General features: G+C 37.7%; 1 protein-coding gene across 7 annotated transcripts; it reads left to right on the top strand.

Annotated features, from left to right (window-relative positions):
• Positions 1-10,289: 10,289 nt before the first annotated feature.
• TMEM196 (transmembrane protein 196) lies at positions 10,290-111,487 on the top strand. Of its 7 annotated transcripts, XM_077175792.1 has the most exons (6): positions 10,290-10,373; positions 81,188-81,231; positions 104,312-104,368; positions 106,164-106,418; positions 108,303-108,376; positions 110,333-110,549. In XM_077175792.1, the coding sequence occupies exons 4-6, from the start codon at positions 106,164-106,166 to the stop codon at positions 110,418-110,420; spliced, it is 417 nt and encodes a 138-aa protein (XP_077031907.1). In that variant the 5' UTR covers positions 10,290-10,373; positions 81,188-81,231; positions 104,312-104,368; the 3' UTR covers positions 110,421-110,549. The 7 variants fall into 7 exon arrangements, with proteins under 7 accessions (XP_077031907.1, XP_077031874.1, XP_077031869.1 ...); XM_077175759.1 differs by lacking the exons at positions 10,290-10,373; positions 81,188-81,231 and adding an exon at positions 91,549-92,471; XM_077175754.1 differs by lacking the exons at positions 10,290-10,373; positions 81,188-81,231 and adding an exon at positions 91,559-92,477.
• Positions 111,488-127,445: the final 15,958 nt, after the last annotated feature.

Here is a 127,445-nt window from a genome sequence, read left to right as displayed (position 1 = left end):
AAGCATTTCACAGCTGGTAAAACAAGTAACTCCTGGATTAATCTCAATTTATTTTGAGCACTGACACTTCTTGCTGTGTGTTCTGAAAGTCAGCCACTTAACTGAATACCATAATTTTCTTCTTTTTAAAATAAGTCTGATGGGGGTTTCTCAAGGTTACTGCAGTGGTCCCAAGTTACAAGAACTACAGGGCTGTATTTTACAGGAGGCCAAGATCATGATTTCTCTCAGCCCACAAGTAATTCCATGAATCAAAGTGCTTTGTGCAATCCTGAAATGAAAAATGCTACATAAAAAAAGTTTTTATTATGAGGTTTTGCCTCAAAGCTGTTAAAAGCTCACATTTCTTTTGGATAGAAGTGGTTATGAGATTTTAGATGTAATGCAAAAGAAAATGCCTTGCAGTCTGTTGAGCTTAATATCGGCTGGTTGGAACTGGCATAGCTTCCTCATAAACCACAGTGGCCTCCAGAAAAATTATTTGTTCAGTGATAAGTTTGAAAGATCTGTGCAATGACACAAGTGGACCTACATATACCACACTGGGACTTCAGCGACATATACTGACATTTTCCATAGAAAACAAGACAGAATGGGGACATTTAAGAATTTGATCTTTACCAATGCTTCTGAAGTATTATTTCAAGTGCTGGTCATAAATCACATGTATTTTTATGTTACTGAATTTGTCTATAGGCTCCAAACCCATGGAAATTCGAATGGACTCCACATTCCATAAATGTTTGCCGGTGTATAGACACAAAGAAAGACAAGTGAACATCACACTAATATTAAGGACACATTGATTCTGTCATGTTATTTTAGCCCAATTATTTTTGGACAGAAAGTTTATTGGAATAGACTTGTTTTGTTTAGACAAAACAATAATGTTCACATTTTCCTTCTGGGACGATTGATATATGAAGGCTCTGAAGTGCTGCTGAGCAAAGTAAAGGTATATTTTCTAGGATACTATAAAACTGTCAGTTCTGGCTGAGATGTTTCTGATAGTCTCACTACTGAATGTTAACCTTTCAAATACTATTCTGATATTCTTCATGATCTGACTTGCCTTAATTATCAAAATCTCCAAACAACGTTTCAGTAAAGCATTACTAATAAGGGAGGTCTAAATAGTCAATTTGCTTTTTAATGTAAGACCTCCACATATATCAATACTTCATCTAGAAAATTTCTGTAAAACTTTATGAGGTTTATGGTGACTAACTTAGTAGCTGAAGGCTTCAGTTTCAGTTTCAAGAAAACCCATAATCCCACACCTTGGCTCTGAAGGATTTGTGCCTGGACATGAGCTGGAGTCCAAGTATTCATGGAGTTGGGGATGGGAATCCTGGCTGTACTGTCACACTGGTCTCCCAGACCAGCTGCTGCAGGATCACAGGGTTTGTGACCCACAGTATTCTCTCTCTTCTGTCAAGGTAAATACAAACACTTTAAAGAAGAAAAAAAAAAAGAAAATCCAAGCATGCAATGGTACATTTTTCTTCTAGCAACTATGTGCAAGCCTGGCCATTCTGCAAAGGGATTTCACAGCAAGAAGGAGGCATGTTCTGGAAAACAAGTTGTGTATTCATATTGCAACTTTCTCACTCTAAATTTACTCCATAGCCCAGGAGCTGTTTCTACATACATTGCTTTCAAATATTGCTTGCAAAAAATAGTAGGAGAGATTGCATGCTATGTTAGTATCCTAGCATAGCAGAGTGGGGGAAAAGCTCCATGTGTCAAGGGTGCAGAAATTGCTGTCCCGTTTCTCAGGTGCTGTCACACTGTTAAATGAACAACCAGCATGCTCCAACACTAACCATTTGGGAAAAGCTGGAGGTAGAAGCAGGAATCTGGAAGTCCTGCAGAAAAACGACTTCTTGCTGTGGGAGGTTAAAAATAAGCAAATGTCTCAAATACAAAGGAATAGCACCAGTTAAAAGCTCATCTTGGAGCAGCAATTCATGTGTAAATGTTCCTTTCCGAGGGGAGCTGCAGGCTGGGCAATGTGTTGCTGGTGTAGCCCATGCCAGGTGACCCTGGGCAGCAGTGGACTGTGGGCAGTGAGGAGCATCAACCACTGCCTTGGTGAGAGTGAGGGCCTGAGAGCCATTGCCTGCCTGGGACTCCCCACACCAAACCACCCTGCAGGGTTAGTGTCTCTGCAGCAGCACAGTTTGATCATCTAAAAATGATGGAATGGAAATTATGTGCCCAAAACCAGTAACACCACTGTGACTGTAGGCAGAAGATTTTTAAAGCATTTCTGTTCAAGATACCTACATTATTCATGCCAAGTTAGGGCACTATAAGCTATATAAAAATTATAAAGTACAAGCTATAAACTTCTCTGACTCTCTGTGCCCCAGTGCCTCTGCCATAAGCTTGGCTTTCTGAGGACTGAATTTAAATAAAAGGTAAGTTAGCTGTGGAGACTGAAACCTGACTTATTTTTTATTATTCAAAAGAATTCCATAATTGATCTCTTAGGGGATTGGAAAAGCAAGGATTACCTATTTTTGAGGCAATGCCTACTGTGCTGAGGTCCTAGAGATCTGTCTCTGCCGTAGTTTTGTTTTGCTACTTCTTTATGAGGTGTTGTGAAGCTTTTGAATAGTAACCCCTGCATAATGATCTCCCTGGTGGCTCTGTCTCTCCTGGGTTACAAAGGCAGTGCTGGTATTGCCGCAGGGTCCTCTGCGAGCTGCTCACTTCTCCATCCTTGTGAGCACTTTGTAGTTTATTCACCTTTGCTCCTCAGCTCCACCAGGAGTTTTTAAAAATATCCCTCATAAAGTTTTACACTGATTCAGCATCAGGTCTAAGTAACAAGGGCCTGCCTTTGTGGAAAAAAAAAAAAATCCCAGCACCTTTCAGTACCAATTTTCTTTTCAAATGTTAGAATTGTGGCTGCTTTCTGCAGAATTTACTATTTATGACTTCTGTTGGAAAACAACTTTGTTTTTCTGTAGCTTTCAGATTTATTCATGCAGAGTGCACTAAGATCTTTTTTGGAAATAAAAGAGCAAATAAGCCAAGCATATTTATAATGCACTCAAAATTCTATTTTCTGGTAATAGCACACGGATCAGTTGAGACAAAGTTAGGCAAAAGGATCAGCTGGGCCAAAGATCTTGGGACTTTATCCATTTACTAAAGCCCCCTCTTTATTCAAATGGTGAAACAAGGCTTCCTTGTTTGTGTGTTGCAGGATTAGCAGCATATTTTAAAGGTAGATTCATACATAGCCATCCCTTTCTAGTTGTAAAAGTGACTTTAGAAAAATAGTTGTTTTAAATCAGCCTGCTGGCCACTGTTCATTAACAGTAAAGAATGCTGATATTGCTATTCCATTTGTCCCTTTGTAAATCAGTTCCTTTTATATCGTGAGCTCCTTCCTTCTTTTCCTCCCTCATAATTTTCCCTTGAATTTCCGGTGAACTGGTTGTTCTGGCATAGTGAGCACAATTTGTTTCTTATTTCTGCACAGTCTATATCTAGACTGAGGAAGAAAAAGGTGACTGGGGAAAGAGCATGAAAGTGCAGTGCTGGTGAGGTGTCCCAGGTGCAGACTCTCTCCAGAGGGTCATGTGATATTTTTTCATGAAGTGTGACATTATTTTCTCTCTTGTCCCCTTCTTTACATTTCCACCAATACACTCTTTCAGATTTACTGTTTGATTCATAAAATATTTCCTTTCCCATAGCCAATATTTCTTGAATGTTAATGTTTCAGCATTTTCTTCTCAGCAGTGCAATAAGTGTTTTCCTTTGAAAACTTTCCCTGTCCCACCTGTAAGGACACCGTGGAGTGTCCTATCTCTAGATTTACATTTCTTACCATTTTAATTATATTCTGGTCACAGGTAGTATCCTGGCCATTTTCTATTTATGAGAAGTGAGCAAACATCTTTCTCCAATTACAGGTTAAGTCCATTGTAAGAACAAGTCTGATTAAATAATCAAAACTTGAATGACACAGGAAAGTGGGATGAAGAAAAGGGAAGTGATTAGGCAAGGGGGAAAAACACACCGGAAATATGAGGAAAAAACTTTCAGAATGAAAGTGAAAATAATTACGAAATGGGAAGAAGGTGACAATAATTAAGAAATGGGAAGAAGGCAAACCTCCAGCATATTTTGAATTTAATGGAATAAAAACATAGGTTTGACCTAAAATGCCTAGTGACCCACCTTATGCAAATTCTAAACCCTCTGCACTCCAAGACAGAAGGCCTATGGAGAAACCATTTCTAAGTGATTTTCTAGTACATGACAAACACTGTTAGAGTTAGGCTATAAAATCTGCATTTACTTCTGCTGCTTCAACAAACAGTCTGAGGAGTTCAAATGAGTGGTTATTCAGCTGTTGGTAAAGACTGAAACTTTATGAGAAAGAAATGTTTAGATTACATCGTGTTCCATCATACTTTCCTAATGATTGTTTAAAAAAAAAAAAATCTGTCAAGACAAAGGAGAAAGTCATGAACTGTTAAGTCTATGTCTTTCCTGCATTGCCATGGCTTGGTTACTGTCCAGCTACCAGCTAGCAGTAATTTAATACTGAAATGAGGCTGTTTGTACTTGTTGAATACACTGTTTGAAAACCCTCTTGGTATTATAAAGTGGCAGCCAGCTACTGGTGAGGTTGAGAAACCCTGCTGTTCCTGGACTCTGAAGGAAGGCAAGGAAATTCAGGGAAGGCTTAGAATGACAGTGGTTGAAACAGAATAATCCCCTTGCTACCCTTTAGCAGTGTGGACTCATTGCCAATACAAGGTAAGCTTTGCCATGACATGCTGCCTGGAGCTGGGACAAAGCACTGGAGGAGATAAAGCCTCAGTGTTGGTTTGAAAAAGAAGGAATATTAACTCAAATGTAAGATTCTAACCCCCCAAAATCTGTGCTATATTCTGAAACTTCATGGTTAGAGGGAAAAAATTATATCAGAGATGAAATATCCCAGCTTTGTAAGTAAGGAACTGATATGAGAGTGGAAAACTTTTATCTGGTTTGGTGTTTATAAATATAATAATTATTTTTAAAGTTCAGGGATGGAATAATACATTCACATATCCCCATGGAGCATACATCTTAAACAAGGTCTTTCCTCCATCAATTAAGTGCCCTAAGGGTTAGCCTGCAGAGTCAAACATGCAGGAATTCTTCAATAATCATTTCATTCTGGTTTCTAAATCCTCCGAACTTGGAATTTTCCCTCTTTGACCTTTTTAGAGCAGGTCGGGGTCCTTTCTGCCCCTTTCCCCATCCAGGAGACATCCCCACCTACTTGTGGCATTCAAAGTTTAGTAATTAGGATGAGGGAAGTTGTAGAAATTTATTACAGGGAGTCTGTCAGAAGTTACTATAGCTGGTCAGTGTTTATATAGCATGGTATTTTGCACTTCCTGATATTTTATTTCTGTGAAGTAGTAAAACATCTCCAGCTAAAAAATCCCTTGGAGCAGAAATTTATTTTATTGAAACATGGCAGCCTCTCTTTGCCTTGTGTCAGCAGCAAGAGTTCTGACTTCTCCATGTTAATCAGCTCTCTGATATTGATATTGCTGAAAAGGACTACTTTGATTTTCTCAGTTTTCCTTTCCTTCCAATACCTTACTTTTTTTCTGTCAGGCATCTGTACCCTAGTTTTTTATACTTAAAAATACTTATGTCATTATAGATAGGGTATTTTTGGTCAAGAGCAAAGAGCTAATCTGACAAACCTGATGCATTTTCATTTCATTCAGTTTCTGAAACATCTAATGTCATTGATTTTCACAAAGGTATCCCTGGGTTAGCTGCTTAATCCATATTTTATGCTAACTCTTATAATTAAAGCCTGACTTAATAAGAAGTAATGATCTAAAAGATCTTCAAAGGAATTTTCAACAGTTGCCATTGTTGTTTCACTGACCACAGTGATAAAAATGACAGTAGAGGCAAAGTGCTCTTTTGCCAAGTGAAAAGGGTCTGTGTTTAGAAAACATGACACAGTCCAAAATGAAAATAAATCCAGAGCCTCAAAAGAGCCCTAAACTCCACCAGACAAAAAGCAGTCCTATTAAGAAAAAAAACCCAAACAATCCTGAACTTCAAGTTACTTTTTAGTTTGAAGGTTTTTGGTTTTGTTTCTGAAAATGTAAAGTGAACTCAGAATAACTTTTCAAACTTTACCATGCAGTTAAAGGCCTAGAGATTTCACCTAAATGAAAGTAGAAAGTCTTACAATCACCAATCTTCAAGAGACAGGTCATTTACTTAAGCAGCAAATGTCAGGAGACTTCATCTTAAAATCACAAAAGTGCAGAAAGGCACGTTCCCTGCAAATCAAACCTATAGAGTTCTGGCACATTTGGGTTCAATCGTCTTTATTTTTAGCACAAATCCATTTCAAGAAATAGCTTTAAGAGTATTGGAATAAAAATCACACATCAAAAGGACAAGATTGGTGTGGAGGCCCATGGCAAAGCTGGAAACTTTGCTTGCCATCAGGGATGTGGAACAAAGGCACAGCTGTGCTGTTGGGGGTTAGCACTACAGCTCCTCATGTGGGGCAAGATGGGAGCAGCAGGGTGTTTCAATAGCACCCAAACCTCTGGATACTGCTGAAGAAGTATTATATATTTTTGGAAAACTTTAAAATTGTTGAAGGACTTTTCAAATACTGTAACTGCCTAATTCTGCAAATTCCCCAAAAGTGAGTTGAAGGTAGGCAGTAATGATCATGTAATTAATAACCTTGAGCATGACTGGGAGAATGTCAATGAACCTTGTGTTTGAAGGGAGATAGTAAACAAGAAAAGAGCAGGAAATAATATTAATCCCGTATTAAGTTCTCCACAGACATTAGATTTCCCTAAATCAAATTGCATAGAAAATGACTACTATATTACTTCAGTTACAGTAGCCATTCTAGTTTGACAAGTGCATAAAACACAATAAAAGGCTACAGTAATTTGTAAATTCCAACCAAGTCCCTTGTATAAAATTTATAGTTTTGAACACTGTGAGGAAATAAAATAAATCTTTACAGAAGAAAAATCTATTCTCCCTTGAGAGTAAAGTGGACCTATTAACTGACATTCAATATTTCTGTAAAAAATCTCTACTTTTTCACTTTCTTATAGAATTCAGCAGATTCCTTTGTACTGCAGCTTCCAAATTTCCATAGCAGAGGGCAGTAACCAACAACAGGAGTTTATGCTTCCATTGCTCATTGTCATGTGTTGCAACTTGTCTATGATTTGCATTAATTAAAATGCCAGAGCTTTGCCATGATGCAAGCACTATGGTCTGGACTCAAAGAAAATCTCACCAAACACCAAAGCAAAAGCTCCTACTGGCTTGCCTGATTAGATCTTTTTATATCTGTGCCATAGACATAAGTTGGTCTGTATGTCTTGGTACATATGGAAATTTAGGTAAATTGGAATTTAGGCAAGGTAATTTTGATTTTTTTTTTTTTGTACCTTAGAAGAAGTATATTCTTTCCAATTTTGTTATTTTAAAGCAGTATTTACTGATACCAGCCAGTCATTTTGCTGTGAAGACAACATTTTGGAGAATCATAGCAAGTTAACCCACAAGCCAATGAGCTCCTACACATGAAAGAAGAAGCTATCCAGATGACTTAATGGTGCTCCAGCCACAAAATGAAGACAACAAAAATCAATTGGATATTTTGCACATTTCCCTTCTTAGAATGCTGCTGTGTATGCTGCTGAGGTCACTTTGCTCCAGATGAATAAATGTGGGTATGTTTAATACCTCTGGTTTGATAATAACATATGTTGTTCTAATTAGAATTTACCAGGTTTTGACGTCTGTTTACACTCCTTGATAAGTTTCTTACCAGAAGAATTCAAGATACTGGAGCCTCTTGTAACAGTTATATATGAGACAAATTACGCAGAATTTGGTAGACACAGCACCGATACATTCACTTGTATGTGGCAGAGATAGGAGTTTATGTGGAGCATAGATCTTTTGCAAATACCAGCTTTTCTTCAAGAAATGGTTAGACCACTTCTCTGAACTGATGCCTTAAGTTTCAGCTTTCATAGTTTCCAGATTCTGTACTTCATTAGTATATAACTCTGAACTGCATGTAAAGTGCTGGCAAGTTCTCTTCACAGTTTAGTTAGACAAATCCTTTTCCAGCCTGAGAACCAAGGACATCATTGCAGCTTCAGGCCCAAAAAGTATAAAACCAGCAAACTGAGGACAGCAATCTGGGAGGATGGGACTTCATAACCTGAAGCTGTAATTGGACAATTTACCCCAGTATGTAAATGAACCAAAACTTACAAAAGTGTGAAAACTCGTGACCCAGAGTCCATCTTGGGTGTAGCCATGGCAGGCTCTTGTACCGCCCAAGGTGTATCCTTTGAAGGCCTTTCTAATAAATACCTACTTCATTCCTTTAACACTGTTCTAGGTAGCCTCATAAGGCATCAGGACCATTGATCAGAAAAATATCACCACTGTTTCTTCACTTGCTTTATTAGTTCGTCTGAAAAGGTCTTGCAGGGTTTTAAAGCCATCCACCATAAAGGACACTGGTTATATGTAGTAAGAGAAAAAGAAACACAAGGAACTTTATGCTATAGTTTGAAAAATACCTTTTTGTGTACATTATCTGCAGACTCCAAGATGTCACAAGTCCAGATGCACTTGTGTTCAAAACACTTCATAAAGCTTATAATGTTTATTTTACTGTTGATTGCCAATGATTTCTGTTTTTTCAAAGCTTTGCTCTGGCAGTATTGGGATGTCCATTACAGCAAGACCTGGACGAAGTGGTGAGAGATCTTAACATGTCAGAAGGCAGATGGAGTGCTGGGCCTGTTGTTTCTAGCCATAAGATGACTTTCTTCCCCTTGGACATTATTTTCAGGACACTGGTAAAAAGAATTCATTCTAGAGACGATTTGTGTCAGAGTCTGCTGAAGCCCCCTAATGAATCTAGAAATCTTAATGTTTTAAAAAACACCCATCCCCATCCTAATTAAGCTAGAAAATGTAGTAGCTCTCCATACTGTGAAAGGCTTTGGAGTTCTGTGGAAAAAGAATGAAATAAAAATTCAAAAATTAAACAGGTAATCGGCAGCAGCAAAACTCCCAAACCATACTGCCAACCAAGTCTTTGAAAGTTAGGATCTGAGGCAGACATATACTGCCCAGAATTTTTACTGCACAGTATGGCTCACAGGCTTTATTTTCTTCATGTTTGTAACACAATACTGTCCCTGGAATTCCAAAACTGTCAAATCTAAAACCAAGGATTGCTTTGAAGCGGTGAGTGCAGAGTGACAGTGCCCTGTTGGAACTAGTGGATCTTTATTCTTCTCACTGACTTTAGGAGCCTGTCATCATTTCATCCAGAGATTTGTATTAAAATCCACCAATATTCCCAACTCTCAAAAGGGTAAATGAAAATCTTAAAAACTGGAGAAAGCACAGCATTTTCTATGTGAATGGTGGCTGTCTCTCTCCCTCCTTTCCCAACAGATCTGCTCTCTCCGGGCAGGAGGGGCTCTGGCCAGGGGATTTGCTCACCCTGCTGAGCAGCGCTCTCTGCCAGCCACAGATGACTCATCATGTGCCCTGAAGGAGCCCCAGCCTGACACCTCCGTGCAGATGTCCCAGCCACTGAACATTAGTGTTCTGCACTCTTTGCAGCCCTCAAATTTAACACCCAAACTAAAAAAGCACTCATGATCATGCTTTTAATCTACTGCATGCATACTGAATTTTCCTAATTATGGATGAATGCATAAAAAGTGACCCTTCCTGTCTCCTGAGGGCATTATTACTACTATCTAAACCTAGAAATCTATTTCTATTTTAAATATATATTATTTCTCTGACCCCTCCCACACTGCTTTCCAGATGAAATCAAAAAACCTCTTAACTGGTTTTACCTGATTTCCCTGAAAATAAAGGGTTAGATTTGATGCAACTTAGAGAAGGAATTTGAAGGTAGTTCCAATTCTGAGTAAGAAGATTTAAGTCATTGCAGAAAAGGTAGATTATTGCTCATATCCTTTTATGAACAGTCAGAGCATGAAGAGACATTTCTATACAGCAAATCCACGTAATAAACTATTCTTTTTGACAAACACACTGCTTCAGTTGCTTGGATTGTGTGGATTGTGTGACCTCAGCCCCCCACACACACACACACACACACACACACACACACACACACACGACAGAGCCCAAAATAGAACCAGAAGATGAGTCATGATGTTCAGGAAGGATTTCAAAACAAATGGACCTATTTACTTGTGCATCTGTCTCCCGAAGCTGGTACTGTTTTACAATGGTATTATTGATTTGTTCTCATTATCTGCATCTGAGAGGTTAGTTTGTTCTTGTTTTTGATTGGGGGGGAATTTGCATTAGGTAATTAAAATAGCAGTTTAGCTCTTCAGAGGAAGCATTTCAGGAATAAATATGACACACACATTCTGATCTAAAATAGTAGCATCATAACTAAGATATCCTCAGCATTGTAGGAACTGTGCTTCTTGCTTGCCAAATGCCAGGCAATTGCACAGCAGTTTATTTCAGCATTAGGAAATATATTAAATAAAATGCTTTTTTTGTCATTGTATGAGGGATGCTCCATGCTTTCACAGATTGACAAGGCTGCTATGTGGTACACATGCTAACAATGTGATATTCATTATTATATCTACTTAATATTGTAATTGCTGTAAGACTAAAAGGAAAGATCCAGTCACAAAGTGAGGCTATAAATATTTGCATGAAGGTGTTTTTCAGGTAGAGAGACATCTGTTTTAGCACAAGCCCCAGTGCCTTCCAAAAGGTAAAAAACAATAAAGTCAGCCAAATTCTCAACTCTTTCTTTTGACCTAGCACTATTTTACTTTGACTAACAATGATCTTGTTTATCTTTAAAATAGAATTCTTATTCTGAAATGGTTCTTGCATTTGACTGCCAAACTCATAATGTTTCATCAAGCCTAATTATCTCCTTAATATGATGCTACTTTAATACAAAAAAAAGATGATGCTTTAATTTTTTATTACTATTATTATTATTATTTTTTAATAAGTTCACTCCTAAAGCATTAAGCCAACTGCTCTTGGCATGATAAAACGTGCATTAACTTCAGTGGAATCTGGATCAGACCCTAAAAGCAAAAGATAATTAGTACATAAATCTCAGGAACTTGTTAGCTACCTTCCAGTGTAGCTAACTTAAATGGCAAAATCTCTGCAAGAATATTATAGATCTAATTACTTGTTATGGATTTATGTTAGCATTGCCCCATATGAAAGACTCACCATTTATATGATTGAAAATGAGAGGAAAACAAACCTCTAGTGGACAAAGTAAGAGCTAACATTTACAGCTGAAATTATGATGTTTATCACATCTGAGCCTTTCTGGAAATCAGTAGGTTTCAGGAAATGAAAACAGAGCATTAATGATTGCTTTGCTTCAGTAATGAAAGAAATAATGAAGGAAGGATTATACCAGATACTGCTTGTACCACGGACTTAAGGTCACCAGGAATTACCTGTTTGCTTCACAAAGGCTTGAGTGAAGGGTCAAAATTTCATAAGTCCTTCATTCAACAAGATATTGATAAGAAGAATTCACCTCTAAAATATGTCAATGTCACAAAAGACACTGGCTGATTTGATGTGCAATTTAATGTACAGCCAGCAGGCAGCAGAGGTGACTTCAGAAGGACTGTGATTCACTGAAATGAAACTGAGTTTTAATAATCACCTCTTACAGCTTTTGCTTATGGAATTTAGCATTTGCCTTTGGATTAATGCTGTTTAATTTACTAAGAAGATATTTATATTTCTTAATGATGCTGACCAATAGCTGAGTTGATACAGACCTTGTTTGTAAAAGACTTCATTCTGACTCCCTTAAGGTATTTCAGACTCCAGACAGACAACAAAAAAGCCCAAATAAACAGTCTGAATACTGATACAAATACACATTACTGAATATTGTATCCAAACATACATATAGCACTGATTACAATAAAATAATAAACCCCTCCCTTTTGCTAATATATTCAAGCAGCAATTGTGTCCTTTATTAAAAATCACTTGTTTCCACTCTCAAACTAAAGACTCCTGAATTTTTTAAAGAAACCCAAATATCACTAGTATAAAATGATGATCAGTAAAAAACATCATAAACCCCTCATTTATATTGGTAGATGTAGTCATAAAAACTCTCATCATTTTTGACTCTTTTCAGGCTAAGTAGTGTTTTGATTTAACCAGTGAAGTCATAGATGAGCTCGCAGAATGCAGTGATCATTCTAAAAATAGGACTTTGGCAAAGACAGCTTTGGGTCACTCAGCAGACTGTGCATGTAACTAAGCAAACTTATTAACAGGTACAGTTTTCAATCCTTCCCTTGCTCCTTTTGTCTCTAGAAATTTATGCTGCTTATTTTTACAGGTATAGAGTTATAAAAATACGATTGCATTTCATTGATTTTTTTTTTTATAGCAGACTAGTTGACTTCACAGTGTTTTAAAGAATATTTTACTAACTTATCTACAGATGAAGTGCTTACCTTTCCTTTTCCTTTGACCAAATTTCCATGGAAACTGAACCCATTGTGTCCTCCTGCTGGCTGCAGTTCTTGTCTACCTGAGATAGCACTTTGATTAAATGTGTTTTCATAGTTAACTAGTTAAAGCCATTATGAGTCTTCTCCAAAGTCTTTGCTAGTCTTTAAAAAAATGTTTTAATGTTTTGAATTAAATTTAACATGTGCAAGCAGAACAAAAAATAGTATTTCCTGACCTATGTCAATGCTACTACTGCTCAACTATTTCAGTGGAATTACAGAACTTTAGCAATATGTGATGAACCAAGGTGTATCATCAGCTCTTGATACAATCAGCTATGATGTCAGCTCCCTCCTTCACTGATTGTGCCTTTTTTGGTGCCAGCTGCTCCCACAACATGTTTTCCCAAACCTCATTCTCTAAGCCATTGCTCTCTAACTTGCAGACATCACAAAAAAACCAAAACCAAAACCAAAAACAAAACAACTTTACACAGTAATTCCTCCAAACCATAACCGGTTGTAGCATTTTCCAAGAAATGTTCCATTTTAGAATATACTGGTCCTGCTATGAAAGGATCAACAAGTTCTGATGATGGCAGAAAGCATTCCATTATATCTACACAGTCTAGGAAGGACAAAAATTATTTGGGAATTGTATTTGTGTTGTGGGATGAATCAACTTGTGATAGATAGATGCCACAACACCCCAACAACTAAATTTAATGCTGATAATTTTTTTATTTTCTTTGTTAATGGAGCCAACCTCCTCCTCCAGAAAGTTAAATTGATTATAATCCTAAATAGTAGATTTTTAAAGTCTGAGACAGTCAGAGTCAAAACCTCAGACTGAGACAGTCTGAGACAAAACCTCTCCACAATACATTTATTCTATTTCTTCCTAGTCCAACTCTTCACAGTCACAATTTTAATTGTAGATTTCCCTGAAGAATTGGGGCAGGGTGGCAGAATGTCTGTGTGTGAGTGTTCTTGTGTGAGGGATGTGGAAGTAACAACTTTCCTTATGCATAAGGAATGACAATTAGAAGCTACACAGTTTTAGCATGTAGGCAATAATAAACTGATTTTTAAAACCTCAGAGTTTTCCACCATAGTCCCCTCCCTCGGTCTTAAAACTGTAGAATGAATTAGTCTCTCTTCCAGTTTGGATACTGGTCACTGAAGCTGGTCATGGAATTATAGAATGTGTGGGTTGGAAGGGACCTTCCAGGTCATCTAGTACCAACATAGCTGACATGGGATCTTTAGCAAGAAAGAATGAGCTTCAAGATATATATAAAAAAATAACCTGCATTAGAGGTCCTGGGGAGAAACTGGTATCTGTGCTATAGTGTCAGCTCACCCCACACCTCCCCAGTTTCACTCTCCAGGGCAGTGCCAGCATGAAGCTTGGATCCCTTACCCGCCTGGAGTTACAAATCTGCTCTTGGATTTGTCATGGAGAGGGAAGATAATTCCATTTTACTGATCTATCTTTTCATGCTACTTATTAATAGTGCCTGTATGACTTCCAGACAGTCTGGTTCTGTACATAAATGGTATAGATTCCCATATGCTACATGCTACAGGAAACCCTCAGTTTTATGAATGGGAAATCCTGATCTTACAGGTCTCTGTCACTCATTGGAGATGACTGACAGTGATTAAAGGCAACAAAGGCCAATAAATTATGGACTTTCTAAACCCAGGTGTCCCCTCTAGGTACACATGGACCGTTTTTCTTTTTTATAGTCAAGAAGCAGCAAGGGCAGGTACTGTTCCATAACCAGAGGGAGCAGGGATTGAGGAACAAGTCCACAGTATCTGAGCATAGAGAGCAGGTCTCAGATGATAGGCAAGATCATTCAATAGTCCAATCATCATCCATCCAGTGCATAGAGATGAGGCAGGTCTGAGGACAAGCCAGAAAGTCATCAGTGAATCATGGTGTTGTGCTTGATTTGACTGGGGTATAGTTAATTTTCTTCATAGTGGTTATTAGGACACAGCTGGGACAGCTGACCCCAACTGACCAAAGGAATATTTCATGCCAGATGGTGTCATGCTCCTCAAATAAATCTGGGGGAAGAAGAAGATAGAGGGAAGATTTGTAGTGATAGAGCTTGTTTTCCCAAGTAGCTATTTGATGTGACGGAGACCTGCTTCCCCAGGACTGGCAGAGCACCTGCCTCCCCATGGGAAGCAGTGAATAATTCCCTGCTTTGCTTTGCCTATTAAACTGTCTTTATTTCAGTCCACTAGTGTTCTTACTTTGATTCTTCTGATTATCTTCCCCATCCCATTGGAGGGGAGAGAGCAAGAAGCTGCATGGTTTAGCTGCCAGCTGAGGTTAAACCACAAAAGAGGATCAGAGCAAGGGAGGTAAAAGAACATCCACAGAGAAGGCTGCACCATAGCTCAAGAGCAGTCCCAGAACAAAGTGGGCTGGGGGGTGAAAACAGGGAGAAAAAGCTCTCACAAGGCTTCTTGGCAGAGTGTTCTGCAAGTGTTCAAGGCTTGACACTGGCACCTTTACCTCTGTGCATGCTAAGCCCAGGAAGCCAAACCCGGTGTGCTTAGTGCTCTGACACTTGTGACAGCCACTGATGGAGCAGGTACTCTGTATTTATTTTGAGGAAGGACAAGGATAGCCATGTGCTTAGGGATTGTCATCGCAAAGATGTCTCAGATTCTGGAAGTTATACACACCTGCCTCTGAATAAGAGCTTTTGTCCTAGAATTCATACTTTTCAGCTTTTGAAATTTGATCCAGCATGGTGTGCTGGTTCCTGGAAACCATCCTGTACCTGCCTTGTTAGCTGTGTCCTCAAAGTCCAATAGCAAATCTTTCCACAGCAAAGCTACACATACAGGCCTAGTGTAAGAATATATCATTTTGAGCACTGTCCCTACAAGACTAAATAACTTGTGCAGTGAAATAAGGATCTGAAATAAGGAGAGGATTAAACAGAAGACAAGCATGAAATCACTGGAGTCCATACAAACCTGAGAGTTCTGGTACTGACATAGAATAGAGAGGGATGGAACCTCAAGAAGCAGTAAATTCTTTGTCAGGCTTCTTCAGAAAAGGAGCTGTTTAGCTCATCCCTGGGTGAAGTCCAGGTATGCATTAACATGCACCAAGTGGATAAACTGGCTCTTAGAATGTCAGCGTGCATCAATATGCACAGCTTGGATAAGCACACCCTCTATAATGTGTAGCCAATGTTCTGGCAGAGAATGAAAATCACAAAAGAATAAAAATTTTGTATAGAACGAATGCAGAGTAAGAGTATAATCTGTATTTAGCATAATTTTATTCCAAAGTAGCTTTTATTACTTTTGGTTAAAAGAAATCTCAAATAAGAGAACCTCTGGGCTGCTACAATATTTGCACTCCTGGTTAGTAAGGACAAAAATGAATAAAAAATACATAAAAGGCAAGACAAAGACTCCTTGGTATGATTTAATATCCTGGAAGCAGGAAACTAATGTTATGCTTCTTTGGAAACAGAACCAAACTAATAACCAAAACAAAACAAAGCAAAACAAAACAAAAAAAAAAAAAAAAGAAAGAAAAAACAAAGCCCCCAAAAACCCAACACTTACAAACAGTAGTGAGTCACAATAGGCTGCCCCAGGGTCTCGTATCACTCTAAACAAACAATGTTTTCAGAAACTTGTGACATCTTCCTCAAATCTGAAATGCCATAGAATCTGCCACTTTTCTTGAGAGTTGCTGCTAACAACCGGCAGAGACACCAGATCTGAGTTGAAATAAGTGGACTTGAGAGTGGCCCAAAGCTGTGTCAATGGAGACTTAGGTTAAGGGGAGATTAGGAAAGGGTTCTTTACCCAGGGTGTGGTTGAGCACTGGAATGGACTCCCCAGGGAAGTGGTCACAGCACCAAGCCTGACAGTGTTAAAGCGTTTGTGCAATGCTCTCAGACACATGGTGTGACTCTTGAGATTTCCTGTGCAGGGCTAAGAATTGATGATCCTCATGGGTTCCTTCCAGTTCAGGGTATTCTATGATTCTATGACTTTCTATCCCCTGATAAGGTTGGAAATAACAGCAGAACAGATCTCTTTTGTGAACTCTGCATGTCTAATGCCTGATCCCTTGGGAAATAACTGAATACCATAGATAATTTTGGTAAGAACTAAAATAAATTATAGATAATTCATAAATTTTGGGGTTTGAATCTTATTACTGTACCTTCAAAAGAAATGCATGGCATCAGGGTGTCAAATGGTAAGAACAACTCTCGTACCAAATGTGATGTAGCAGTTGTGCTTATGGATAGTCTGGTACAATATGAAGCAGTTTTTTTAAACCCTGATATAATAAATAATCATTAATCAATCCTGTTTAGACTACATGTCCCACTGTCTTTAATTAACCATTAACCTTCAAAGTGCTTAAGTCACTTTTGTAAAAGCATAACAGTAAATGTAATTATTTGAGAGTACTTTAGAAAACTGGATGTGGATGATGGTTAGAGAGACTCTAGACTTCATGTTTGGTCAGTGTTTGGCCTCTCAACTGGAAAAGTGTCGTAAGGAAGGGCAAAGGTGGTTTCAAAGAGAAATACCTTTCCTAGGGGGTCATACTAGTCACATCATCCCATTACATCCCTTAAGTTCTGTAATTCTTAATGATTTTTATTCACCAGTAATCTGAACCACAGGAAGGGTCCAATCTACTTCCTACTCTTTCACATGTGCAGCACAGAACCTTCACCTTAAAGTTGGAATAATCTCCTTTTCATACTTATGTATTATGGCTTTTTTTTCCTTGAAATTTCAGGTACCTCAGCACCCAGTGGAGCCCAGGTTTTCTTTTGTGCCTATTTTTGCAACATTTCTGCTTCTCCTGCAGAATTTTATAAATGAGGAGTTGTAAAGTTGCTTATAAGAATATGATTACACAGAATTAAATTGTCAGGCCCATTAATTATTCTGATGAAATACACAAAGCCAAACAAAGGAATTTCTGTGCCCCCTACAATGAATTGTGGATAGCCAATCTGTGAGCATTTTCACTTTTATACTCTATTACATGCCCCTTAAAATGTAAACACAATCACTGTAGCAGGGCTGGAGTTTGACTCCTGCATTGGTACGCTGGTATTTGCAAGGCTTTCTGGCTTAGCCCAGTGAGTCCACCAGCCACCCTGCTGTGCCTGTGGAGCCCTGTGCACTGCAGTCATTGCTCTGCCTCCACTCAGTCTGCTTTCATTTGCATTTCATTATGCAAACATGCAAATCATCCATTTTTACCATTACGAACAATTATCTTACAAGGGAAGATAAAGAAGTATTTTGTCTTGTATTCATCCATAATTATTTTGAATGGTTAAAAAAGAATAGGGGAGAGGAGGAATCTGCAATCTAATTCTAATAAAAATACTTATCACACAAATATGAAGCATGCTATCAGCTATATTTTCTTCCAAAGGCACTGACTCAATTGGTATTGTTTAATTGCAAATCTTCCATTGTGGGTAACCACTACAAATAAAACATCAATGAAAAAGAGCATGTATGATTGCAACAACAATGAGGTAACAATACATAAGATAGCAATAATAATTGACAAAGACAGACATTTTCAGGTGTCCTGGGAAGACAGAAGATTTATTGTTTTTAGATGAGAAAATGACCAATTCATGTAGCAACCAAATTAAGAACCTGATGGACTCTTTTTCATTACTGTTGCAACTCACCAAAATCCAGCCCAATAAGGGGCATGGGGAAGGAGAAACATGAAGAATCAAAATGTTAGGGACCCTAATGTACATTTTTACCTCCATAACAAAAAGGATGAGTTTTGCTTTGAGGAACAAACCCCGCTTTGTTTGAACTTTGAAACTGCTGCAAATACTACCCCAGAACCTAAAGAGAAGATCCAGGAAGAGAATGAAAACAAAACAAACAGCCCAGAAATACTACAGATGGTAAAATCCCCCACACTCCTAAGCCCAATATTAAAGGTTTCTTAAAATCCTGTTAAGAAGTTTTGATTAGCAATGAGCTTATAACTTTTCCTGAAGTCAGTCTAATAGCTCACTATATAATTCTGGGGAGAAATAATTCTTTGGGGATCCTCTTTCCATCAAGAGTATGTAAATTATGTATATTTAGCTATCTAAAATATACAATATCTCCTCCTTATCACCTAAAAAATTTGAAATATTTGATTCTACTATTAACCCCTCCTTGCTGGGCTCCAGTTCTAGAACCAAGTTAAACTACTTCATCTGTGCAACTTCATATAAAGGAGACTGTAGAAAAATCCATACTCAAATTTTGTGCTGAACTTCAACAGGATGACTTTTCTCATTGCAGTTCTGATTATTAGAGAACAGAAATAATTAGAACAGATAATTATTTCTGTTCTCTAATTCAGTAAATCCCAAACTTTTGAGTCAACAGACCATGCTAATTTCAAAATTCTCCATGGAAAAGAACATACATTTACCTAATTTATGACTTAGAAATGCAGCTGAAATTTCCAGACCTATTTGTTTGATTGGCCAAAGGGAGGTTTCACAGCTCCTCAGAGCCTCTGCCCACATCAGAAAAACTTGAGAGAAGAGGTAAAAGAGAGAAGGGTGATAAGTTCTTCCATTTGGAATAAATATAAGAAGTGGCTCTGAAACAGCAGAAATACTGATTTGGACTCTGGAAGCAGAAAGGAAACCAAAGCAGGAGGAAGTCCAGGCTGACACGTTAGCTTAGAACTCCCTCAGATCATGGGGCTCACATCTTTATGTTGTTGTATAACAGCAAGGAGGACATGCCTGGATTTCCTGGAGAGAAATCATACCTGGATTTCACCAAGAGAAATCTCAGCTCACTTTTAAGCTTCTGAAATAGTTTAGACAAATACTTTAGAGGAAATGTAGCTCTCAATTTTACAACTGAACTTGAATGTTTTGAGAAATGCTTATGTATGGTGTTTGCAAATCTTTTGATCAACGATCTGTAAAGTAGAATAACCTAATTTCTTCCAAGCATAAAAATGCTGGTTACCTTCACTAAGAGCCTTTCTGTCCATCTCATCATTTTATAAGGCTCTCTGACATGCCATTACTTGCTGTAGTTTCAGAGACTCATTGGAACTCTGCACAGGGCTCTCCTGAGACTCTGGCACTGCTAATACCAGGTAATATGTGTCTCTCTAACTTTGTCCATCATCCTCTGGGAGAAATCTTCCACTCCATTACTTCAAGAAATGCCTGGGGATTTTTGCAGTTCTTCTGACAGTAACTGGAATCAAAATAAGAACTCTTACCAGCAAGGCTTTAAGAAGAAGTTTTTGTTTGAGCATTGCTAGCTGCACTCTGATGGCTGACATGAGCCCTTCACTAGGATGCAGGGAGAAGTGATTAAGACTCACCAGCAGATAAATCCCACAAGGATTACACACATCTTCTTGTCACTAACAATGACATGAACACAGTTTTATTGTAAGATGAATCAAGGGTTATGCAAGAAGGCTTTTTCCATATCCCATTTCCCCATTTGTCTGGAGCTGTCTCCTCTTACTCAATACTTGCTGACACATACCCAAACACTACAAGTCCGGGAACCCACCCTATTCACTGCTGACAGCAGCATTTGTGCTGGTTTCAGGGAAGATTTTTCTTTCAGGTAATGAGGGTCTACAAAGATCAACACTGAACAGTGTGTCCAAATCCTGTCACCATTCCTGTGATGTTGCCTAGGACCAGGTTGGAAATGCAGGACTGGACCTTTGCAGCAAAGTTGTAGCTACCAGTTCAGAAGCAATGAGTTTCAAAGGTCCAAAACTCCCTGTGAGTTTTTATGGTCACCGAAATCAGGGCCCTTTATACCAAGCAGGGATCTGTGCAATGAAGTCAACTTGCAGGGTGGCAGAATGACCTGAAGTTAAGATTCCTGATGAGTGTAGTAAAAATACTTCCCTCCATTAAATTTCAGTCGTGGGGAAATTAAAAAATTATTAAAGAGAAACATGTTTTAACTCCTCCTATTTACTATCTTGCAAAGCAATATTCCCATTCATTTTACCTGCACTCACTTCTGTGAATCATATCCATTAAGAATGAATATATAGCAGCATATGCTTTCTTTCCCTCCTATGTCATTTGTAGTTTGTTGCTTTCCATTTTAAAGTATATATTATTGAACAGACCAGATGATGAATTTTTGATGAATTCTTGAAACAGGAGCCAGACACAGAACCACTGGTTAAGTAAATTATAACTATAAATAACTTCATAGCAAGGCCAAATACACAGTAAAATGAAGTTTGCATAAATATCTCTTGATTTAATGCCTGTTCTTCCTCCCACTAACATAAATCTCATCAGTCACTGACACACTGGGTATGTTTTTTTTCAAATTCTTTGCTGCTTGATCAGTAAATGCTTCCCACATGGTTGTGATATTTCTTGTACAAACAGAGGATTAATGTCAATTGATACAAGTGTGAAGTGTTCCAGAACATTTTACAGGGCAAGACTTCTGCTGGTCTTCATCTATGTAAAAAGGAATGGGGGTCTCCTATGATACACATCTTCTTGGAAGTTAGAGGTGATCATAGGCCCTCAGTTATGAATTTCAATATTTATATTTCAAGAAATTCTGTGTAATCCTAAGTAAGCAAGGAAGAAGTGAGCAATTCCTCATTTCCTATTCAGAATGAAATCTCTGAGCATCAGTGCTATTAGAGAAGGAAATTCATAATTGAAAGATGTGATGGATCTTTTACATTTCCTATATGTTAAAATCTGGTTGCAAATTAGAACTGACTTTCCTTTTCCTTTTCTGTTTATTAAGTCCTCCCTGATTAGATAGCTTGTATCTACATACCAATCTGTGAAATAGGTGATTTAGCTCAGAGCACCAATTTCTTTATGCAAAAGGTGACAATGTACCTGGAAGAACTAGAAAGGAAAAAAAATCTAATGGAAGAAACAGTTCAGATAAACTCCTATTTTCCTTTTGTGTAATTCTAAATCTAACATAGTGGTAAATGCAGATTTGCCTGAATAAGTTTCCTCACAGTACAAAATTTGACTGCGATAAAGCACATTGCACCTAGAATTTGCTGAGGTAAGTGATCTCTACATTCCTTATTACATTGCTGTTTATTTGTAATAGTCTTTTTTTTAGAGTCAAAAATGCAGCCTGTGCAAAAGTGGCAGGAAATTATTTAGTTCTGTGATGGTTTTATATATTATAATTCATGGTATTTTGCAGAGTTCACAAAAAGAATATTTTTTCATTATATGTCTTTCTTACCTACATACCTTCCTTTTGCACCAGTTCTTAATTCTGCATGAAAGGAAAAGCAGGAAAAAATACTGAAAAGAAACATGATTGATAAATTATGTTAGTTTAACAACATTCATTTTATGATGTTAAAAAGCTTGCTTGCTGTTCAGAAACATATCTGGTTGCTTTGCTGCTCCCTCTGTCCAGGGTTCTCCTCTGTCACTATAATTTTTTTTTTGATGTGGTCTTTCAATTTAACTTTCAAACTTCATGCACATCACTTTGTGTGTGAATGAAGGAGCTTCCCAAATTTACCCTAAGTTCTGTATGCCTTGCATCATAAAATGTTACTATTGTTTAGGACCTTTTGCAGTTCGTGTGGTGATAATTGAAAGGATTAATTTCCTTGCGGCTTGTAATCTTTTCCTTGAGTAACTCATCTTGAAGTGGCTCCTGAACTGCACTTGGATTGTGTTGTTCTTCTTCTTAGAGGGACTTTCAGCATACTGACAATACTTCTGTGAACTCTCTGTTCTGTGCTTGAGTTGTCCTGCTCTGTGCATCCATAAATAAAGACATTCACTGTCATCTCATACCTCAGAGTTGCCAGCTGCAAATGTCATGAGAAAGTGTGTGTTAAAAAAAACTCTTTCGTTGACTAAGTTTTTCATGACTCTGTACAAATGCACAGCCCGTGTTCTCTGTTCCTCATGCATCTTCTGTGTTCATTTAAACTTTCAGGTTATCAGGGGACTGAGACAGGGACAGCTGGACCATTCAATGGATAAGCTGCAGAAGAGAAACGCATGTGTAAAAACTAGAACAAGTGTTTCAGTAGCTATTCTTGTAACAAGATATTCACCAGAGTCTCACTGCAGCAGCCAAAGCTTTTATCTCTTGCACACACTTCTGCTAGGCTTTTAGGAAAACCATATTGTAATCGTTGCATTGGGTAATCAGGTCATCAAAAAGGATCTTAAAAAATGAGCTAAAATCTCTTTGTCGCATTTAGCTAATGGTGATAACTCTCATGTTTTAATTTGCAAGCATGTGAACAAAAAGCTGAATTCCAATCAAATTACAAAAAAATCCCAAACAAACAAAGGAACAAAGCAAACCAAACTGTGCCCCCCCTCCCCCCCCCATTTAATCTTATGATTTTAAAAAAAATTTAGAGAGGCAGGAGGAATGAGTAGAACAGAAGAAAACCTGCAAGTAAATTGGAAATCTGATTTGGTTGTTTGGGTTTTTTTTTCCTTTAAAAATCAAACTCTAAAAAAGAGGATTTCTTAAACTATTCAAGGGTGCACAGTCCTTGCTCAACCAAAATCTAGTAGAATCTATTGTTATCCAGGTTTTCCTGAATTTTTCAGGAGATATACATGTATGTTTAATTTAACAATACTGTGTGCAATTCCCTCACTTTAACTGGAGAGAGCCATTTTGTAAGCAGTTAAACATATGTTAAAGTCCTTGTAGATGTATTTATAATTAGCCTCCCTTGGACAAGAAAGATTTGCTTGAACAAAATTGATTTTAATAGGGGGAACCAGACACAGTAGTTCTCTGTAAACATTTAGTCTTCTAGTTATTGCCTTTTTCCTGGGAAGCTTGGCATTTGCAGGCATTTGGAAAAGGAAATAACTCCTGTCACAGACTCACAGTGAAGCAGCCACTGGTAAAACTGTTCTTTCAAATACTGACCTTTCAATTTGTCTGTGTGAATGTAGCTGGGAAGTTATGACCTCCAGCTACAAATTAATGACAAATTGCTGAAGGAGTTTTGCCAGCAATCTTATCTTTCTTGTTCAAAAGTTAAGGTGTTGATCCAGAGTCCATGTAAATGAACAGACTGAATTCCCCTACCTTCAGCTGCCTACTGACTGTACCTGAAAATCATACTCATATTGTTAGGTATATGGAGTATATCATCTCTATAGACACTAGAAATCCTAAATTGCCTTAGAAAATATTAGATTAGAATACTAGAGCCTAGGGTATAAGTTAACAGTGGAAAAAGAAAAGAACAAATAAAATGCATAAAATTTAAAGAAGAATAAACCCAAAGGAGAATGATTTTCTGACTAACAAGATGCACTTATTTGCCTCAGTAGAGTAGGAAAATAATAGGTTAATGGGAAAAATAATACAACCTACTTCTTGGTTTTCATGCTGTAAATTCTGTTGCCAAGCTATATCTTTAACTGTAAGTACCATAGACTGAAATTTTGTCTCACTGAGTTTATACTTATAATTTCTACTGATGTCAAAGGAACGGGTATGGTGTGGAATATATCAAAAGTAACATTAATGCCTGAGGAGAAAATTAAGTGGTGTAGTCAATCGGATGTGCTCAAAAAGTCACAACAGTCTTAATGTCAAATACCTCTTCTTTATGAAGTTTTCTGAGGCATGTAATTTCTTGGATTTCATGTGAAACACATGGACTGATAAAATTTTAAACACCAAGATATACACTATAATCTGTGTCTGGATAGACAGACAGATGCCTACACACATGCACACCCAATAATAGTGTATCAGCAACAGAGAGTGTAGGGTGAAGATGCTTGGCAGATGCTTTTAACACCAAGAAGTTTCTCATCAAGGAATCAGTTGCTACTAACTGAAGAATGTGCTTGACATTTCATTCCTTAAAAGTTACAATAAAAGCCAGAATAAAGGTGGGCATTAAGGTTATAATAAAAGAGTAGCACTTTTATTGAAAGTTGTATTATTTTTCAATAACTCATGCTGGGAAAATGTAAGTCCATAAGACTTTTAATATCCACTACAATTCTTCTTTTAATACCCAAGCAGGCGCGGCCATGGCCAAAACTTCCTGTGATTTTTTTATCTTCCATCTACTCTTTAAATATAATGTTTCAAACCACAGAATGGTTTGGGTTGGAGAGGACTGTAAAGATCACCCAGTTCAAACCCCACCTCCTTCCAAGGCAGGGTGCCACCCCCTAGATCAGGTTGCACAGGGCCCCATTCAACCTGACCTTGAACACTTCATGGGATGAGGCATCTACAACCTCTCTGGGCATTGTTTCAGTGCCTCACCATCCTCACAGTAATTAACATCCTCTAAATATCCAATCTAAACCTACTCTGCTTCAGTTTAAAGCATTACCTTGTCACTCCATGCCCTTGTAAAAAGTCCCTTTCCAGATTTCCTGCAGGTTCCCTTTAGGTACTGGAAGACACCATAAGGTGTCCCTGGAGCTTCTGTTTGCCAGACTGAACAATCCCAATTCTCTCAGCCTGTCCTCACAGGAGAGGTGTTCCAGCTCTCCAACCATCTTCGTGGTCCTCCTTTGGACTCACTCCAACAGGTCCCAGGTTCTTGTGCTGGCGGCCCAGAGTTGAACACAGGACTTCCTTATCAATGGATTGCGCCTTACCTTCCCCTGAAGTTAGATATCACTGGGTTTGGAACAAGGGATATAAACCAAAACAAGATATGGTTTCTTGTGTTCTGCTCCTGTGCATTTTTGTTAAGAGAATTGTTGAGTTTTAGGCAATGGGGTATTGTAGTAAGAGGGAAGAAAATGGTAGCAATCTACAAAAGGCAGGGATTTTTATTAGCAAAATGAAAGAGAAGAGCACTAGAAAACAGCAGATTCTTCTGGTCCAGCACCAAAAAAACCAATAAAAGATTAGCAAAAAATCAACTCATTGATATTTTAAGTGTACTAGTGAACTGAAAACAAATAAAGCAAAAGCTAAACACTGTTGCTGCCCATTATTTCATTGTCACACTAGCAAGCAATTTATTTGTCCAAACCAACCTCAAAGTCAAGGAATTATTGCCTTTGACAAGTCAAAGGAATTATTGCCTTTCACTACTTGGCCTAAAAATTCTACAATACCCACCCCCTAAAAAAGTACAACAAAAACCTCACCAAAAATAAATGATGAATAGACTGAAGAAACTAGAAACATAGCACCTGTAATATTCTCAGTATTTCACAGGTTTTCTCTGTGACAAATCAAGCAAATTTTTACTGAGGTGATCCAAATAATTGATTTTCCAAAGGTGCATCACTGCTCATTTTCCATTCCATTTGTTCTTGAAATGGGAAAACAGAAGCAAAGAGATCTGATTTTCAGTCATAATCCTTTCAGTTATAATTCCCTTCTCATGGCATTCAATAGGAAAAGTAGCCTTAAAGAGAGACTTAATTATATTTTGGCCTGTTTTAAGGTTCTGTTACTGGTGGATCAAATAGCATGGTCACAATAATGTAAACAGAAGCTAAACAACTAAACTACACAAACAGCCCCCATTGGAGCAAGAAGTAAATCCAAGACTCCCAATCTTGTCTTGGAACCCCGTGTTGTCTTTGAACCTATCTTCCTTATAAAATATTACTTTTAGAGGTTTTACTTTTAATATGTCATGTAAGATCTTTTTCTCCTCTGCTTGCCTGATATTTTGCTGAAGAAGTTTTAAAATTCAAATTCGAGTACTTTAAAATACTCATTTGAGAGAACAAAACATGTCCTCTCCCTAACTGAATCTAGATCCTTTGCAGAACAGTGTAATGCTCTTTTAAATTAAAAGAGAGACAATTTATATCACAGACAAGTGTTTATTCACAACAAAAGCAAAAGACATGGATAATGCTGTAAAATTAGTACAATTTTTTCCTAGGGATAATTAGTTCAAATTAAATTAAATTATGCACTTTCTGAAAGTGCATGAATTCTGATTTTATTGTTTTCCTTTTCTTAGATCCTATTCAAAGAAACATTTCATCCTGAAAACTGTTCTTTTTCTACAGAGAGTCATAAGATATACGTGATAAGGAGCAATCTGCTTTAGCATGGATGGTACAAAGCTTGAGAGAGTGATATTTCTAATAGATACCAGAAATTGATTAAATGAACACAGGGTCAAACCTTCAAATGTGAATGCAATTTTAAATAATAAAAAAACCCTTACATTTTTCCAGACATGTATTTCAGGAAAGCTTACCATTTGTGAGGTCTACTTCATGTAAATTAAAAGTATTCTTTATGGTAAATGCTGTGTTTAAATGCCCAGTTCTTTAGATATGGAAATCTAGGATCTAGAAATTAAAGGTATATATAAAAATATAGAAGAGCAGATCTCACCTCACATGTCAAAGTAACATGCTTTTTAGTGACTCCTAATGAGACTATTCAGGATAAACCACTCTGAATTTCCAAGTCCAGCAAGCAGATATCTAAAAAGAAAGACAACCTGCTCACCCCAGTTTCTAAACAGACATGCCTAAAACCAAGGTGTATTACTGTGCCTGGAACAAGAGAGGTTCCCCAGGAAAACATAATTCAGAGCTGTTGTCTGACCTGACTTGGAGGGACCCAATCATCTTTTCCCATGGCTAATAACTGTAAGAAGAAAAAATGGCCTGTGGGCAAGAGGGACCCATTGACTAGTTTCAGCCAAAGAGATGCTGGCCAGCTTTTTCTTCTGAGAAGGAAAAGCAGTTCTATTCCTGTGTGGCTTCACAGAAAAAGTCATGAGGGCACATTAGCAGAAGCGCTGCCTCATTGGGCTGACTGCAGTCCTCAACCAAGACAACCATTTCTGAGCTCTTGATAACGTGGCAAAAGAAGTGCACCTGGCTTAACACCCACATAACTAATTCAAGAATTGTATTGATTAAGTAATACAGGTTATCAAATAGACACAGTTAAAACAATAGATCTCAAACAAAGAAAATAAAAAAAATTATAGCAGTTGTTCTCGTCTAAACACCAAACCAAAGCTTTTAGTCAGCTCTTACACTTGTTTTCACTTCAGCATGGGCTGTCAGCTATGCTATGAAATATTTAAATTTTACATAAATCTGATCTTTAATCATTCTGAGACGAAGACTTGTAATCCAAACTGCCTTCAGCAAGAGCTCTGACTGCCAACATAACCAGCAAGTCATTTTAAGAGCATAAAAGAAAACAAAAAGAACTGTATCTTGATAGGCTGTGGATTCACTTTGGGGTTCCAAGCAGTGGTACAGCTGATGCAGTCCTGTGGGTTGTAATTCACTGACATCACTGTCCTGTGGCTGCACAGAGCCATATGTCCACTCTTCAGCCCTCTGCCTGTGCACAGCTCTGGGATGCAAGCAGGCTCAGCTCCATGCCACAGCATTTAAAGCCAGTCAAAGTGTTTGGTTTTACTCAAAGAGCACAGTTTAAATCCCTCCCCCAAAAGAGAATAATTGTTGAGTTCCAGTATGTAATGAAGAGTTCTGTGAGGCATACACATTATCAGCACATGCTTTACATAGCCTTATCAGAAGACACACACTGCAGGAATGATGATGGCTTCTGTAAATCTAAGAACCTGGAAAACAAATATCCTTCAAAAACAATGAAGGCAAAATATAACTCTTTAATAAAAGAGTCATCTTTCATGTTGAAGTGTAAGTCTTTTTAGAGGCACAAAGGTTCTGCATACTAAACCTTTTCTTTGAATTTGTTTATTAATTTCATTCTTTACTTTTCTCTATCCAATGTATTGAATCATTTTAGATGCAAAGACTAGATTATAAGTACCAGGATATATTTGACAGAATCCTGATTTTTATGACAAAAAGGCATTTGTTTTGTACATCTTTTTCCCTTCTCTGCCTCTTTTGAAATAAGATTATATAACTTTTATTAATTTTTTAAAAAGATTGCTTTACTTACATCAAAGAATAAAGCAAGGTCTTAGCTAAACAGGCTATGAATGCAAAAGCCAGGCATATACAAGCTCAATACAAGTAAGAGAAATGCTTTTCCTTGATGATGCATAACAGAATATAACACTTATGTGATGTCTGCTGGTTTTACTCAGATCAGAGCTGGAGTTCTGCTGAGGGCAGGGAATCAGACCCCAGGACATGCAGTCAGACAGCCCTGCGGTGGGAATTCTCCTTTTGCACCATGACAGGAACAATGAATTATGAATCTCACATCTATTCCATAGGGCATTCCATAAATAGAAAAACGAAATGTTATAGTCTATTAGCCAGTGAAACATTCCGTGTGTGGGTACAGGTAAACTGGTAGATGTATGCCTTGTGAAGCATTGCTGAATCAATCTGTGGTTAACTCTTCAAGGAGGTTTGAACAACACCTCACATAGGTCTGTTGAGCTCTGTCCCAAATAAGACTGCTCAAGAGGTAAAGGAAATCAAGGGTGTTGGCAATGGACCAAATTGAAGGTCCCTGTTTTTTGGGGGTTTTTTTTGAGAAAGCATTATAATTTTTTTTTTCTTCTGCATTTTCTCCCCTCAAATGTACTTTAAAGAATGAGGTATCTTGATGGAAGATTCTGAATAAATATGTCTGGAGTATGGACACTTATAGAGCTGGTGGGTCACATGCACATAGCCCATTGTCTCTTGGCACAATGGTGCTGGGTAGAGGCTGTGCTACTGACAAATCTCTTTTTTATGGGAGGGATTTGTAAAGCTCTCTGTAAAAAAACCCTGAGATAAATTCAGGGTGACTTAGGAGGTAAAGTAAAAGTGTTATTGATGTTCAGCATAGCCAAGGAGTCAATAATGCAGAATGATGTAATTTAAATTGTAATGCTTTTTATTTTCTGCAGTCAGAGCAGCCTAGGCACTTTCTACACTTCTAAGTCCCTGAGTTGTTTGAAAAACATACCCTAACATGTCTTTTGGTTGTGTCATCTTGCTTTCTACTATTTTTCAAACATAAAATTCCTGTATATGAAAAACTGGATGTCAGATAAAAATAAAATAACATTTATTAATGAAAGAGCTTATTCAAACTGGCATTTTTATGTAGATCTGAAAACTAAAGACTTGCAATTACCAGGATTATATATTGTGTCTTCATCCTATCAGGTCTCCATAGAAACAAATTTAGAAATTTATTTTTCTAACACATAGTAAGGTAGGGAATTAAACATGGAATCGGAATGTTACTATTTCACAAAGAGCCTGTCTTAGTGAAAACAATAACAATTTTGTGGAATTATGAAATAGTATTGCTTGATTAAAATAAATGTTAAGATTTCAGGCTCATGAGAAATAATAACAGGCTTCAGGGAATAGTTCAAAATTTTAAAAAAAGCTGATAAAGAAACCCAGGGATGCCAACAGTGTCATTTCCAAACTCCATAGCTCTCTCATTAAATTTAATGTAGGATACACATGTAACCATATAAATCCTCATGGCAAGATTTTAAATGGAAGTGAGATGAGAATTGAATAAGGCTGTGGTTCTGTAGCACACAGGGTGTTGGTTCTCAGTGCTCAGAACTGTCAACTTGAACTTGGCTTTAACCTTTACATCTGGAAAGAGGTGACATATTAAGAATTTTATTAGGCATTGCCTTTTTGTCAGTGGCATAAACTTGATATGATTTATTGGACTGCCATGCTGCCCACCACACTGCACAGAGAATCTGAAAGCTAAAATAAAGGGATTAATAATCTAGATGCCAAAATCCAGGCTTCTGTTTTTATATTCAGGATCAGGTCCATAAAACCAGCATTCAACTTCTTGTCTTACAACATTGCTACAGGTTGTGCCTTTGCATGCAGAGCTACCAGAATTCTCTTACCACCTCCATGACAGGCACAGCAAAGGAGGAAGCAGTGGCTGTCATTGCTTTTAAAGTCAGGGCAGAGTGGAAACCAGGGGACCACCAGTCTAACACAGTTGAGTTCAACAAATAGTCTGAAAGAAAAACTTTCAAATTTCAACTCCCTGGTCCCCCAGATGAGTTCAACATAACGTAAGCTTTTGTCCTTGTATGAGGGGAAAATAATGTAATATCCTGGTTATACCTAAGGAATATACATATTCTGCTTTGAAAATACTCATCAATTTAAACTCCCACCCCTGCCAGTGGGTGCAGTGGTTAAGAGCATCTGATCCTGCATATTTTGTGTAGGCTTTGCATATTGGATTGACACCTATATAGGTTAGGAGGCTTATTCACATCTCCAAGACTGTAAGTGTCTAAACCCCAATCCTCTTTGAAGATCTTGTGGCATTTGCTGCTGAAAAAAATACAGAAGTCAGGAAATTCTGGATGTACCATAATTGTGTACTGGGTTTAGCAGAATCATTAAGTTTCTGGAATCATAAATTGTCTTATAGTGTGTAAACATTTCTCTTTTGGTTGCAGAAAGGCAATTTTCTTTCATCTTGCTTTTAAGCATACTTATAAAATGTAGCATCATGGATATGCTGTATGGTTCCATTAATACACAGAAATTTCCTTCTTTTGCAGACACAATTTTTATGGATTTATGCAGCATTCTTCAGCACTTCATCCCTGATTTTGTCTACTATCTTATTGTTTTGGGAGCAATTTGAGGGCAATGAAATAAGCTCAAAGTCTAACCTGAGAATCTTGTCTTTAAAATCCGATGTCATAAGCAAGATGAATGTAATCACTGATGAAAGTTAAGCTTGATAAAACTTCTGATTTCACATTTGTCTACTCAGAAGGTAGTATTCCTGCAAGGTAACAAGTTACACTTGCCTCTGTAGAGACCACATGCACAATTTATTAAGTGCATCTCCACTCAATGAATACATAATTTTACATCTATCTCTGTCTCTCTCTCTCTCTCTCTATCTATATCTATGTCTACATCTATATCATCGATATCATCTATGTCTGTATCTATATCTAATATATATCTATATCTATATCTATATCTTTATATCTATATCTTTATATCTATTTCAGGTGACATAATAGTACTTCTAAAGGTGGTTGAAATAACACATAAATATGAGTTTCCTTAGTTCTTTTATTTCAAACATAACATCCTTTAGCTAAGATGACTTGGACTGTGTTTTAGAAAGCTCTTCAGAGAGGGATAACTCAAATGAGAAAAGTCTTCAATGTAGCAAGGCCTTTAAAATAATTCCAAGCAGGTGGCTATATCTGAGCCCAGATGCACTTAGCCCAGAGGCCCAGTGGGTGTGACTCTCTGCTTTTTCACTGATTTGGCCATTAACTCAGTCTTATTTGCAGTTTATTGAAAAAACAGTATAGTTTTCCTCTCTTAGGCCTGTTCAGTCTCAGAACTTTGAGATTGTATAATGAAAATTCTCAATAAGTACAAAGTAATTACATAAAATTGTGCAAGAAAAGTTAAAAAAATTGCTAATGAAGAGAAGGCAGAAGCCATTTACTGTAGTTTCTTGAATCACTCAAGCTGTTCATTTCAGCATGCCCAGCTTACAATAAATTCAGTATCAGCATTGTTGATATGAACTGGTTATGTGACATTTGCAGATGTTATGCATGACTGCAGCATAAAATCTCCCTACGTGTAAAATCTTGAGATAAAGTGTGAGAGGTACCTTTTGTTAATTATGCACATTAGCATAATTTCTTCTGCTGCTATAACATCTGATTTTCATGGATAAATCCTGTCTTTTCCTCTTACAACACTGCAGAGCTCTATCAGTGAGTGAAAAGTGCAGCTCAATACACTTCACTCAGGGTAGCTATAGTTGAAAACAGCTGTAATTCTTGTTGCATTCTTCACAGAGAATTCATTAGGAATTTATAAACACTGTTTGACACATAGAAGGAATTTATAAACACTGTCTGACACATAGAAGGAAAGACCAGAGTGGTTTGGACATAGGATAAAAAATCATATTTCATTAAATATTAAAATCATATAGTAGTTTAAAATGTAGTACCTACAGCAAGAATGGCACACATATACATATTATTTATATAAATATATATGCACATACATCTTGCATACAGTAAATACAGCATTCTGATGGAGAACTAGCTTATATTATGGTGTACTTGGTTCTATGCTATTCACTTTGGTTCTATGGCACCAAGGGTAAGGGGACATGCAACATTTCTCCTTCAAGGGATGCACAGTAGTTTGTATATAGAGCTTTCTTTAGAGATCACGTGGCTCTTTCTGTGATCCTCCACTCTCCAGGTTATTTTTCAGTGCTTAATGCAGAAAGATATCTTGTATATTTTGGTAATAAGCTTGTCTTGATCTCAACTCTTGGCCCTCAGGTTCAGTGAAATATTTTGGAAGGAAGGAAGGAAGGACAGATCTGTATCTATCTTTCCCAGAGCAAGTCCAGAGGGTGAAGCCAGAGCAATAACTCTTCAGGAACTTGGGACAAATTGGGATTCTGCTGTGGCTGTTGCTGAGCAGAGTCATGGATCTTCTGTGCTGTGAAGGACAATGGGCAACAAGACTTTGGGAGGAAAGAAAAGATAGGCCTCAAGATACAGAGGAGACCAGATAGGACCAAGGAAGGCTATGGGCAATTTTTCCCTTAAAATGCATAATTGAAGGGTCTCTTCCATGTCCCAGCAGCTTTCTTCTGTCTTTCCCAGCAGATCTGGCTCTTCTGTATTTAAAGATAAATGTATTTCTAGACCATTATTTGTGCATCCCAATTAAACCTCTCTCTATATAAGCTGGCTGCTGCTGGTGCCTTGGAAGGTGCTCACATACAAGGAAAGGAGGGGAATAGATGCACTTTCTATTCTGATTAATTCTGGGCTATATCAACAATGATTCCTGCCTCCCTGGAAACACTCCTGCATGTCTGCACAAAAAGATGTCAGCCATTCATTTGTTCTAGTCAGAAAGGTACATAAAAACTTCTGTAACATTACATCCCTGGGGTCTCCTCCTTTTGGCAAGATTTCTGTGGCTGTAGCAGTAACAAGAGCACTTAAAAGAACTATTCAAGACAGGCCATGATAACTCTCCACCTGCCCTCTTGCCTCCTGTACATGTGATAAACTATATGACAGAATCACAGTCTGTGTGTGTAACGTGCCCATGTATAACACAGGAGCAATATTGTCACTGCCGTGTCAGTAACTGGTCAGAGTTGGTACAGAGCAGGTGCTCAAAAAGTAAGCATACCTGTGACTCTCATATGCAGTATCTAATGAGTGACAGTTGGGATTTGTGAGTGAGTTAAGAAAAATGGTTTTTGCTAGGAGTTTTTGGATGAAAATAGACTTTTTTTCAGAGGAAAAAGCAAGGGAAGCAACAAGAACATGTACAGGCAAGAAGAAGGAATATAGCAATGTACTTGTTCTGAAAGATGCATCTCAGAGTTTACTGATTTGAGACATGAATGATTGGGCTTACAGCTTATGTTCTGCAAGAAGTCCATCTAATATAGTCCATCTAATATCCAATAGTTCCATAGTCCCTCTATGGGACTTAAACCCTCTATAGGTTTAAATATCTATGAATCAAGAGACATAAGAGTTAACAAATATGTAAATGAGTAATATCACCTAGCACGTTAATCCAGTGCACCTTCTTCATAGCCATTGTGTCACACTGGCTAAAATTAAGATATTAAACTGTAATAATCACAGTACAACTGAAGTACAGATGTGGGCCTTATTAAATAAGACATTCAAAAGACTCAATTCTATCTGGCCAAGCAAGGATTTTGTGGTAGTGATGCTATACTAATTATTTTTTCTTGAAAACTGACTTTGGACCATTTTATTTCAAATCTCAATTGTCACTGTAATCACTGTAACTGTGTACCTCCTGGACTCAGAGATTTTGGTAGACCTTGGCCAGACCATCAGTTATTTTTTTTCTAGAATTTGAAGTCTTAAATCTAAAGATAACTTTTCATGTTTGACCTCTGCCAGATGTAACCCTAGCTGTGATACAAGGTCATTAATCCTAGTCTACAAAAGGGCTTAATTTCAGAGTTTATCCTGATTGCTTATACTTAGCATTGCTACTGCATACTCTGTTCAACTCTTATTTAAATTATACATCGATTTTTCTCTTTTGTTTTCTTCTTCATCCACTAAAAGGGTCTTTAAATAGACTCATTGCTAGGGAAAATATGCCAGCAGAAAAGAGAGGCACAAGGGTGTGCATTCAGTCAGGTCACAGACCATGGGTTTATCACCAAAAGGTGTCACTAGAAAGTATTGGGAATGGTCTGTCATGCTTCAGAGATTCTGAGGGACAACACAGCTTTTGAACTTTACTTTTGTTGCTAATGCACAAGAAGTGATCTGAGCTGACTGTGCTGACTCCTTGAAATGTGCTATACTTGCTCTTCACTGAATATATTACAGGTTTTATTCACTAGAATTTAGGCTGAGCAATCAGCATTACTGCAGCAAACCATATGATCATGTACTGGCGACCAGTGAGAAATTAATGAGAAGGACCAGTCAGAAATCAGCTGAAATCAACAGAAACCAAGAGTATGTGCAGAATATTCATTAGTTCAATTACACACACATACTTACATTAGAATAACACTGAAATGATACAGTCAAACACTTGCCAGGTAAGAAGTTTCATAAAAAAGGATGCCTCATCACCCATTATTAATTTTATTTCACATATTTAGATATATTCTCATGTTGTTTTTTTTTCCACAAAATGTCTGTCTCCTCCTGTGCACAAAATTGGTAATGCCCATTTAATGAATAATTATATAATATATTTATGTACACCCCATCATTTCTAGCACTTACTTAATTTTCAAAATGTGTTTTGAAGACATAATTATAAGGTGACTGTGCTTAATGCTGGCAAACATTACTTAGGAATCAACCTGTGAGCTTGCTCTGAAGACCCTCAGAGTAATTGAAATCAGTATGTCAGTAGTAGCTGGGTCTGGATCTCCTTCACAAGCTCTCAGCTGGGGCCTCACTCAATCTGGTGTGTATTAATGACTGAATCTGCTCAAGATCTTTCTGAGATAAGAGTGTGCTGTTGCTGTTCTATGTGCAAATGGAAGGCATCTAACCTACAGGCATAAAAATTAAATTGAAAAATAACTGGCCCCAAAATTTGTCCATTAAATAAGCAGGTAGTACCCATACTATTAAAATATGAAGCACAGCTTCTATTGGCATGAACAAACTCACACATGCTAGGCAATTCTGCAGTCCCGACTCTAGGCAGAGGAACTTTATAGAAAGTGCAATTTTTCCGTTTCTAATTGGTATGGTACTGTGGGTGCTCACAGCATCTGCAAGAACTGAAGTAGAAATTAAGCATTTGACAGTCACCTTATAGATAAAACCCCAATCCAACCCCAGAGTAGGTATTTCATGTCCACTGGAACACACTATGGCTTTTTCTTTAATTTATTTTCCTTGAAGGGTGCTTTGCAAAGTCCTGGTGCAAGGGGGTTCAGCTGTAGTTGGAGAGGGTTTTAAAAGGCTAAGATGAGTGTGCTTTCCCCTGGTGTTTCATCTTTCTGCACAAATTTAACCATTCACCTGCTTTTCTGCTTTACCCATTTTGCTGAACAGATATATGCCTCCTGACTTAAATTTTCTCTGTAGACAACCTTTCTTCTGGTGATTCCTAGATCTGATGTATAAAGAAAAACATCATCTCATGTTGACTCTGAATGTTGTGTATTTCACTAGCAGAGTAACAGTAAGAGATTCATGTGAATTTCTGCCATTTGAGAAATTAAAGTCACTGGTAGCAACAATGATTAACCACCATAAGACCAAATTGTTTTTTAATTGTGAACAAAATTGTGACACCTAGGAATCCCAGGTTCCATGTAAAGCCCCAGAGAGTATGCACTCCATCAGGCACACATTTATTGCTTCTTTCTCTGAGTATTGATAAATTATGCCTTTACCTGCCCTTTCCCCTTGGGTCTTTTGTTCCAGTCCAATCTCTTCATGCTTATCCTGTTCAATTCTCAAGCAATTCTAGCTCAGTCCCAATTTCAGGATGCTGCAGAAATCAAAATGCAAGATGAATTACTGAAGAATGTTTGTGTCCTGTAGATGTGTCCTACTAATCTTAGTTGAAAGCTATCAGGAAAATATAAACTTGTGTAAAGTTTCACATACTTAGTGAATCAGAGTCAATACCTAATTATAAACTGGTATAACAGAAAGGATAGTGTTTAGCAAAAAGCCCAGTGGCAGGGAAAACTTGGAAAAGAAAATGTTTTGGATGCATTGGACTGACAGAAATGGGGAGACAAACCAAAAAATATTGACAGTTTTATTTGGATAGAAGGATGCTATGTAGGGTGCATCAGTATCAGTTGAATTTGGGTCAGAATGGGTCTGTGGGGGCAATAAAATATGTCAAAGGCCTATGAACATATTGAAGCCCTGACAGAAAGAGGAGAAATGGAAATTATGGAGACTGAGGGCCGAAAAAGACCAGCTGGAGCCAGGGAAGTCACATGCCAAAAGCAGGGTAGTGTAAAGCATGGCTGTTAGTCGTTCCAGATGGGGAGAGTTCTGCATTTTGGCTGTGACAAAGCCCTAACAGATGTTGCCAATTCAAAGGTAAGCAAGAAAGCCAACTTGAAGTGAAGCTATAAAGTGAGTCAGAGCTCTGTAAGTTGATGTCAGCCATGAACAGGAGTTACCAGGAGAGGGGCTGCCAGAAACCTGAGCAAAGAGAAGACAGCACTGCTATTTGGGCTGTTCAGAAGAAAATAGAGAAGCAGGTGAGTGGGGAGCAAAGGGAAAGCAGAAAGATTTCTCTAAGAGACAGAAATCATAGTGTTTCTTTTTGGAATGGCTACTTTGTTTTGCTTGAAAGTTACCCTGGAGTGGAGAGTACTGAGTCTTGACAAAGTTATTAGAAAAAGAAAGTAATATATTTGGAAATTCTGGATAATTTGGCACATTTTTTTATGTAGACATTGGTCCCATTTTGACATTTGTGGAAGTTTTGCATCATTTATTTCCGCATTTATTTTTTAAATAACTTCTATTTTAATACAAATTACAGGTTTTTCAAAATGTTTTAATAATAAAATGTTTAGATTTTTTGTAACAAAGTAATATGATTCCCCTAAATGTTTTTAATGATGTGTTTGAAAATATGTTTTATAGGTCATTTTAGTTCCATTTCATAATGAAAAAAAAAGAGCGAAATGTCACCATTTCCTGAAGACCAGAACTATTCCCTCCTGACCTACTTCTTTGCTGCTTCAAAAAGCATTGTGCAACTTGGATTGGAAATAGGAACACTGAACTAATTAAAGTTAAAATAGGAACAGCAAGAATTAAACTAACAAAACTAAGGCAAATGCCCACAGAATACAGTCCAAGAAAAGCCCAAAGAAACAATTAATACTATATTTCATTCAAGCAATCAAGATAAAGGACACCAAGGTAACACTCTAAAAGAGTGCTGCTTGGGAAAAACAGTAAATGTCAAATACAAAATTAAATCCCTCCCAAGACAATATATACATACAGAAAAAAAAAAAGTTCTTGCAAGACTGACAATAATATTTCTACCACATCTATTCTTGTGTTTTCCATCCATTTCCTCATTGTTTCCACATTCCTACTTCAACTGCTATCATCTGATTACATAATTTTGCTGGAAAAGCAAATTTTAAAGTATTGCTGCTATTTAATAATAAATAACTTCTGAAATAAAACAATTCCCAGCTTGTGAGTGTTGTTGCTCCAAATTATTTCTGAAACAAAAATTTCTGAGTGAAATAACAGAAAGTGGAGATAAATCTAAAAAGAGGTTAAGTTTCAATAAATTGTGTTAGAGATGTTATATTTACTCATCTCAGGTTAGGAACTTGATACATAGTTTCAACACAGACAGACCAGTTTCTGTTTAAAAAATCCCCCCAAAATGTATGGAAGTTGCTAAACACAATAGGGTTTAACTTGCTAGAACATATTTGTTAGACTATGAAGAGCAAATGCAAGGAAAAGCATAGTTTAATGAGTTGACACAAAACATAAACCCACAAAGGCAAAAAGAGATGTCTATTAGAGGTTAATTTTTTTTTTTTTGATATTTCATGCATTTTTCATCTCAATCACCATACAGTGACCATCCCAGAAAAATGGATTAAGGAAAAGTATTATCAATGTCATTATTTTTGACTACCTGACTTTAGGACTAATGCAGAGAGGTACCATTAATAAAAAGTCTCTAAGAGGAAGATAGTGATAGAGAAGACAGAAGAAATGGTGTGTTACAAGCAGGAAATACAGACATGGCCACTTGAAAAATGTTGTAATAATAGAATGACAGAATGGTTTTGTTTAAGGAAGGCACCTCAAAGATCATCGAGTTCCATCTTGCTGCCAATGGCAGGGATGCCTTTCACTGGACCAGGTTTCTCAGAACTCCATCCAGCTGGGCCTTGAACACCTTCAGGGATGGGGCACCCACAAAATTTCTGGGTAACTTGTTCCAGTGTATCCCCACTCCCGCAGTAAAGAATATTTCCCTTATATCTAATGCAAACCTCCCATCTTTCAGTTAGAAGCCATTCCCCTTTGTCTTGTCACTATATGTCTCATAAAAAGTCCCTCTCCTTCTTCAGGTACTGGGAGGCTGGGATTAGCTCATCCTGAAACCTTATCTTTTCTACTCTAATGAACAACTCTAATTCTCTCAGCCTTTCCTTCTCTACAAAGAGAATTGAAATTGGTGAATGGGAGAGTTAAGAAATCCCCATGAAAAGATCAAGGATTGTAATTTTACCCCGGAGTTAGTGCAGAGCTGGTGAGGATTTAATTAAGGACACTAGCATTGAAGGAAATTATTCAAGACGTTTAAAGGTCTCACAAAACCATTCCAGGAGTTTTTTGTCAATTTTTTCCCTCATATTTTCTTCTTAAATTGTAGTATTTTCTATTCATTATGACTGTTTATTTCCTATAACTCTATAGTGTATGTGAGCAGAGGATGAATGCTACTAGCATTTCAACAATGAGATTGCAGATATCTGGAGTGGTAACTTGGCAACTCAGCATCTACCAGGTGCCAAACCATTTATTCTCAGCTTCTACAGCAGCATGTATTTGATGTAATGTATTTTGTACATAGCAATTTAGACATTTAGAGAGGAAGGAAATTAAGCTGTGTGAAGAGAAAATGAAATAGGCCTTTCAGGCCAAATATCAGAAAAGCAAAAACTAAGTAATTATGATAAAACAAAACACCGATGGATGGATAGCACAGATAGATGAGAGAAGCGGGGATTAAAAATAGTAGCAAAAGAAATTTGTTTGGAAAAATCCTAACAAATTAAATATTTTAACTGTAGTTTAGCCTTACACAAAATCACAGGACAAGCTGAGTTGGAAGGGACCCACAAGAATTGAGTCCAACTCTAATCTCTGGACAGGATACCCCAAGAGTCACACCATGTGCCTGAGAGCATTGTTCAAACCCTTCTTGAACTCTTTCAGGTTGGTGCCATGACCATCTCCCTGGGGAGCCTGTTTCAGTGCCCAGCCACCCTCTGGGTGAAGAACTTTTTTCTGATCTCTAACCTCTCTGGACAGGGGTCCATCCCATGATCAAAAGTCCTCCACAAACTGCTGCAGTGTGGATGCACTCTTCTGTGGTGTGCAAGGACAGGCTGATCCAGCATGGGTGTCCCATGGGGTCACAAGTCCTACCAGCAAACCTGCCTGCAGCACAGGCTCCTCTCTCTGCAGGCTCCTGCCCCGGAGCCTGTTTCAGCACGGGCCTTCCACAAGTTCACAGCCTCCCCTAAGGCATCCACCTGCCCCAGCGTGGAGCTTCTCCTGAGCTGCAGGTGGATCTCTGCATCCCCATGGTTCTGCATGGGCTCAGCTGCTTCACCATGGGCTGCACCCTGGGCTGCAGGGGAATTTCAGCTCTGGCACCTGGAGCACCTCCTGCCCTTCCTTCCTCACTGACCTTGGTGTCTGCAGAGTTGTTCCTCTCATGTATTATCACTCTGCTCTTCTCCAGCCACAATTGCAACTGTGCAAAAACTTCTTTTTTCTTCTTCTTAAATATGTCATCACAGAGGCATTGCCACCACTTCCAGTCGGCCCGGCCTTGGCCAGGAGCATGTCCATCTTAGAGCCATCTGGAGGAAGTTTCTGGCAGCTTCTCACACTTCTTTTATTTCTGTCAGCCAAAGGACAGACATTTACTAAGCTTTTATTTTCATGGGCAGGTGTGAGGCCAAAACCCTTCTCTCTCACAACTTTGGCCTGCAGCAAAGGAACTTTACCTGGAGAAAGGATAATGATTTGTTACTGTTTTCTGGATGTCTTGTAGCATGCTGATTTTCTCAAAGGCTTTTAGTACTGTACAGACATTTGGGTTAAAAACTCCTCAGTTCTAGTCTCAATGATGGGATTTTTCCAGAGAAGGATCCCAGAATAGACAAAGTTTGTGTCTGAGGGAGAGCTCTTCTGATCTATCCCTATCCCACTGGCTTATGACCTGGCAAGAACCATCTAGTTCTCCTAATATCTGCTGTTTGGTGTGACATTCTTCAGCAGATGGAATTGGATTCACTCTCTTTTCTCCCTTCTCTGAACAATGAAGTTTCCTCTTTGCCTTCCCAGGTCTTGTCTGTTGCCTTTTATCTGGGATATTCTGCTGCTTTCTGAAACATTCTGAAATTGCTGGAGGAACTAATAAAGAGGTTTTAAGGTAGGGCATTGGAAGAAGAGGATGTGGGGACCCAGGATAATGGCTGCTGTTGGAGAGGGAATGTGGGACACTATTGACTGGGATTTTGAGAGCTGGGACTGGGCTGAGGGCTTTAATTTTTTTAGAGTATCCTTGCAGGACAAGGATGCTTGAAGGATCAGTGATTTCAGTATCAGTGCTGTCAAATGATCATTCGAGATTTAAGAGTGATTTAAGAATAAGGATTTATTTAGAACTTGGCTGGAAGATTAACTGCTGACCTAGAAACTACTAAATGTGAATCACAATAGTTTCTGCAGAACTATGGACCTAAAGTAATCTTGTTCAAATTCCCTCTAGTTGTGGACTATATTAAATATACTTCACAGAGGCAATTGGTAAGGGAAAACTAAATATTAGCTGAAAGATTATAATGTCATAATCTAATTTAAATGCCTGATTATTTGGAAAGCAGAGGTAATATGCACTTCTCTGTGTTTGTTTGTTTTTTCTCTTTTCTAGTCTGACTCATAACAGTTCACTTATTGAGCTTGGAAAGATGAAGATACATTTAAAAAAAAGACATGATGATATTTAAAAAGGCTGATCTCTTTAGCATACAATTTATTTACTGTGTATGGAGATAGAATGAATTTATCTTCCAAAGACTGACTCAGAGGGAATGCTTTGGAGGCGTATAATTCCGCTCCCAAAATAATAATCAATCTATATTAGAACTTATAAAATCAAGAAGTTACTGAAAAGGCAAAAAATAACAGAGACAAAAAAAAATTATGAGAGTCCCTTACATTCAGTGCAAATTTTGATGTAAATAGTAAACTCTAGATTGAGAAAAACTATGAAGCAGGTAAAACCCTGCTAGGTTCTACCCTTGTTAAGAAATGGCTTTTAATAAGTGTGCTCAAGTGACTTCCAAAATTTAATGGGAAGATTTTGCCTGCTAAAAATGGGCATCAAGAATTTGCCACAGTGAAAATACTATCTGGTTTCATGTTCCTCTTCTTATCAAAATAATATGATTTTTTAAAAAGTAACTGAAAATCTACTTTTGCAATAAAGCTGTTTCTAAGAAACATTACATCTGCCAAGAACCCAAATTTAGATAGAGATGAAAGAATTAACCATTATTAAGAACATTAATCAATCTGAGAAAGCCTGTCTGCCTGAATCTTATACAAAACTAAATTCCATCCTAAACTTATCTAAACTATTAGCTTTCAAAAAGTCATAGAATTATATAAACTTAGAATCATTAAGGTTGGAAAAGTCCTCTAAGATCAAAGTGTTGATGATCAAACATCAAGTTTTGAATAATCACAAAAAGAGGTAATACTGTGAGTAGGATATAAAGTAAGAAACAATGGATTTCATTAATTAATTTATTTTGTTGGTTACTTAGTTCTAGGAGTTCAGTGCAATTGTACTGAATGATGAACAAGGCAATAGAACTCAAGTCTATCAGCACATGTGCTGCCATGGAAGGGAAAACACATGACTGTATACTCTGTGAACTCCATGTGGATGCCACATGTCCCAGCCAAATAACACACAAAGCTGCACAGAAAAATTGTTTCAGCACTTCATGTCCTGTACTTCTCCTCACACTAATCCACCTGGGAGGATGTAGCTCATAAGTTGTTCTAACAGTGCTCAAAGAGCAAGTGTGGATCTTCTCCTTGCGGACAGGCTGGATGGACTCTGGGGCAGCCCTCAGCAAACACTGCACTCACTGCACTATAGAAGCCTCAGTTCCTGCAGGCACAGCCCACGTAGAGCAGGAGCAATCACAACTCTCTCAATTTACAGCGGTGCTGAGTCTGACCAGAGGTCATTGTACTTCCTTGCAGACCTCAGCACTGCAAGAGTTGTGGGCATGTCAGCTCCACTGGACACAACACAGCAGAAAGCAAAACTAGGTTAATGTTTTTATTGAAGTTAAGCTCACCTGAAAGTAAATTATATTCTGCACATAGAATATAGTCTGGGAAAATGTAGAACCACTTTTATTTTTGAAAGCAGTTGAAAATTTTCATTATTCTTCTTAGTTATGGGTAACCAACAGCCTGAGAAAAAAAAACATTTTTCCTACTTTATTTTCTGGGGAAGGCTGTGGATGTGTCTACCTGGACCTTAGTAAACCCCTTGATGCCATTTCCCATAAAATTCTCCTGGAAAAACTGGCTGTGCATGGCTTGGATGGGTGAACTGGCAAAAAACTGGTTGCATTTCCAAGCCCAGAGAGTGGTAGTGAATGGAGTTATATCCAGGTGGCAGGTGATCTCTAGTGGTGTTCCCCAGAGACCAGTGCTGGGGCTGGTCCTGTTTAACATATTTATCAATGATCTGGATAAGGGGATTGAGAGCAACCTCACTTGGTTTGCAGATGGCACAAAGTTGGATTGGAGTGTTGATATGCAGGAGGGTAGGAAGGCTCTGCAGAGGGATCTGGACAGGCTGGATCAACAGGCTGAGACCAGCAGTGTGAGGTTCAACAAGACCAAGTTCCAACAATCCCAGGCAATGCTACAGGCTAGAAGAAAGCATTATAGCACTACAGGCTGAGGGGCTGGAAAGCTGTCAGACAGAAAAGCACCTTGGGGTGCTGGTCAAGAGCTAGCTGAACCTGATGCAGTGTGTGTCCAGGTGGCCAAGAAGGCAAATGGCATCCTAGCCTCTATCAGCAATGGTGTGCTGGTAGGATCAGGGCAATGATCATCCCCCTGTACTGGCCACTGGTGAGCCCACACCTCAAATCCTGTGTTCACTTCCTGGGCCACTCACTACAAGAAAGACATTGAGGTGCTGGAGCATGTCCAGAGAAGGACAACAAAGCTGGGGAAGGGTCTGGAGCACAAGTCCTGTGAGAAGCAGCTGAGGGAGATTTAGTCTGGAGACAAGGAGGAGACCTTACCATTCTCTGTAGCTACCTGAAAGGAGGGTGTAGTGAGCTGGGGGTCGCACTCTTCTTCCAAGTTACAAGTGACAGATCAAGGGAAATGGTCTTAAGTTGTGTCAGGGGAGGTTTAGATTGGATACAAGAAGAAATTTCCTCACTGAAAGGGCTGTCAAGTACTGAAACAACCTGCCCGGGGAAGTGATTGAGTCAACATCCCTAGAAGTATTAAAAGATGCATAGATGTGGTTCTTAGAGAGGTGGTTTAGTGGTAAACTTGGCAGTGCTACATTAATGGCCAGAGTCAATGATCTAAATTATTCTATGAGTCTATGATTTTCTCTCTGGTTAATTTTTTATGTAATTCCTCTCACTATGACTCTTGATGACTTTGTCTGATCATGGTAATTAATGAAGCAGTAATATTTATGCTACCCTATCTACAGTACTTATATGAGTAAAATTAAGCATGTCCCAATTAGAGATTGAAATTTCTCCCTCAAAGTGGAAAGGAGAAGAGAAGGGAAAAATAAAATTCTTCAAGGCGACTTGTTCATCCCTGTTAAGGGGCTTTTAGAGTAATAGGTCAACCCTTGAATTGAACCGGAATTTTTTCTTTTGGAGATGTATAGCAGACACATTTTTTTTCTGGGAGAAGAATTTTTTTCTCCCATCATTCATACATCCATTTAAATCAGAGGCAATTTAGAGGAAAAGAAGGTAAATGTCCAGGGCCAAAGTTCTGTGGATTATTTTCCATCAAATTAATTTTTCATGCTTTATCCTACAAAAGATTTAAAATACCTTTTTTGATACTTTACTTTTTTTAAGTTCTTCTAACTTTAGCTGCTCTGACAGCTGTGTTATTAAACTCTTAGTTCATCATGATGGAAACTCATACATAAAACCTGACGTAGTTAAGAATTTAACTGGCAGTACTCATAAATTACCCTGTTTGTGTTAAAAAAGAATTTCAAAAAGAGAATGCAGCATTTTTAAAACACCACCAAAAAGAAATCAATGTTCTGCTTGTCCAGTGACATTTTAAAGGGTTTTGGAAGATGAGGTACATTATGACATTTTGCTTTCTTGTGTAACTTTCAGGCTGAGAGAGACACACTTGATGTGGTGGGATAACACAGTAACAAAAAACAGCCATGAAGGTAAGATAAAAGAAAATAGGGGACAGCTAAATTGGTAAATTAAATCACTAAGTTAAAAGACTTGAGGATTTTAAAAGTTCTGGCTTTACTTTTTGCTTTGTCTTAGTGTGTGAAGTCATCTCACTGATCTATGCCTCACTTGCTCACCAGTGAAGTGAGATTGGTTAATCCTCCTTTCTTAGGTATTCATGTCTTGTCTATCCTAGCATTGCCAAAAGATAGAGTTGTATGGACAGGTCTCTTGATTACTACCAAACAATCGCCCTCCACACTGGTCATCCCAGGGTTTAGAGCCAGTAAATGACCTTCCTGCAAAGTCTTTGGCTGCATAGAGGCTGTCAGGGTGAAGGTCCAAAGAGATGTAGCTCTTCTCCTGAACACAAAGAGTGTCAAATAATTAGCCATGCTAGATTAGAATTGTTTTATACAGCACAGTAACTTCCAGAAAATCATCAAATGTGCATCTCCTACCTTCAAGCAGATCTACTTCTATATCCACTAGCATATGGTAGGTACTGAAAAATATGGAGTCGAGTGGTTCTAAGAGGTCATTTTTATCTGAAAACAAAAGATCTATCTAAACTTTGTGCTGTGTGGTTTTCAGAAAATTTTGCAGGAGTGAATAATAAAATATTTTAATGTCTATATTTCTTTGTCTTCTAAATCTATACTCAAATTGTAGCTCTGTTGATTTTAAATAGTCATGCTGTAGCATAATACGTTCATGTCAGTTATCATCAGCATTTTATTTCTTATAATTATTTGTGTCCTCTTATTATTTCTTACACATAATCTTGTATTCATGGGAATAACTCTGCTTTGTTCAAGGATGTTATTTGTATGGAAAAAAACAACCCTGTAAAAAAGGTTTGTAACATTTATAGGATTTAATAAATGGTCTTAATTACTCTCATTTATGATAGTATGACTACAGCCAGAGTCAGTGGGTTTATCACCAGTGTAGTAGAAATATGTTGGAATATCAGGGTTCTATTTTCTCTACTATGGGGCATTTATACCAATATTTAATTGAATTTACACCCCATTTTATATGGTTTAGAATTGAACTGCACCAAGTAGAATACAAAGAGCCCCAAATCATCCCAGATTGCCAACAACAGCATTTAAGTAGAAAATTTGAGCAAAAAGAAATTTTCATGAGTGTGAAGAGGGATTTTTGGTCAGGTGTAGGTTGTAAGAAAAGGAGGTGCTGAATCAAAATGGGAGGAACAGCCAAAAGCAAAGTAAAATGTGATGCATGGCAGTCAGTCAGAGACAAGTTACTTGACAGATCTGTGTGTTGCTGTTCCAGTTACTTCATTCCACATATGACTCCTAGCTGGGTAATACTGAAGACTTTCTTTTTTGCCTCTTTATCTTCCTCCTCATAAGACTTGTTGGGACCACTTTTGTTACTGAGAATGGACTCCTTTTCTTCCAAATGCACAAACCCTTTAGTGATCATTTAGTCTTCAGTGGTCTATAGAAAATATTCTACAAGCCCTAAATGACTCACTCTGTAAAGCACTTTATAAAAAACTTCTAATAAACAATACAAACAAGGATTGAAAATTGCAACCAAAAGGTTTCACAGAAAATGGGAGGGGTGGTGGGTGAGGGGAAAGGACAAAAATCAAGGTTGCTCCTGAGAAATAGTTAAAAGTAACTGAATATTAAGAATATTTCTTAATATGCTCCAGGTTATCTAGGCTGTGCTTTGGAGCTGAAAAAAGTGACTGAGGCCTTGCCAATTCTTCCTGTGAAAAAGAAAGTTGAGATTCTTTGCTACATTTTGATAGTATTTGCATTTAGTTAGTACACTCTACTAAAGTCAACAAAGACTAATGATTTCTGCCAAGTTCTCATTTATTAAAGATTTGGGAATTTTGAAAGAGGTTTGGGGAGGGGTGGAGATTTTATTGTTGTTCTTCTATATTTTGACTTCATCCTCTGTTGTTTAGGTTTGCAGCTGCAGGAATTTGGGAGGTGAGAGCCTTCTGGATAAAATATTAATTAAGAAAAATATTACCTTTTGCTGCCAGGATTGCTTTCAGTAGTAGATGCTAGATTTTATATTCCTCAGATCTTCCAAGCTTCATTAATAGAATGGCATTTTTTGTTTGCTAATAATGCCAGACTGTGAGTTTATTATGTAATTTTCCCTGGCTAAATGTCCCACTCCAACCCTAGCAAGTGAAAATGCAAAATTTATCAGGCTGCTTATTCCTAGTAAAAGAAAACAAAGCCTTTGGAAGGGGAAGGTGAAGGGGAGAGAAGGTTATTTTCTTTCTTTCACAAGAGTTTCCTTATAAAGGTGCAGGTCTTTTTATTTATCCAGCTCTTTGATATTCTTCCCAGCTTAGGTTTTATTATTTTTTAAAAATAAACATTTTTATGTCATGTTTATAATCATAGTATGCCAGAGAAGAGTTTGCAATTTTACTTTTGTTCAAAGCCAAGATTTACCATAGTTGTATTAAATAACATTTTAGAAAAAAAATCAGTACAATTTCTGATCTAATTTTTAAAGTAATCTTGTTTGATAGTCTGCAATTTAAGATAATTCAAAAGTGTAAAGTTTGAGTTTTTTAAAATGTGAAATAGGCTTTTTTTTTTTAATGAATTGGGCTGTCTTTGTGGTTGGTGATTATATAATAACCACCACAGTCTCACCCACAAATAAAGAAGGTATATCTTGTACTCTTCCAAATTCTAGTAATTTGGGCAGAGACAATAGCATCAGATAGATTCGGAGTAAAGAAGTCCTTCTAATACGATGTGAATTCTTCTTGAAGAAAAACAACTAGCTAATGGAATTTTATCAGGGAAATTAAATAAGAGTATGACTAAGGAATCTTTGCAGGCTTTTGAAACCTTGCCATATTTTAGCACTTTTCTGGGCTGTCTCTATAGAGACCAAAGTGAACTTAGTAATGTAGATGATCCATTTTCTTCAGATGTGCTCCAAGGAGCAAATATTGGCAATGTGGAAAAATTTGGACTGCCTAATTTATTTTTTTTTCATTCCTGCAGTTACTTCAGTTTTCTAGTCGATGTTGTTAATTTGGCAGCTTTGGTAAGTGCTAATTTGCCATTAAGTGTAAATAGAAAATCAATGACTAACAGCAACAATATGATTTACTGTGACTAATGACTTCAGCTAATCTGTGAATATTGAAGGTCTCAGGGTACTTACTGATGTCAATAGGAATTGGTGGTGATGCTGGTATTGGAACAAGTATTTCTGTGTCTGTTCTTCAGGCAAAAGTCACTCAACAGGATGGCAATTAGTAAAATTTTGTGTTCTTATGAAATATCAGTGGTATCTAAGAAATTACTTGAACGCTTTTTGTTGCTAACTGCAGGAGGTGCACTAAGTTGAGCCTTGCTTTAAAGCCACTTCTTATGTGAAATATGTGCGTTGTGTTGTCAGAGAGGGATTTATGATAAACGGCAAAATAATAGCCCTTCTTAATTTGCATTGAGGTATATTTGCTGCTGTCTTGGTGGTATCCTTGCTGCAAAATATGGTGGGAAAATGCCTGCTTTATCTGTACTGAGAGCAACTACATAAAAGGCTGTAGTCTGCTCCAGATTTTGGGTACCAGTGCTCCAGCTTTGGATTTTCTTTTTTTTTTAAAAAAGAATTCAAGAATAAAAAACTGCCTTGATAAATAAGAATAAAAATAGAAATATATTCAATTCCAGATATTGTTCTCTATTTTTTTTCTACATTAATGTATTCAAGTACTGTCCTTTATTTCCCAAGTCTTAAAATCAATGATTCTAATGTCAACCACCTTAGCTGTTTTAGATAAATATTCAGTATGTGGATTCTGGTTTTTTTCTGCTCCTGGCTTTTTTTCCCATTCAGGTTTATGAGTTCATAATTCATAAACCTTGTATGGAGATCCAGCTGTGTTACTGTAACTTTGAAAGACAAACAAAAAATTGATGTCTTCAGTATCTGGAAGCCCTTAAGTCACTTTCCTAGGACATATGTCTAGCATAAGAAGCACATTAACCCACAGAGAAGTATAGAAATCCAGTGCATTTTGTCTTTCAGACCCTGGCCATTGAATGGGTTGGAAGACTCTTCAACAAGCAGAATTAAACACTCTGCAAAAGCAGCCTGCATTGCAGCGAGCATGCTTGCTGGGAAGGGCTGTGCATGCTGTATGAAGCAGTCCTGTGCACATTTCCTTTCTTTGGCTCAAGGAAAGCTGCCAGGAATGCACAGCACGGGATGTGCTACACAGGCAGAGTGTCTGTCTTGGTTTGAAAAGACAGGTGTCTGTTAAGGAAGGCAGGAGCCTCCCTTGAAATGGAAAATGTCAACCCTTCCCTCCAAATTATTATCATTTTGAAATTAAGGGGCTCTCAGGCAAAGATATGGGAATAGGAAGAACAGTTCTTTACTAGAAAAAATATAAAGGAATACAAATGCAATAGTTCAAAAAGAAAAAAAAAACACTGACAAAGTCAGAATATCACCTAATACCCTGTTGATCAGGGTGTTGGTGGCAGTCCTGATTAAATGGTGGCTGCAGTCCTCCTGGAGTGACAGGTGTGGTTCTGTTGGAGCAGTGATCCTGTAGAAGGGTGTAGTTTTCCTCTGAAGTTCCAGTAGTGGTGTAGATGGGCCTGGTCCTCTTCTGGGAATCCAGTGGAAAAGACTGCTGCTTCTCCCAGAATCCAGTGGGAAAAAGCTGTCTCTGCTGCTCCGAATCTCTGATTATGTCCAGGTAGGAATGCTTGGCTCCTCCCCCTGGGTGGAGCTTCTCACAGTGAGATGATGTAATTTTATCAGTGAGACTCAGTGGCCCATTAACAGAAGATATCTCCCTGGAGGGAGGATTGGTTGTGGAAGAGATAAAGAAAAACTGCCCAAATAACAGAAGATACCTGCCCCACCTCTAACAGATGGCCAATAGAATACACACCCCCAACCTCAGACAGTGACTTAGTGGGACATTTTGTTTCCATAAGATCAGCACAATTAGAGTCAGGCCTGCTATGTTTCACCAATTTTCCTCTCAAGTTGTATTCTCATTTTGACATGAGAGCATTTGATATGTAACATGCAAATTCTGGGGGAATCGCTGTTTTGATGCCAATTTGGTTATGAGTTTCTGCTTTTAAGCTTGGTAAATGAGGATAAGGAAAATTGTGTGGGAGTCATGAGTAGTGATGTATTTTTTCAGGCAAGGAGTTCCACAGCACTGGAGGAGTGCTTCTCCAGAGTAGGCTTCATCCCTGGCCAATTCACAGCATCAGGGAAAGAGTTCCTGTGAGTAAATCAATTGTGTTCCCTTTGGCTGGGAGGAAGGAATCAGATGAGATGGACCTGTGGAGGTTTCCTCTAAAATCTTAGGATGAAGAACAAAGAGAGTTTTGTCTTTAAAACATAATGTCTTTCACATTCAGGCTGTCACTTATTTTTTGTTGTAGGAGGTGAAGAAACTTAGGAGATCACCAAATGTCACAGCTAGTGCGAATGTAACTTTTTAAACTTTTTTTTAATTAACTTTGGAGGATCACCTTGAAACTTCTAGCTTTCTCTTTTTTTTTCCTAAATTACATTTACTATTTTGGGGTTACTCAACAAGAAGCGTGAATTATGATCTGAGTGCTCCTCAAATAAATAATCTTTAAATAAAGAAAATTGAAGTCACAAATATTAGGTGTCTTTCATAAAAACCTGAAACAGTCTTAAAATAATGCTATTTTTGCTTCTCTACTTCATTTTTTTTTCTGTAAGTCATGTAGAAGAGACACACAAATTTATTGTAACTCATCTTTTTCTTTGATATACTTCTTTGATACCTTCTTGAGCCTTTCATTTCGACTAATTTTTTTCATGTTACTTCTTTCCTAAAACATGTGCGTTGTCCCAGTTTTAGAAAGGAGAAATAATGCAAATTTTTATCTTTTCCATAGATGTCTAAATGCTACACTCCTAGGTATACAAGTATACTACACATAGGTATTCTATACCTATGTGTGTGTATACCATGCATGCCCATGCAAGCCCATAGGTCATAGTTTACCCTGTGACATGGTGGTTATGGTGAAGAATCTTCATAAATTGGGAACTTATGATGTTTGAATAACTTTTTTCTTCCACAGACACCAAGTTCCTTACAGTATACTTGGGCAGAAGATATCTTTTTACAGCCATCCTCATATTTTTCCTTTTTTTTTTTAATTTTTAAAATTTTATTTTAAGGTTGTTAGTTTAGTTTTGCAGAGAACTACTAAAAATTTCATCTACTCTGCCTCACTGAAAAAGTAATTTAGTATGGTCCTTTCCAATATGCTACAGAATCATTTTTTGATGGCAGAATACTTATAGAGTTTCCTGGTGGCCTTTTTTGAACTCATTTTTTTCCTTGTTTCTATATGAGGCCTCTGTTTATCTTCCAAATTTCTCTGTGTCAGCAGTTGACTCAGATGCTGTGTGCTAGCTGGTGTACCAGCTCTTTGACCTGAACTAACCCTTTCCCAGCTATTCTTCATTTGCATCCTTGCTACTCTGGTTTCTCATCTAAGCAGTGATTATTCTCTATATTCTGTGCAGTGAAATATGATGCAATGTGCTGTATGGTAAATGATTTACAGAGGACTGTGGAAATGAAACAGAAAAACTGTGTGAGAGCTGAGCTCTGAATTCAGTTTCTTGTCTCACTGTAGACTGACCAACCTTCCTTTCTTGTCCAAAAAGTAAAGCAATGAAGCCTTCTAGCTGCTTACTGTAAACAATGTATACGCTGTTTTTCATATATTTGCATTTTGAATCTAAAGCTCAAGGAAATAGAACAGGGAAAAAAGCAATGTTTTCAGGCATAAGAAAACACGTCAACAAGCTGAAAAGGGATGTCAGCTGACTGGGGAACAGAGACAGCGCAGCTGGAGTTATTTTCTAAATTAACTAGTGTTAGGCATTGCAAAGACTTTTTTCTGAAAGTAGCATTAAGTATTTTGCTTTTTCAGCACAGAATTTTTTTTTTTACCCATAATAAAGAGCCTGTAGAGTATTGTTGTGTGTTACTGGGGCAAAAACATTTGCATTAAGTCAATGAATGTTTTGTCATGGGCTTTGTGAGAGCTAAACAAATTGCTGATTCCACAGCTTAATGACTACAGCCCATTTCCACATCCATTCCACTCTTTTCCATACCCAAAAGCCTGTCTGCAAGACAGAAAATGAATCTCTTCTTGTTTATCCTTCCCTTGTCTCACTGTGGTATGTGCTGTCAAAACAGGTGCTATAAAAATACACAGAGGACAGTCTCATTAGGATAGTCCTGCTCTGCTTTTCCTGATTGTTAAGATGATAGCGGAGGGAATTAAAGAATAGAGTTCCTTTCTCTTCCACAGTAGTAGCCATCTCTGTATAGCCACATCCACAAAAGGATTTTGGCCTAAAAGGATTCCAGGCCCTCAATTAGATACATAGGCTCTATATACTGATATATCTGACCTGAACTCCTAAAGACCACCAAAGCTGCCATATTTTCATGAAAATTGTGAGATATCCCAAGGAAAATGTGTATTTTCAGCACACTAGCTGGATCCATGGAGGAGTTCTTCCACTTCTGGAAGTCACAAGTATGTGCTTGAGCAGTTATGGTGCCTTTTTCCATCTCAAAACAAGGGGTTTTGCCTGTAAAGAGGGAAGTTCTTGATTTAAACTTTTCTTCCTTTTGGAACTTTGATATTACTTGCCTCAGAGATAGGAGCCTTACCAGTTCTTTTTTTTTTTTTTAATTTGCTAGTTCTGCTAAAAAAGGCTAGACTAACTGAGCTTAAAATCTGTTCCTTTTGAAAAAGCAAAGAAGATTTTTTAATGTTTTGGAATGCTAGAAAGTGGTAGTCTAATACAGGATACACAGTACTCCAGGTTTCGAGATCACCACCTTTCTATGGATGGAATGCCACTTAATTTCATAGTTCACTGCACTCACTTTCAAAGTCAGACAACTGCTTAATGTGAACAAAATATGTATTTTCTGTAACACCAACATTAACACAGTTACCAAATTCAGAAACAAATAGTTTATGGGGGATCGTTACCTCTTTTTAACTTCCTGAATTCTGGACTGCTCACACAATTCAAGTGATCTGGATCTGGAGACAAACCTCTCTTTTTATATTCATGTGTTGTTTCAGGTTGCACTGCATCTTCTCTGCAAGATTTCTCATCATTTATAACTTGATGATAATGTTACATTGCACTTAGAAAATGCTAGTGCCCCTTGGGTATGGCTATCTGGAGCCATCTCCTGTTCAGACAGTAAACAGGCTATGTTAATGACCATCCTTCTTAACTAATACTTGGGGGGTTTTATTGATTTGGAGTTGTTAAATTCTGAGTTTCCAGGTGGGATCCAAAGTTTAGTGCATAGCCTTTTGTGTATGAAATCTGTAATTCAGGTGAAATTGTGTCCTGGTTAACAAACTTCACATGACTTTTGTCTGTATAGATTAATACTGCAAATAAATATGGTTTTAAAACAGAGAAAACCTGTTCCTCTATTCTTGTGATTTAATAAAAAGAGCACTAAAAATCTAATTGAGACCAAAAATGTTCTTTTCAAGATACCAGATTTCTCCATTAGTATTAAATTATTATGATTGAAGAATTTAGTTTGTCTGTGAACTTACATTTGCTCCTGTAATGTGTTCTTTATGGGAGAAAATTATTTGTTCTGATGCAGATATCTCAGGTGAACCCTGATTCTTTGTATTTGATAGCCAATAGAAAGTGTGCAGTGTTTGATTAACAGAAAAAGGCTATTGCTAAATAAATGATAAGAGGTTTTTTATGCTCTTGATCAGAGTGAATGAATACTTAAGAAATCAGTGTTAAGGAAAGGAAAGAAGAAGTTATTAAGTATTAGATTATTAAGTATTATTAAGTATTAAATATCATGTATTAATAAGAAGGAAATTCTTATTAACACAAAATGACAGCTAGAACAAGTGTAGATGTTGTCATGGCATTGTGATGTAGAAAATGAACTTAGAGCTCATAACTTTGTCATTGAGAATAAGAGAATTCCCTCTGTTTGGAATCCTGGATATTCTGGGCTGTTTCTTTGACAACTAAGAAACATTCTGGAGTGCAAATCTTTTTTTATTGCTTTTATAGTGACCAAATTTCTTAGGTAGATAGTATAAACAATCCAGAAGTACAGAAAATGCACAAACTGCATATTTTCACAAAGATGAGGGTAAAATTACTAGAAAGGAAATATGATGGGTTCACATAAAATGATACCTTAGGACAGGTGACATATTTCCTAGGACTACTGCCTGGGGTTCAGACACAAAGACATAGTCACCACAATTGTACTTTCTTTGAGTTATATATCAGGAAATCCTGAATTCATTTAAAAGCTGACTTCAGCAGTATATTAGAGGTCCATTCTACCATACATCAACTCAGACTCTAAGCAGAGGGAATTGTTTAAAGAAATGGAATATTTTGATGATGGATTTGAATTGATTATATTTAGCAAATAAAAATACAGTGGGTGTAATGGCTATGCAAAATCTTAGTATGATGGATTCAAACCTTTTTCAATCATAAAATATACAGCAGAAATGTCACATACCTCTAAAACACCATTTTTACTTGAGACTTGGTAGTAAACTTTGCTCTTATACTGTGTATAGCAAGAGACAACACAAGTAACATAACATACAATGATTTTCCTGCTTAAATTATTTATGAACTGTGATTATAAATTAATATTGAACTTGAATCAAGACAACTGGAGTTCAGAATTTTAATTTAATAATTTTGCATAGTTTTGGTTTTTATTCCTCAATTCAAATAACTTTCAAATTCACATTTTTATCTCCCTCCTTGGCTGGGAGAGGTAGTCACAACTCCACTAGCATTCACAGGGAGTATATAGTTAATACTTAAAGGAAAAATTGCTGTTGAAGGACCAGCTGCCTATGAACACCAGCAGTCTTCTACAAGCACTGGCTGTCTTAGTCCTAATGCAGTCTTATAGTTTCATTGCAATACCTGACCAGTATTTGGAAAAGCTTGATGAGATTGTTGAGTTCAAGGTGCTCTTCAAGTGTGAAGAAAATGCTGCACATGGGCGATTTTTTGTTTATTTTGCTTGAATAGGCAGATATCTGATAAAATTTTCATTTAAAAAGAAGTAATTTTGAGTATGAGACCATGGATGTAGAGTGTAAGATGCCAAATAATTTTTGTTCATAATTAAGTGAACATAGGGCTGTGTTGGAAACCTGGCATCTCTCCACAGCGTCTACTACTAGAAACAATATATGTACAAGATAAAAAAATTTCACTACTAGTATTTGACAAAAAAAAATTAAAGAATTTAAGAGATCATTAAAAAAAACATCTTTACATTTTTCTTGCTCTAAATAACATCAATTACATTCCTGTAAGGTGTAGCATGTCCATAACTCTACCACACTTCAAAAGGAGTGTTTAGTATGATGGAAGCTGAAATTCAGAAGGTCTAACTGAGTCAGCAGGGTGTCATTGTGTATGAAACAAGAAGTGTACCTAGCTGATAGATGCAAATGGGGTTCATCAGAGGTCCATGCCTGAAAAAACATGCCCTGTCTGCCTCCCCAAGTGGTGGCAAGAGCAAGTGCCTCTTGTAGCAGCTCTGTCAACATCACTGCCAGGATCTAAAATTATTTCTGCAGGATCTCTTTATGGAAAATTATTGTCATGTGGACTGGTTTAGGAATTTTTTTGCTGATGTCTGGGGACTGGTTCACTGGATGCCTAAAAGAAACTCCATGGGGATTGCTACCCAACACATCTGTAGTGTCAAGGGAGGCCATATCAAAGCGGCCCAAGCCTTGGGCTCACAGAGCAGCATCTGAATGCTTTACCCTCTCTTTATATAGCACAGCCTATTTTTGCTCTGCTTTTTAAAGGGAATACTAATTGTAATTTTCTCCTTGATGTGGTGCAAAAATACATGGATCCTTCTAAGGAAGGACTGATTTGGAAGATCTGTTCTGTTATTTTTGCTAGGCACTAGCTTCCTTGCAAGCAGAGACAAGTAGCAGTAATGATGGTGCAGGATTTTGAGAAGTGAGATCTCATGTCTAGGTTAACTTCTCTTTGGGGGCTGTTGATGAAAGAATCCTAGTCTTCAAACTAACCTGCAAATCACTCCCTTATGGAAGTCTGCACTCCCTGTGGAAGGGAAACCATGAAGAAACGAAAGGCAACGATGTTTAGTGTTTGCATAGCACCTTCGCAGGGAGGTTAGAAGGTAGCACAGCAGACATTTTGCCTCTCTCAAAAAAAGCCACCCGTGCATCTGCTCAGCTATATATCTGCTAGAAAATGAAGTGCAGTTAAGGGACTACCGGCACTCAGCAGCTATTCTGTTTTGCTCGTACATTTACATGTTGTTAATTTGGAAACAAAGCTACGATGCTTCAGATGGTGTAATGGGTTTGATAAAGGGAAAACATGACAGATGAAAATACCTTCCTTTCAGGCATAGCCAATTGCCAAAGCACTTGTATTTAGGCTCAATGGGTCATTTATCTTTGAACTCCACAGCTGACTCGGCACTGTGGTGGGTTGAGAAGTAAGCAGTTTTGACATTTAGCAGCCCAAGGCTTCTTTTCTCCTTGAGACACTTGCATGTCAGCTCTGTTAGCTCTTTTCTGCTGCTATTCTTTCGAAGCAGATGGTTAAACCTCACCTCAGCTGGGTGGTTGAGACCCTTGCAGCATTTAGCAAGGCTAACCAATTGAATTACAACTGATTGTGCCTGTGGGTATCAAGTAGCATATGATTTATGATTATGGTGCTTTAAATATAGTCCGTGGAAGGTACCAGAGCATAGCACTGTGTATATTTTGAAAATCCAGAGAAAGAAACACTGACTCACAGAAACCCAAACACAGTAGTACAGAAAAGGGTACCTTCCATTACAGCTCCTTCATAACCATTTTGTCTATTGTAGATGTGCTCCTGCATTTATTTAGTCTTCATTATGTTCTGAAATTATTTAAACATAGGATTAGCAGGGAATGTAGCTTTTTGCTGTTATCTGTGCAGTTTAGGAGAGGCAGATTTCAAAGCTGGAGTCTATAGATGCTGAAGTGATAATCCTGAAATAGCAGAGTACATTCAATGAGGTTATTGCATCGGCACCTCAGCAAGCACTGCTGCTCAGTTAGGCATAAAGCCTGAGGGTAAAGTAACGACCATTGTGGAATCAGCAGTTCTATTTTTAGACAGCTCTTTTCCAAACCTCATCCTCTTGCAACACAATATTTGCTAAATTGGAAATAATACATCCCAAACAATCTGAATAACTAGAGATCATGACTATTCAGGCTGCAATTTAACAGCAATATATATGCATCTTTCTTAAAACAATGTTCCTTAAAATGAAATGAAAATATGTTTATTCATAATGAATGTCACCAGATAAAAGCCTAGCAAGGGATATCTTATCTTCAGCTGTTTAGTAATGCTGCCTAATTATGTCCCTGCTGAAAGTGGAAAATGTTGTAGAGAAAAGATGAGCATTTGCTGCAAGGTACTGTTGCGAATACAATAAAAAAGCTTCCAGTCTCTCAGTAAAGACTGTTTAGTAATATACAAAATCTAATCCAAGGAGTACCTTGCAAATGACATTTTTAGTTGCATGATCTACATTTGCTCTGCATTGGCAAAAGACAGATGAGGTCTGCAAATTTACAAGAATTCAGTGACTGTTTCACTGAAAATAACATAGAGGACAAGTGTAGCCATTTTTAGCTCACAAACCATCAGTGAATGTGTTGAAATGTGTGCTCAGTTTTTGGGAACACTCTGATGAAATATCTTGTTAGATAGTAAGCTGCTCAGGAGGGCAGCATGCTGTACGTGCTCACGTGGTGTGTGATGGGCATTATTAGGACACAAAACTTTGTCTGCAATCCAGTACTCACTATATGCTGTTCATCAGGGCTCACTACTGGCACCATAGGTTTAATCACATATGTTATCTCCATATTGCCCTCATTCCCTGCTGGGATAAGTCTTGGGAACATACAGTTCTTAAACTGTTTTTTCTTTAACTGAAGTCTGCTGTCAATTTAGATTTGTTCATGAATATCTGCTCACATTAACATTTGTGAGTGAGCTGCAACTAAATGTAAAGAAAACTGCATGGTTTGCAGGTGTAAGAAAAGTGAACTCAATGACATAAGTCTGCAGCACTTTCAGCAATACCTCCCTTTATTTCCTACATGTATTCTGCTTTGACAACCTGCTCATACATGTTTTGGTGGGTTTTTTGAGGGTTAAAGAAAGCAGGCAAATGCACATACCTTGCTTAGCATGTTATTCACATTATCTGAACACATATGTATGTATCATCTGGAGACACTTATATTTTTTTTATTGGAACAGAAAGCAGAACAAGGTCTCAAAAGTTATAATGTACCACAATCAGAGCAGAGCAGAGGAGAGACTAGAAAGGGAGCCTTTCCTCCCAGCTATCCCCCTAAATATCTCTCTGTCCATCTGACCAGACAAAAACTCCTTCCTAACCACAGCATAGCACCCACTTTAATCCTGACTGAGTGAAGAACATGCTCCACCAGGCAACCAATTTTTTGCTGCTTGAAGAAACATAGGTGCTTTCAGGCAAAGCTTCATCTTTAGTTATGTTCTGCCACCGATGCTTTGCATCAGTAACTGGCTTGAGATGCATATGGAGACCTGGAGTCCTCATAAGAGTGATAAAATTTCAGACTTTGGGTTTGATTTTCCAGGAATATTAGCAAAAACTCAAATAAAAATATTCCCAAAGAACGTCCTGCACTACAACATCTTTCTAGCTATACTAAAGCTTAAATCATACTGTATAAACAAAACTCAGCTATTTATAGTGATCAAAGAAAAACATCTTGTGGTTGCATCTAACCAAATGTTTTCTTTGAAAGGCAAACAGTTTGCCTGTTAAAGGACATGAGCACAGTCTGTTTAAATGAAAAAGAACATACTTGCTCGTATTTCTAGAGTGCTAAACAGCCCTTCCTGGGAAGTGTGAAGTGCCACTTGAGAACTGAGATGCTGAACTGTTCTTAATATTCATCCAAGTTGTTGGTTTCAGAACAATGTTACAAACACTATTTCATTTGTAAGGGAAAATTTTAAAAATGTCAAGTTATGAGGCATCCATACATCAGTATTTTAGAGAAGCTGAAACAGCATTTAAACTTAAAATTAGTCTGAATTTTCACCAGTTAAGGACATACAAGAGTTCAGACATCCTTTTGTAACATCTGACAGTGACACATCTTACAACAGAATCAAAGAATATCCTGAATTTGAAAACAGATCTTGAAGAGCTAGAAGTATGCAAGTTACAATGCTTTTTTTTTATGACCAGTGTAATGAATTGTACAGATACACACATAAGGTTCATTGAGACATGGAATTTTTTTGATTCCTTCCATTTCATCAAGTCCTGATCAGTTTCAAAGGATAAACAGTGCCACAGTCAAATAATTTTTTCATTTCCTTCAGGAGGTTAAATTGTCATTACCACTTGTTGGCATTTCTGATTTGGGGCTTTTTGCCGTTTTACTTAATTCAACAAAGCCGGATCGAGTGCAAGATTCCACAGTGTCATGTTTTAACCCCAGCTGGCAAATAAGCCCTCACAGCTGATTACAGCTACCTGGCCCACAGTGGGATGGGGGAGAGAATGAGAAAAAAAAGAAGATCCAAAACTGGGCAGAATTTGAATCTAATAGCCTCAGGAATGAAGGAGGACTGAGGATGCTATGACCTGCTGCCCTTAGCCTCTTGTAAATCAAAATTTGACTTATTCCAGCCCTCTTTCACTGAGCTGTGGTTTTGGCAGTGGGAATAGTTTTGCCAACTCCATGGAAAAAAAAGTAGAGTGGCGTTAACAGATGCTCAGAAAGGAAAATGGACAATGGTTGACACCTCACCTAGTGTTAGATGAGAATACACAGGGGAAAAAAGCAAACAATAACCAAACTCTCTTTTCATTTCAGCAGGAAAAGAAGTATGTCTCAAGCTAATTAGGAAAATTATTCTTATAAGCAGAATTTGACCACTGAAACTTAAACAAGACTAATTTTATATTATTTAGACCTCTTAGAAAATTACTCCTGCAGACTGTTCTTTTCTACATCAGTAACAGTACACAAAAAAGCAATAACCCTTTTATTAATTGCAAGGAATTCTGCAATCAGGCAGTGCATTATGTAGTAGTCACAATGTTAAGCACTAGAGAACATAGTATCTTGTGGCTTCTATAAATCTTCTGGACATTTGCAGGTTGTTTTTTTTTTCCCTCAGCTCCTAAAATACCTTTGAAACTTTTGGTTTAGTTAAACTTTTTTTTTTGTTTCTTTTTTTTTTTTAGTTTCTTCTAGAACATTTTCTTTCTCTATATTTTAGTGGGACAGCTTATTGCTGTTTGCCACTCCTGCCCAGATCCTTGGTTTGACAAAGCAGACTTGATTTAGTGTAAGTTATAGGACTTGTCTGGACTCTGTAAAGTCTTGCAGAACATACTCTGCAAGATATCAAAGTATCTATTTTAGTGGGAGAACTGGGTAATACAAATGTTTGGCTGTTAATTGAAATTCACATTTCTCATTTAAAGAATGTGAAAAAATAGATAGGAGCATCCTCAAGAAGTGCATCAATTATGCTAGAGAAGATACAAATTTTGTCCCTTTAAAGCATTTCATAGTTTGAATCTGATTGGCATCTAAGTAATGGTAGGCATAGACCCAAAATAAAAATACAGTGAAAAAGTATCAGAAACATTTCATTATTGATTCTTAGAATGAAAACAACAGAATTATTCAGACATGAAGCTTATCTGGGACACAGCACTGTTCACTGCAGGAATCTAGAGGTGGTCTCTTCCTCAGTCTCATGGGAAAGACAGATTTATGTTTGGCTATAGTAGTCCTCTTTTACATCACCTGACTCTGTTGTTTAGATAAAAATCACAGGCAACCAAGTCAAGAGGAACTATGAGATCTCTTTTCAAGAGTCTATTGTTTTCCTGCATAGAAACTTGCCAATTTTTTCAGAGACACAACAGCATCACCTCAAGAATCCATTTTGGTAATTAGCCATTCAAACCACGAAAAAGTTTTTTAGTGTCTAGACTAAATATTTCTTGCTGCTTGAATCCAGTGCTTATTCATTTTATTTGAAGCTTATTCCGCTTCTTTTTATGGCTGCTTTTTATTTTATTGATAACTTGCTTTGCTAATAGGACTGTGCCAGACAAGGGAGGTACTGTAAGGTATTGTCCACACAGAAGCAGACAGATGACTAGGGAAGAAAGGACAAGCAGAATACAAGAGGCAGCTCTGGAGATACACCTAGTTTTATAGATTCAAACCTTTTACACATCCAGGTGGCCTGTGCCAGCACATGCCAGCTGCTTCCACTGGGGTTATCTGGAGGGTGTGTATAAGAGCAGGCAGGCTATACTTTGATACCTGCTTGAAGGCATCCAGCCCCTTCTCCTTGACTTTGGTGCAGGTGAACAAGCAACATAAACCGGATTAGGGTTAGGTCCAGATATAGGGTTTGCCTGGGAATGCCAGGGAACAAGAGCTGCAGATACTGCTGGTCTCCCAGAAGTTTTCTTCCTGACTCCTACATCTGGTTCTGCAGGGGGAAAGGCAAACCTGACATGATTTGTTTTGGAAAAACTAATGTCTCTCAATTAAAGATTCAGTAACACTGAATGGAAGGAGGGCTGAGCTACAGTGTAGGTAAATTTGCTAACCCATCTTAAAGGTCCTAAAATTTGATGGATTTGAATAATTTCTCTAGAAATAAATCCAATATTATAATTATAATCCTGTATTAGGATATAAAATTCCAGGGTACTACTTTGGAAATAAAGTGTATGTAAACTTCACTATTCTGGTTCTGAAAGGTCTGAGCAGCTCCTGTAATTTATTGTCTAGACAGATTAGTCAACCTAGGCTTATGGCTGGTTCCTTTAGGATCTGGAGTAATATTATTTCTGTATATATCCAGGGTATTTTGCCTGGATTCTAACACGTATACAATATTGGGTTTCTAATGGTGTGATTGCAAGAGTTACAATTTGGTTAGTATTCCAAAATGTAGAGAGTTCTGAGATGCAATAAATTCAGAGTTTAGAGATGTTCACTAACTAAACTAAACTTTAGGGCTTGTACATGAAAGGTCAGTGACTTTCCAACACTTCCATTATATCGTACCAGAGTTAAATCTGGAGTTTGGGATAAAGAATACAGAGAGATTATGATTAATTTTCATAATGTGGTTAAAAAACATGTCAGGGCTAAATTTAGGACAGTATTATTTGGACTTAGGAGCTTTTCATTTGGTTTATAGTCTTGTGGGTTTTGATTTGGTTTGGTTTTGATTCTTTTGGTTTTGCTTTTTTGAGCTATCCTTCAGTCTGTGGCATGAGGTAGGATTGGCTATAAGAAAAATCTGCTGTCATTTTGGAACCACTGCTTTTGAGGAATTAAGTTGATAATCCATATGAATTATTTCAGGTAGGACTCAGTATGAGATTGAAATGCCTAATTTATGCATTTAAGTATATATAATTGCTTGTTAGTAAGATGCCTATATTTTTGTAGTCAGCAGAGATTCAGTTAATAAATGATTCATCTGAGACTTCCTTCATAGTGAAGAGTCAAAGAAGTTACTTCAGTTCTCAGGAACAAGCGACTGCTTGGTTCATTCAGGTTTAGGATTTGATTTTGGTATGTCTAGGGATGGGATACGGCCATGCAGTAGCTAATAAAATTTTTCACCTTGTTCCCTTAGTTCAGAATTGAGCTACTGCTTTCTTCAATCATGAGAATTTTTTGTTGCACTTTGTAAAACCTGTAACCTATGACTCAATATTAAGATAAAATTCAGTGTGTTGGTCAAGAAACGAATGCAAATAGTACTAGAATTAGGTTAGCAATATTTTTAAAATCATGGGCTGACTACTGTTCAGCTTTCCCTGAATGTATAGTAACAAACAATTTAAATACAATTTAAATAGCAATAATAATAGTAGTAGTAGTAGTAGTAATAATTTATTCATTTTAATTTTAGCATTAGTCCTTTATCAATAAGCTTCTCACTTTTCTTCCTTCTTCACCCCACCTAGAAAACTTTAGAAACAAAGCTGAATAATTTTAATGACATCTATCTTGTCTTATCATTCCAACCAAACCATGCTTTCTGCCAAGTCATTCATACAATAGATATCTGACTGGTTCCATACCTCTGCACAAGGGGAAATTGTAATAACCTAAAAATGGTTTTGTAACAAACTTCACAGAATGAGTTACTCATACATTAATGACTCAGTCTTCACATTTAACATTATTACTTGTTGAAGAATGGATAGCTTCTGGACAGGTTTTTTAATCTCTCAGGAATTGATGTCTGGGCTACATTATAATCTCACACTGAATTTTATGAAATTTCAAGTGAGTTCATAAGACTGCAGCTCAGAACTCACTTTTCCATAATATTTTGAAAATTACCAATCTTGTAATTATGAACCTTTGAACACAGAAACAAAACAAAAGGTAGTATTTACAGAAAACTTCACTGTATCATTGAAAAGTGCAGGTCCAAAAGGTTTTCTTTTAAGTTCAACTAACCCTCTAAATTATGCCTCAAGAAAAGGACATTTGCAAACCCTTAAAGAGAGAATAACATCATCATAAATATAATAATACATAATCAAAGAGTGCTCTCTCTGGTAACCTTAATACCTGTTAATGAAGAGCCTGTTGCATGATTTTGAGCTTGGTGGAAGTGGAATAACATTAACTTGCCCTCATATTGAAAGGACTGCAATCATGAAAGCATTATCAATTCATCATTTGTCAGTGTAAAGCCTGATCCTTCCCTGAGCTTTGTTTGGGAAGATGTTTGTGTGCTGTGGCACTGCTTTCAGTGTCACAGCCAAGGCCCAGCTGAAGTTCCAAACCTGCAGCTCTACATTCAAATATACAGTCAACATTGAGACACCCATTCATGGGTCAATCTTTGCACTTGCATAGTTATGCTACTTAGATGAGCTTTTGTACAGATTGGAAATTTATGTCATCATAACAAAGCATCAACATGCTTCAATTTGAAATAGTGGTTAGGATTGATGTTACGATGGAATTATGATCAAAACACAGATTACTAGAAGGTAAATATGACAATCATGTACAATATCATGTTTGGTCCTGGGTATTTGTCACAGGAGGTGACAAATACCTCCTGCACTGGATGTTGGTAAGATGAGAGGTAGAAAGAGCTTAGTTCCAAATGCAGGTGAAGCAGGTGATTCTCTCTGTGGGGAGTAGTTACTGTCACCTTCATCCTCTCAACAGCTCCCTGCAGCTCATGAGCAGGGGTGGGTAACAAACACAGAGACCATCAACATTCGTTTGGTCGGGAGTACAAAAATAGTTTCAGGAACACTGAACCAAAGGTCTGGTTTCCAGTCTTCACACATCAAACCATCATCTCTGCCTAGAAAAGCTGCAACGTTGTGAAAACACGTGCATGAGGTAACTTTTTGCATGCATCAAGACTTCCCAAATCTATAGAGAGGTCGACTCTGAGGTAATACTTGGAACTTTCTGGGGAAAGCGTGCTAGCCTGAAATCATCACCAACCCAAACTAAATCAGCCTTAAAAGATTAATTGCCCTAAATTGCAACAAAACATGATGTAGGCACTGCAGTCACCTACTACGCAAATGGAAATGGAAGACAAATTTGAGACCACACTGATACAAAAGACTGTGACTAAACCAAAGCTTCTAAAACCAGCTGTATTTAATTCAATCCAACAGCAACCATATAACTGCTTGCTTGCTGTATTTATCTTAATAAGCACATCCTTTAATGTCAATTTTTCTTCTATTGTTAGCTCACATATTAAATGAGGATTAGGAAGAAAACTATGATGTTTCATAACAGTACTTACTGACTGTGTGCTCTTCTGTAGTTCATGTATTCGTGGCTGCATATAAAAGAGAGCAAAACAACAGCCAAGTAGGTATTAACAAGACCAAAAAAATAAGTACTCAATTGGTATCTCTTCAAGTGTTTGTAAAGAGCATTTACATGCATGGCAATTTGATGACTCTCCTTAAAAGAAAGTGAATTGTATGTTTACAGAAGTCAAAGACATTCTTTGAAACACTTGAAATACTGCTTTTGAATTCAGATCTAGAGAAAGTAACTTGTGAGGTTCTGTAGGCCTATTGGTCTTGGGAGACCTGCTCTCTAATCTTTTATTTCTGAATTTACACTGTGTAGAAATCATGACTCATGCCAGGTGGTTTTACTTTGGAAGTTGCATGTATAGGAACTGGAACACTACCAGCATCTTGCAAGTTTAAAATTTGAAATATAATTTACTGAAGAGAGTGAAAAGCGTATCTAAACTTGTGGCATGCAGATCATCATGCAGGTTCAAAGTGATTGGCCATTGAATTTGCTGATATTTTGGCATAAATAAGTGAATTTTCATGGAGCATTTTTCTGCGAGCGCACACATTTCTTGGAGCAGTTTCAGTTGCCCCCAGAAATCTGTATCAACTGCTTTCAGACAATTTATATATATTTCCCTCTTTCTCTGAGGCAGCTCCATGGACTTCTTGTATTACAGGAAGGAATAACCTCTCTTACTGCCCTTGCAGAATGAAAAAAAAAAAAAATTCTAGGAAAGGTTTGTTTAACATATGGAAAGAGTTCTTTGTTATATATTCATCATTAATCTTCTCTCTTTGTGTGAAATTTCTTGCTAAGCTCAAAGCAAATATATATTAAAAATGTCTGTTGCACTGAATTTTTTCTGTCTTGTGTAGCAAAGTGCAATAGTGCAAGATAGGTATGTTGCATTTCAACAATTTTATAATTTCATTTCTCTTAGCTTTACAGACTTCTGTCACTCTTTTGATACAACTATCAAATTGAAGAATTCATGATGATCCTCTTCTTAAAAAAATTAAGCCAAACCACTCATGAAAGCTATGAGACAAAAATACACTTAAATTCAAATCCAGGTATCACAGATACAACTAGTGAAACTGATAAAAAACCAAACCCACAAGTATCCAAAGACTTCATTGGAATTGCATGTCTTCCTTTTTTTCTTTTTTCTCTTTTTTCTTTTTTTCTTTTCTCTTTTTTCTTTTTTTTCTTTTTTCTTTTTTCAGTCTTTTTTTCTTTTTTTTTTTTATTTTTCTGGCACTATGGATGAAATTATTGACTGTGCTAGTGTTCCTGTCAGAGCTGTAACAAGTTTGCAAATTTTTATAGTTATGCTGAGCTTACTGCGATGAAATGCTAAACAAATCTCAGCAATACTTCTCACAATGGGGAAAGCCTGAGTAATTTTGAATTCTGCTCTGCAATGTTTCAACTTGCTTTAAAGAGTTTATAATTGAGTTTTGCATAGAGTGAAAATTTGCTTGCATCTGTGGAAATGTAAAACAAAAGTAGCCAACCTTTTTTTTCCACAGTTTTTACTGAATATAGTCGAAAAATGCTGTCATTTTCTTAATCTAATTTCCAAACAAACTAAGCACAAAACTACCATATTAAAATGCTAGTTTGAGGTGTATTGTTAGCTACATTACTACCATGGAAATTAATTTAGGAGTCTTAAATACAAAGATATTATGCTTTCTACCTTATATAGTTCAGCATTCTAATAGATTCTCTCGGCCAGAATCAATTATTGCAGAAGCCAAGGAAGGCTTGACAATAGAAGGAAAATTTGAATTGCTTGGCACACATTCAGGAGGTCAGCATTTATCTCTGTGTTGGTCCCTAAACATCATGACACAAACAGACTGTTTAAAACTCAGAATATCTTTGTTTGTCTTCTCTCTTTTTCTCCCTTCATATCCTCTCCATCACTCAGCATAGTAATATGTTTGCTTGATCTTAGCCTCTCTTGAAAAAACTTTTTTATCCCACTTCTCACTTAACTCTTTTTCTAGACTTGAATTTCAAATTTGCAAAGCTCTCCTCAATGTGGCTGAATGAACCATTTATGAGAAAAATTAAATTCAGAAGGAAAAAACGCTTTCAAATTGTTCAAGGTCTGCTGCCAGCTTGTGTTGTTGCCTCAGAAGTATTTTCTGAATGGCTGAACAGCTGAACAGGGATTCTCCAGGAAATGCAGAATAACTTTTGATCTGTGACAACAACTTTATAAATTATATTATTTTCTTATTTCTACTTCTGCTTTCCTATAGTTTTTGGGTTTTTTTGCCATATTTTTGAAATCCTAGCCATATCTCTCAGTATTATAATCACAACATCTGATTAATATTAAAACCCAACCTGCATATTTCATATTGTCCATGAAGCAAAAGGTCTTGGAGGCAATAATAGAGGTATTGGTAGAAAATTTTCCATCCTTTTATGTATATAAAGAACAAAATTGCACTGGAGTTCATTAGTGAATCATTAATTAAAATGCTTAGACAATGTAACAGAAGAAAAACCTGCTTCTTATTGAACAACATCCGAGATAGGACAAACAAATATTCAATTATCTACCACTCCAATGTGCACATTTTTGAAGAAAACAACAGTATAGAATTGCTCTTTATGTGCAATGCTGACGGCCTGGGTTACTCACAAATCCTTGCTTAGCAGAAGGCCCTCTCTAGAGGCTCTCATCTATCTGCAAGCTGGCTGCCTCCAACATCCTGCTAGTCTCAGGTGAAAGCATTTAAAGGAACTGTACACTTTGCTGTACAGATCCAGGCAGATCTCTCACGATGGAGGTATTAGATGACCAGAGGAAAAATGCACATGTCTCCATGGCATTGTAAACTGAACAGCAGATACATTTTTGGTCTAAGGAAGAATGAAATTTGGGCAAAGCTGAGGGCTACTTTTCTTTAATGGTGCAAAGCACTGAGCAATCAAATATTTTCAATAGTAGTCTGAAAAAATGTTTCCCATAAGTCAAAAATAACCAATGAGAGGATATGGTAGTTAGACAATGAGGAATATGCAGTGAGGGAATGAAGTTTCCTGCAATCTACATGTCTGATTCTATTGTAGGTCTAAAAGATGTAATATAAGATGCCATATAAGATTTTTAACCCAAAATGTAATTAATTATTCTGCCTAAAAATTCTGCTTTTCCACTGGCAGACTTCCACTTGCTCCTCTCTCCAGCTATTCATTCTGATGACATAGGACAGCAGATGTTAATCAAATAACATTTCATATTTACTGTGCATAGGAAGCACACATTTACTGGGAATTCAGAGAAGCTGATCTTAAGATTTCCATCCAAAACTCAAGACATTTTTATGACACTTGTTCTTGGGTTTTTTTTCAGAATTTTGTTTCCCTAGTAAAGACTGTGGACTGGCTTTTCATTCTGTTTTAAGAGTGGACAAGAGATTAGGACTCAAATTTTGTCTTAAAATGATTCACTGCTTTCCTTAGAAGAAGCCAAAACTGTCAGGCTCTTTGGAACTGCTGTTCATATTGATTTCATTATCACTTCCTGGGCCATGCTGTAGGCTGAACAAAGGAGCTATGCAGCTGTGGTTTTCACCCACTTGTTGGTTGAATATGATTTTTGTACTGTGATGAACAAGTCCCCAAGTAAGTTTAAGTGTTGTTCTAGCTCTCCTGGGAATGTTCTTCTGCACAAAACTATTGCAGTATGTGGTACAAAAGCTTTGTCTTTCTTATGCCATCTGGGGAATTCCCAAATGCTGACTAAACTGGCAGCTGCCTGCATACAGCGGATGTAAAATCTTTCAATAAGAGTCCAAGAGAAAAGTGGAATTTACTGGGACCAAGAATATCATGGCTTTTTTTGTTTATTCTTATGAATATTGGACCATTCTACTGGATGGTTCAGGTCAAGGTTTCAGAAAACAAACCAAAATTCCTAGGTTATATTCAAGCCATGTTTGTACTTCAGATATTCGGTGTTTTTCTATCCCTTGGATCAGATTATTTGACCAGTTTCAGAGAAAATAGCCAATTTGGGCTGGCCCTGTTGGTATGAAGATTAGCCCAAAGAAGTTGCTTGTTTTCTTTCCTGTGGCTGAGCAAAACTGTCTATATTCTATTTATACCTGATCAAGATGAGAAGCAGAAAGAAGCTCTAATTCACTATGTTCAAGTCTTAAGAAATTGTTCTAAATTAGAGCAGTCCTGAGACAGCCCTAGGCTATGTTTTAAGCAGCAAACTAAAATACCTGGAGTATATAAAATTCACTTTCAGTGACAATTAATGTCTTCTGCACCAACTGGATATAGGTTGAGGAGAGGATCTGGCTCAGTGTACTGCAAATTACTGGAGACAACCATGGAATGAATTCTGCTTGGCAGCCACAGCACTTCAAGCCCTTTACCTTTTCTGTCTTTAATGCCTGACTTTCATATTGAATTCCTGCAAAGTCAGTGGGTTGGATTTCCTCGCTCTGATAGATCTGATTTTACAGCCAAATGCTTTGCCTTCATCTTGTTACTCTGAAAAATGAAAAGCTCAATTGCTTTCCATTTGTGGTCAGTAATTAACTTCTAGATAGCCCACCACACTATATTCATCTGCAGAGGATTTGGCATCTGGGTCAAGTGTTAATAAGACATAAAATCAGCATATGAAAACTCTGTTAGGAACCATGTCCCTAACCAGTTTGTCCCTCTGATCCTTCCCTATTTTTTAATACACTTGATAAACATTTAATGCCATTTTTACCATCTTTTAACTCACTCTTTTTTTTCTCTCCATATCTCTTTTTATGTTTTATAGCTATAATATCTGTTTTCAGATATTATTAGATTGTCTTTGTAGCTTGGGTGTCATGGCAAACAGGATACTGGAAAGAGGAAGACTCCCAAATCCTGAAACTTTTATGGTTGTACACTGCATTTAGGAAAGAGTGACACTTGCAGTTTAGGCTAACTGAAGCTTTATAAATGTTATGTGAATCTTTTACAACTGTAGCCTTAAATTTCCATTTTGAAATATTCATTGCAATGGATTACCCTACTCCATGTGAAATTCTCTAGAGTAGCCCTTCATGTTTTCAAGTTTTACTTGAATTATTCTACTTTGAAATTAATAATACTTTTATTTCCCCATGGTAACAGTTTCTAGATATTCAATAACCTTAAGATGAAATTATTATAGGAAAATTACACAAACTTATACCCTTGATGACTTAAAATCATTGGGATTATTAGAATGAGAAGGAAGGCCCTGTAAGTAAACTGGAAAGAATAGCTGATACAGATAAGGGGTTTTTTGTATAATTTAATCTTATCCAGAGATTTCTTTAACAGTTGATATATTTAAAAGACTAAGCCATTCATAATCAGATTTTTCATTTCTTTTTCTTCCAGTGATATACATTATATATAATATATTAAATTAATATATATAATTTATAAAAATGCTAATAAGGCCAGTAAAACCAGACTGCTAAAATATTTGTCTGTATAGTTTACAAAATATTTGTTCTGTATAGCTCCTGCCTTGCCTGTCTCATGACTTTCTGAGCCAGAGGAGGAATGAGCCTTGATCTTCCTGCCATGTGCACAAGGTAACAATCATCGAACACCGGCTAAAACTTCTGAAATCAGAAAATTCGGCTTCTTAAACGTGAATAGTCTGAGAGACTTTAGGAAATTTTTCAACTGTTTCATTTTTCAAAGTTTACATTTGTGCCACTTCTTTGCAAATGTTATGATAAATTAATACAGTTTCAGAAGAATTTACCAGAACAGCGGCTTCTAAGAGAGAATTACAAAATATTTTAAAAATTAAACTTTATGTTTTGCAAATGTAAATATTCATGCCTGACTAAAATTAATGTACCCATCCAGGAATAGGGCAGAATCACACTAAGTGATCTATGTGCTGATTCATCTCAGATTCAACTCTTTCATGGTGAATATTTGTATAATTGTATAAAATACTGACATGAGTCTGTTTAAAATAACGAATTAATCATTTCTAATGCAGTTTGAGAAGCCCATACTTGAGTTTGTCAGTTTTATTACTAAAGTTTGCTTCCTGAATGACAGAACTTTTCTCAGGGGGAAAAAACCAAAAAAATAAACGACACAACAGGACAGATCAGCACCTTTAGTGTTGATAAACAAGAATCTGCAGTAGGAAATATTTCCTTTACTCATATTCTCATGGATGTGTATTGAAAGCTATCCTAAAATCACAGGGCAATACAAGTCAGGAAGAGACTTTAGGAAGCCTCTTAACCAAACTCCTGCTCAGAGCTGAACCAGCTCAGAAATCAGACCATGCTGTTTCAGGTCTCTGTCCAGCCTGATAATGAAAACTTCTAGGGGTATCAACAGTGTGAACTTTCTAGGCACTTTGTTCCACTGCTCAACTCTTTGCATGATCAGTCATTTTTGTCTGTGTCATATCCAGTCTGAAGAGCTCTCTGAAGCCTCTCATCCTGTGTCCCTTGCCTCCCAGCCTCCCACCATTCACAAGTGTACACACAGCTGTTAAGAACCTGATTTCTCCATAACTTCCCCCCAGGCCCAGCTGGGGGCTTCCAGGAACTACCTTTTCTCCAAGTTGGATGAGGCCAGTTCTGTCAGCCTCTCCTCACAAGGCAAAATCCTGCAGCCTGAAAATATCTTGGTGGCCCTCTACTGACTTCATTCCAATTTATCAGAATCTTTCTTGTTGTGAGGATCCCAACACTTAATGCAAAAATATCAAAATAGAATGATTTGTAGTCTAAGTAAAAAAGAATATTTACTTCCTTCCATCCACTGATTCAACTGCTGTTTGTTCACTCTCAGATATTGCTGACCTCCTTTGCTGCCAAGGGAGCACTCCTGTCTCATGTTCACAGACTACCAATACCCCCAAAATTACTCTGCAGCCTGGAAGTCCCCAGCCACTGCTCTTCCTTCATCCACAAATCCAGCCATACCTACTCATAGCTGTATATTTTACTTCAGCTCTATGACATGCCTTAATAAAGACCAGAGCAGAAGTAAGCTTATACTTAAATTGGAAATAAATTGCTTAAAATGTTGTTGGGAATCATGGTAAAGAAAAACACAGGCCCCTATGTGATGTAAATTGATACTTATGGCAGCCATGCATGGGTTCAAAACATTTAGCATTCCACTGTTAGCTATAGACATTAATGGGATATTGGTTGCATCTTCAACTCTTTCTCCACTAATCTGTTTTAATTAGATACATGCAGGTTTAACATACCTGCATACTAGGTTCTTAAGCTCTCAGTGAGTTGGACCTTGTGTAATATTAATTTCTGCTGTAATTGAATTCAGGTAAATATCAGAAAGTGGTATGACTTTGTAGACAATAATGCAGTTATATTAACTTTGAATTTGATGTTTTCCCCTTACTTCATTTTAATGTTAGATATAATTCTTTGTCAATATTTTTATGTGTGCTACATAGAAAATACTTACTATGCACAAACATATGTATGTGCACAATAATAGGAGGAACACCTGTCAAGAGTCAAGCTATATTCTACAACTCCATCTGGAGTTCTGCATTGTCTCAGATGAAGCTATTTCATATACAGGTTTGTATAAAAATATGTCATGGTTTTGCCTTATGACCTTTGGAGAGATTACACCAGAAATGCTTTTTGAAGTGTGCTCTGCTATTTTTCAGGATTGGTGCATTTAGATATGATTTTATTAGATATTATTTTGTTCTGATACTTTATCTCCTGTCCAGACTTTTGCATTTCTCTGTACATGATGCTACCTGGAATTTTCCTGCTAGATACTACAACCTCCTTTTTTCTCTCACCTGCTTAAAATTAGAAGCCCTCTATTTTATTTTTCTCCCCCAAAATGTAAAATCCCATCGTTTGTAGCTTTGTTGACAGATTTACTGAGCTGAAGGATGACCTTGGTGATTGAAGTAATGCTGCAAGTTTTCCATTTTAACAATTATTTTGTAGTTTAGGAAAGTATAGAACAGTTCATACAGTACACCCAGTATCCTTCTCCCAGGATTCTATCGATTCTTTTGTGGTACAAAATGAAATAAAAATGAAAGGGGAATGTTGATTGCTCTAGGCTGAAGATTTTTTTTTTATTCTTTGTGTGGAAAGAATTCTTTAGGATTTTTTCTTCTTTTATATATTCTTCCTTATCTTTGGGAGATTGTTTGATTAACAAAAACTTTTACCCCACTTTTTGAACTTGGTTAGGACTTCTCAAGACACTAACTTTAAAGACTAATGCTGGTGTGTTGCATAAAAAGGTCAGCATAGCCTTGTACACACCATGTGCAGAATCTTCCTACACAGGACACATTTTATTCTCTCTTCATGAGATCCAAAATATGCTGGTTTAGTCACTCAAAATCCATCCTTTTGAAAGTCTGTTGTGATGGTTAAAATTGCCCAGCTGCATTGGTGTTTCAGGATATAAAGAAAGAAAGTTCAGGTATTTTCTTAAGGATTTTGTTTTAGCAGAAATCTAAACCTAATGTTTAGGAGCTGGTGTGACAATTAGAGCTATTTCTTCTGTAGAGTCAATGACTAATTTGCAGTGTTACTTGGGTCCATAATAGTTGTCTGTGGTTTTGAGCATCATTTAATATGACCTCACTGAGATTTGTGGCAGATCTCACAGCTGATTCTCATCGTGTTTTGCCTAAGCTGCACTGCTGCTTTACATAGTCAGTCTCAGAAAATGAAAAATAAGCTGATGATTCACAAAGGAAGAAGGAGCTAGTAGGAAAGTTATAACAAATATGTCTATTTTTGCAGCATTCAAGAGTTACCTGCTTCAGAACTAGCATTTGTTAAAGGAAAACATTTTGTTAGCTTGCTGTGAGCCGTCAGAGAGAACTGATTGTTCATCAGGCCAGCCTACAATCACTGATCCCTCTGGATTATCCACAGTACTATTTAGAAAAACTTCTTCTTCAGGCAAGAAGATTTCCCAATGTCATTTACAGTCCAATCTGGCTATCCAGACAGATCTTTGATCTCCTGAGTAATGCAGAGAAAAGACTCTCTCCCTTATTCAGGCTAACTTCTTTTTTTCAGAGACAACTTTTCTTGGGAGTACTGTTGGTCTCTGCCTAAAAATTTTTATGTCTTGTCCAGCTGGATTAACAAAACACTCACCATTGATCAAACAGTCCTTCCACCAAGGCCAGCCCACCAGAACCACAGTAAGCCTATAAAGTAGAGGTCCTGAAAAATCATATATCCTGTTAGCCATCTGAGTGCTCTTAGCTATAACAGCAGGCACTGTAGGCAGCTTCCCATGTTTATGATTTTCACTCTAAAAGCATCCAAAACACGTCCTACTGTGTGTCCACACCCCCATAAAATCAGGCCTGAAGGACTTTCCCATTTTGGCATTGCTTTAGCACTATCAGAATTTCCACTGAGTCCTTGACTCAAAGCATTTACTTATGCTATAAAAGCAGAAGGTTTGTCTGTGCTCAATATGTATAAATAGCTTATCTTGGGTTGATGTATTGTATTTAGAATTTCACTTGATTTTTTTTTAATAATTATTTTATTTTCTGAGAACATTGTCAAAGCTCTATTGCTTGTGCTTTGCAATGTATGAAGAACTGGAAGGCTGGCAGTAAACTTACCTCAACATTTTAATGTGGAGAAACCATTTACCCCGCCAACCACATAAGACTAATACTGTGAATGTTTTACCTCTTGCATTTAAGTAAACAGAAAAAAAGTCTACAAAATTAAGTGGCCAGGCAAATAAAATTATTTATTTTGTTTGTTCATGCTGATTTCATTAATTTTTAATGTGCATTTTGTAGAAAATACTCCATTAACTCTACCAAACTAGAAACCTACTGTCCAAGAACACAAATAAATGTGATTAGTTAAGCGGACATGTATTTAAATTAAAAATTGATCATGAGCAAATACAGCTTCTTTCTGGTCTTTCAGTTCTGTTGCCTGGTAGAAAAATGAATTGCACCATTGATGGTTCACTAACCTAGGGAAAAAAGCAGGCAATGGGAGCTTGTTGTTTAGCAATTTCACCAAAATTGAGCACAGAGTCAAATGATTTGCGAGGCCAAGCAAACATTCAGAGAATAACAGAGAATGAGCTTTACTGAAGAGCAGAGAATGAAATTTTTGTATTTCAGCACAGTATCAAGCAATCATTCTATTATTTGGCCAGATCAAGACTGAGCATGTTGCACCCTATCTGAATCAGCAACGAATATCCCACAACTTCTTCCTGTGCCCATGTTGGATGCTTTGAGGTGAACACTTTGCCTGAAAACACTGAGAAAAACTACTGGAGTACTCAGTGTACTTAAAATGTTTTTAACCTGATATAGCATCTAATTTGTCTGGATTTATTTAAAGCTTTCTAGAAATAAATTGCAAAATACCAGTGTAGGATGTTTCATTACACACACAGAAAACATCATTATCATTACCATCATCATCATCAGGTGCCTGGAGCCTGTGAGACAGATTTAATTATGGAAAGGAATAGCTACTTATTAACAGAAAACAAAAAAAAAAAAAAAAACAAAACCAAAACAATTAAACCCTTTCAATCCTTCTCCCTTTTTTACAAAGCTAAGGCAAAGTCTTTACTGTCTCCAAACCTTCTTCTTTTTGTCATGTTCTTTGTAATTTTACCACTCTTTTCTGAAGAGATTTTTATAGTAGCTGCTTCTTCCCTCTTTCTTTAGATTTCTAACCTACCAGTTCAACTATATGGGATCTTGGTGACGTGGAATGTTCTCTGAAATGTAGGGCCTTTTTTAAAAAAGGTATTTCTTTGTATTTCAAAGTAACTACACAGCAATATCCCCAGCTGGACAATCACTGATGGAAGACTACTATTCTAGACTCAGTCTTAAAAAACAAACTTTAAAAAAATTTAAAAATTGAGTATTCTTAAACAAATTGTGCAGCTCATGACTTTTACAAAGTTGCCATTATTTTTTTCAGAGCACCTCTCCTTAAATGATAAAGATGCCATGAGAAGATGATCCTCAGAATAAACAAAGTGCAATTACAGAGTGAAATAACTAAAAGGCAAGGATAAAAAGAGGCGGAGGGCACATCAGAGAGAAAGGAAAGCTTTTCTAATTATATATGGAAAGGAACAAAGATTTAGACAAAGTTATTCTGGATCATTGAACAGACTTGCTGCAGAATTTTTGTTTATACTGATTTTTTTCTGAGCACAAAAGGAAAGAGACTACTATACTGCAAAATCCTGGACATGTGTGGTGTTGAAATAAAAAAGTGAGCAAGATCTCACAACTTGTCATTGGAGGAATTCAACTGTTATTGTTGTACAGAGAAGAGAAAGGGCTGGCCAAATTCTGGCATGGATTGAAACATGAATATCTTACCCTGATGTTGATAGTTGTCTTCTTGCATGTTTCTATGTCACCTTCTTCCAAACATTAATATCTGTACACTTAGAAGAAAACAACCCCCATAGGCAACTTTGAATTTAAATGAAAATTATATAAATGTAACTGAAAACAGAAGAAGAAACATTTGAAAATTGTTATTAGAGAAATAATACTTATCTTTCTGTCAGTAAGTCTCACCCATATAGATGCATCTTTAAGTGGTTACATTTTCTCTCAGATTTAAGGAACCCAAATACATGTTCATACCTTACATGATGCCTGTCATTAAGTTCACCCATACATCTGGTACGATGTCGAACTAACAAACTATCTACTCTTCCCCTGGTTCCACCAAGAATTACTGTGAAATCTACTTTCTTGTACTTTGAAAGGAGTTGAAATATACAAGAAGTACAAAAAATAGCCAGGAAAAAATAATCCTTAGAAAAAAGAGCATTACATGGTGGGTTGGCCCTGAGTAGCAGCCAAACACACGGAACCACTCACTCACTCACTCACTGCCCACCTTCCAGCAAAACTGGGGAGAAAACAGGAAGAACAAGAGAAAGATTGTGATTTAAAAAACCCAAACACTCAGCAGTTACGATCATAAGCAAAGCAGACTTGGCTTGGGGAATTTAACTTAATTTTTAATATGTAATCACCATTTCACATATTGGGAAAAAAAAATGAAAAAAATTTAAATACCAAGGGCTGCCATGGGCGCATCTGTTCTGGTGCAGGCTTGTCCATGCCTTCAGTTGCTTTGGGGGTGTCCCTGCTCCAGCACAAAGCACCTCCTGCTCCTCTGGCCTTTCTGTAATTTCTGAAATATGATTTCACTGTGTCACTGCAAAGTTCTCTGATTGGTACAGAGGCAACATCAACTCCGCTGTTGAACTGGGCTCTGTCCTGCTGTGGAGCCATTTAGGTGTCCGGAACTGGCTGTGTCTGGACCAGGGCAGTCCCTGACTTCCTCCCCCAGAGGTCAGTCATTAGGATCCCCACCCAACCATGTCATTTAGCAATATGATTGCAGAGCATCAGGTTCTGTGAAGCCATGCTTTTGGAAACCAATTCATTTGCTTGTAAAAAGGGCATGGCATCTCTTACAAGACCAATGCTCTTCTCAAGAACAAAGTTGAACCACAGGGTACAGACTGCCAAAGCATGAGTCTCAGCTCATTTGGTCTTGAACAAAGCTCTTCAGCAGTGGTGCTGTAGTCCATGAGGACCTGAACACAAGCAGCAGTTGAGTGTTAATGGGAGTGGAGACACAATGTACTCTGCAGAGCTCAAGAGCTGGCCTGACTGCCAGACAGCCCTGGTTAGCCTGGCTGGCACCAGCAGTGAGGTGGCCTTCGCTCCCCTTTGTTCCCCTCTAGCATTAAGACAACCTACAGCTGTGTTCAGTCTGCCATTGACCTGAAGGTTATGAAGTTCAATGCAAAGCTGTTGGTGGAGATTGGAGTCTGCTACTGACATGAAAAACTGGTACAGCCAGTGTCATTAGGGTGAAGAGATGCATAGTTATACAAAAAAATGGTATTGTTGTATCAGTTATGCTATCAGAATTGCTCTATGCCAACCCATGAGCAGGTATCTATTAATGCTCTTCAGACACGAAGCACATTCCATTGGCCAAAATGAGTTGGAGTGCAAAAGTAGATGCAGGACCCATTTTTCCAAGAAGCTGAGAGATCAAAAATTATTAGCAGCTGCAATAATTAACAGTGTTAGCTCTTTAGGACCACAATCAAATGTTCACTCAAGCCTTGAGGATCCTCTGAGTCGGTGCAGTTAGGGCAGAACAGACTGTGCAATGAGTGCTGCATGGGGAGCTGGATCAGCCATCTGTTCCTTACTCCTGGGCTCCAAAGGATCAGGAAGAGCAATGGTACTCAGTCTTTTGGTATGGATTCAGATCAGTATGTGCCATTGACAGGCATGTTTGTTGTTTTGTCCTACAGGTTAGTGGAGAAAAGGCTAAGAGGAAACACCTTAGAAAATCAGCTCCAGAGTAGCTAATATTAGAGTAATTGGTTTCAGAAAAGTGATGAGAAGCAAACTTCTTTATTAAAGATTCTTTCTTACAAAGGTTTATTAAAGCCAAGAATTTAAAAAATGAATTCTATCAAAATACTTTAAGCAGTTGTTACTGAAACTATGTATAGGAACTTTATTATCTTTCTGTGAAGCTTTAGCTGAAGTTATCCTCTACCTAAAACTTTGTTCTCAAAATAAATAAAAAATCTCCTGTATTTTGAAGAATCAATATAAAACGCTTTTAAAAGAAAGTGGCATGTTGATAAATGCATGTGATTTGAATTCTTTAAATATTTGACTGATGTTCCTCTTAATAAGCAGTTTTCCATAGAATGAAAATGTTTAGACAAAGACTAGCCAGGAAGACCATGGAATAAAAATTACCAGCATTGGTCTAAATAATTTATTACAAGGAGGGAAAACCTAGCTTAAGATTTAGAAGATTGAATATACTTTTATTGTGACAATGAAAAAAATAAATGCAAAATAAGAATGTCAATACTATGGCTCAGAAAGCAGAATTTGGTCCCCCTGCCTGTTAGCTTTTTTTGTCCATGACACATATTTTTGAGGTGAGATGACTTTATTCCAATTCTGGGACATTTTAGAATCATTTCTTACTTTCTACAAGCATGAGCTTGGCAAGTGCAAAACAGAAAAGAATGAGCTCAAAGACCTATTCTCTGCTACCAGGCATGAGATTTTACAAGAGACACCAGACTGAGGAATGTCAGATGCCTGTCTAAATAATTGACAACTACAATGAAGTGAGGGCAAAAGTCATTCCCAACCTGACTATATTTAAAACTGCCAACCTGAGAAGGATGCATAGTCTAGGGAAAGTGTCTGAGATTCATCTTAAAACCCTGCTGTGTGTTTCCAAGTTCAGTCATCCATCGGCTGTGGAACAACTTTAAATGAGAGATTTACTGAGCCAGTTACTGCACAAAACTGGCTATATGGAAAGTTACATTGTACTGATGAACCAGAGTATATAAATCCTATATCACATTATGGCAAAGCTGATTTACAAACCATCTGCAGCCACACTAGACTTCTAGCCAGACTTGGACATTGAAAGGAATTGTTGTCATTTTGATTTGAGGTTGTGATTTGCTCAGAAATCAATCAAGATCGAGATTAGCTGACGATGTAATGTTAAATTATAGTCAATACATAGACAGATGGAACAAGACCACAAGATCCAATGGGTCTGGAGGTTGTGTGCCAAACCACTAAACAGGCACCAAGTTCAGGGGTCAAATTCTTCCCATTGTGAGTATCCCCTGCTCCTGCCAAAGTTGGTGGGAGCAGCATGTCTACACTGCAAGGCAGTGTGTTTGACAATGATATATTTCTACAAAGAAACCTTTCTTGTGTTATTTACTAATATTGTTTGGTACTGTGTTTTTTGTATTGTTTTGGTGGTTGTTGTTGTTGTTGTTTTTTGTTTGCTTTTAGGGTATTTTTTAATAAGCCTGCAAAACTGCAGAATGTTGAGAAAAGAGATACTGAATGAAATCCTGGTTTCACTAAAGTCGTTGGCAAAATTCCTATTGACTTCCCCAGGGTCAGCTTCACTCTTCAGTACTGTCCCTTGTATATTTTTGCTTGGTGACACCCAAATAAAATGTGCTTTGCTTACAAATCAAAACATTTTTTTATAAGCTGCTAGCTCTTTCAGCGCAGCATGGTAGATGAAATACAAGCTGTGCTCTTCTCTGCATCTCCTATTATTACCTGTCATAAAGAATCCACAATTAGGGTTTAGCTAGCAATTTTGCTGCTGATACACAAAGATAAAAATCCAGATTGTTCTTCCAAATCTGTTTTAGCTCTATGTTACTGATACAATAGCTTGTGGTGGTGAAACAGTAAGCAAATATTTACTTTCATCTACGTTGCCAGGTAAGATGCCCAATGAAAGAGGAGGGATGGATTCCCACACAGTAGAAAATTAATATATTCCACAATGTTGCTGTCATTGAATTTTTAAAATCTTCCATTTGGATTTACTGCAGCAGCTATTCCAGTGTACCAGATCTTGGCAGACATTTTAGAATTACTTCAGGGACAGCAGGATCAAATCTTTGAGAGCTGACACCAGCTCCTGCAGACACACACAGGAAGAAACCCATAAATTATTTTTTCAAACAAATGTGACTTTAAAGAACATAAATGAAAGAGTAGTACTCAATATCACAGCATTGGTATTTCTAAAATTCCACAGTAATCTCTTGAAAGTCTTTTACCAGCTATGGAGATAGAAATGGAAGATGAGAGAGAATGAGTAGGAATGAGTAGGGAGCAAGATGTGATGTTCTGAGTATGAAGAAGGACTATTTTCTCTTTTGCAGATTGACCAGTGGAGCAGGAAATATCTTGTACCTGACTTGGGATTGTAAGTAAGACAATTTCTTTTTGTGTGGAAAACTGGTTTTTCAAGTTGTATGAAGAATAGGCAAACTAGTTGGCCTAAACTTAATCTCTCTAACTGTGGAACAAAACCAGTATGATAAATTGTAGAAGGTGTAAAAAACCTCTTCTTCTTTGAAAGATGCTTCTTTTCTGGGAAGAAATTCTTCTAACTTGATTTCTGTCCTGTTTGAACAAAGTAAAGTTAAAATATTTTCTTTTGTTACAGCAACATCAAGTTGTTATCATTATAGAGAGAGTAATTTCACATTGATCCAGAAAAAAAAATGGAAAACAAAATGACTAATAGGAAATAAAGCAAATATGTAAATTATTTTAATTTTAAAAATTACCAAAATAAAATACTTTTAATGTTGTTTATATTTTTTCAAAGGAATGGTTCTCTTGAAATTATTTGACCCTATTTATAGACATTGCTTTTTCTCCTCTGGTTTCTTTTTGCATTACTGTTCAAATAATTTCAAATTTTGATTTATGCTTGTATGGCAACACAAAGGGTTGAAGCCAGTGACATCTATTAAAATAGCCTGTGTCATAGATCATGCTATGTTTCCCTCATCTGGAGGCATTTTCCTGTGATCTCTTTGAATTAATTTAATTTGAAAAATGTTGTTCTGGAGTTAGAGTACAATGAATTATAGTCATTTGTTTTGGAAACTGAAAAACAAGAAATAACCAGTGCTTTTTTTAATATACTAATTGTTTTGTTTATTTAAATTAAGAAAACTGTATGCCTACAGACATGGTACAAATTCTCAAGACTATACAGCATTTTCTCTGCCCAGCAGCAAAGATTAATAAAATATAATTTGCAATTAGTTTCTTTTCACACACTTTTGTAAAAGGAGAGCAAAGGAATTTAAACCAGAAGGCACTAATTTATTTCCAAATAAGGAAAACCTAATTTAGTGTTTCTCCAGTTAGCTGAGGATCTTTATCATCTTGAAACAAGAGGGAAGTCAGGGACATGGCCTGTTCTCAAGAGCCCAGGTGGGTACCATGAAGCATCTCACAAGGAAACCTTAAAGCCTAAACAGCTGGGGACCTTCCTTTTAGTGAGGATACTGTCCTGCTGACAGGCTCTGGGCTGGAGCATCACCATGTCTGTCCAGAACCACACAATATTGTGCCTTAGGCTGTCATAACAGCCAAACCCTACTGATTCAGAGCTGGAATGACAACACTTACTGCTTTCTTCCCTGACAACAAACAGCGCTGAGCGAGGCACAGTGCTGACACGTAACGAGAGCCAGCCTCTGAGAAAGGGCCTGCTCTAAATCAAATCAGACTAAAAGAAAAGCACAAGGATTTTTTTTTTCTGTTTTACAAATGGGAAATGTTATTTTCAGGGAATGGCAGATTCTTATTTAATAGACTCAAAACTTAATGGGAAGCAAATATTCCGATTCTAATATATACTTAAATCTCTTTAAGCTGCTCTGGAAACATAGGTACTATACATGAGCATGTGGGGTAGAAATTACTTACCCCGTCACAGAAGCACTTCCCCTCATTTTTACATCTGCTGATGGCCCACTAGCTTCAGGTACATAGTTCTGATTCATAGTGATATAAGGGAATAGGAAGTATATCTGGATGAGACATTTTTCATATTTAACTCTAAATATGACTCTGAATTTTGCTTGGTATATTACTAGCCTCGCAGATTTTAATCTGGTAAATTATTTCTGGTTTGGGTGTTTCTTTCCAAATTGTGATGCACTGGGTTTAGTTGGGTTTTTTTGTTTGTTTGTTTGTTTTAAATTAATATTAAATAGATTGGGCAACATAGAAATAATTTACCTGTGTTGGTATGCTAACGAAGATTTCAGTAAAGTGTTTGCTTAGATTGTTAACAAGTAACATCATTTGGTTTATAGATTTACATTACTTGAATGCTTAACCAGGGAAATCATATTCTTCTCTGTGAGAATTTTCCCTCTAAATCAGTAATCAGAAAAAGGAACGTTAAATAATTTGAAGGAATGATAAAACAAGTATAATATTAAAAAGGACATCGCATGTAAAAACCTGAATATTTCTCTAAATCCTCCAAATTCCCTATCTTGGTTTGTAATCTGTATCTACAGTGCATGGAACCTTAAATAAATTATGAATGACAGGACAATCTTCCAGGGGTGAAAATTTTCCCCAAGGCATTATAGCTCTGAGAAATAGCTGACAAATAAGAAGTTGTATCTGGTGTGGTAGGAATTGGTAAATTTAGAAACCTTAATTACTCTGGTGTTAAATATGGGTGAGGAAGTTTTTATTAATGTCTATTCCTGCAGGGTAGATTTTTGGGTGATAACTCACTGGTTCAGCTTCACCAGATTTGAAATAGAATAATGCAATGCATGATTATTTTGAAGCCTATTTAAGTCTGTAAATGACAGAAATTTATCTTTTTAATGTATGTTGAGTTGCATTTGACCACAATAGCTAGGAACCAAATAAAACAGGCTTATTTCAACAATATTTTATCTTTTCCTTCCAATTCCCAAATATCATGTAGCAGGCAGAAATCTATGCTGTTATTTCTAGAGTGTTATTGGAAGGAGATGAGGTAGCATGGCTAGAGGAAACACATCTCTTTATTATATTGAAGTGGTTTCTCTTTTTTTCTTCAAAATATTTTTTTCATAAAATCATCTATTTCTGAACTCTCACCATTTTTATGTAGGCATCTTACAGACATGATAAAATTTGCATTATTTTTAACTTTAATCTCAAAAATAACTTCAAAATATTTTTATTAATTGTACATACATTTAACATTTCATTTTCAGAAGGAAAATATTGTTTAAGAGGCATTTCATTTAGATCAAGACTTAATTTTTAAGAAAAATATACAGTTCAAACATGTAAAAAAAATATTGATATGCCTGAGAGAAAAGTCTCATATTGAATGTACTAAAAGGGAAGCATCCTCAAATGGTTGACAGATCATAAAAATGGTTTCCACTTATTTTTTGTGGTAGTTAAACCAGTCAAAATAATGTAAAGCATGATCAGTGACATCTATGAGTATGGTTTAAACTGAGAAAGTTTGGAAGGTGAGGGAAATCATGCTTTCACAAGAGGCAGTCTGTTCAGTCCCAACGCAACAAGAAATACAAAAATCAAATGGGAATGGTCTCCTAGAAACAGCTGAGATGACCTCAGACCTTCTGAAGGTCTGGTGGACTCTGTCTCTCTCTCAGTAGCACAGTCCTAGCCCTGGAAGGAAATGTCAATCCCATGAAAATAACCTGCTTCCTTCCAGCAGAGACATGAGACAATTGGTGAAAGTGTTTTAAATACACATTTCTTATGTTATCACTGTTTTATTTTAAGGTGCTTTGATTTTCTCCACACACACACAAACCGACCCTCAAAAATTACTATGCAGTAATCAGCAATTTTTAAAGTAAACTAATCATCATATATAATAGACAATGCCAAAAAATGTATTAGAAACACATATTGGGGAATAAGCTTTGAATCAGAAACCAAAACAGCTCTGTGCTCACTTTTTCAAGCTAGAAAGCACCAAGCAGAAGTGAAAATACTACTGTAATACGACAGTTAGAAATTATTACAAAATCACTATTAGCTAGAACTCATTGTTCTGCTGGTTGAGAAGGTATGAGATCTTTTTGATTGCTCAACTACAGTAATTGCTGCCAGATGGATGCAATTTTAAGATCATTATTTGTAATCCTTCCTGTGCCCAGAGTACTTTATCTTGAAACAATTGCAATTAATATGTTCCTCAGCAGTTTTTTGCTGAGATAAATTCTTTTCTTGCTCACCCAGGTTAAAACACTACTAAATTAATCATTGAACAATTTAGCTAAGGAACATAGCTTTGTTGGTGTGCTGTTGTTTTTAACATTTAATTAGAAGGAGCCTGAGAGCTGATTAGCTGATACTGTACTCAGTATGATAGTGCAGATCATTAAGAGTCAGATGCAAACCAAAGCACAGTATCTTGTCTCACCATGTGCAGAGTACTTACCTGAGTAAGCAGAGCTCTCCTGGTGTGAAGTATGTCAGTTCTTAGGTGAAAGGAGATTTTGTCTAAGAGACCTGGTATTGTCAGGTATGTGTGTGATCTGACCAAAACATGTGGGAGCCAAATGCACCAAGGGCAACCAACAGCCCAGAAACATGTCTCTAAGGATGTTTGCTTCAGATATGCTTGCTTTTCAGAGCTACATTCTAACTTATAATACCACATCTGTAGCATATATTCTTACAAAGCCCAGGTGTGACTTTACCAAGTGAAAGAAAGAGCCAGGGTAACTATGGCTTCTTCCTGCTGTTAGCATTGGTCATTTCTGCACAAGCCCCTAATTCCCTGACACTGATGTGACTGGACAACTTCCCCAGCTAGACTGGGTCTGCTGCTGCTAAACTACCAGCAACCTACAGATATTACTGGAGAAAAATAATCTGATCTTTATAGACTGATGTAACAGGACTTTGGTCTAGCAATATACCCTGTGTTTTTTCAGCTGAAAAAATTGTTCGTAAATGTTGACCAGCAAATACCCATAACACACTGATACCTGATTCAACTTGCATTTCATTCAACTGTAAATTTTTTATTAACTAGACAAGGAATTGGGTCAGACTACAGATATTCCATCATGTGTTACAGTAACTAACAATTTGCTGGGTATGGTCCAAGAAAAAACATGAATTCTAGGCATGTTGACAAATCACTCTTTCAACTCTGTGCCCTCTGAGCTTACTATTTTGGACTCTTTCTTCACTTTCTTCATGAAGTGTGGTTTTAATAAAAATTATTATTACAGTTTGGCAGAGAAAAGGGGATGATAGAGGCATACACAGTTCAAGGAAACTCTTTTTGTTAACCATTAATTTCTACTTTTGCCTAACTTTGAAAGAATGTGAATAATTAAATTTTTCTCCCTAAATACTTTATTTTTTATTTTAGACTGCTAATGATTTTTTTTTTGTACTCTACCTTGGACTCAAAAATTTTAACAATTGTTTTTCAAAGAACAATGCCACAAAAGAAAACCTCATTTCAAATCTTCTCAAGTAACAGCTCAGATGCTTTGTGGTCAAGTACTTTTTTCAACACAATGTATCTCATCAGTAGAAAAAAATTACTCTGTGGGAGATAAACTCTGATCTAATTAAAAGAGCTGGTGAAGGAAAAAAAATAACCACACTCCTTATTCAAAAGAAAAACCATCCTGTGAGGCTTCAGATTAGGGCTCTTAACAGGGTTCGCACCAGGTGTTATCTCTTTCATGACTCATCCAAAAAGTGTGAGCAGGCAACAGCTGGAACTTGGACTCTGCCTTTTTCTACAGGGTATTGGATGCCAAAAAATGGGAGCAGATACTGGTCCTGAGGTTCCTGAGTGCTAGTTTCTGAGTTGGCACTATTCCTGGTCACTGTAGCAGCACAAACTCCTTTCATGCATGAGTTATGTAGTCTGTCAGGACACTTAACATGTGCAGGTCTGTTCTAGCCCTCATTCAGGCTGTGCTCCCATTTCAGCAAATGTAAGCTTTGGGAAACCACATGATGGAAGCTGTAATGACTCTGTTTCACAAAGCATATCCAGTGCACATTTAGCTGTACATGTGTTAGATTCACCCTTATTCAGAAAAGTGTTACTCTTAAGGTGAAATCTGAACTCATTTGACAGCTGTACTGTATGAAGGCTGATATTCCTAAGACACCTTCTAACCTTTCTGCTTCAAAGTGCTGCAGGATTCTAAAATTCAGTGGCAAATCTGAAACATACTGATGTTTTAGTTAGACACTCGTTTCACAGCCTTTTAGGTTTAAGAATGCTTTATTACAATCTTCATTGTCAGAAAATATTTTGACTCCATTTAGATCAGAAGAGTTTAATTAAATCTTGATTTAATGGGCTTCTCTGGAATACAAAATTCACCCCAAAAAGGGAAGGGCAGAGACTGAAAGATGGCAGGATGTCAGACAGGTTATGTAAGTCATGCAATTCAAAGCACATGTTAATTTACTATCCAGAAGAGCCTGTTTTACACATTCTTTTTATATAGCAAGACAATAATGTTGTTATCTCACTTTTTTAGTTTTGAACATCCAAGGTTAATCACAAATTTGCAGAATAGTCTGAGTTGGTGGGGACACACAAGTCCAACTCTTAAGTGAATGGCCCACACAGGGATCTAACCTGCAACATTGGTGTTATTAGCACCATGCTCTAACCAACCGAGATAATAAAACAAAAAGAAGGTAACCAAGTCAGGATTCTTCTTGGTCATTGCATCAAATAAATTATTTGGATTAAAGATTTATGTTCCTTTATTTATTTCGGATCAGTATTCCCAAACAGCAGAGTAAATAGGAGGAGACTCTTGCCAGCAGTGACAACAAAAATGTCACTTGAAAACACTCAGTTTGTTGCAGAGGACAAGATGAAAATGAGATGTGCTCAGAAGACATCAGTGAGATTCTCGTGGCACAGCTAGGAACTGTATCTGGAAATTTTGTATGCTCACACCTACTGTGGTAGTGCATTACTGAAAAATGCAGTTTCTTCATGGCTGTAGGCAGGTTTCAGAATGGTCTGAACAAAATGCTCACTGTCTTGGTAGATTTAATAATTATTGAGCACAGTACAAGAAGGCAGTCCATGGCAATGGTTTTTCTCTTTGCTGAGCTGCTATACGCTGATCGTCTCCAACTGATCACGCTGATCCTCTCTAACACCTCTCCATGGCTCCACAACTTCAGGAGTGGAGCTATGAGATGTACTATAGAGCTGTAGAATAACTTTCTGTGACTATACAAAGAGTGAGAATGAAACTATGTGCCAAGTACTTTTAGATTAAGTCATCAGATTCTTTTGTGTGTGTTACAAGCCGATGCCTTAATGCTTGATCGGAGAAAAACAGTCGTGACCTAACAAGCTTAACAGTCACTAGAGTGACCCAGATCCTAGCTTTACTGGGCCTGAACTACTCATTCAGCAGAAAGTTTGCATGTGTATTGAACTTTGAACAGACAAAATCAATGACACTCCCTTATCTTCTCCTGTATAAGTTTTACATTAGGTTTTCTTCCCATTTTAGAACACCAGCACATGCTAATTTAGAGTATGAGCAGATGAAGGAATAAAGTTTACTGAGTTGATTCTGCACCAAAAAAAAAAAATACATAAAAGGAATGCTCTAAGGGCTGTTTCACACACATTTCTATATATAGGATGCCATTGATAACAGCTGCTTTTAGAATAAAATCAATAGGCAACCCTTCGTAGAACCCAAGGCAGAGTGTCACCCCAAACACTTAAAAGGTGTTTGTCAGAGTACTGGTTTTCCTTGTTTTTTCTTCAGTCAAACTGAATTGAAGGGATCCAGGTGACAAAGAAGTGTAAAGAAATGGAATCTGCAAAGCAACTTGAAAGCATAAGGTACTTGTGAAGAGAAGAGGATTTGCAAGCTGCCCTTGAAGCTGAATTTTTCCACTTCCCAGAGAACATCCTGGTAGAAGTCATTTAGTCTAGGTCAAATATTCCAAGATAGCACAACTGATAAGTCCTGGTACTGACTAGAAAATAAATCCATAAGGTAAAAGAGTAATCCAGCTTCCAAGATCACTCGAAGTTATGTTGATTTGTCCAAAATTGCTATCTTACACCTGCCTATTAATAACACCAATACTTAGGGAGTATTTCCCCTCTAGGACTGCACCAGCTTGTTTCTCATCCTCTAAGCAGTTGCAGGATGGTGTACAGTTTCAATTTTATTCACATTTTCCTAGGGTGAATTGGATTCAATGGCCTGAGTTCTGATTTAATGCCATAGGACCAGTTCTTATTCATAATAAAAATCTTTACAGTAGTGTTTTAGAGACTCATGGAATTAGGAAATCAATAAACTGAACCACTTGAACAGAGTGTACTCAGCTATGAATACATGCTCAGAAGTGTTACATAAAGCTGGTAATTTCCAACAGAGAGGCTATAACCTTGTTAGGGTCTCTTGGTCATCAGAGACATGTAAAAGGGACTAAGTATAAATTAATCTTTTTGCTCTGATTTCTACTTCTTCATTGCCAGTACTATGTCATCCAATTACCCTTCATCCTGCTGCATGACTAGAATTTTTTTTGTCATGAACCATTTTTAAAGTCTCCAATGACAAAAAAAGAGAGGAAAAAAAGTTTTCCTTCAAAGTCAAGAAGAATAAGATTGATGTCTTTTGTTCATGAATCCAACAGTTTAAATTAAAAGATCCAAAGCCCTCATGACTCCAATTAATTTTACTTTGGAGATGGAATTTTAGTATTTGACTTTCTGCAGTTATAATGAAAACTTGCCTGCATATTTTTTTTCCTTTCATCATAATATTTCTGTTATTGTAATCACAAATACAGGAAACATTTCAAAAGCAGCCAGTTGAGACAGCAAGCAGATAAATAACTTAATATTGCAGAGATGTAAGCATATGCTGAAATGTATGCATGAAGAGTCCCATGTGTAAAGTTAATTGGCTAGATTAGCGCATAATGATGATGCAGCACCATAGTACACAAGTTACATGGACAAAGACTGTACTTTTCATTTTAAAAAGTTTGTAATTAGAACTTTATGTTTTCTTCCTGTCTTTATTTAAAAGGGTGCTCCTCCTGAGCAGTCATTAACCCTGGCTATGGTCTTGCTCAGCTCTTCACCTCTCTGTAGCCCGCTGATTAGAAAGCAGGCACCCAGGGCACTTCCCCTCCTGCTGTTGGGCCCAGCTTTATATCTCTGTTTTATTAACTGTTGCATGAAGCAATCTCCATCTAGGGCACACTTTTCACAAGGTCTCTTTCCCTCCATCTTTCCGACAGCTTATTATGACTGAAGTGGAAATGTTACATAAAACAAGCTGTTTATGGAAATCTTATTTCTGTCACATGAGCTCTATTCTGATGTGACAGGCTCTCTATCTGGCTGCAGGCATTAAATATATTAATTATGTCTGTCATTATGCAATTCCCCTATTATCACCACTGGATTTTAAAGACCTAGTAAAATATACTCTGAGCAGTAAAATCATTGCACCTTAGCACACTTCAGCGTTTATAACAATCTGACATAATAAGGATACTGTCATTGCAGAAACACCTTCCTACACCCATGTGGGTACTTGAAAATCTGTGCTTTCTCCATCCTCCTACATAAATATAGTAGCTTAGGAACTTTTATGCTGTGCCTTGATTTTTAATGATAAGAGATGTCAGGTAACATTTAAAACATGAGAGATGAAAAGGGGCAATTCAGCTTTAACTATAACAGAGCTTTCCTTTAAATGTAGCCAACTGTTCTGCTTCTGTGAAGTGGGAAACGTGTGAGAAAATAGGAAACAGATTAAGTATTAAACTAGAAAGCATTAAGATCCTGTCTCAGCACCTCTTACTCTTGTTCTTGGATACCTAAAAAGCATAAACACCATAAGGTGACAGACTTTGATCCAATCTATCTCCACTAACTGCAATTAAATATTGAAGATTTCTACAAATGAGAACTAAACTCTGACCTGCAATAGTGGATCCAACCTTCCCAAGTGTATATAATACCTATTTTCAAAACACAAGATAGGTTGTGAAGTCCAAAGGAAAATATTCAATCAGGACCTTGCTAATCCTATGCCCTTGCTACCAAATTGCACCATGAAATACTGGACAAATCTAGACTGCCATTCTGGATTCTGACATCTGAGTGTTGGATTTATATACAGGTTAAGAATTGCAGATATTTTGATAAAAGGAAAGATTCCATATAAGTTTTTGGTAGAGTAGAAAACACAGCATATATATAGAGGAAATAATTAAGTCCTGCAGGATGCCAATATTTTTTGAATCCTGGTACAAACTTGGGAGATATAATTGTCTATGTCATTCTTTTGCTCTCTTCTTAAGGTAAATATCCAAATGTTGGTGATCCATATTTAGGAAAGCCAAGGTGCTAGACTGAGTAGCTGTGTGTTACCATGTTGTGCAGCACATCTGGATTGTAAAACTGTAGTCAGAGTGGCAAAACATTCTCTGTATCTAAGCACAGTAATAAAGATTGGTACCAAGCAATCCAGCAAGGCTCAAGTTAGCAGCCCTGAATCTCTTGTTCTATTTTCCTTTATTGGTTATTTGCTTTGGGACTGACACAGTTCTGGCCATTGTGAGTGACAGGAATGGCTACAGAAATCGCCTATTTTGGCAGTAAGGTTCTGCAGAAGACCAGAGTTTTGTAGTGGTGAGACACAGCATACTCAAGCCCTTTAACTGATACAAGAGGAAGACGAGCTTCCTCCCGAATTTTGACAGCAGCACCTGGGAGCAGGGAGGCCTGCGGACCCCCGCTCCGAGCAGGGTCACCTCTCAAGCGTCCGCCTGCGGCTGGCATCGGCTCCCGCGTCCCGCCGCCAGCCCGGCCGCCGCGGGACGGCGGAGGTGTGCGAGCGACGTGCCGGGGGAGGACCGGGAAGGTGCCGAGCCCTGTGGCCCTGGGGCGGGGCTGCCGTGCGCCTTGCCCGTGCATTGGGTCTGGATTCATACATAAAGTATAGCCGGGCTGGGCTCGCCGCACTCCTCTACCCCCCGCCCCCCAGCCCTGGAAGAGAAGGGGGAGAGAAACAAGAAGGGGGGGAGAAAAATCCCGGTGAGGTCATTCCAATGAGAGCGCAGGAGGAGAGCGGACAAGGTCGACTTTCCCGGCGGAGGCGGAGCCCTTAGGAGCGCGGAGCCGCGCACCCACCGCCGGCCCGGCACCTTGGAGAGCTCCGCCGCGCCGGGGCCGCGCTCGGGGCCGCGCCCGGGGCCGCGCTCGGGGCCGCGCTCGGGGCCGGCGCGGCGCTGCCTGCGCGGGGCCCGGCGGCGCCGGGGCCGCCCCGCCGACCCTCGGTAGCGCCCGCCGGCCGCGGATGCGCCGCTCCGCCCCGACTGCCTGCGAAGGAAGAAAAGTTTGGGGGCGACTTAGGGCCGCGGGAGCGCCCGAGGAGGAGGATGCGCGGTTTCCCCGGCTGATCGGGAAGGAAGGATGACCGAGGGAGGATGTGCACCAGCAGCCAGATCATCGGGAGCCTCCTGGTGCTCTCCGTGCTGGAGATAGGGTTAGGGGTGTCCAGCGTGGCCGTGGGGGCGGTCAGTTTCAGCCTGGTCCTCACAGAGCATAAACCTCAGCTGGGAGACTCTTCTCCGGTATGGAGCGGGGTGTGTGTACGTTAGCCATTTCACTCTCTCTTTAACTCTTTATGGTGATGGTCAGACCGTGCGAAGGCATCCCCTTTTCCCTTCCCTTCCCTTCCTTTCCCTCCCGCGAGTGCATGCTGCGCCGGCCGCGCCGGGTCCATTTCCGATGCGCTTGGGGTACGGTCTGCAGAGTCGTGGGGCTCGGGGGAGGCACGGCGGGGACAGATGTGCGTGTGTGTTGGGCAGCGGGAGACCTCTTCTTTCTCGCTCCTTTCCGTTTTTCAGTCTTGCTGTGAGCAATTGAACTTTCTCTGAACCCCTTCTCACACCTGGGGAAGCCCGATGCTTGGCGTGAAACCCGGGCCATAGCTTACGGTCTTTAAATTGACTGCGAGTTTTGCTTTTTCAAAAGAACAGCCCTGTCCATGATGAAGAGACTGCCAAAAGGTGCTTTAAATTAATGTCAAGGGTATGTCAGTTGAGTCCTGAGTTTTTGGAAGAAAAATAGAAAGAAGCATTGGGAAAGAAAAGGAGAAAGATGTTCTCATGTACTGGATGCACTGAGCTTCTTGTAAAATGAACAAAAAAAAATGAAAACCCAGTAATGGGTTAATAGAAGCAGCATGTTCTTATCAACAGATCATTTTTCACTTCTCAAAAATAATTCTTATTTTTCCAGTTTGAGATATGCATGTTTCTAGGAAGAATTTTCCTCCAAATGGTTATTTATATTTATGAAAGAATAGGAAATGTTGAATATTCAGTCTAAACATGAGTGGGCATTTTTGAAGTCCAAAGCTGGTTTTGGCCAGCTTGTATTGTACAGCAGTATTTCTAAAAGGATTGTTTGCTTAGCTTCAGATAACATGATAAATGTAAAACACTCTTGATTATTCACCAGCATTACCTCCTCTAATTTATAGATTAATTCAGACAAAGTGCTTCATGTAGTATTCTCCCTGTCAATAATTATTAATTATTGACAACAGTGATAAATATTTTTGGCAGTATATAACCACACATATAATTCTGCACTGCAGAACAGGTAGGTGAGAAATGAAAATGAAGACTGGATCAGACAGGTAATGACATTACCAGGCCAACAGGTAATGATATTATCAAAATCACTTCAAAAAGGGAGGTTTCTGATCATTGTTAATGAAGAAAAAAATTACTTAAAACCACGTCTATCTGAAGATTTAATGGCAAAGATCAATTTCCTGGGTTTCACTGAGGTCAAAGAGCTTTGATCAGTCAGTGAGATCAGTATTTTATGCAGTGATTGCATTTTGTGACAAGGCTATCACAGCTGATATCATTTCATGACGATGCACATTTCCTGCATAACTGCCTCATTCATGTTTATGCTGTTACCCCAGAGTTTGTACTAGGCATAGAGTAAGATTCTGTTATGTTAGATGTTGGCTTCCAAGGACATTATGATCATAGTAAGAGACAGATACAGTGTAAAAGGGTGTAAGCGAGTATGAAGAAAAAACAAACGAAAACTGAGTGGTATAACAGGTGGTTGCCTTAACACACCAGCAGTCTGGCTGATTTAGAGCTGTTCATAGGTAGAGTTTTAGAAAGCAATAAGACAGAGAACAGTGAAAAGGTTTTGCAGATATTTATAGGAAATTATTCTCATATGTGAGGGCAGAAGCATGGAAGGTAACCCAAAGGGACTTTACTTGTTTGCAAATGTAACAAGTGCGCAAAGGATGACCACAACCAGAGCCAGCAAAGGCAGACATCAGGTTCTGGGAACTGAGCAAAAACTGCAGGTTGAATAGGCAGAGAGAGGCCTCAAAGAAAAAGCAAAGTGGAAGAAGGAACCTTATGCTTCATGTAGCAGAGGAAATTACAAAATCAAGGTGACATGCAGAGTGGGGTGACATGTTTCTAGAGGCTGACTTACTTTTCATTGAACTAAAGGTCTGTGGTCTAAATTGGCATCAATATACCACTCTCTTTGTACTACTCTGGCAGTTCAAACTGTTATGCTGCATTCTTCTGACTAGGGGACTAGCAGGCGAGGCAAGCAGGTCAAGAAAGGGGCCAGAGATTTGCTGTTCTCCAGGGATACTTATGGCCATGGGTAACTACTTTCAAATTTAAACAACTGGACAAAGGTTTGTTTGGACAATCCTGAGGATTGTGCTGCTGCAGAAGTGGCATAAGCCTTCTTTCTGCTCACTGTAGCTTGCACTGGGCTCATGTTGCCGATATTAAAAGATATGTCTTGCATAAAATATGTTATTTTTTTTCCAATTCACACCCTTGAATCAGGGTTTTCCTTTGAGAAGTGAACACTAAGGAACAGAAGGGGACATTAAAGAAAACCTAATTTTTTGACATGTTAGATACAAAACACATAAGTTGAACAGTGTCATTCCTCCTGTTGCAATTTACTTGGAAATGCACAGAAAACCTTTGACCCTGTTCTATCCTTTTATGTGGGTGGAACTCAGCAGAGACCCAAGTTCATAAGGAAGTAGATGAAGATAGCATCACCATGGAAACCTTAACCTGAATTCCTAAAATTTGGGCATCTTAAAAATCATGCACATTCCATCTTCTATACTTGCCTCCCTGTGATGGTTTGCACTTGACAAACGTTAGCTTTTCTATTAAAAGAGTTGTTCTTATTGTTCACTGCCTCCATTCAGACAGATTATTTACTAACATACCTAATTTTAACCATATGAATTCCATCCATAGCATTATGGATACAAGTGAAGTTAAGCATGGGCTGAAGTACCCTCATCATTGCATGCCCTGCATTATGTATAAGCAAGCCAGGGAAAGTAGAGTACGCCAGAATGAATAAATTTAAAGCCTAGGCTATATCTGTATCAAAAAATACATAAAAATGGTAAAAAAGAAGTTTCAAATCTGTTGTTCTCATTGGAGCTGAATTGGATTAAGATAGTACAAATTGTTTAAAAAGTAGCCATAAGTAAACAACTGAAGGTGTGACTGTCTTCTCAAATTATCTGGAGCATGTGAAGACAACTAACCAGTTTACATCATCACCAATCTGTTCTTTTTAAAATAGGCCATGGCTGTTAAATTGAAAAAATGCTAAAAACTAAAACAAGCCCACAATAAAAACAGTCCCAAATATCCTGAAGTGCACATGTTGGTGATCTCTAAATTTTCTTTCTGTTTGTTGTTTGTATTGGGATATTCTACAGGCTGTAACCAGTGTCTCCCAGATTTCTTTGTTTCCCAGAAACTGAGGGATATTTCTGAAATCCACCATTCCAATTCAGTTATATGACGTACTGTAGAATAATTCAACCAATGAGAATGCTGAACCACTAACAGTAACATAGCAAGAATGACAGCATCCATAGCAAAGGCTTTTGCACAAAACAAAAGTCAGAAGATAATCAACCTAAAAGTATTCACAGATATTTTTTTTAATGGTCACATGCTTCTCCATCTATATTTAGAACACAGTGGTTTCATCACTCTCACTATCAGTAGTGAATAGATATTCACATACACACACATACATTTGTGTAATTTATCATCATTTATCCTGCAGTGGTGAATAAATCCTTGCTGTAAATGAGTCTCCCTCACAGAGGGAGAGAGAAAGAGAGACAAAAGCCACATCTTTAGACAAATATGCCATCTATCTTCATATGCAAGAGAGATACTCGATGCTTCACTTATGGCTATGCCCCTCAAGAGTAATAATTTCTTCCCTTATAAAGGCAAATATCTGAATGTATTTGAGAGATATGCACTTTCTGTATGTTGGTCTGTTTGCCTGTCTGTAGATAGAGGCAGAATTACTGTTTCCGTGATTTGTGATTTGATCACAGTGGAAGTCTGCCTGCCCATTAAAAATCTGCATTTGGCTACAGAAATTTGTTCCAAGTTGGCACTTGAAATATTTGATTTAAATTACTTTAATTTTTTTGATCCAAGATTTGAAGGAAAAGAAAAAGTGTCAGTCTGTATGGACTTTCCCAGAGTAACAAAACCTTTTTAGACTGTTAAATCAATGTTGGTGGCCTGAAATTTTAAACCACTAGATTTTACATCTAGATTTTACTGTTGCCAAGTTTCCTTTGGAAAGAACAGTCAAATTTTATTTTTTTTTTCAAAAACAGCACTAAAAAAAATCATATTATTGTTTAGCATGAAGACAAAATGCAGATGTGATCCTATTTTACTTTAACATATGCATTGCATTTTCATCAAACTGACCATATTTCTTTCTGGCTCCCACTCGTGATGAAATTAATCACAGGACTTTCAGTGAGCTCAGTAGAAGCTGGAAAGAGTTCTGTGCCTATAGATAGGGAAGGGCATACCAAGGGTGGAAGCTTCTTGCCTTGCATGGAGCCAGGACAATTCACTGAATTCAGCTGAGGTCTTTCAGTAGGGTGTTTTGTCATTTGGAGACTCCAGAGGCACATACAAACCTGGAAGAAGTTCCATCTAGCTCCTGGGTTGTATTTAGTGGATCTGTTGTATATAGACTGACTTAAGCACATGCCTAAATTTTTTACTACTATAAGATTGTAGTTCACCTGCAGGGAATAATCTTTCATTTATTACTTTTTTGAAATGTAAGCAGTCACATTCTAAACCAAATGCTTTATACAGAACAACAACAAAAAAACATTCTTTTTATTTGTTATTCTGATAGGCTCTAAACAAACAAAAAGTAAACATTATTATTTCATGCTGATAATTTAAATGTTTTTAGAGATGGATGGAGGTTTTTTGAATCATTGATGTCAGATTCAGAAACACACTTAATTTCCTTGATTGTTTCTAAAAACCATTCCCCATTTTTAAAGCATCTCTGTAGGTCTATAATCAGATGAGTGGAAATACTAATCACAGGGACTGGGATAGAATATAAACTGCTTGCATATGGCTTGAATCAGTGGGAAGGGTAGCAGCACCTGATCTGATAAGACCCAATAGCACACTGCCAGACAAGGCATTGGCTCGGATTAGACGTGATTTAACACTATGCCTCAGTTATAGGTAAGCCCCCCCTCTCATCATGACAGATTTGGTGAGACACAAGGTTGGGTTTTGGCAATGCTGCTGCTTCTGTTTCTGTGTCTGGATGCCTTTCAGCCAGCTAGACATTGCTATCCCCACGATCACTTGCATGGGACAAGAACATCATTAGGAGTTTCCATCCCCCTTTTGCAAAAGATTATTGTGTTTCTCTGTGGAGGTAATAGGCAAACCTGGTACCTAGGCTTGATCTTCTTGCCTGCTGTAATTTTTATTTAGTTTGATGTCTTTGTTTTCATTAGTAGATTCTGTGCCCTTTATGTCTGTGTTTAAGAACATTTAGTCCTTGTTCTGAAATACTGCTTTGCATAAGAGTTACAATTAGAGATATCTGCTTAGTTCATCCATTAGGGATTTCAGCTTTTTTTCTCATTTGGATGGAGTTGAAACAACATTATTAAATAGAATCTTTCTTTCTTTACATTACTAATTTCAAATTCCTAGTTATTGTCCTGAAAGTCACATGCTTATGCAGCTTTAGTGTAAAAACACAGAATTTTCTAGTTTACTACCTGACAAGGGTAGATAAAAGTGAAGCTATTAATTCTGTCTTGATGGTTTAGTCCTCCAAGTAGAGTGTCATTTGACTAGGTATGATACAATTGCTTTTTCATTATGTTACATTCCATTTTGGAATAATTTCCCTTCCTCTGTTTTATCAGATACATATGGATGACCTACAGAGAATTTTCCATACAGTCTATACAGTTTAGCTGTCTTTTTTTTGTCATGAACAATGACTAGGGATCAAGTTGTCCTTATATTCAACAGGTTTTCTCTACTATTTTGTTCAGCCTGTGTCCAGGAAATTTTTCTATGAGCAGTTTTCCTTTTTTCAAGGGAATTACACTCACCATTGCTTTTGCCTTTTCAAAACATAAGACAGAAAGGTTTCTTAGCTTCAAGATATAAAATAAAAATAGTTCCTTTTTTTCTGCCTGATGGAAAAAACCAAATCTTTGGCTTCCTGCAGATTAACTAAAACTGAATCTTTTTCAGACTACCAGGGACAAAGTACCCATTTTCCAGAAGGAAGTGAAAGAAGCCAAGTCTTTTGTTCCAGAAAATATGAAATAGGGATAGATCCAAACCACAGACCTTGAATATAAATTGAGATTTTAGCCTTCTTACCAAAATTTATGGGGTTTTGGATGTGAGGTTTTGTTTCAAGGCAATATTCAATATAAAGTAAATTAAAGCAGTCTCAAAATAAACATTCTTCTTTTCTGGGAGGTCTTTGGGGTTCTTTTCCAAAGTTGAACAGACAAAAAGAGAAATTTTCCAATATGCATATGGAACATCAGCAGGTACAGCTGCAGTGTGAATGACAAAAACACCACAGACAGACACTACTGCATTACCTTGCAATGACACTGGTGCTATCAGAGCCACTCTGACTTTGGTGGGTCCATGGTAAATCATCACTGAAAGTGGGATTGAGGCACTCAGTCTCTAAGTAGCTTTTGTGCTTTGTAGTATCTTTGGATTTTTTACCATTCTCCCAAGAGGGGTTATGCCCTTGGCTATTACTGATGATACATTTGCATAAACTCATAGAATCACAGAATCATAGAATAAGGATTGGAAGGGACCTTAAAGATCATCTAGTCCAAACTGTCCCTGCCATGGGCAGGAGCACCTCCTACTAGACCAGGCTGCTTAAGGCCTTGTATAACCTGGCCTTGAACATTGCCAGGGTTTGGTCACCCACAGCCTCTCTGGGCAACCTGTTCCAGTGCCTCATCACCCTCACAGTAATGAATCTCTTCCTAATATCTAGCTTAAATTTCCCCTCTTCCAGTTGCCTCTTTAGTCCTTGTCCTGTAACTACAGTTCCTGATGCAGAGTCCCTCTCTAGCTTCCCAGATATTGGAAGGTTGCTATGAGGTCTCCACGCAAACCCATTGATACTTGTGGGTCCCTTCCAGCTCAGAATAATATGTGAATCTCTGAACCTTCTCTTCTTCCAGGTTGAACAGCCCAAATTTTCTCCACCTAACTTCTTAGGGAGGTGCTCCTGCCCTCTTACCAACTTCCTGGCCCTTCTCTGGACTTAGGCCAGCAGTTTCAATACAAGGCTTCTCTGCTAGTCTTGACACAAAACATACCTCCTATACATGTGTGCATAGGAGGTATGAATAAGTCTGCAAACAAAAGTAACCCTATAGTCAATAGGGTCTGGGCTTAATTGGTGATCTGTGTAGGTTTTTAAGTGAGCCTTTCAGTCTTTTAGCATTTTATGATTTTTAAAATTATGAATAATAATTTAAATGTAAGTCCAACAATGAGACATCTGTTAAAAAAAGTTCCAGCTGAAGTTCCCTCTCCGGCTTCCACGGCATTTTGTAGGGCTTACTAGCTTAGCTTATCTTTAATGAAATGTTTTAGCCTTATTCTCTGCATAAATTGTGAACACTTCAATAACAGAGCATTCTTACAAGAAGCTTATCGTCAGTGATATATTCCTTTTCCACTCCTGATTTCCTGTATTTTCAGTATAAGTCTGTTTGCCTAACTTACCTCAGGTAAGTTAGGTTAAATTGTTAGAAAATATATAGTTAGAAAATACATTTAAAAGTCCATGAGATTGGCTGGTAAAAATTTATTAAGGATGATCAATGATCAAGTAGAAAGGGGCAAGTCCTCACCACGACAGTATTAGTAAGTCAAGGGTAAACAGTAGTCCAGAGTAGCTCAACAGTTACAAACCAAGTTTTACTGTTATAATACATTGACAACTAGTCTTTCAGAATAGCCAAGAACAGATAGAGAAAATGTCAAGACAACAGAGCCCCTGATGGCGGCATTCCAGTTGGCAGTATTATAAAATAGAAGATTCTAAGTAAAAGACACTTTCAATCTGATTTTTACTTCATCATTTTTCTGGTATGAAGGGCCAGTGTAGTTTTTCCCATCCACTTTTCACTACTGCTGATCACAACACTGAGACATCAAAAATTTTATAGGAAATTCCTATAGCACCACAACAAAAAGAACCCAAAAAAAAAAAAAAAAAACCCAAAAAAAAAAAAAAAAAACCAAAAAAAACCCAAAAAAATTAAGTTGCTATGCTATCAAAAAAGCAGAGAATAGAGTCAATCACATAATATGTCACTGAAATCCTAACCGTTCTAGATGTCTCCAAATTGGAAAGCTTGGCTAAAGAAATTCTACATGAGCAGTGTTCCTGAGCCATTGCTATTACTAATACTCTCTTCATAGAGCAGGTTTCCACTGTTTGCAATGAATCAGCCTTAGAAGAGAGTCATGAACTTGGCTCAGAAGTTTCAAAGCTTTGCATGAGGTATAATAGCCTGACCTTGTGGCACAAAGCCATCCATTGGTTTTAATTGCAAAATGCAAGCTGACATAAATAAATATCCATACTAGGTTTTGGGTAATCCTCTTCTCCATGAATGTAATACACTGTTGTCTTAAAAAAACCCCAACCTAAATAACATTAATCCTTTGCTACTGCCCGAATACTTTTCACCCAAGGTTTTTTAACATATTCAGGCACTTGAGTGCATTCGGTTTCACAACTTGTTTACCTCATAGCCATACAGATTATAAAACTTCAGCATGACCTCAAGATTAAACAGAAGAATGTTGAGGAAGCATGAATATGTAATTCATCTGAGTTAGAATACAAAGAACTCTTTTAGCTCTTTAACTGTGGAACATGTTATTCCTTGCCTATATCTACAAACACTATAGATGTAGAGAGAGAAAATACATACAGAGTATACATGACACAATACAATATAATCATAAAATTGTAGAATTTCTCAACTTGTAAGGGACCCATAAAGATCACCAAGTCCAACTCCATGCTTCTTGCAGGACTACCTAATAATAAATCATAAGACTAATAGCAGCATCCAGAGTGCTCCTTGACCTCTGACAGTCTTGGTGCCATGATCCCTTTCCTGGGGAGCCCGTTCCAGTGGCTGACCACCCTCGCAGTGAAGAACTTTCCTCTGATGAAACTTCACTCCCTTTCCTTGTGATCACTGATCATCAAAGAGAGATCAGCCCCTCTCCCTCTGCTGCCTGCCTTGAGAAAGGTGTAGACTGTGTAGAGGTCACCCATCAGCCTTCTCTTCTTCAGTCTGATCAAACCAAGTCACCTCAGCTGCTCCTCATAAGTCTTGCCCTTAAGGCCTTTCACCATCTTGGTCATCCTCCTCTGGACACACTTTAAAAGTTTGATGCTTTTCTCATACTGATGCATCCATCTCAGCACAATTCTCAAGAAGGAGCTGCACCAGAGCAGAATAGAGCAGGACAATCACTTCCTTCCACCAGCTGGTGATGCTGTTCTTGATGTACCCCAGGGCATGGTTGGCCTTTTTTGCTGCCAGGGCACTGCTGACTCACATTCAATTTGTCATCAAGCCAGACACCCAGATCTCTTTTCCTGTGGCTGCTTTCCAATCTCTTGACCCCCAGTATTTATGTATAACCAGGATTACACTGTCCTAGCTGCAGAATCCAGCACTTGGCTCTTGTTAAATTTCACATGATTGGTAATTACCCAGCTCTCAGGTCTATTCACATCTCTCTGTAATGCTTCGCTACACTTAACAATCCATGGTGTCTCCTAGTCTAGTATCATTAGAAAACTTAATGTACATTTAACTACTGCATCCAGATCTTTACTCCAGGTAGTCAAGTGCTTTAAATGGAATAGTCATCCCTTGTTTTGAAAAGCTGGTACATTAGGGCTCATAGATGAGCTTCATTGACTCAAACTGGAGCAGAATTAAAGCATTCCTGAAAAAAATGGGTGACCTTCTCTTTCATGCTCTTTCAGCTGTAAAGGTAAATTATCAAACACAGAGGTTTTTAAACTAGTTAACAAGTTAAAACTATCTATGATGATAGCTTCCAACACTAATTAATTTTTCTATATACAAAAATTTCCTTTCAATCCTATTCAATCACTACAGAGAGAAAATATATTATTAATCCACTTTATCAAATCTGACTGAATAGAACTTAATTACAAAGATGTCTTCAACAAATTTCATTTGAGGTTTCTTCATTTTGAGAAATACAAAACACGATGTGTGGAAATCTGAAATGTGCCTTCAGCTGAAGGCAATCTGCAATGGCAGGATTGGGAGTAAAACCCCAAAATTTCACAGAAAGCCTGAGCGAACACTTACAAAGCAGATGTGATGAGTTGAAATCTTCTTTGCCTGTGGGAAAGTGCAGAAGGAGCACTGCCCCTTGGTGATTTGCTTTGTTTTATTGTTATTCTAGGCAGTGGTTCTAGCAGCAATTACCAGTTGTGCCTTCTGGTATGTCCTGAACCATTCAGCACCCTGGTCCACGTGACCCAGCCCTCTCTATAATCTGATTGGTATTAAATTCACATCCCATGCTCAGTATAAAAGTAAATAATATACACAATTTATCCACATTCATTATGGGGAACTGTTTTCATGGATCTAACAGAGTAAAAAGATACCTCAAGGCTTATACTTAGCTTATACTTATTTTAGTTAGAGGGAGATAAACTACGAGTGAAAGCAGCTCCTCAACTGAAATAGTGAAGTGGCAAAATTTTAGAGTGTAAATAAGAAGCACCTGCAATATATTACACAGACCCTGAATGCTTTATAGAACCTCTTCGGGGTATGGTTTTTGGTTTTTTTTTTTTTTTTTTTTTTTTTTTTTTTTTTTTTTTAATTTCTTATGTAACAGCCATGTCTTTTCTGTGATTTAATTCTAAATCAGGGACAAGCAGAGCCTTTTGCTAGAATTACCATCTCAATGCAAAAATAGTGTAGAAAAATACAGTTTTAAAACAATAAAATTACTTTCCAATGGGGGAGTAGGGTTAGCTTTATTGAAAATAGGTAGCATAGATTTCTTAATAAAAGACTTTATGAGGTATCAGGAAATCTTTTGACAGTATTACTAATACCTGGAGAAGGCCCTATTGCTTTCATACAACTACTGTAGTTCCTACCCTGACTGCTTCCCTGGGGACTATTCATTGTTTTTATCATTAAACTTTTCTGTAGGAGGAAAAAGACATCAGAGGACATCACTGGTCTTTGACAGAGGTCACTATTAAGCATTATCATCTATTTTTATCAGCTGGTAGGCATTTTTCTGGTTTTGGTAATTAATTTTTGCCTAATGCTTGGTGCTACAATTAGCAAATCAGTTTATGTGAGGGAATGACATTAAAAAAAAGTACAGATACCTTCATGCTCTTTCTTGAAAATTGGGCCATGAAGTCTGAAACAGATCTTTCTGCATGCCCAGAGTAGTCACACCAACAGACGTACTGATATTTACACCTGCACCCACGGACATCACTGAATTATATTCTTGCCCAGACTTCCACTGTCTTGAAGACAACGATCCATATGTGGTCCTTCAGTGGTTCAGATGGTAGGATCAGGGCATTAAGTCCCAGTGCTATGCTTAGAAGTAGATGATTCGGATCACTGACTAGTACCTTGCTAAACTCTTCTGAGAGAAAAATAAAATGGTAAAAAGGCATTTTTGTGCTCACAACACTGGGGATTTTTTTCCAACTTCTTTACCTAAGCAGCTTAAAATTTGTATTTCTTTCTTTTCTCGTGACTTATGGTCACTAGAACTTCACATTCCAGTTTCTTATCCGGTAAGAGTGTTTATGGTTGAGTTACAACCTCCTGAAACATAAGGTTTGTGACAAAAATGCTGACATTGCCTAACTGTGGCCACCACCACAGCAATACAGTGGGATTTGAACTATGTACCTTAAATGATGAAATAATTGTTTGGTTTCTTGTTTTTCGCAGTTCCTGCTTTGCGGTGTGTGCGGAATATTGTGCGCCAAAAAAAAATCTGGACTTGTTGTAAGTTTTTCCACTGCACCAATAACACATAAGTATTTGAAAGGCTTACCTATCTAATTTGAACTCTTTACTGGGGGCTTTCTGCATGCAAGGGTTTTTGATAAACAATTAGAAAAATTACAAGTTGGCAATCTATAAAAAGCAATCAGCACTTTGGAATAGTCACAAAAAACAAGGCAGTTTTGAAATAGCCTATGCTACTTAAGCCATACATCCCTATTTATCTGTATCTGGATAAACTTTGATCAGAAATCACTTGACATAGATTTATGTCAAGTCAATAAATGCTTCTCAATAATGTCACTGGACTGTATCGTCTCTCCTTCAAAAACCAGCACTGGGTTGCCATCTCAGTAAGGCTGCTGACCAAGTTTGTTTCTACATATCATAACTGTAAGCAAGTTTGTTTAGCAATCCGAAACATGTGTATGCAAGTTTTAAAGTGATGGAAGATGTCTCTTCAGGTACAGTAATTTTCTGACTGCAGCAAAATGGTGTTATTACTCAACAAGTCACAGCAGAACTCTATGTTAAAGACATGATCTTATTTTAAGTGATAATGCCAGTCCTAATTTTCTGTCAGCTTGATTATTCTGCCACATACAGATGGAAGTCACATAAAACAAGCATAAGTGTGATGGGAATAAAAAGCTCTTTCCAATTTTTTTTTTAATATCAATCCTAAACTCTGTTAAAATGACAGTCCCATTTCTTAAAACATGTGTACCATAGCCAGTTTCTAAAAGCTATCTGTTCCGGAGGTCTCATGTAATAGTCACTTGCCAGTGGACTGCAAAATACATCCTCAGTGCCACATTCCTAAGGAAATTGTCATCCTAGTTGTGTACAGAACTAGTCTGTAAGGCTCCATAAATTTCTGCCACCACAGTAGATAAGTAAATATACAGAGCCATATCGAGAAACGTTAAATGCCCATATAGATCACCTTTTGACAAGTCAGCAGTATCAAGGGAAGTGAATAAGACAATCATTTAACACTGTCTCCATAAGGTCTTTTGCTACTGAATCATTTGAGGTTAATGCACATCCTGAACCAGTGCAACATCTTTGTGACTAAAAGCAATAGGAGGTCTTTAAAAATGTCTCATTGATTGCAGCCTGTTTGACAGATTTCTAAAATTCCAGGAACATTTTAGTCAAGTTAAAATCAACCAAACTGACCCACCAGCCATATAGTCACCAAACTGACCTTCTGTAAAGCAGCATCACAGATTTCTTTGTTGTTTTTTTTTTGGTTCTTTGACCAGCACATTCACCTTGAACACTCTCAAAGACCCCACAAAAACTGCAGAAAGCCTCCAACCTGGTATCTTACTGAATAAATTATAACTGAGCAGGAGGCACAGTCAGAATGCACACAAAGCAAGAGAGATTCACTACAAATACATGAGGCATTCACTCCTGAGGCAGGGTGATAAACTGCACAATAGAAAATTGCGATGCCTTCTGTCATGTTGCTGTTTTGCATGAACAGCTGGAAATCAGTTTTGTGTCCTAGTGGTCCTTCCATTGAATAGGTTTTAACTTTACCTACTCATTTTACCCAACTTTTTTTTTACATGCAACATCAATCTTAACTCTTGTATACCAAAAGTTAATATATTCCCTTGGTGCAATGGGGGAGCTAAGAGAGTTAAAAACAAGGGGCTGTGCAGGGTTTTGCAGTCAACGATGCTATCAAAGAATTAAACTATGGTTATCTCATATTTCATATGCATTAATCAATTTCTGAAAAATATTACTGTGACATAACCTCTCTTGTCTCTCCTGACAGATGATACTTTTTTCTGCCTGTTGCATCTGTGGACTAATAGGAGGAATCTTAAATTTTCAATTTCTTCGTGCTCTGACAAAGAAGTCATCTGCTCTCTATTCTTTGCATCTTGCCTCCATGTCTCTTGCATGCATTGGAATTGGTGGTTGCACCCTTTCTTCATGGCTCACTTGTCGGCTAGCCAGCTATGAACAAAGGCGAATGTTCTCAGAAAGGGAACATTCATTGCATCACTCCCATGAAATGGCAGAAAAAGTGAGTTGTGTGTCCTCCTTTATTTGTTCTGTTTATCCTGAAATGCTACTGTATGCGTTAATGTTTACAATTGGCAAGAGATGTGTTCAGTTTTCAGTTTTATATGAGAAAGAGATTCTGGAAAATGAAATGCTGCCATTCTGTGTAAGCTTTATTATGTTGCATTATATGGAGCTATTTTTAGGTACTGTATATTTGCAGTACATCCATTTCAATGAAGTACATCCATTTTCAACATAATTCCATTGTATAGCTATTTAGGGGCTTAGCCGCTAAATATAGCACTTCCTAAATAATTGGAAGCCCTATTAATATGAATTATCATGTCTTGTACTGTAAAAAAAGCACAGAAAGCTTTCTGTAACCACATCATTGCATGCTTCCAGGATTTAATCAATCTCTTCCTCTCCCAAGTACTCAGCTTATAAATTAGGTTTTTTAAACAGAAAAGCCACAGTTCACAAATGTAGGTGACTTAACCTAAGCACCTAAGGGCATATTTAGACACCTAAATAAAACTGGTCTCATTTGCAGAACTGAGCATTTACTTCCTTTTTGTATTAACAGGAATCCTACCGAGGTGTATAGGCATATAACTAGGTGCTGAAACTGAAGCTCCCAAAGCTGAGCACATAGGATCAAACCAAGTAATGGAGTGGAATTCTTGAAATCATCTCCTTGTCTTAACAGATCTGAATAATATTTGAGGAGTTAACTGTCCACTGTAAACCTGTGCTTGGCATTTGGACTTAGTAGCTATCCAAAGCCTTTCATTTGAGAAATGAGCAGAAAAAAAGAACAAAAGTCAAGTGGACTGCCCACCTAAACCTCCACTTGCAAGTCCGCATTACTGTTAAGTTCAAGAGTCTGTTGTCTACTGAAACCTCTGAAGAGCAGAGCAAGGATTAGTCTGCTCAGACTGTAGAATTGTTTTCAGATTCCCTGAAAAAACATGATATAGCAGTTAAAAATGACTTGTCACTATTTAGTTTCTTAACTGAGATGAGACTCCAAGTAGAAATATAAACTGAATTAATCTTAGATGATGCTTGAAATGTGTCTTAAAAACAGGGAGTTTGAAATATTTTAAGAAGATAACATTTTAAACATGTTTTAAAAAGTTAAATAGTAGAGGTTACAACAGTAACATAAAACAGGGTGATAAAATCAACAAACAAGATACATTTCTCCATCTCATTTCAAAAGGAAGAATTATTCTGATGAGCTTTTAGGCAAATATGATGGTCTTGCTGATGGAAGGCTAGATATTGACTATCAGAGAGACTCTTGCCTCAACAAGGACAAAGATAGGAGAAAGGAAGAGAGGGAACGGAAGAAGAAACAGCTTAGAAAGGAAAAGACCTTTCAAAATAAAAAAAGCCAAAACCCTATCAATTTGGGGTGAGGATGACCACGTGTAACAGTAGTTCACTGCCTACCTTCCTGGCCTGTTGACCTACTAAGCTTTTTGACACTTGGCAGCAAGGACTGCCAGGTGTCCACTTATCCTAGGTGAAGGGCCACAATGTACGTGCAGAGCAACCCTACTGTACACACTCAGCAGATCTGGGATGTGCCCCACTGATGGCAAACTTCCTGCATGTCTGCTGTAGAGCCAAGTATGCATGTACACATGGCCTGACTTGGGACTTCTCAGACCCATAGACCGCCTGCTACTGGCAGGGTTGAGTACACTAGGTCACAGCACAAAAACTTACATTAAATTAGACCCTAATTTAGAAAACAGCTTAGAAGTGTTTTATATATATGACTATATTGTATATTTATACTGATATACAGTAATGTAGACATGTACTGCATTTGGTGCTATATTTATTGTATATTGGTGCTATATTTATTGTATAATTGTTATATTTATATTAGAGATTGAGGGGTATTGAAATAACCGACCTGCCCAGCTGCCCGGTGATTCCCCCGACACCAGAGTTACCTCCAAGGTACGCTGAACACTAGGGAGCGACCATGTTGTTATGTCACTTCAGGAAGGGCCACCTCTACGAGGAAGTCATAGCTTCAGCTAATCAAAGTTGGCTGATGCTGTGATGTTACTCTGAGGCAGGAATGGTGCTTCCAGGTAGTGACATAACTCTACGTGGTGAACGCTGCAATCTGGAAGTAAGTTGAGTATTTAAAATATTCACCCTAGTTACAGGCATCCAAATACTCTTATTTGGATGTAGCCACCATTGATTCACTCTGCTTCTAATCTGTGTGCTCCTTCATTCCCCGAATTCAGCAACTTTTTTTTTAATTAACTTTTTTTTTAGATAGAAATATTGGGGAAAATCATTGGGTGTTGCTATTTTCCAAAACTGTGGTGGTATTCTAATAGCTGATGTCTGCAGACAATTCAAGTGATGATGCTTACAAAAGGAAACTCATGAGTAGCCTTCTGACACATCATTACTATCAAAATATTATGGCTGACTGATAGTTAGTATTTGGTATTCTTGGTCTCTTTTGGCTTTGGTATTCTTGGTCTCTTTCCCAGCTGACAGTTACCTTCAGTGTAGATCCAAAAAAGTCTTTAGGCACCCACAAACAAGCAAATTACAGTGCCAGACAATCCCCAAACAGGGATCCATAGTCCAGCGTTAGCCATGCATGCTCCTCTTCAATAAATGAGGAGAATAAGGCACAATACCAAAACATCCAACACCATCATCTGCAAATGGAGACCTGGGTGGTAGAAAATACTCAAAATTAGTTTCACACCTGATTTTCTCTGAAGCTTATGCTTGATTCAAGAGATTGGCAAGGCTACTTGGTTTGGTGACATTGTAGAGGAGAATAGAACATCCCTTCTTTCACAAACTGTGAAGGGAACAATTAAGTCCTGTGATTTGCTTTAAAATGTAGCTGGTAATCTGAGAAAGGAGGAATTAGTGCTTTATAACTTTATGTTACTATGAGTTCTGGTCTCTGCTTGCCAAATATTGTGGACTAAAAGAAGAGAGAGACAGAGTAAGACTACTAATAAAGACCAGGTTGAATAATTTTCTCTTTACCACGAATCTCAGCCACTATGCTATAGAGTTTGGTTCTTTCTTTCCGTCTTTTTCTCTCTCTCTCTCTCTGTCTAGCCCAATGAATGTTGCTTCACTTTTTTACAGAAGCTTCCACAGGAAGGGGGACAAACAAATCCCTTTTATTCCACATTTTCTCCAAGTGTACCTAGGAGGAAGAAGAGGTGAATTTAATCTTTCCATGCAGAGAAGAGCCTCTGGTCATCATGCAGCTATTTTAGAACTAGTCCAACACTGGCACCTTCACCTCATCTACTTGAATTTTAGAAATACTCCAAGCTGCATTTTTGCCTGTACCCATTCCTCTTGCCATAGCTGAATATTCTCTGTCATTGGACATAAGCAGCAGATCACTTATTTCTGCATCCAGATTCAATCTGGTATGAAATAGCCCTGGGATTGCTCAGAATAAGGTAGTTCCGACCGTAAACTCAATGTGGCTTTGCAGGCTTGGAGATCAGGGAACTGTTTAATTAATGTAGCCATCTCTATGCTTAGACAGCTGCTAAGGGGGTATTGTTTGCATTTCAATTTGAGAATCAGAAAATCTATCTCTGAGCAAATCTTGGTTCAGGTGCTTTAGGATTCTGACTCATGAGCCAGTCAGCTTACTCTGGGATGACTCACCTGCCACTGGAGAAGCAATCCCTGAACTGCTAAAAATTGTAGACTGGCATAATAAGGGAAAACTAAAATCAGACCCATCCCAAGGGAAAACAAGTACTTAAAACCCTTAGATCCTGTTTGTATCTAGGTCTTCCCAAATGTCTATTTCAGCAGGCATTGACTGGCATCTGTTTGTAGCATGTCAGCACAGACAGAGGTTTGAATGGAAACAGAACTAACTACCATTCCATTCTTTTGTAGATCAGCACACAAGCTTGAGTTGATGCAATTTCAAAGGACAACATCACAAACTAGTACAGATGCCATCAATGCTCTATATGTGGTCTGAGTGTAATGTCCAACTCAATCACTATCAATGAATCTATCGGCTTTCAAATGTACCTAATTTATGAAGGAAAAAATTGATTTTTTATAAGGAGGTTTATCAAGTTAAATAAAAATGTAACGTGTTTCTGAATGTTTGAAATTCTGAGTTTGTTCAAATTCCATCACAACCTTAGATAACTGACTTTTGAACACCTTGCAATAATTCTAATTTTAATTAATGTTTTCTACTCTTGTTCTAGGAAATGACAGACAACCTAAGCAATGGTGGCCCACATCTGATTTATAATGGAAGTGTATATTAAGAAATTTTTAAAAGTTCCATGGAAGGAAGTGGTTTTAGAATTTTCTTCAGGAAAAAACCAGACTCCAAGAAATTAAGAAAATGAAACAATCTTAGCTTTTATGGCTCAAATGTCACAACTGCAGACCAGCACAGTTGCAATTCCCTTTTAGAACCATGTTCAAAATTTCTCTCCTAAACATTTTGCGGATATACAATATTTACTCACTTCCTGGCTACTCTCTTTCAGTTTTTTTGTCTGAATAATCTTTCTGAATTGTGATAGTATTTGAAATAGACTTTGCAAGACTCTTATTCTCATGAAGACTCAAAAATCAGAAAAAAAACTGAACTGCATTTAGCCCACTCAAAGGAGAAGGCAGAGGAAGAATGGCTCAGGGGAATCTTTTTCTCCTCTTCACTTAGCAGCATCTGGTTTAGTATGATGGCTTCAGATCATGGCATGGTACAGCAACACATTTGCACAGTCCCTCTCCTCACATTCTGAATGCATCCTGCCTCAGTTTTCCCAGCAGATCATATCAAAAGAGAGTGCAAACTCCTCTTCTAAAAAGCTCCCATCTCACATCCAGAGTGTAAATGAACAGTGTGCTGAAAACAACACCGTTGTCTTTGTTTTGAAAGACAGAATGCTCTAAGAATGCCATAAATCAAAACCTCAATAATGCCTTGTTGTAAAGAAATTGTAAATATTTCCGATTTGTGAATGAAGTATATTTCGTAACTTGTTCATAAAAGATGACAAATAAAATGAAATCTAAACCAGAGATTTTAGAGAAATCTTTTGGGGTTTTTTTCTTGTTAGAAAGATCTTGCAAAGCTGAACTGTCATGCTTGCAGTTTAGCACAATATATTGAAAAGTTTCTAAAAGCACAGAAAGGAAAAAAATGAAGGCTGAACAAAGTCATGGTCAAGGTCAGAAGTTACTGGCAATTCTCCACACCAACAATAATGTTTGGAGGTGTGTTAAAGCAGAAGGTATGCAGCTTTAACTGACCCTAAACTTTATTGCTGAACCTGGTGGTTGGTACAGCCATGAAAAATGGAAGGTATAATCTGTAGCAGAATATTTACAGCATAATACTAATATTCATATTCATATTCACATTCATATTCATATAAAATCACTCATATGTTACATAGTGAGTCCATGACTTTGCAGTATTGCCCAGCACAGCAACATGAATTTCTGATGTGAGCATCACTGATGACTGGCAACATTTGGTGATTCATAGCCATGTTCCCAGACAGGTATGAATAGAACCCTAGTAATGTTCAAACCACGCCATAAAAAGCCCTATAAATTACATCAAATTGTTTTGTGAATCCATATGGCATAAAATAATCTTTAAATTGACTATCTTAGAATTGTTGAAGTCCATAAGGGATCTAATTACAACATGGGGAATATCTTCACTGCAATTTAAGTCTCTCCCTTAAACTCCAAGCTAATTAGTTGGACGGCTAAGCTTATGAGTTGAGAAACAGTCCACCTTATAAGGCTTCTCTTTACTTACTTACTGTCCCAAAGAGCTTTTGAATTTTCTCAGAGGCCCTGGTTGACTAGTATTCATTACATACCTTAGAAATTGCTAATGAGACTGTTCAGGTTCATTGAAGAATACAGATAGTGTCATAGCAAAACAACTAGATGTTAAGGTATCTCTGCTCAAGGAGGTTCTCCCCTTTTCAGGCATTACCTATCTTTAAACTGCCTCCTTCATTATGTTATAGATTGTTTGTGCTCTTTATAGGTGCCATGGTCCCTTCAGTTTGATACTCCTCTTCCTTTGCAGCACGAAGCATGAGATAAATCTGTCCCCAGTATAGGCCCTTTATGGGAGCATTTTTGCTGCAACTCTGGACACAACCTGCCAAGGCAGGACCATGGTATAAATGGATGCAGAGATTCACATATGTTGAAACATGCACATTGAACATACAACCTGGGGAGGTGGTTATGTAACTTTCCTTCCCTCATTGCCTCAGAAAAAAACAAGGGCCTTATAAAATCAAGACTAAATTAACTGCCTGGCTGAGGTTCATCACAACTACAATATCATAACTCACCAGAGTCTCTTGTGACATCTCAGGACTAGGAATGGTAGCTTCAGATCCTGGAGCAGTTTTGAGTTGCAGTTCAGAATCTGCTCAGGAATGACATCAAACCACTGACCACAACACCACCCAGTTACTTATCACAAACACCTAATTTCCTGGCACATTAGTGAGAGTATGGGATAGTGCAGGGAAATAGCTGATTCTTCTCTATCCAACACAGTAGTGCAGTACAACAGCCACTTCCTCCTACTTTGGAAAGGAAAGGAGGATGCATCCTCTAAGCTCATAGTGTTTGAAGCCCTGTTGTAAATTATGAAATACCACCACATCAAGTCTGCTTAAAGAGGTGCTGGAAGGAGAAAGAAGAGATCTGGGCCCCAAATTCAATTGATACAGGTTTTTTCCTTCTTTTGGTACCATGCTTGTAAAATGCAGAAAAACTGGCTGGTCTCTACATATATAAAAGCCTTGAAAATGCAAATTGGAATTAAAAAGACTTGGGAACAAATGTGACAGAGTGCTCCTACTTGAGACATAAAAAGAGGATCAGAATTCAGAGTAAATTACCACAATATGTGTATGTGGTAGGGGAATTCTGGGAAAAGTTTCACTGTGTTTAATGGTTTTGTTCCATAATTGCATACAGAATTCAACTGTAATGGAAACATTCTCTGTATGTTTTTGTTACTGGCACAGATGAAAGAACACTCATTCCACTTATCCAACTGCATGAAAAACAAAACTTTCACTTTTCAGAATGCAACCAGCCAGTGTAACTACACCAATAGCTTGAAGGCTGGGCACCCAAGTCCTTTTCAATCTAAATAGGATGAAACATGTATTGCTGTTGACACAATTGTCTGATTCATGCTGCTGTAAAATCAGATGCTGGCTTAGATTCTCTCTGAGATATTCAGCTGTTATTTACTAGGTCAAGCAACACTCTTCCTGAAGGAACTTACTGAACTTTGTGCAGAGGACTTAGCTGGTAAGTCCTTGATGCATGTTATTATACCTTAGGCTATGTTTTATGCTATACTTAGCATTTCATTGAACCTCAGCTGATGAGAAACACACACGTTTTGAATTTACAACAATCAGCAGTGCTTATTGCAAACTGTGCAGAACAGTGGGTATAATGTTTTAAATCTGTCTTGCACAATCTTCAAAATATATTTGTTCTATTAGGACATATGTATTTCCCTTCAGATGGTCTGGAGAGGTATGAAGGACAGTGAAGCAGGCCACATTCCATAGGAAATTGATATACATTAAGGAAATTGATATACATAATCACAAATAGTCATGCCTATAGCAAAAAATTTCCTTACAGTGTGATTTTAAAGATGCAGTGAAATGAGAGTCTCATGGTTTAAGACATTTTTAATCCTTTCAGATCCCAGTCCTAGGCAGGTTAAGGAGTTAAAAGGAACCTTTTATAATTAAATGCTTAAAAATATCTAAAAGCAGACTGGTATTAGTCTACCATATCATTGTAGATATTACTGCATAATCTTCCTGCCTAAAATGGTTCTATCTATCTAGCTTTCCTTTTCTTTATCAAAGTGACATCTTTAGCTTCACCATAAACCTCCAAATCAACAATCAGTATGCACAACCAAAGCTGTTTTGCATGCATCTGGAGACAGATTTTGAGGAATATTTTTAGAACTTGTACAAGGGCTAACCAGACAGACTTGGAGTTGCCAGGGGGCGGGAGAAAAGAAAAGGAAGAAAATAGCAGAATATTTTTGGTAAAACATAATTTGATTGGAGTAAAGATGCTAAACCCATTGTAGTTTAGTATCATCAGCCTAAGGAGCTCTAAATGACCTTGGGAAGCTTGCTCAGAAAGGCTTTTTTACTCCTAATTATAAAATTATGAGAATGCAGCATGCTGTTTTGAAGGGAAAAAAAGGAACTGGGTGAGATTAATCAGTAGCTGGGATTTCAGCAGAAGGTGTGTGCCTGGAGAGACTTGCTTGGCTATGAAATTGTTGCTCTGCTACAGGAAGAAGCAGCTTTGACTTGGAGCAGAAAGTCCAGAGGGCTGCACCAGGGTGTCTCTTGCCACCTCTCATCAAAACAGTCCAAGAAACACTCAAGACACAGCATAGACACACCTACTTCTGCCAGAGAACCAACAATAAGCTGTGCAGAGCACCCTCACTATTGCTCTCTGGTCCCCTCAAATGAGCTCCCAGCATATACAGAAGCAGCAGGTTAATTGTCTTTTCCTCTTACATTGCATTTGATTTGCTGCAAGGTATCTTTTATGTTCTTTAACCACAAGTCACAGCAGGCTGCTACAGTGACTTCCACTTCATTCCACTTTTGCTTCATAACCTGTAGAAGGTTTGTTTTGTTTTGTTTTCCTAGAGATCTCTCTGAAATGCATTTAAAATCCTGCCATAAACTGCAAAATGTGTCTTTCTAAAAATACATGCAATTATGGCATTTTGAACAGGTTGATCACGTACATTAATTAAAAATAACTTCATCTGCATATTGAAAATAGCTGTTTACATGAAATGGCATAATGTGCAATGGCAACATGCTAGGAAGGCAGGGATGAAGGGGCACCATAAACAGAACTGAAAAGCTGCATATAATTCTGCTGATATAAACCAGGTATAGGAGTCAACACAACTTCCTTCAGCAGCCTTAGGAAATCATACATACATTTAAAAATATCTAGTGAAGATAAGAACCATTAGGATTTCCTACCCTCTTTCCTGAGTCCCATGGCTAGTAGTAGTGGGAGACAAATCAAATTATGTTACCAGGACCACAAACATATTCAGCTCCTCTCCCACATCGTTATGTGAACCCTATTTTCTCTCTTCATGCTGGTTCAAGCTAGGAGACTGTCTTATATCTACCCTTATCTCTTTTCTTCTGTTAAAATACAGCTAATACAGTCCTTTGAAGTGTTAAACATTGAATCAATTCTTACCTTTCTTGCCCAGAGAAAGGAAACAATGATCACTGCCTTCATTTTACAGTGAGATTGCAAACAAAGCAAATCTAAATCTAAAGCATGAAATCCAACCATGCAGACTGACACTATTAAATTCCTGTGGTTTGCTACATTACTGATATCATTGCTGTCTTCCACCCTAAATCCAGGAATAAACTCCAGGAATGTTGTCAGCTAGTATTTTTGAGGCATATTTATTAACTGTGTAGCACCCTGGAAAAGTGTGTGTCAGAGCTGCTTTTCTAACTATTACATGTGAAGAACAGTGGGTTAATATTTATACTCACACTATGGTGGCAGCAGCAGAGATCTTGAAATGGTCCAAGGGTTCTGGACCTAAAAGGCATGGAGAATCGATTCTGCATGATCATATTATGCAATGGATTGTTTTGTTTCTATTTTATGCTTGCAAAAAAAAAAGTATAAAACTATGAGGAAAACTGTTGAGTTTGTCAATTTAGATATACCTGAAGAAACACCTGAATGGATTTTATGATTAACTTTTCCTTCTGTGTAGCACAAGACAGGATACTTAATCTGAGAATCCTTTTATAAATCATATAACATCTTTGAAAGCAACATACGCTTTTCCATAAAAACATGTAATCTATCACTTATTCCAATAATCACAAACTTTCCTACTTTAAAGTAATTTGTTTCAGTGCAGATTTCCCAGGCACTGGCTCTCACTATGCTATTGTATGCTAAATAAAGAGCCTGGGACAAATTTCTTAACCTTCTCTTGAGTTAGCTTCTTAAAATCCCTAACTGTGGGGCAGCTTTCAAGACCATATGCATGTACATATACATATACATATATATATACATACATAACTTCTCTTCTAAACCCTTTTAAATTTTCCCATGTAAACTTATTATTTCTGTCCTGTGCATAGGAATTATGTCAGTATCTTTAATTTCTTATCCCATTCATCCCTGCCTTACCAAAGATACACTGGTATCAGTGTTCTCATCTCACCTTGACTGCTTTGAACTAGTCTTGATCCTGCAAGGATAATAAAATGGAATAAAATTCCATACTGTCTTAGCTGTTCCTCCCCAGTTTCTTGTCAGACAAACAGCCTATTTTCCCTGTAGGAGTAATGAAGAAAATAAGGAATTACTTTTTATTTTAGAATCTGTCTCCTCTGATTTCTATCAATAGATAGACAGGTGTCTTGTGTGAATTTGCTGCAGGCTGGCAAGTTTAACACTGATACATATACACCTAGGATTTTAAAATGTGCTGTAAGGAATTCTGCAGAACCCAGATGCAGAGCAAGTTGAATTAGTGAGGCACCCCTGACCTGAGCTTCTCAGCCATATGCTGGGAGGTGGGGCTGACAAACATGAAGACAGAAGCACCCACACACATGAATGCAGTGCCCCTGCACCCTGTGGGTCATGCACAGGAACACATTGTGTGGCACAGGACACCTACACTGCTTCAAAGCCACGCCTAGCTTGGCACAGACAGGCTCTGCTCTCTCTAGCTTTCAAAACCAGTGATCAAACAAGGCTGAAGGCCTACACAGGGATTGCATTCCCATCTGTCAAAGGAAAGATGCTTCCCTTATGCTAAATGGTTTGCTCAAGAGGGAATGACCTTTCTTCCCCCTCTCAGGACACATGTTAGCTTTTTCAGAATCTGTGCTGTGTACTTGAGTCACAACAGTCTCTTGTCAAGTAATGGAGCCAGAATGAGCATCCAACAAAACAGCTTCAAGGATACATAAATATTAATTTGTTGCAATTTGTCTTTTAAGAAAATGTTGCAACAGTCTTAACTCTGTGGTAATTCTATGGCTGCAATTATGGGATTGTGTACGTACAAAGGAGCCAATTGCATCTCTGTTGTAATACTGGAAAATTTGGGAAAAAAACCTCTGAGAAAAAGGGCTTAACAGTTTAATGACATAGTGACACATCATGCCTCCAATGGCTGACCAAAAAACCCCAAAACACAACACCCAAAATAAAAAAAAACCCAAAACAAATCCAAAATCAAACCAAAACAAAAAATACCACTAATGTAGTCTTGTTCAATATATCTTTACATTCTTCATTTTCATTGTAACAATTTTTTTGTGTGTTCAATTTATTCTTTTATGTCATACACTTGTGACTCCCCAATGCTCTGTAGTATTATATTCAATATTTGGTTTGAAAATTACACAAGCAGAAAAAAAATTGAAGAATATTTGAAAGCAAATGCTCATGCTTTATGAACAAAAGTCAGTATTGTTCATAAAGCAGGGGGTTCAGCTTCTCAAATGCTAAATTAATGTCTCTTTCAAGGACTGTATTTAAAGGTATGCTTAAGAAACTGCTTAAGCATACCTCTGAGAGTAACTGGACTAAGATTTATGTTTAAAGTTAAACCTGAACAACTGTCTTGGATAAGGATTCTTTTGTAATGGCAGACTAACACTCAGACAAGTCCAATGATTAGCACCTATTTCTGTAGTGGTGTCAGTATGAGAATCAGGGCTTAACCCGCATTGCCCTGAGCACTGCAAAAAATAGTAAGTGGATGTGCAGGCACAAAAGTGATCAACCAGAATAAATGAATTTTATAGGTACAGATCTACTGAAGGACAAGAAAAGGAAAGGGACAAACATAGGAATTTTTGCTCCTTTCTCCCCATCTTTCCATTAGCACACAATAGTGAAAAATGCCCATTTCCATCAGTCAGTGCAATCACAGCTGCCTTGTCTGCGCGCTCCTACAAGATAGACTGCACCATCCTTCCCCCTCACAACACCTACATTTATAGTCTGCAATACCTGCAAGCCTTTAAGATTACTCTTCTTAATGGTTTCCTCAAATACACTATCTTAACCCCCTCAAAAAGGTTAATGTTTGAACATTGCATGGTTTGTTTGGAAGCATTTACTTTTGATTTCAAGTAAATGCACATTCTGGGGACTTCCTTGATATATATTGGTTATATCAAGGAATGGAAACATTACAGATGCCCCCCAGCTTACTGGCAAAGAGAGGACATTCTGTCAAAACAACACATTTTTTTGGGAACTAAGAATTTAATTTAAAAACTCCTTCTTTGATGGCACTCAAAGCATTTACATTTGGCATTTACATTCCCAATGTTTATATTGACGTCTTAAGAACACTTAAGTAGAATATTTATTTGCAAAAAAAATTTCATAACTTGGCAGACTTGGGTTTTCTTTATAAATCTAAGAACTATAAATCCTTTTCCACATAAACATATGTATTATTTCCTACTGAAAGTGTGTGACAACCAAAAAGTTTATTCTCAATCTATAAACCTGCATCAGACACCTCACCCAACATTATGAGTTTGCACAGGCATAATTAAAAATATACATGTCCAGTAAAGGTAAATAAATAAATAAAAAGTATGAAATAGCAGTGACTTGCCAGGAAAATTATACTGTATGTTAGAATAACCCATAGGTTCATTGGGATGCAGTTGTGGTGGAAAATTACCAGAGAACCTTTTTTTCATCATTCTTCTGAACTGAAAACTAGCAAAAAAGTGAAAAAAAAAAAAAAAAAGACACCCCAAACCGTCCTTTTTGCTGGGATGCACACAGCCCAGCAGTGAGGGGGTTGTCGGGGAGATCTGTTCAGTTTCTCCTGTCTGCAAGTATCTGTAGAGATGGTCCAAAGATTTGCAATACTAATGTGGGCATCATGCCTTCTGTTCTGAGACACAGAACAAAAACAGAATAAAAATACAAACAAGATTAAAAAAAAAAAAAAAAAAAGAAAAACCCAGTGTATTTTTCCAAATGACAACCTCAAGTCTCAAGTGCCACACTGACTGCCCCACTGATCACTGATTGCACTGGGGGTCACCACAGAAGTGACACTACCTACCAAGAAAGATCTCAGTACTGGCTTAGCTGTATTACTTAACTTTTTGGACAGCTCATCAGCAAGAAATGAGGAACAGGCCTCAGCATGGGTTTAAGTTGCTGGACCCTGTGGCCTGCATGGTTTGTAGCTGCCTCCAGTTGGCCAGCCTGGCTGCCACCACCGTGCTGCCCTGGAGGGACACCACACCCGGCTCATCCAGCCCAGGAGAAGCTGGGAGCACTCCAAGGCACACAAGGTCCTCAAACCACTCCTCTGGAGTTCCACTTGAGCATGGCTGAGCTAGTGAACTCCAGTCTGACAACAGGTCTGCATTTCAATCCTCCAATGGAGATGGTGAACAGGAACTCAAACTGAGAGTAAGCTCAATTCAGGACTGTGTAATGTAAAATCCTACTGGTGAGTCCAGCATTAAAAGGCATTATATTCTGATATTTATCAGCTTTAGGGAGCTGCAAACAAGGCCTTGCAAGCCTGATATCTTATGTGCCTTGTTCTCAGAGTGGAATCCAAAGTTTATTTAAATATTTGGCTAGTTGTGGAGAAAGGGGGAGCTTTGGCTCTCCAGAGGAAACACTTCTCCTAATCCAGAGCTCAGAATTTTTACCATAAATCAGTAACCTGTTAAAGAACTGAGCATTTAAAAACTCAGGCTGCCTCAAGAGGACTTCAACATCCTACCACCTGAACCACACCTGGACAGCAAGAACCTAATTTGCTCATCCTGAGAGCATCCAAGCTCCCATTCTGATTTCTCAGCAGCATCCACTGTCTCGCTCAAGGTGACACTGGGAGGCCCTCTTCTGTCGGAATGAAGCAAGAATGATTTACTGCACAGAGGAGCATGAAAAGAAGCACTGCTCTGGGAACTGCTGACCAGCTGCAGGCATTGAATTTTGCTGTTGGCTTGTTGTAGTTTCTGTCAGGTTTGGCTGTTGGGGCTTCCTTCCTCCATCACCACCTAAGCAGAGAAATTTCTCATGCTCTTAAGTGATTTCGGTAAATGAAAAGAGAATCTGATAAGAGAGCAATTTAATTTTTTTCCTACTTTCACCAGTGTAGGGAACATTAAAATTGTTTCTCACAGAAGAATCCCTGACACTCATGTTTTGTTTTGCATTTGTTGTTGGGTGATTGGTTGTTTTGGGGTTTTGTTTTCTTATTGGTTGGTTTTGGTTTGGGGGTACAAGGTGGGGTTTTCTGGGGGGGGGTGGGCAGGGGAGGTGGTGTTTTTTGGTTAGTTGGTTGGTTGGTATCAGTTTTTTTACTATTACCATGACTTATGAAATCTTGGGATTTTTACATAGAGGGGGGTGGATGTGATGGTAAGTAGTTGAACCAGGTAAATGAGAATGTGACAAACTAAACCAAACCATCAACTCAGCAGGAAGTCGAACAGGAACAGAAAATTTTCTCTTCAAATTAGGACAACTTGACAATTGCCTAAATTTATACTACCTTATCTTTATCCTTGACATTCAGTGACCATTCATGCATCAAGTGATACCTAGCAATGACACCTTCAGTGGTGAGGGACACTGTAACAGTTTTCAAGATAAGGCACAGCACATTGGAGATTACATAATCTACTGAAGGTGCATTTGCTTGAGCACCTAAAGCTTCTCTGCCCAAATGCAAAAATTGACAGTCAAGCTCTTCAGTATCCACTCAAAATAATGACTACTACCCTTTATTTTCCCAAAGGTAGATAGTGCTGCTATTGATAGTCAGAGGCTCAGCTCCTCTAAGAAAATCAATTATATTACAGACTTTCTGAAGTAGTATACACTACCTGAGAAGGGCAGCAGAAAAATGATAAATCTAGAATTGTTTTACACTGATGTCATTTTTTAAATTCTCATTCTTAAGCAGAGATTTAGAAAGGATTTCTTCAGCATTTAAGCAGATTTTCATGTACAAAACACTGATTAAAATAATTAAAAGCTTATCTTTGAGTTATCGTATTCTTGGAAAAGGGATCTCAGTGGTTCCTGAAAATAAACAGGATAAACAGGAAAATGCTGTAATGATTACTCAGCCTCTTTGGCTTGCAATGTGAAAACAGAATCCCTATCAGATTTGAGATTTTTTTTATTTTTTTCATCCTCATAGGATGGAAATACAACACGAAAAATTGTTTTGATATTATCCAAGCAAGTTCATATTTGATCCAAAACAAAAGCATATACTTAGGAGAGTAAAACTAAGCACATTTTTAACTTCAAAAAGAATTGTCTCTCATTTCTATTACATTTGGGGCAAAGGCTTCAACTTTTCCAGTCTATCAATACTGCAGAAGAAAATACAGACAAAAATCCCCAAGATTAATGTGTTACCGTGAACACAGCTGATAATAATCTAAACTCTGTAGATAAAAAAAAAAATCCCCATAACTGAATTATTTATCTTTGTTTTTAATACTTCTCAAGTGTCAACCCTCCCGAAATTCACTTGTAAAAATCAGATTGCAGTACAGGGGCTTGAAAACAGCCTAGGAGATATAATCAGCTATTTTTCTTTCAAACAGATGGTTACTTTGGACCTCTCTTGAATGGCAAATTCCTCAGATCTGGGACCTGTTTTCCAGGCCAGAACAATTGTTTTCCATTTAAAGAAAAATTATACATAGGAATAGGACTGTGCAAGAAAGGATTAAAGTATAAATGCTTCAATGTTCTTCATTTCATTTATAAATGTCTTCACAATTATTTTTGTAACAGGACTCAGGATACGAGGAACACTGAAAAGACAGAGCAGGCTACTATTAGTAGAACCAGAAGATTATTTTGTCTTTTGCAGTATCTGGAAGAAGTATAGGAGTCATAAAACGGGATGACAAAAAGACATTTTCTACTCTTAAAATAAATAGAATCTGACTTTTCTGGAGGCAATCCCCTGTGGATCCTTAATTCCCATCTTTCCTGACATTTTAAAAACACCAGAGTAAAAGGTAGCTGGAAGTTTCTCAGAATATAAATTGCAAAACAGCACAGACAGATTGTCAAGAGACACCTCATTTACCCCATTTACAACCTGTGCATCCATCTCATTTGTTAGCATCATTCATCAGAAGCATTCACAGTGCTGCAGAAAAGCCTTACTGTGCTTGCAGTGGCACAGGCTGCTTTCCTCCCTTGTTTCTGTGGCAACATCACCTCTTGTTTCTATGAGAAAGGTCACGTTACCATATTATTTAATCCACTATCTGAACACACTTCACTCACCAGCTGGAAACACACAGGAGGGTTTCAGCATTGGACCAACAAACAGCCAGACCTCCACAGGTCATGATGTCTCTGCTATTGAAACTATGCCTTCAAGCACCAGTGGAGCTGGAGAGGAGCACCACAGTCAGCACCAGGCATCTACAGCAGGTTCCTTATTTATGCAGATATAAGGCCAGGGAGCTACTTGAACACAGGTCTTTCAGTAATATATTTATTTCAGTAAATATATATTATATATTTTTATATATATTATATTATATATAATATTTCAGTCGTTTCTTTCTATAATATCTTAGATAAGATATTTTATCTTCACAAGAGTGATTGCCAGCCATATCAGCGATTTCACAGCAGGCAATAGCCCACTTAGAGGATCGACAGCCAAAGGCAGATCTAGTCAACCCCCAACTGCTTAAAGATGTCCATCCCAAGAATAGAATCACACAATTGTTTGGATGGATGAGACCTGAAACATTGTCTAGTGCCAACTCCACCAGCTGTGGGGAGGAATTCCTTCCATTGGCTCAAAGTCCCATCCAATCTGGCCTTGAACACTTCCAGGGAAGGGACATTGACAACTTTTCTGGGCACCATGTTTCAGTGCCTCATCACCCTAACAAGGAAGAACTTGTTTTTCATATCTAATCTAAGCTCACCCCTTTTAAGTGTGAAGGCATTCCTCCTTTGGCCCACCACTCCATTCCCCTGTAAAAAGTTCCTCTTCAGCTCTCTTGTAGGTCTCCTTTAGGTACTGGAAGGTGCTGTAAGGTCTCCCTGGAGTCTTCTCTTCTACAGCCTGAAGAACCCCTTAGTCTCAGTCTGTCCTCACAGAGAGGTGCTTCAGCCCTCTGATCATCTTTGTGACCCTCCTCTGGACTCACTCCAACCGCTCCCTGTCCTTACATCATGAATGTCACTCCAAATCAAGACAAATTAGTAGCTGAAAGAAATTAACATAATTGCTGTCTTATCGCATTTCTTTCCCTTAATGTTTTTCTAAGTCATTTCCTAGCTATTAAGGATTGACCTACTAATTGCTGCCAAAACAAAGCAGAGTCTGCATAGTGTAACACAGATTAAATTTTCAGCCAGGCATGCAGTTCCTCTCCTTCCCTTGGATGACGGCATTTATCCGTACCAAGGCTATTGTGTGCCATCTGGTGGACTTTCAGCATTTGGTACAATTTACTTAAGTACAAGTAAAGAGAGTCCTGATACACTGTCAGGGGAATCTACCTTTTTGGCCATTGACAGTTTCATCTTATCATCCTTTGCTCAAATTAATGTGTGCCTGACAATAACAACCTAATTCCTGTCACATTTGCAGTCAAATGGGCCTGTATTACTGTAACTGTAGTTAACTTTAGTTAACCCTTTGCACTGATAGATTTTATACATAATTGAATGGTCACCCTCTTAAAAATAACTTACACAAAACAGAATTCCTAAGAGAATTTCATACAGAGGACCACAAGCTGACAATCCTCAATGGCATTTAAGTGTTTAGTTCTCAATGACCAAAAATGCTAGGATTAGTCTCTATTTGTCATGAGGGTCAAAGATATTGAAGCAAACCTATTACCACACAACTTTAAAAACAAAACCGAGAGTTTGAGTACTCATTCTTCCTTCTAAGTATGACAGCAAGAACTGTCATTAAAAATATTGTAGGGTTAAAAACAAAAAAGGAGAAGCCAGCTAAAGCATTTGAAAAAAAAAAACCCAGAGCACAATTTTTGTACCATATCTAACCTATGCAGCTGAGGCATTTCTTCATTTATCCTTTTTATAGAGTGCAAGCTGTGGGATAAGGAACCTGTGATGGAATAAATTTCAAGATGCACAAATTCCTCTGGGCACACAGTCCTAAGGGGGAGTGTATTTCCTGCTCCAGCACACTGCCATCAGCATTCTTCCACTCTGCAAGACTTCCAGGATTTTGAAGCTGGGTGAGGGCCACTCTCTGAATGAATGAGCTGCACGTGCCACAACAGAGCATCAATAAGCAATTGGCTGAACTTTCTACCCAACACACGTTGCCAATTCAGACACCTGGATACAAGATGGCAGTGACTGTATGTATAGAAAAGACCGGCTGAGAGGTGCTGAAGCTGTGGTTGTCAAGGAATCTCCTTTTTGGAATCTGGCCATCCTTTCACAGAGAAAACAAGACAAACCCAGATAAAACAGGAAGAAAAAGAACAGCAGTGACTGCAAAGGCAGGTTTTGGGTTTGGTCCCCATTGTTACTTGCAACATGACCTCTAGAGAAAAAGTCAGCACAGTCTTATCAGCCACTGTGGGACTTGGCAAACATACCAAACAGCTGTGCTGGTTTAGACATTGATTTTAGCTGCCTTTTTGGACACAGGCTCACTGCGGTGCTGCTGAAAGGTCAGCTGAGACAGACTCTTTAGGCTGAAAGCTTACATCAAGAAGTGAAAAGTTATACAACCAGGGAAGAGAAAGAAGCCAAGAAATGAATGTGGGGATATTAGGATTTAAGTCCAATGGTCCAGATGGTTTTAAGAACTGGCTGGAGGAGGCTGGCATTTGGATTGAGATTCCTTCTTTCATCAGACCATCTTTTACAGGGAGGTAGTGAGTCCAAGGCATGCCATAGGTCTGAAGTCTCTACAAGACTGCAAGACAACACTGCTTTTGGTACAGACAGACCATGCTGCATCAGCAAGCAGTGGGACCTGGCAGGTGTGTACTTGCAGAGAAAAACAGCTGGTGCTGAGGCCAGGTATTTACAGTTAAAGGATTTCAAACAGGCTATTTTGAATTATCTCTGGCCTACCACACAGACTTAATGACCACTAGGATTTAAAGTTCATTCTCCTGATTGCTTTAGCCTGAAAGGAAATCTGGAAGTCCCAAGAGCACTGTGCAATGAAAACCAGGCACAGGAGCAGGGATAAATGGAGATTCAATTAGAAAGTACAGACTCGATCTCTGTAGGGATTTCTCTAGTGACAGAAGTCTATGGGGATAACCTTGGATAGCTGCAGGCCCTGAGAGACAGAGCCCTTCTGACACCATCTTGGCCAACCTGACTACAGGGTGAAAGACAAAGTCCACATTCTTGTTCGTGCTGCTTTTCCATCTTATTATTAGTTTTCATTTTAAGAGCAAAGGTAGGTTTTTATTATCCTGGATAAAATTGAGTAGAGCCCTTAGTGTATTATATGTTCTCACTGCAAACTAAATCCACTCATAAATAAGAGTTATAAAAAATATATTTCTTTTAGGAATAGAAGTGCATGCAGTTATTGTTTAAGGTCTTTAACCAAGATTGAAAGCACATTGCAAGGTTTAAATATGATCCAAATAGTTGAAATAAAAAATACAATTTTTTTTCCCAGAAAGTTGAGACCATATAACATGAAATTAATTTCAACAGACATTAAATACCTTGGAGGACTAAAGCCACATAGGAATACAGATTACAGTAGTTCAAGACATTTTCTCTTTCAATTTTGGAGTTTGGTATGACATCTGAAAGCCATTTTTATGTCAGGTCTTTCACACTAATCCAACTTTACTTGCAGTAAAGTACTGCAAATTATACCATTTGTTTTACTTGTGAAAGCTAATAATGTCCTGTCTTCACAGTATGTTCAGTCAAAGAAAACTTTCTGGTGATGTAGTATTTGAGTAGTTTCAAAGGCTTTTGCATCACTAAATGTTTTATAGGGAGTTCAAGGATTTCTGGTATCTGACGTAAGGCTTTTTTTCAGAAAACAGTGTTTCTGAGCCCTCCACAGTATAAAAGGAATTTTAACACCTGTAATGAAACTGATAAATACTTTTTTCTTTTGTAACTCCCCATATGGATTCAATCAGTTTGAAACTGAACATTTACTATAACAAGTTAAGTTGATATAAATTAGATTTGAATCAATGAGAGAAACCTTTTCAACGTTTTGCATGAGTTCAGTTGAATCGGTTTAAAGTAAAATCATACTGTGCTGCTTTGTGTGGATATAAAGTCTGAATTACTTTTCTGGACAAAGTCTTCGCTAACCAGCCACAAATTCCATCATTCCCAACTGGACAAGGTTTTAGTACTGCAGTTCTAGTTTAGTACTGCAGAAACTATAAGATTTCTGGACAAGGTTCTAACAAGGTTCTAGTACTGCAGTTCACTTTGTAAGTAATTGCAGAGTAGAGTGAACCAGCAACCCTTTTGAGGACTTGTACTTTATTTTGTTCTTCTCCGTCTGCGGTTATTAAATACATCTAAACATTTCTCACCATATGCATAAACTGGATCTGGGGTCTAGCAGCAGACAACAAATTCCGTATTCTTAAAGCTGCTGTATGTGAAGAACGCCACTAAGGTAATTCATCACTGCGTCTGTTGCCTGGATCACCAAATACCCAATTTAAATTCACAAGGCCAATTCACAAGCTTCCAACGCGGAAACTCTCCTGTGTGTTTCCAGCCACTGAGTGAAGTGTGTTCAGACAGTGGATTAAATAATATGATAACGTGAAATAAATAATAATATTAAGAATAAGGATAATATTAAGAATAAGAATAAATAATATTATAACTTTCTCATGGAAACAAATCCACAGGCACA

The sequence above is a fragment of the Agelaius phoeniceus genome, chromosome 1 (genome assembly GCF_051311805.1).
Source record: "Agelaius phoeniceus isolate bAgePho1 chromosome 1, bAgePho1.hap1, whole genome shotgun sequence".
Taxonomy (NCBI): domain Eukaryota; kingdom Metazoa; phylum Chordata; class Aves; order Passeriformes; family Icteridae; genus Agelaius; species Agelaius phoeniceus.
Note: the sequence above shows the minus strand (reverse complement) of the source record. Positions and strands in the feature narration are given on the sequence as shown.

Coding starts and splice junctions, on each gene's coding strand:
- TMEM196 (XM_077175754.1), top strand. CDS start 92,313: ATGTGCACCAGCAGCCAGATCATCGGGAGCCTCCTGGTGCTCTCCGTG. Junction 104,369..106,163: donor AAAAAAAATCTGGACTTGTT/GTAAGTTTTTCC, acceptor CTCTCCTGACAG/ATGATACTTTTTTCTGCCTG. Junction 108,377..110,332: donor ACACCAGAGTTACCTCCAAG/GTACGCTGAACA, acceptor ATTCTTTTGTAG/ATCAGCACACAAGCTTGAGT.